Genomic DNA, 144,179 nt, shown 5'->3' on the forward strand with positions numbered 1-144,179 from the left:
AAGTGTCATTTAGACAGATATTCTGCAACCATGGAATTGTATCTGGAATAATTCCTATTTTAAGTAGTATTGAGAATATATTAGTAAATATTAAACCATTGTCATTTAAGCATCTATTCTCAGCCAGTGTTTTCATATTTTGTCTAATTTGGTATTAATTGTTTAAACTGTAGCTGTATTATTTTAGAATATTGTAAAATTATTGCTCTTAAATTTTGTAATACTTTGGAGCTTTTCTGACTATATTGTCACTGAAAATGGGCACCTACCAAATTGGACTTTCCTGGTAATCAAATGCCAATCAATTAATCAATCAATCAATAAAGTAGGTGCTTTAAGATAATTTTGTGATTCACTAAATCATATGCTTTCGGAGCTCCATAGAAATGGTGCCTGTAACCTGGCCATTAATCAAGCACAGAATAATTTTATCTATGAGTGTACAAATTGCTGTTATCATGCTGCATCCTGACCAAATACCTTGCTGTTTGTGCGAAAAAAGACGTATTTGCTGATATATTCTCTTAGTTGTGTGCAGATGAGTTTCTCCAGGATATTTCCTAGTTTGGGGTGAATGGAAATTGTGATGGTTTGTATGGGTTTATTTGTTTAGGAAGTAAGTTAACTATGACAGATTTATGGACTGAGGGCATACTGGTTTGTGTTAGGCATAGGTTGGCTATATATCTATATATTTATATATATGATTTAAAATCAAAATTCTGTAAACAGTTACGTGACCTTGGAAGGTTGAAAGACACTCTTCCAAGGTGTCATAACATAAATTTTTAAAATGCCGAATCCACAAAAGCGAATACTAGTGTGTATTCGCTCTTGTGGATTTGTCATTTGAAATGGAGATCGCGCTATTATGGGGATCGGGAAATTTACCCTTTCTGTCACTATAGAATGATCTCAGAGTTAGTATAAATAAGTAGCAGGGAGTATGGGGGTTGCAGTGGGGGCTTGCATTGTTGAGTTGTTGACCTTTCTTAATTCCTAGTTTTGGTTATGTGATCATTTGGCAATTGCATTTTATGACATTTTGGGTTGGGCAAATGAACATTCGCACAAGTGTTTTGTGAAATTTTTATAGTAAACCTATATACATAAATGTGTGTGTGTGTGTGTGTGTGTGTGTGTGTGTGTGTGTGTGTGTGTGTGTTTGACAGTACACATATAACATTTCTGCACTAATATGTGAACCCTGGATGTATGCTGTCCCTTCGGGACTGTCTAAATGTATTTGTTGAAGCAGTGGTTCACTATCATTGCTTTTCATTTGTTTAAAGTAGAACAGTGGAATACAGGGAGACAGTTTAGGAGAAAAGACGTGATATGCTACAGCTACAGTAAATATTGATGATTGATTGTTAAATTCACTAAGAAAGTCAGATGGTATAAACCAAGGTCCAGTATTTGGTGGGTCAATGAGATTGATCTATTAGCTGACTGACTTTTTTCTAGAACTGTTTAGGAGTTTTGATTAGATAACTGTATTTTTATTTCATGGACTGACATTTATGTCATCTTATGGATTATTTTCCTAGGTTTCTGAGTTGGATAAACTTCAAGGTGGTGTCTTGGTTATGTTGGCTTTTTGGGTGTGCCAAGTTTCATCTCTCAGTTCTAAGAGAGACTGTAGCTCAGTGGTAAGCCAGTTGCCATAGATACCATGCTACCACATTATCATAGTCTATGCCCAGGTAGATACTCAAGTGTATGGCACTGGTGATACACATCGTACGTCAGACTTGGGGTGATGGGGGCACAGTCCTGATCGTGAATGCAGGCATATCAGCTGCATCATTTATAACTGCAGGTGTAGGGTGTTGGCAAGTATAGCACAGGCACATAGTACAGACATATACTGGTAACATCATTAATAATGTTATTGTAAGCTGTTCCTAGGCAAACACTCAAATGTATATGATATTACTGACGTATGTCACAGCACAGACCTGCAAAACAATGTATACCTCTTTCTGGCTCTCTACATAAATGCTACTTCTGTGTTACCAGACAGACAACAAGCTTTTGTAATACTGCTGCATTTGCTGTTTTTTTTTGCTTTGTGTTTTTGTGTCTAACATAGCAGATCAGCTGTAAATGTTGTTAACATATACTATTTTGAGCTAAATATATGATAGCAGATGTTCTGTAAGGTGGATGCCTGATGTGTCCTGGGAGAGCAGCCAATAAGGATAATTGGCATCTCCTGTACCAGTGAGCAGTGCATCAACCAGCAAGATCACCTGAACCACAACCATCCTGAAAACCTCTTGACTGTGATGCAGAAGTGAGGCCGTAATACTCTGAATGGTTCTGCAACTACCTGGTATTTCTGCTTGTTTCTTACCATAATTTAAAAATGTTTTCCAATGATGTGTAGGTGTGTGGTAATATCAATATCATGTACACCCCCTTGTGACTGAGTGTGTGTATCTCTCTCTCTCTCTCTATATATATATATATATATATATATATATATATATATATATATATATATATATATATATATATATATATATGATTTTATTTGTGTGTGTGTGTGTGTGTGTATATGTATATATATATATATATATATATATATATATATATATATATATATATATATATATATATATATATATATATATTTCTAGGCATGTGGTGCAGCGGTTAGCATTGTCACCTCACAGCAACAGGTTCTTTGGTTCGATTTTCGGCTGGAGTTCCTAATGTGTGGAGTCTGCATGTCCTCCCTGTGGCTGAGTGAGCTTTAAAGACATGCAGGTAGGTGTGTGTGCATGTGGGTATGCCTACCGTGAAGGTTGGGCGTTGGGCTGGCAACTTGGCCCAGTAAAAATCCACTGCCAATCAGTCTGCAGACCGGTGATCCACTGCGGTGACCCCTAACTGGTAAAAGCCAAAAGACATTGCTTGTGCATATATATATATATATATATATATATATATATATATATATGTGTGTGTGTGTGTGTGTGTGTGTAGATATGTATAGATATATATATAAAAAGAGAGAGGAGAGGCTACATTTAATGGATCAAAGATACAACTGGTCATGCATCTTGATCTGTAGTCCAGTTCATTTAATGGAAGACATGAAATAGGATACACAGCTTATTAAAAAGTGCCATCTGTGCTTTGTGTGATATTGCAATACAGTAAGGAATGAAAACATGCCCTTTCTCTGCTGTTGTGAGGTCTTGAAGTTGGTATACATAAAATATCAGCTGTGCAAGGCTTACAACCCCCACATGGGGATGGGGTGGGGGAGTCTGCCTCTGCAAAATACACTGGCAGTGTATTTTTTGTGTATCCGTGTGTCTGTTGGAGCGTTTGTGTGTTTTGCGTGTGGTGTTTCATTGTGTGCGCGTGCGTGTGTATGTGTATACTTTCATTCTAAACAAAACAGGTTTCATTAGAATTTCCTTCTATATATATATTAGGATATATTAAGATGGATATTAGGATTTTGTATATTTTAGGATGAAAGTGTTTAAAGTTTGAATATTTTTTTCCTTGGTGGAGATTACATTCTGTGATTTATTTAACATTTAGTATATGCAATACAGGTAACAAGACAGGCATAACTTGTCATAGTAAAATCACAGCAACCCTGCTAGTGCCTGACCAGTAACTGATGGGCAGAATCTTTCCCCCCTTCTTCAAAATTTAGTTCTGCATTTTGTCTTTTTGGCAGACACATGTAGGAAAATGATTACATACGTGCTGGCAGTACTTCTCCATTAAAGCCCTACCATGCGTTTGCGGTCCCAGACTGGCGTGTTTCGACTTATTTAGCAGTGAAATGTGTACATCTTTCCGACTCACGGACTGAATTCACTCAGCCGCGCATCACTCTTACACAGGGCCGATCAGTTTCTCGCCTGTAAGCTTCTGACATACTAGCCAAAGATTGCTTTGGTGATTTCTTGTTCTCAATCTAGGTCACTGTCATCCCTGAAACCCCCTTCCAAAAAAGCGATGTGCATAAAAACGCCGGAAAAGGAAGGGTAAGAAGTGTAGTCCTAAATCTGGAGAAAGAAATCACCCAGACACCATGTAGTAGGAAGGGGAGGACAGTAGAAAACATGACCGCAAGGTCTGTGAAAAATGAAGCGCAGTGCTGATCCGAAGCCATGGGGATTGGCTTGCGACTGGTTTATATTTAGACTTTTCAGTTAAATTTGAGCTGTAACTGAATTAACTTTTTTCTGTTTACCCTACTCCCACTGTCTCCAAATATATCAAATTTTAAAAGTTAGTACTCTGTGTAACTTGGAGCTTTGCTCTGAACGACTCTACAAGGATTTCCCTCACTGAGTATACTTGCGAGTTTTTAATGTTCACATGTAGACATCTTCATTACAGGGGAATCCGTTGTTACGCATCTTTAAAATGTGCACGGCAGACAGGGCTGCCTTTGAAAATATTTCATTGTGTTTGTGCGAGCGAGTGTTTAGGTCGGCCCTTTGCGGGGTGTAGCCCCCAACAAGTCAGAGGAGGACTACAAAACTGTTATCCGCACAGTCTGGTTTTCATCTGAAAGTGACTTGTGGTATTTAATTCCCTATCTTCTTACACTTTCCAGGTATTCGTGTGTGTTGGAGTGGTATCCAGCTGTGAAGTGCATGTGTTGGGGTTGTCTTTAGGCTGGAAACTACTAATATAAACTGGTGAGATTCTTCTGGTTAGCTTTTTTTCAGTGTGTGGGGGAATTTGTTTGGAATAAACGTTTTGTATTTTCTAAAAAAAAAAAAAAAAAAAAAAAAAACTGGAGGTAGTGAGCAAATCACCTCTGTGATTACTGTAAGTAATACATCAACAGCTGATAATTAAGATTAAAGAAAAAGGTTGAAGTTACTTTTATATATGTAAAGCTTGCTTGAAGCAAGTACTTGACACAATCCAGTGTCTTTTTCCAAGTACTGACTTGGACACTCCAATCTGTGACCCAAAACGTGTGGTAGGGGTTTAAGGAAAAGTACTGTGCTGGCTATGTAAAATGTACTACTTGTAGTATACTGTCAGTATATTACATAGCAGTACAACATGCCCCAGATGCTTTTCTCCCACCCTCCACCATTAAACCAGTTCCTTCTGATATTAAGCTCCAGTCTTATACATGTAACAGCCATGAGACCACCACATGGACCTTAGGTTACTATTTGTTGTTAACAGACATGTGTTGTTAAACACTTCAGCAGGACAAGAGCAGCACTGTACTTTGACAACTCCATCAGCCTGAACATTAACTTTGTGCCCATGGAAATATAGCACCCTGTACTACTTCTTAAGTAGCTCAGTATATGAACTCAGATGATCATGGGTCAGATCGTTGCATTAAGGTGGAAACACATACTTTCAAAATAAAACTGAATTCTAAAGAAAAGCTGTTAGCATACAATGTTCTTTACCATGTAGTGACTCTAGAATGAGAAACTGTGCATTTATGATGTCAGTTCTGGTAAGATTCTAGATCTTACCCCGTTAAGATTAGTGAAAAGTCCATCATTTAGCTCATTCGCTGACAGGTGCAGAAAGGTCTGATTTTTTCATCAACTTTTTTTTTCAGCTAGTACTTACCTGGAATACTTGATTATGGGAGAATCATCAAAAACATATTTGTTTAAAAAGATCCCGGTGAGGAAGGAAATAAGTCCTACTTCAAGTAAAATATTCAATGAACTCAGATTGGAGGGTAAACTATGCGATGCAGTTATCAATGTCAATGGAGTAGAAATGAAAGTTCACAAGAATATCATGTGTTGTTGCAGTGCATACTTTAGGTCAGTATGGCCAGTGGTGTTAATAAGAAAGCAAATATCTAAAGAGATGATGAACTGAAAAAATAGAAACTTGTGAATGTAATCCTTGACAATGACAATGCCATGTAATAGCTGTGGTAACATAACTATGTAGAAAAAGTATACATGTCACTGTCTAACAAGTTACATGAAATATTAACAGTTAATGAATCTAATTATATAAAGTATTACAACAATTTATGATAAGTATATTAATTAAAACATTAACATATGATCTTGCAGCAGAATTTATGTGCATATTGGCATATTAAATGTATACATGGACGCTGGGAAACTTGTTTTCTGAAAGTTTGTATCACACAGTTAATCTGAAGTTTTTTTTTCTGAAATAAAAATCTTTTACAGTTAGAGAATTAATACTTTGCAAGAGAAGAATGTTTTCAGCACTTACAAGCCTCATTTGTTTTACCTGTTCCTCTTCATTCTGTCCAGTTCCACAATTGCACTGGCAAGGATGCCTTATTGATACAATTAATTTATCTTCAAGGCATATTGCTCAACCTCTTAGCACAAGAAATCTGGACAAGGCCTAAAATAATAGGTGGACAAGGGTCCAAAAATAGCAGCATTTTTTAACTATTGCTCTTATAAGCTTAAAACATTGCTAGACTAATGGGATTCATGTTAGCATGCATTTTTTGAAGGATATGAACTCCGAAACTCAAATGTATGTCATTATTTAATGACTTAATTCCTCAATGATTTGCCAGTAAATGAACAATTTTATAAGAAAGTGACCAAAAATATGACACAAAAATCTGGACATTCTGTAAAAATCTGGCCAGTTGAGAGTTATACTTCAAGGACTGCAGAGAGTCAGGCCACCTGAACCCCCATTTGCTATTTATTAAGAACAGTTTTAATTTCAGCTAATTTATTGCTAATAATTTAGCATGAGTAATATGAATGCTGTACATATTATGGCATGGCCTAAGGATCTGATTTTACATGTAGGCAAATGAAATAAAGTTCATAGTGGCAACAGGTAAAACTGTAATTAGAAAACAACACTGGGGTAACGGTTAAAGCTAGAACTGTGGAAGTAAAAAGGGATATAAGTGACAGGGCTTTTTAAAAAAAAAAAAATCACACTAATTGTTTAGGTAGCAATTTAGCAAACATTTTACATGCTAAATGTTTTATATTTTGAGTTTAATATTATGTATATTGTCACCATGGAAAACATGCCTGTTTTATTTTTGTATAGAGTCGCTACTGAACAATTACCTGCTTGTATCAAGATGTCTTAAGATCTATCTGTGTATGCTACCTTTTTAAGGAATTTGTTTTGTCATGAGTATCTTATATGTATCTCCTGGAGCTTTTCTCCTCAGGCCTCCACTGAAATGGTCTTTCCCAGTTGGACTTTCCTGGTCATTGAAATAAATAGATAAATAAGTTTATTTTTTAGACATTTTTGATGTCTCTGCAAATTGTAACTTGAATACAGGTGTAGTACATACATTTTGCAGAGGGAGGGATTCATTTTTAAATCAGTTTATTCCATTTCAGATGACGTTGTCTTCTTTTCTCTTCATGTTTATCTTTTGCAGCATAAACAATGTAGTACAAAACACCTTAAAATGCTTATTTATTTGTCTTCTTCCTTGTTTATTCTTAGTATGGTGGGCAGAGTACAGCAGTGATCCCATACCATTATTCAGATGCCCTTTGGAGGTTATAAGCCAGACATTGTAAAACCACAGTTCATGAAAAGGAAGGAGTAAGACAATTGCATCATAATATTATAGTTGTGTATATGTAGTTTCAAAACAACAGGGTATTTTTAATAGTACACTTTGATATCATAGGTTAACAAATAAAAATTAGAAAGAAGATGTAAATAAATTGAGTACGGAATAGCAGAGAAGTTCGTAATATTAAATATACCCTGTGAATACAGGCTAAACACTCCAGATAGCTGTATGGTATAACATTAAACTGATCTGATGCTGTGTAGCAGGTTGGATGGAAACAGGGGAACTACTGATAATCTACAAATGTTTATTTTATTGGAGTAATGCAGAGGAAGGGAGGGAAAAGGTGGAGATAGAGGGAACAATAACAGAAGGAGCTAGAACATGATTAGAAGATATGGTGAGTTTGGAAAGGTGTGCAATATACAACAGATATGTTTCATATATGTAGTTTAATAAGAAAACAAGAAACAAATAGTTCTATTGATAATTAAGATACAAAGAATGTTAAAAGATTTCTTATTAGCTGAATTATTTTCTATGTTTATAGAAGTGGACATGTAGGTTTTCCTTACACATTCAGTTTATCACCATGAATTGTTATATTACTGGTTTACTTGCTATGGTGTTTTAAATCTAAACAGTATATGTATATACATATGTTTACACACACATATGCACAAAATGTTTCCATTTCTCTTCTGTGAACCAGCAGAAGCTATATGTATGTTCATGTGTTTTTGTGTAGTATATTTGTATGTATATATGAGCAAGCACTCATATGCTCAGGAGTATGTGTGCAAACATATGCCTTTTACCAATGAAGCTAGCTAGCTAACTAGCTGTCTTCTTATTTAAGTTCCAGAGCAGGACCAAGCTATGGAACCCACAGATCTCACTATGGTCTGTTATTCACTTACTGATACTTAACTAACTGAAAAGTATGCTATGAATTCTGATGAAGCATTATATAATTTCCAAAGCAGATCACAGTGCTTTATGGTTTGATATCGGGACAGTTCAGTTTTAATAGTTCCTGATAACTCCTGGGTAGCCATCCATTGTGGAATCCTAGCTTATATAAATTGTAATGATGTTACTTCTCGAGCAAAATTAAAATATGCCATTGGGTTCCTTTCAGTTATATAGGATTTCCATTTTGTCAAAAGAAAATGTTGGAATGATATAAACTCAGGACAATATGTCTTTTAATTTACTAGTTGTGAAGAGAAAGCACACCAGACTTACGTAATCAGTGAAAGCAAGTCGTAGTCTTTTAGTAGTTGTTTGAAGTTAGCAAAATTAGATTTAATTTGCAGAGGGCTAGAATTCCATTTTTAGTGACAGAATGCAAGGGGTCCATATTATATCATCGAGCGCTTAAAAAAGCGAATGCTGATCGATCGACCTAATTTAAGCAAAAGCTTACAATCTCGAACTGTCAGATCAGCGATTTTTTTCCCTGGGAAAAAAATTGCTGATCCAAAGCACATACACACAACACAAGCACACTAAACAAACAGAAATCCACACACTTACACCTAAAATCTGATACCTAACCCTACACTAAACTACGCACACACCACTAACTACCCACTTACCTTAACCCAAACCCTAACCCTAAGGTCCGTCACTATCGCACACTCACCTCATCTGCTCCCTAATCCTAACTCACTTAAATCCGCCCTAATCCTCATATCCACTCAATCGCACACACACCTAACCCGAGCCCTAACCCTAACTCACCTAAATCACCCTAACACTCACATCCACACAATCACACACTTACCTGAATCCGACTGGTAACTTTCCACCATAACACTGAAAATACCGAAGCAACAGAAATGGACAACTGAATTCTTTCCCTAGGAAAAAATTCGAGTTTCTGCTGCTTCGATATTTTGCAGTTTCGTGAAAATAAGTTCGATCTACCAGCGTTCGCTTTTTTAAGCATTCGAGGATATAATATAGACCCAATGCAAGTAGAGACTTTGGCCAGAGGATTTGGGGAAGTTAAATATGTCTGAAAAGATGTTGTTCATTAGAGTAAAGCAGTCTATTAGAGTGATAGGACTGGAGAATAGGAATAAAAGCAAGCCAGTTATTGGCATTGTGAATAAAGTTGTACGTGGAGATAAGCTGCATGTAATCTAAGTGGTGAGGAATTTTTAGCCAATTCAAAGGGCAGTACAGTGGTGACTGTGGTTTTGTTTGTTGGTGACAAATTTTGCATCCTTATTATAGAATGCTTCCAACTTATTTTTAACTATTGCTTGAAGGCTGGTTAGGATGGGTGCAGAGTATAAGTGAGATGGGAGAAGGTAGGTAGTGGCAAGAGCATTTTTGGTGGTGTTGCTAAGGAAGTTTTTTATGCCTGTAGAACAGTTCTAATTTTTGTAAGTATTTTTATGTTACTTTGAATATGCATGTCAAATTTAAAGTTAGGATCTATAATCAATCCATAGGTTTAGAGGTTCATAGAAGCTTACTAGGCTAATGGCCCTAGAGCCCTTACAAGCCTAGCCATGTTTATCCTGAATTGCCTCAGTTATCATTGGGTAGATGAGTGAAGTTCACAGAAGTAAGGCTCTATGGTAGTTAATACTGACTTCCTCTGTCCAGGAGGGACATGGACACCACCCTAGGAGGGAATTTGTGAACACCCATCCATTGATCTAGGTTGCATTTGAAGAGAGTCAGGAAGGAGATCTGTTTCACGTTAACTGGAAGCCTGTTACAGAGAAGTAGCAGTTTCTGGGAGATGTATCTATCTCTCCAGCATGACCTGTTCATGTTAGAGGCTAGGTTAAGATCCCTGGAACGAGTGACCCTCATGCAGTTTGATTTATGAATGTGTAGAATTTCCATCAGGGCCAGTTCAGAGACTGCCCTGTAAGCCAGGCACAGGTCATCCTTTAGCAACCTGCTGGAGACAGAATACAGTGACAGAGCTTTCAGTCTTTCCCCATAAGACTTATTTTGTGTACCCTGTCATTTCTTGGTGAGAAACTTCTGTGGTATCTCCAATTGTTACAGGTGTCTGGTGAGGTACATGCAAAAGGATCACAGTACTCAGTTACTGGTTTGATGAGGGCCAAGTATAATGGAATTATAACATCCTTAGATCTACATGCGATGCCTTTATTTATAAGATGTGCCACATAGAAGGATTTCCTTAATACTGTGGATACATGGTGGTCAAAGTTCAGACTGCTATTAGCCTGAGTACCCAGATCATGTACCACTGTCTCTACACTTTGTGGGGTGCTGTCTATTATGTAATTAGCAGGAATGTCATATTTTCCAAAGGGAATAATAATGCATTTTTTTGCATTATACTTTAATCCATGACTTTGGTACCGATCATTTGTCTGCATTATCCCTGTCTGCAGTATATTAACATTGCTGGGGGACTGAATGATTGCTCCAAATTTTCAACTGTCAGTAAACTTGGTCAGCCACAGGCCATCCTAATTTGCCCAGACTTCTGAGAAATAAATTCTGAACAGTAAGGGCTCCAGCACATACTGGTGACTGGTTCTTAACTAGAGATGAAGTCAAACACTTTGACAGTATGTGTCCTTTGGTGAGCCATTTGCCAACCCATCTAGTAATGTAGGGGTTAATTTCCAAATGAGAGAGTTTCTCTATAATACCTGAGTAGGTGATTGTGTCAAATGCCTTGGCTACATCATGATATGTGGAATGCACTGTCTTTTCCATTTTCAGGGCCATGGTGACTTTCTTGAAGAAGTCAACTACATTTAACAGGTATGACCTACCTTTACCAAATCCATACTGGGTTGGGTACAGAGTTTGGAGATCACCTGTGTCCTTGTTAATAAGGCCAATAAAGATGTTTTTCCATGGACTTGCAGATGAGGTAGGTCAAGCTTATGGGTAAACTATTCCCAAGGTTGGTAGATGGTTCCCCTTTGTGCAGAGAGATTACTGTTATTGTCTTTAATTCTGCTGGAACATAGCCAGCTCTTAGGCTGTGATTAAACAGGGATCCAAGTGGGTCAGCTAGGTCAGGTTTTAAGTGTTTAAAAGGCAACCTGGGATGTTGTCTGGTCCCATTGATGTAGTGTTTTTGGCCTTGGAGAGCGCCAAGATGACCTGCTCTCTTGCGATAATAAGCTGAAGAATGGTGGCAGGTATACCTTGGAGGATGACTGGAGGGGACAGAGGGGTGAAGTTTGCTCCAAATCTGCCAGCTAGCAGGCTGGCTATTACCTCCAGCTGAGTATGTGTGGTGCCATCCAAAACCCATTCAGCACATTGCTGGGTATTCCCTTTTAGATTTTGGACATAGTTAAAGAATGTTTTGTCATTATCCTTAGCTAGGGAGGCTATTTTTGCTTCATTATTAGCTTTGTAGGTCTTGACAATATCTCTAATTTGTTTTTTTAAGCTACAGAGGGATTTTTCCTCTGCTGAGCCAATTCCTTCTTATTCTTTGACATTAGTTTTTTTCTGTTGTTGTATAGCCTGTTAATACTAGGTGCCCACCAAGGTGGCTTGTTTTATTGGCAAGATCTTGTTTTAATCCGGTCAGGTACAGCCAATTCTCTACAACTATATAAGTGGTTATACAGGGCATTGGTGTACATCTCTGCATAGGGGTCCATGTTATCAGCATTCAAGGGTGCATTGAAACTTCTTATACCGTCACTTAATAGGAGGCAATTTGTCTCTAAAAAATTCTTAATAATTTTTGAGCTTGATTGGGATAGCTAGTCTTAGAATTACACTGAACAATACTGATTTATGGTCCTATCTTACCAAGGAGGACATCACACGAAAGGGAGGTGCAATGCTCTCCCATGTTATTAAGTACTATGCCTCTGCCTTTTGTGGGTGCGCTGACTAGCTGTTCCAGAGCATTTGCATTGACAAGGTCCAAGAGCCTCTGAGCCAGCATGTTTGTGCTCATGTATGTTCCCTGGTGAGTAAGGTGTTGGGCTGTATGGCAAGTGACTCCAGTAAGTCCAGGTATGCAGTATGCTTTTCCTGTTTCATGGCGAGGGACCTATAGCTAGCTATGATGTGGTAGGTGGCTTTGTCTATAGTTAATTAGACATGGAGTAGCTCAAGAGAGTCATTCTGTTTGACCAGTCTCAAGGTGTACTTATCCTTAATGAAGATGGATACACCTCCTCCTTTGGTTCTTTCATGCTCAAGTTTGTGCGCTGATCATATGGAAAGCATTGTAGCCCTGCACAGCTGGTGTACTTTCTGTGACTTTGAACCATGTCTCAGTGACTGCACAGACTTCAGCATCTTCCAAAGTGAGGAGTGCTTCCAAGGAGTGCAGTTTCTTATTTAAGTAGCAGTACCTTGAGTTTATCTAGAGAGGATTTATTATGTTGGGAGGTTGTTTATTTTGACACTGCCTAAAAAACAGTAGGGTTGGTTCATGGCTTTGCCAGTATCTGAAAGCCTAGAAGAAACAGGTGCAGACAATCTCTGGCAAAGCAGTGTGACCTGCTGCCCATGTCTTCCCAGGCTGACAGATACTGGATCCTTGGAGTGACATCAGAAGCCAAGCCAATCGTTAAAGTCTACAATTAGTTTGTTTATATTGTGACATCATCCTTGGAGTAGGTAGAATTCTGCTTAAGGCTAGGCTTATACCTGCCTGTGATTCATAATTTGAGAGCGCAGTCATGTCTCCTTTTACATAAACCAATGAGGTACACTTCAAGTTATTCATCCCGACATGGACTTTGACGGAGTCATATGGGTATTTGTGGTTGAGTGAAATGAATACTTTAGTGACTTCACAGATCCTGGCACCTGACAAGCAAGCAGCTAACTGTAACCTGTTCCTTATCCAGCCTGGTGAGGGGAATATCTGTGTGTCTCACATTGGAGTCACCTATGACCAATACAGTAGGTTTTGTGGTGTATCACCTTATAGGCTTATTTATTGAGACACTGGTATGTGTTGTGGTTGTTTTTGTTTTTGTTTTTTGCATTGTTGTGTGTAAATGTTTCCTGTTTGGGAGGCCTCTGATCTTTTGGTAAGTAAATAGTGAGTACCTCCACATATGTGATTTTATGTGTCATGTCCTTATTTAGTGTGGGAAGTGTGTGTGTGTGTGTGTGTGTGTGTGTGTGTGTGTGTGTGTGTGTGTGTGTGTGTGTATGTGTGTGCTGACGAACTGTTTGGCATTTTATTTGTCGCTATGTGAGAGTCTTGCCTCCAGTGTTATAGTGCAACAACATCTCTCCCATAAAGTATTTGCTTGTTTCAGAAGTAAGTGGCTGTCAGTATACATTAGATGACTGTAACATTGTCTGAGGATGCCCATGTCTATCAGGCTGGCCAGCGAGATTATGGGAAACTGCCCATGAATGATAGCAGGCTCTTACTGTATGTTTTATTAGGGAATGGAATGGATTAATTTAACAGGACTGTGCTGGTAGCAGAGAAACTAAAAGAGGGACCTGTACCTTGTGGAGGCTAAGGATGATTAATAAGGCAAGGCTACTCAGTGTTTAACTGAGCTGCTCCTGGAGAATCAGGAAACCTTAGAAGGGTTTCACTGACACCTGCTTAGGGAATAACTGAGCTTCTAGGCCATTGCATCTACATAGGGCACTGCTATCTGCTGCTGTGCAAAGAACAGCACTGTGCAAATGTGAGGCTTATACATGAGCAAAGAGAAACACATTTTAAGCTAACGACCAGCCAGGAAAGCATACAATACGCCTTTCACTAGCAATCCTCAACTCAGACTCACTTCTGCCACAAGAGTGCAGAAAAACATGTTCTTAATGTAGAATAGCTGGTTTGGAGTCCAACTGTAACAAGACCATACAAACTACCTATAGCAGCCCTACAACTAACTGATACAATGTAATACAGTGCAATTAACTACTTGTAACATCAGTAGACAGTTTTTTTTTTGCTCTAAAATTCAAAAATTATAGCAAATAACTTAAAAAACTGCTAAAGTACAGTGACAGTATATAAAAGAATTGCAAAAAAAAAACCTTATTTTTGTCTTTTCAGTAGTGGATTGCTCCAGCTGGAAGAAGATTCTCAGCAATCAGTAGCAAGGTCACCAAATGATTAGCAGCTCTAATTATCTATGCCAAAGCACACACAAATGTGAGACCTAACTAGGAGCAAAGAGAAACGTTTTAAGCTAACTACCAATCAGGAAAGCAAACAATAAGCCTTCCACCAGCAATCACCAACTCAGACAGGTTAGATCAGTACATGTCTGCCACAAGGGTGCAGAAAAACACCTTGTAAATATAGAATAGCTGGTTTGGAGCCCATGTATAACAAGACCACACAAACTACCTACAACAGCCCTACGACTAACATATGCAATGTAATACAGTGCAATTAACTACTTAAAGCAGCAGCAGGCAGTACAGTTTGATTTTAAACTGTTAAAGTACAGTCACAGTATATAAGATAAGTGCAAAAAATACTTGGAGCCCTTTTGTGTGCATCCCAGCTCAAACAGACCATGTAAACACCTAGTACCAATAGATGAATAATCCCAGTCCTCCTAATGTAAAAGCCCAGTAAATGAGTGCCTGGAGTGAAATTCTATCACAGATAAACTTAAAAGATCAAAATGCTACCACAAACAAACTTAAAAATATGGATACAGCAGTATACTTAAACAGTTTATAAAAGTGTGATTATTCAATAAAGGTACTTCACTTTGTATATATGAGCCAAGAGACACTCAATTGTACATAATTTATAAATGCACTAAAAACAAGATAAGCTGATTAATAAACCCTTCAGCCAATAAAATGAGATACAGAAATGTCAAGTGTTTTCCCAACCTAAGCAGACCAGACTTCCTCCCAGTTTACGACATGGAAAATCCACTGACTTCTTGTGTAAAAATAAATGCTTGCTAGAGTGTAAAAATACTTTATCCAACAGCTAGAAAGATAATGAATTCAGAGCAAGTAAATCAGTAAAACAGACAATGATAAGCAACATGCACTTTTTCGATATAATCACAAGGAAATCAAATAAATAATTCAAGGTATCAACAGCAGTGTAGGAAGGGACAAGCTTATTAAGCTAACTTTACATTAGGGGTGCACAGATTAAAATCACCAGGTTTAAAAAACACATCAACGAAGGGGAGGGTGAGTGGGAAAAACTAGTAGGGAATCACCAGCAGTGCTTTAGTTTATGCAGGCTTGAAATCTTTTCAGAAAAAGACAAAGCCCCAGAAATTCACTGTGTATTTAAGTATCAATGGAAACAATTTAACAAATGAAAAACATGTAAAAGATGCAGCCTAAATAATTGAAGTATCTATCTCTCACATAGAACAAAAACACCAAGCCAAGTAGATTTCCTAAAACACAAAACAAAATGGAGCAGGTGAAATAGAAAGCCGCTCTGATACTCACAGACAAAAAGGCATATATTTACTTTCCTGTTGTCATCTCACTGTAAGACGTTGTCCTGTTCAATTCCCAGTTAGAGCATCTTCTGTGTGGAGACATGCGTGAATGGGCATGCCTTCGTTGAAGGTTGTGCGTCAGGGCTGGCAACTCGGCACGTAAAAATCCACTGCCAATCATTAGCGGACCGGAGTTCCGCTATGGCGACCCCTAACCGGGAAAAGCCGAAAGACACAACGACAACAACCCTGCAGGGAATCGCCAGCAGTGCTTTAGTTTATGCAGGCTTGAGACCATTATGGAGTAATTCCTCAACTGAGGAAAAAACGTATTGTGTGATATGTAGGAGCTGGCAAGTTATCAGATGCACATATAAATGTAGAATCATCAGCATATTGTATAAGAGAGGCTGTACCTATAGAGATATAGAGGCCACTGAAAAAGATTATAAAGAAGAGGGGCCAACAATAGATCCTTGAGGAGACTTGCAGGTATGGAGACAGAGAGAGAGAGAGAGAGAGAGAGAGAGAGAGTATTCTGCCATTTTACAGATTGGAGCCTTTCAGTTAAATAGGTATTGAACCACAGTCAAGTAAAAGGGAGTAGACAAAGTTGAGACAGTTTATATAGGAATTTGGGTGAAAAATATACTGAAGGCTTTTGATAGGTTAAGGAATAAGGAGGAAACAATTTTGCCTGAGTTCCTGTATTTGTTTATAGCATCAGTGAATGACAAAAGGGCAGTAGTTATACTGTTTGTTAGGCAGAAGCCATGATGTTTGGATCTTAAGAGCTCTTCTTTAGAAGATAATTAAGGATTTGCTAAAAAATATGGCTTTCAACAATTTTTGAGAGAGGTGATAATATTGCAGTAGGCCGAAAGTTGGAGATGTCAGCCAAGATGTCACCTTTATGACAAGGAATAATATAGGATTTTTCCATAGTGAGGTTGATTCAGTTATTGGTCTATTGATAGGGATATAAACTGGGTATACTATGGTCATCGGCAGCTATCTGTAGGCCTCCGGGTTGGAAGTTTTCAGCTGCAGTGGAGCAAGATTTGAGTTCAAGCAGAAGTTTTTTTTTTTTTTATCATTGATTTGAAGGTAGGTTTTAAGTAAAAGACAGTAGAAATGGATATAGAGGGTGAATTAAGTTCATGTGGGATGGTGAATGGAAGGGCAATTAAAGGAAGCAGTAGGATGTATGGTGTATGGAAAATATTGGTTTGGATCTAATGTGTTGTTTACTGAATTACTAGGATAGGATGTTATTGTGGGAGTGGTAGAAGCACTGAATGGAAGTGAAAGTTTTTACTTAAGGAAGGTAATGCTTTCTATGAAGTAAATTGAGTAAGACTGAAAATTCTAATGGAGAGCTGTTATGTTAGGTTCTTTGTTAGAGCACAGATGTAACACATCCGGTATTGATGTCCAGAATTTTTGTGGGTCATTTTTCTGTGTGTGTGTGTGTGTGTGTGTGTGTGTGTGTGTGTGTAAGTATGTGTGGGTTGTAGATGGCTATTATATTTTTTATGTAGGTTAACTTGTTTTTTAACTCAGATCCCTATAAAGATGCAGGCTATAGAGAGTTTTAAGTTTAATCCATTCTTTCTGAGCTTTGTCTTTGTTAGACATTGTATTTTTTTGTCTGGGTAGTGAGTCGTGGAGCGTGGTTAATTTTCACAGCTTTTTTGCAGAATGGGGTGTGTATATTTTGAATATTTAAGAATAAAGTATTAAAAGTACTGACTGCCTCGTCAAGTAGAAGATTTTTTAGGGTAAGCCTATAAAAGTATTTCTATGCATTGTTGAAGGAGTCTTTATTGAATTCAAAAAAATGTTGCGTTGTTTTGCAATGTTGAGTATTAGGTTAGTGGATGGTATTTCTATGAATAAATGCTAGAAGATGGTTGCTAAGTTTGTCTGTATAAGGTCTAGGAATAGTAAATTTTCTAGGGTCCAAGAGCAGTATCTAGTTTTGAATTCTAACTTTACTTTTGGTACTTTTTAAATCTAGTGTATGTTTTGAAAAGTTGTGTGTAACCACAAAGGTTTATACTAACTGATGGAAAGCCTGATGTGATGTTTTACATGTCAATATTTACATCCCCTAGTATGATTTTTTTCATAAAGTATATTATTAGTTGTTCAGGACAGGATTTCTTCTGAAGTTGTTAATATTATTTCCAGGTGGGGGTATAGAATGCAGAAAACAGCTATTTTTTATTGTTAAGCTTTAGCAATGATATTAATATTTTGACATTCTTGAATTTTGGGATATTTTTGTGAATAGCGAGAGAGATTATATTAACTTGGATAAATTATAGCTACCCTTCTGTTTTCCTATGGAACCTATCAAGTCTGATAATATTGTAGCCAGCAGGGAGTAGCTGAAAATCTTCAGTGTTAGGATTAAGTCATGTTTGTATGAGGGTAAGAGTACCAAGGTTACACTGATATCCAAATGTGTAGTTGTGTAATTTTTTTACTAATGCTACAAAGATTTAATAGTGACAATATTCCGTTTTTTGGAAGACAATGGGAAGAATGATGTGCTAGTTTTATTACTATAGATAGGCGGTTGTTTAATGATAGGTTAGTATAGTGGGAGAGAGGTACAGTTTGAGGTGGTAGTTGAAGTATGGTATGTTTATTCACAATTTTGTAGGCGTGATTCTTTACTATTTAGAATAATTAGTGAGGTTTTGAGGCATGGGCTGTGATGGACATCACCACAATGTGGGATTTTTGAGAAGTGGTGTATTCATTTATAGAGAATCTGTATGAGTTTTATTTTTTTGAGTAGAGTGGGGTAGAGAAGTATTTTGCGCTTAAAATAAAGACAAGGTGAAAGATTAAAAAGGCAGGGAGATATATTGTTATAGCTACTCCTGATTTCATTGTATGCATGTTGGTGCAAATGACCTGAGACATACCTCCCTGGGCAACATGAAAAGAGACATGGAAGAGCTCTCTGATCATGTAGCCCAGGCTGATATGATCCTGACCCTCAGTAGTATCCTGCCCTCACCAAGAATGATACCTCAGTATAAAGAAAAAATGATCAATTTCAACAATTGGCTAAGCTTCTGGTGTCATTCAAAGGAGATCGAGTATCTGTCAGCCTGGGACGACATGCTCGACAAGCCGCATTGCTTCGCAAAAGACGGCTTGCACCTGTCACCCCTAGGCTTTCGAATACTGGCCAAGGCTCTTGCTGCCCCCATAGTGCCTTTTTTAGGCAAGGCTCAAAAGTCAAACCCACCTCCGTAAACAACACAATTAACAAAAACTGAGGATTATGCTACTCAACAACAGGAGTTTAAATCTCAAAATGTACTCGCTCGAAGCACTCCTCAGTATGGAGAACATCGACATCTGTGCAGTAACTGAAACCTGGTTCAAGGCTCCCGAGAGCACCCCAGCACTACCGGGCTACAACTCATACCACACATTTCAGCCACAGAACATGGACTGAAACACAAAAGGAGGGGGTGTATCCATATTCATCAAGGATACCTACACCTCCAGGTTAGTGGCGCAGCATGATACCTCTGAGATCATCCATGTGCAACTAACATCGGGCAAAGCTGCAATGCAAATTGTGATGTGCTACAGATCATCCTCCATGACTCAGGACCACCACTCCACCTTTCTAGAGACACTGGAAACCTGAAGGTCCTACCGAAAACCCTGATATTGGGCGATTTCAATTATCCTACCATTAACTGGGAAAACTACTTGAGTACAAACTCCCAGGCCCAGTGCTTCCTGGAATTCATCAACTCAAATGCCCTGGATCAGCTGGTAAACTCCCCTACCAGAGGTGAACACATATTGGACCTGGTCATCACCAACATGGGTGACAGGTGTTCCACGCCGATGGTCTACCCGTCACTGGTTAGATCAGACCATAAACTAATCACTCTGGATGTCCACACCCCACCACCCCCAACTAAGGAAACCACAGTAAAAAACTTTTCTAAAGCAAACTTCACCTTACTTAAGACAGAGACGGTAAGTTTCACAGCCCCCATGCTAAAAGATAATGCTGCCCAAGATGCAGAAACCTTAGCAAATGCACTCTATGAGCACCTACAAGAATGCATGGATTGTGCCATCCCTAGCAAAACCAAGACTCACTCCTCTAAGAGAAGGAAACCAGTCTGGTGGACCCCTGCCATAAACAGGCTATACAGTACAAGGAGGAAACTAATTCAGAAAAAAAGCAAATCACAAGAAGGAAAGACATCCCTGATGAGTATCAGTAAGAAACTAAGATCCCTCATAAAATCATCCAATGCTAACTTTGAAAGAAAAATAGCCAAGGATTAAAAAGTTAACCACAAAGCCTTCTTTAGCTATGTTAAGAATCTAAGTGGCAACTCGCAGATATGCACTGAACTAGTGCAAAGTAGTACACAATATACTGAACCTACTGATATTGCCAATATCCTAGCAGATAGATTCAGTGCAAACTTCACCCCCCTCTCACCTCCAAAAGGGCCCACAACAATAACGAAAAAGTGTAGTGTCCCGGAAATCACAGATGCACAGGTAAAAACAGCCCTTTCAAAAGCCAAAATCACAGTGTCAATGGGGCCAGATGGTGTCCCAGGCTGCGTCTTGCACGAACTACAGAATGAACTAACTCCCCATCTAAACACGCTGTTCAACCACAGCCTCTCCACAGGCTATGTGCCCATAGAATGGCGCACAGCAACGGTTATTCCACACCACAAAGGAGGGGCCGCAACTGACCCTGGTAACTATCGCCCCATAAGCCTGACTAGCCTGGTCTGCAAGGCTATGGAGCGCATCATGGAACTCATTAACAAAGACATTGGAAACCTCCCAAAAATTGACCCGACCCAATTCGGCTTTGTTAAGGGCAGATCATGCCTACTAAATCTGGTTGAATTCTTCAAGACAGTCACCAAGGCCATAGATGAGGTGGTTTACACAGCCTACCTTGACCTTGCCAAGGCTTTTGACACCATTCACCACTGGGGTGTTACAGAAATCTCACCAGCCTGAACATAAACCCCTACATCACGAGATGGGTTGCCAGCTGGCTTACAGACAGAACTCACACAGCAAGAATAGCGGGCTCCAGGCCCGACTTTAAACCAGTTACAAGTGGTGTTCCACAAGACTCGGTCCTGGGACCCCTACTGTTTGGCATATACTTCTCAGAAGTACAGGCAAACACAGGAGGACTATGGCCAACCAAGTTCACCGATGACTGCAAACTGGGATCCATAATTGACTCTCCGGTTGACACGGACATCCTCCAAAAGGACCTCACTGAGATGGACACCTGGTGTCAAAGTCATGGCTTCAAGCTAAATGCCAAAAAATGCATAGTCATCCCATTTAGGAAAAACAAAACACCCACAAATTACCACATAGGTGGCAGCCCTTTTAATACAGAAGAGGTAATAAGAGATTTGGGGACCCACGTAGATAGTAATCTCTCCTTTGACAATCATATTGCCAAAGGAGTTAGGAAATCCTTGTATGTGGCCCATCTAATTACTAAAGGGTTCACACCTAGAAATAAAGAGGTTATAGTGCCCCTCTACTCGTCACTCATCAGATCCATCATAGAGTACAGTGCCCCATTTGGGATGTACCTCACAAGACACTTCCAACAGCTGGAAAGTCAACAAAAGTACCTCACCAAGAGGATTACTGGCCTCAAACATATGTCCTATGCAGCCCGACTAAAAAACCTCTGGCTGTACTCAGTGGCATATCGCTTACTCAGAGGTGATCTCTGCCTTTCTTACAAAGCCATGTCCAACTCAGAATTGATGGACATGCTCCACCTAAAGAAATCCAAGTCACTGCGAGCCACGCACTCTAGTGAGCTAAACCTTGCCACAACAATAAATAGAACATGCTGAAGGGATAGATTCCTGTCCCAGAGACTCTCCATGCTTTGGAACAAAATTCCAAACTACATTAGGCAGACCCTCTCACTAACACTGTTCAAAAGAAATCTTGATGAGTGGATGGGTAACAGAAAATACAACCCTGGGATCACTTCATTGGCTCTGTTGACAGAGGATCAGTTAATTAATCAATGGGGTGGTGAAAGCTGACACACTCTGGCTATGCTTATAAATGCCCTCGGGCAGATAGCCTAGTACCTACCTATGAACCTATGAACCTGAGTAAACTACAGTAGGAGATGTGTGTAAAGGTGAAAGAATGCAATGATATTCATTTTGATAGGATATTAGTAGCAGCAGAAAAAGACATGATGCTTGAAGAAACATTTGAAATTTTGTTGGTTACAGAGAAGAATAAAAATGAGGTGTAGCAGAAGTGGATGGAAGCAAAGGTGGCGTTAATGAAGAAAAGTAAATGAAGAGTTGTTTTATTAGTTAATTCTAATTATGTAATAATGAGAAAGGAAACTGAGGCGTACCAATGACATTTTAAGTCAGCCAGAGGAATTAGGAGCAGAATATAACTAAGGGAACTAATAATGAAATGTAGGTGCATGAAAAACTATGAGGAGCAGATGAGGCAGATATAAATTTCTTGTAGTTGGGAGAAGTGAGAGCCTTTGCGTGGTTATTTTCGAGATGGTTATGTTGCTGCAGATGGGAGGAGTCAGGGGTCCTGTGATAGATTGGATTGGGAGAGGTAGGCCCAGTATAAAGGACGTGATATCAGGGGTTAGTGGAAATGTGAGTAGGGTGGGGAGCAAAGTTTTGCACAGCAGGATCAAACTGAGTCTGGCAGGAACGTAATCAGTCAGGATTAGCAATAGGGAAATAAAAAAATGACATTTTTTAGGACACAGCAACAGCAGTGGCGGTGTTACAAATTAACAGCAAAAAAGATGAAAATATTAACATGAAAAACAGGGAAGATTATATCAATGTGAGATAGAAAAGGACAGTGTTTCAAATAGCAATATGAGGGTACTAAAGGAGATAGAACTAGCCCAGCCCAGATGGAAGAAAGTAGAAAGAGAGTAAGGAGTAAGATATATGTAGTAGACAGGGGACAGCAGCCAAACATCAATAATAAGTTGCTGGGCCTTACAACTGAGAGGCAAACAGGAGAGTGGCTGGGGTACAGCAGAAGAGTACAAAATAAATGGGCTCCAGGAGGAAGGGAACTCCACAGGGAAAGTATTCCCAAGACACCTCAGTATTCATATAATAAAGAGAAAAGGGGAAGTTGCACTCATTCGTAGGCAAAAGATACCAACAACAGTGACATTTCCCTACACTAATCCAGGAAGCACCTAACTAAACAAAATATAGGGAGTTTCCATAATTAAGGCACTTCATTGTGACCTCTCATTCCAATGGTCTGTGGAGCCAAAATAATGCATCCTAACCCTGATTCAGAGCCTTTTCTGATGTTATCAGTGACATCAATCTAACTGTGTATGGTGTGTGTGTGTGGGGGTTCATTAGCCTAGTGTCACCATAACTATTTAAATATATCAGAGAAAATTTAGCTTGAAGGTTAAGAAAAGCATGCAAATACCTCTCAAACTATAGACACTAAGCACTGTATGTTAACTGAAGAACTGGTATGTCTGAGGACTATTCAAAGGTTAATATTAAGATAGCGAGATATAGAACAGGATTATGCTCAACAACAGAAATCCAACTGATGAGTGGATCATCTTAATGAAAAAGCACACCATAGGCGATTATGCTGAATGAAAGTTTGAGTAAATCTCTAAACATGTTCTTATCCTCTGCCCCCTTCTGTAAATATAGCATGTTACATAACATTAAACAAGGGTCGACCTGTACATCACTACTCTGATTGGACTCTGCCACTTCATGGTAGCATATTAAGCTGCTGTGGAACTTACACTGTAATGGTCTTAATGGCAGCCATTGTTTTACACTTGCTAAGCAGCGTTTTGACTGTTTAGTGAGTGTAAAATTAAAAGAAAATACAAGTGTCTGTGTCTGTATGTATGCGTACATGAAAATAAGAATGAAAATTATACAGCCTTTATTTTACACCCGCTAAGCAGTGCTTTTGTTGTTTAGTAAATGTAAAATCAAAAAAAACAGATAAAAAAACATAGAAATCTGTGTGTGTATGTGTGTGTGTGTGTGTGTGTGTGTGTGTGTGTGTGTGTGTGTGTGTGTGCGTGAGTGCGTGCGTGTGTGTGTGTGTGTGTGTGTGTGTGTGTGTGTGTGTGTGTGTGTGTGTGTGTGTGTGTGTGTGTGTGTGTTGAGCATTGGATAAAAGTATTTTAAATTTAAGAGGTATGCATAGCTCTAAACTTTGTAGCTCAAGAAATCAGGATAAAGCCTAAAATAAAGCAGGGGGTAACAAAGGCTCAAAAATAGGGACAGATTTTAAATCTTGCTCTTATAAAATTCAGAAGTTACTATAATGACAGGATTTATGTTAACATACATTTTCTGAAGGATATGAAGTCCACACCTCTCACCTGTCCCTGCTTTTTAGGGACATCACTGATTTATGCTCACATTTTAGCTCTGCTCCCCTTAATGCCTCCTGCAACTGGTGAGTCTTGGGAAAAAAGGTGGTGAATTATACATCATAAACACTGACAATAAATAGAGCTATACATTTTTTTTTTACTTCAGAAAATGCACATTAATTCACATTTTCTAATGCTGTCAATGTCTCAGATTAATGGTACAAATATTTTAAAATTGTCATTGATGACTTGGGATTTGCCCCTGATTCTGTCGAGAATTGTACCTGATTAGTTGCGAAATATGTCAAAGTCTAAAATGAAAGTTATTTCATTGAGACCCGTATTACTCAGATGCACCACTTCCTCATAGGAATAATTATGTTCACGAGGCTAATGATAGAGTAAAATGTTCTATGTTTTATAGTAGTAATGTAAGAGATATAACTAATATCATATGAAAATATTGGAATATCCTAACTGCAGATGACAAAATAACAAAATGTAGTAGGTGAAAAAACATCTTTTAGATATAAGAATAAAAAATCCACCAAGAGACTGTTATGTTATCAGAATGAATACCAACACCGTTTTGACATAAATATGAATACAATCATGCAGCCTTGTGGGAAGTGTAATGTTTAAGCTTTCTTGGATACTATGCCTCAATTTGTGCACCCAGTATCAGGTAGATTGTTTTGCTTTAACAGTGAAGCTAATTGTAAAAGCATTCATATTATATATTTAGCTTTTTTTTCTCTGCGTAGGTCATTTTATGTAGGTAAAATGATTTAGCAGTTTAAGGATAGGATCCGGGAACATATATATAATATTAGAAGTAAATCACATACTAATGATCTGTCTAAACATGTTATGGCTATTTCTGAGTATCATACTTTTAAATTCTTGGCCATTGAGGCTATTCATCAGAATAAATGCTTAGGCAATATAAGAAACAGTGCAGAGTTACATAAAACCAAATGGATTACAATATTGCAGGCTGATAGCAGTAAGGGGCTGAATGGTAATCTGCCTTTAAAGCCTGCATTAAAGACTAGACATTTATTTAGAAAAGACATTGAGCATAGCTATTCTGCATCATGCCTTTAGTATGTTTTTTGGTAGGGTGATCTATTTATCTTAATAGGCACTCTTACTTGAATAGCTTAAGTGAGATACTATTTGTTGTTTTTAGTGCTCTTATTTTATCTTTTTTTATGATTTAGCTAGGATACCTATGTTTTGCTTGTTTTATAATGTCATGGGTTCATAGGTTCATAGGTAGGTACTAAGCTATTGACCCTAGGGTCTATATAAGCCTAGCCAAAAAGGTACCCTGGCTTTCGGCACCCAAGAAAATTATTTTCCTGTGCCCCTGTCAAGCAGAGCCACAGAAGTGATCCCTGGGGTGAATTTCCTATCTCCCATCCAATCATCAAGATTTTTCTTGAAGAGTGCTAATGAGGAGCTTTGTTTGATATAGATAGGTAGTTTGTTCCAGAGTATGGGAAGTCTGTGGGACAGGAATCTATCCCTCCAGCATGTTCTGTTTATTGTGGTGACAAGGTTTAGGTCCCTAGAACATATAGCTCGGCGGGATTGGGATTTCTTTAAGTGGAGCATGTCCAACAGCTTTGGGTTTGACATAGCTTTGTATGTTAGGCAAAGATCGCCTCTGAGTAGGTGATATGCAATGGAGTAAAGCTGGAATTTTTTGAGACGGTCTGCATTTACTTTAAAACCTCTTATGCGCAACAAATTATAAAATAAGCCTTTGCGTAAGCTTTTAGGACTTCTTCAGACATAGCTTAATATCCATGTATCAAAATTCTGCATTTTTTTACAAAAAACAACCACTTGCAAATGTCAGTAGCTGGACAAGTGTTATCAACTGTTACACTCCATGCCAGACCGCAATACAATTCTTCATTTGATACATATGTAATTACAAATGAATGACAGGTATAGCTGTATTCCTTCCTGGTACCAGTACTGCAGCCATGACAACTCCAGCTATGCTATCACCTGCATTCTTCAGGCAGTGTTGCTGCAGCTGTCCAAGAGATCTCAGCTCCCACTGCAGATGGATATGGTTTTGAGCCTCTTATCTCTGCAGAGCTGTTCTATTACATGGGTTAGTTTATCAGCTCTTTGCATTAAATTCTGAATGGCAATAACATTTCAGAACAAGTTAGCCAGCCTGCTAAATATTTTAACATTATAAAATCATTAAAGTGACCCCTACCTAGCTTTATATAGAGGGCAGAAAAGAGTAGACAATATTCAAGAGAAGGAGTGATTATTATGACACTACACTCTAGGAAAAGTTAAAGAGTTAAACAGAAAAGAGAAAGAATGTTCTAATAATTGTTGGAGTCAGCATAGTATTATAACAAGAGAAAAGGATGAGAATATGTTAGCATTTGTTGATTTTAATTTTCAAACTGGAAAAATACCAAAACTTTCAGAATAAATCATGCCCATTATATTTGCATCATCACTTGATTAATGTGAAATTGTAAAAGTGCCAATATTACCTGTGATTCATGAATGCCTACATTAAGCATACACTAAGTGTACACTGTTTTGAGTGAACAAAGAACACAAACATAAGTCACACCTTCTTCCTCCTAATTTTAGTTTTCCTACTGATTTTCTTGCAGCCTTAAATATTGGGGGGATTCATAAAAGCTACCACAAAGTGTAGACTATGTGTACATTTAGTATAATATTTCTGAGTGACAATGTGGCAAGGATGTTCTTGAACACAATATGTGCACTCTTAGTGTGTACTTAGTATAGGTGTTAATGAATGTGTCTTCTTCACTTGAAACCAGTCGTATTTCTTGCCATTCCCAGAGCTTTGTTTGCTGGCATCTGGAGCAACACAGAGAAGAGAGTGTACAACATTCCTGGGGTTTCTCCTGACATGATGTCATTGATCATAGAGTATGCTTATACCAGGACAATCACCATCACTGTCGACAACGTGGAGCAACTCCTGGTTGCAGCAGCTCAGTTCCAAGTATCGGGCATTTTGAAGGCTTGTTGTGAGTTTCTTGAGTCTCAGATCTGCACAGAAAACTGCATTGGGATTTGGAGGTTTGCAGACTTCTACAACTGTCCTGAGCTGAATAACAAGGCTGGCCTCTTCATACTGCATAACTTTGAAGAGATTGTGAATGTATCAGAGGAGTTTCTGCAGCTTTCAGCTTTGGAACTGGGAGAAATAATTGAGAAAGATGACCTAAATGTGAAACAGGAGGATGTGGTGTTTGAAGCCATCCTGAAATGGATTTATTATGATACACACAACAGAAATGCATTTCTTCCACTTTTACTTCAAAAGGTAAATATGTATGACTAAATATTAAAATTGAATATTTATAACTGTGTATTTCATTCATTCATTTCCATAGTTCCACTAATCTGACTTGTTTTTTATCCTTTATAGATAACTACATCACTCTCTGGACTTTAAGTGTGAAACCTTTGTATTCAGTGCTACATATTAATTCATTCCAGTAAAATGTAATAATCTGTAAAAGTGATCTTATAATTTAGTCTACACCTATGAGATGAAAATGTTTCACTGTAACAATAACTTAGTAGGAAATGTTTACATCTACATTGATTTGTTGAATAATTTCTTAATGTCTGTTTACAATAATACATTTTTAAAAATGATATTTTAATGGGAATTGAAATATCTCTCAACAGAAAGAATGCAATTCAGGTACAGTTATTTGTGTCCTTATGTGAGTTTTTTAGTGGCTAAAACAGCCTCCATAAAGTGACTCTTCCCCTGCTGCAAGCAGCTTATATTTTTTTTTACAAGGATAAGAAAAAACATGGCTCATATGTTCTTTTTTCCTTTGCTTTTAGGCTGCAGTGCAGACTTATCAACTGCTTGGTAACACTCTGGTTGGTCTAACACCCAACCCTGTCACTACCCCCTGGTTTGTGATGGCTGGAACAGGAGTAATGGGATGTTGAAAGTAGCTTCTACTCAGTATCTCCAGCTCAAGCATACTAGTAAGACAGGGAGAGGAATGGGAAAGCAGAGTCCCGGGAGTGGTGTCGGAGGCAACATCCAACTAGTCATATACCTCCCAGTGTAGTGACATACATTTATCTAATCTGGATGAGCAATGAGATATACCTTGAGTATGTACCTGCCATAATCCACCGTTGGTCAAGCCTCCCACCTCCCAGACCACAGTCACTTCAAGCCCCAGCACCAAAGCCTGACAAAAGAATGTGCTATGTCATTACACTCCCTCTCACCAGAAGATTCAGGAGATTCATGAATCTTCCTCCCCTTGCCAACACCTTAGATGCCCAGCTGCTAATCGCACCCAGTTGCCTATGCTATAGTCAAGCTCTCTATGCCATATCACTGGCTGTTATGGTTCTTTTAAAATATGCAAATATCATTTGAAACCTGAGAAAAAGAAATGTTAATAAATGGGTGGGGGGGGGGCACTTCACAATGGGTTGCACAATACCTGTGCCTTTTACTGTTGTGGAAATTTATCCTAACCAGTGCAAGAAATAATTTTCAACTGCCCCTAATTCTACTTCATTTTTTAAATATTTCTATAATTTGTGACTTTTTTGAAACAAGGTGTTGGTTAACAGACAAGAGATAACAGAAAATGTGTGTTTATGTATATCTTCTTACCCTATCAACTTTTAAAATAAGTAGTGTTTAAATTAAAAAAATGTCCCTGATTATCTTTCACTCTATCCTTAGTTTTGGAGATAAAAGTTGAGAGCTATGGTATAAGCCCAGCTCCTGAAGTATGGAAAAAGAATGACACCAAAAAATGTTATTTTATAGTTCAGCTAATGTTAATCATTAACAGAAATCATGTTTCCAGTTTACTTTCTGTAGATGTTACTGGACTTCAGGACAATTCAGGTATAGCGTAAGCCAATGCAATTCAGATATTTCATTGCAAAGAAGCAGTGCATCTGCCAATGAAAAAGGCTTTTAAAAAGAATTCTTATCCATTGTTCTCATTATTATTTTAGGTGAGACTGTCACGGATGGACGATGAATATTTTAGGAACAAGGTCCAAAATAACTACTATGTGAAAAGTAATGCTGAATGTATACCTATTATCACAAGTGCACTCACAGAGATGCAAGCCCTTGACAGGAGAAGAAGAAGGCTAAGATATCCACATGAAGAATTTATGAATCCACTAACAAGGCCTCGACTTCCATATGCAGTTCTGTTTGCATTTGGTGGATGGAGTGGGCCTAGCTCGACAAATGTCATTGAAACCTATAACGCTCGTGCTGACATGTGGGTGGATGTGAAAAGCATTGGAGAAAGCCCTCGCGCTTATCATGGTGCAGTGTACTTAAAAGGATACATGTACATCATTGGGGGATTTGATGGGGTAAATTACTTTAACAGTGTTAGATGTTATGACCCTGTAGAAAACACATGGCTGGAAGCTTCTGCCATGCATTCAAGTCGCTGCTATGTTAGTGTGACTGTACTGAATGACTTCATTTATGCCATGGGTGGATTTAATGGCCATATACGCCTGAATACTGCAGAGCGATATGCACCTGAGACCAATCGGTGGACCTCGATCTCTTCCATGCATGAAGTGAGAAGTGATGCAGGTGCTACATCTCTGAAGGGAAAGGTGAATACTTGTTTCTCAAGTGGTAACCATTCTATCCATAGTTAGAAATAGAGTAAGTACAGCAACATACATATATGTTCACAATATTCATTTGAGTTAAAATATTTGCTCAGAGAACACTCTAATTGAATTAAAATTGCCTAAGTCCAGTATTTATCACTAGTTTTGTTCTATTTTCACTCTAAAAAGAAAAACAAAATAAATCAAACTGACCACAAATTGTTTCTTTATAAGAAGAAGACAAAATTGAAAACAGAATGTTGGAACAGGAAATAACCCACAATTCCAAAATGCAATAGCATACCTCTCAACTATCTAGGCTTTTGCAAAATGTCCACATTTTTGCCTCATATTTCTAGTCTGTCCTCATAATATTTAGTTTTCTGGCCAATCAGTGGGGAATGAAGTCACAAAATGAAGACATACATTTGAGTCACAGAATTCATAACCTCCAGATGCATGCTAACACAAATCCTGTTTTTCCTGGCAACTTTCTAAGTTGATATATTTAAAAGCTGTCCCTGTTTTTGGGCCTTTGTCCTCCCATTATTTTATGCTTTGTCCAGATTTCTTGCACTAAGTGGTTGCAAGGTATGTGCAATCAAATTCTTAATACTGAAAAGGCATTATTTTTAACTCAGTATTTCAAAGAAAGAACCTGCTCAATTTAGATGGCTAATATAAAGTTTCCATTCTGGATAGATGACTGTTTCATTGGCTGACTGGATGCAGTTTGATTTTGTAATATATCTTGGGATGTTTCACAGTTATCTGCAATATACTGTTATAAGCCCAAGGTATTATCACTGGCTTCACATATGAAAAAAGAGAAATTAACCAATCCACTGTGTTACATATGAGAATAATAAAAGGTAAAATACAATACATACTTCTGAAGAAAAAAAAGTAATAAAATAATAACAAATATATGTACGTATTCTGAAAATCAAATAGAGCTTCTATATAATAGCCAAGACAAATAATGGAAAATATAATTTTTAAACATGCCCATATCATTTGAACCCTCATAGGTTTCTCATAAGTTTGCTTCCAGTGTTCAGGCCTGAAAGCTGTCAAATAAATACTGCCTCATTAAACTTAGCATTATAAACAGTATCCTCCATCCAATGAACACCGAGAAGAAATATGAGGGTAAATATGTATTAAAAAAAAAAGATCATAAAGAGGGTTAAGAAACCTAAGTGTCCCACTGCAGGGGTCCCACTGAAGGTGTAGGTCATACTAGGAAAAAGATAGAATGTTATGAGGCTAAATATAACACATGTAAGAATCAATTAAACATACTAAAAGGCAATATGACTGATTTGTTCTTTTCCTAATAGGAACAGACCATGTTTTGGTTTTCTCTGAGGTGCTGTGCTATGCCTCAACATCTCAACATCTCTACCCCTATATATATAATTGCTTCTAAGTTGACAGTATGCCCAATATTAACTATGAAGGAGACCTAACAGTGATGGTTGGAAAAATACAATGAGAGATGAAATATGATAGAAACAATTAAGTACCTGAAGGTAATAAGTAGCACTCAAGTAGACACCACATTTCAGGAAGAAAATACATGAAAAAAGAAGGATGCAGCGTGCAGATGTGAAGTGGGTAGGTTAGGGGAAGATACATGGATATAGTTATATACATAAACTGTTGTGAATCACTGAAACAGCCTTTCTTGGGTTTTAGTCGTCAAAAACTATGGCAGAATTTAAGATTGCAGAAAAGCATTTGAAAGACACATTTAACAACCACTAGTGCATGCAGAGCATTAAGTGAAACCTCATAATAAACAGAAATCCATGCGAACAAGAGGACAGTGTTTGTAGATAAACACTGCACAATTCAGGAGCTCAGGGGCATTATTTTCCAGAGAAAGTGTGCCAAATTATTTTAACAGCTTTTTTGTTGAGGAAAAGGGCAATACTGCAATGTGATTCAAGAAAACAGGAGATGTATAAGGTAATCTCCAAAGGGTGATGGAGAGTTGCTAGTTAAGAAGGGACTGTGAAGTGTTTGATAGGTATATATATATATATATATATATATATATATATATATATATATATTTATATATCTGTAATGGAGACAAGTGAAGTTATCTACCGTGAAATGTATTTATTCCTGTGGTTCATCATGTCAACTGACAAATGAACTTATGCAAATTACCTCTGAAACTTCCATGCACACTCAAATATCTTCATCTGGCTTTGGTCATAGAGGTAAAATAATAACCATTTTAGCTGCCATATTAAAACTGCCTAAACCCATAACACATTACTCTGTCCTACAGGATGAAAGTAGACATTTGATTTGTTTGATACTGACCAGATGCTTCTGCATATTGCCCATCATGTCTTGCAAACTGTACATTGAAATTTTGAGGAAGTAAAATAAGAAATGATTAACCAACTGTAAAAAAATGTTAAATCTGACAATTAAGCACCTCACACATCAGATGTCACAAATGAAAATATAACAGTTTAAAAATGTTGGTGAACCTAGGGTTGATGATCTCAAATAATATTATTACAAAGCTTTTGTACAACAGACCTTTCATAAGTCAAAGTTTTTCCATTTATATAGGCAAAGATATACAGGAAGGATTGCTACCATCATAATGTGGAAATAACATGTTTTTCCTTAACCTAACCCAATACCACATATTCTAAGTGGTAAAAATTCAATGGTATTTGCAAACAGAAGTCTATAGGTATGCCTTATGCAGCTCACTACAGTTCTTTCAATCTGTCTTAAAGGTATTCCCTGGTTGAGAAAGATTTGGGGCAGTTGTGATTTGTGCTCAGAGCTGTCAAATATTTTTTTTCTCAAATAATGTATTAAAAATGTAACAATTAGACAACATATAGCATTCAGATTATATATAGAAATTAGATAATTAAACAAGCAACTAAAGAAAAAAAGAATATCAAAACACAGCAAAACAACTATTTACAGAGGTGTCTACTATGTATCAAAAACTCTAAATTTTGATGAACAAATTTTTATTAACATATTGAAAATTGTTTGTTTAGCAGTTCTTTAAACTTTATCCAGGTGTTGTAAGAAGTGGCAGCTCTGGTTGTTCTCATCTTGATTGTGAGATGTTCTAAATGACAGAAGTAGGGTGCAATACTTAGAAATTCATTCAAAGTTGGAGTAGATTCATTTTTCCAATTTTTTCTCATTACTTATCTTGCAATTACTAAAATACTACATAGAAGTGAGGATTTTATTTTTTGTCACAAAGAGGTATTGGAGTATTAAATAACATTAATGATTTAGTTAAAGTAAACTGATAAATTAACGCCTGCAAAAAATTAATTTTATCCCAAAATAGTTTAATAACTTTAGAAACAAATATCAGGTGTTGCCAATCCACTTTAATATTCACCTTACATTTCCATCATCCTACATTTTTATATATTAATTTAATTCTTTGTGGAGTAATGAAAGTTATATGCAATACTTTCCAAGAGAATAACCTCCATTTTAAGGACGTTGTTTATTTTGAAGATGACAACATAGATTTTTTTTTATCTTCTTCACTTGCATAGTAACTGTTTATGGATTTAAAGTAATCCCAATTTTTGTTGTGATATTTTATGGTATTTTAATCACTTTATATATTCTGGATAGAAGTCCTTTCTCCAGTATGTCTTGATGCATCAACATAATTAAAACATCAATGAATTAAAATATCAATTAACTTAGGAACAGTATGTTTTACTGATAATTGCATTAAATTAATTTTATTTTCTACTAAGTATATACAGTTTTGGATATCTAACCACATTTCTTTATTTAAATTAAATGTTATCATTAAATATTCTACAGTTTGCAACTTTTCTCTATCCATCAGCTGAAACCAATGTATTAGATTTTTTTTCTTTAAGTGCAATCATTGTAGATAAGTCAAATGTACATATGTTATTTTGAGTATATGTTATGGGAAACAGCAAAAAACATGCCTTATAATCTGGATTTTTGTAAATAAAATTTCTAAAGGTAGTCATTATCACAGTAATATATAGAAAGAGTTAATGAATTAATAATTAATTTGTTTCTATTGTCTAAGACATAATCTTTTAATAACCTCCTTTTTCTTTCAGCTGTTCCCATTAGGGGTCACTACAGTGGATCATCTATTTCCATTTCTTTCTGTCCTCTGCATCTTGCTCTGTCACACCAACAACCTGCATGTCCTCTCTCACCACATCCATAAACCTTATCTTAGGCCTTCCTCTTTTCCTCTTACCTGGCAGTTTCATCCTTAGCATTCTTTTCCCAATATACCCAGCATCCCTCCTCAGCACATGTCCAAACCAACACAATTTCGCCTCTCTGGCTTTGTCTCCAAACCGGCCAACCTGGGCTGACCCTCTACTATACTTATTCCTAATATTGTCTACCCTCATCGCACCCAGTTCAGATCATAACATCTTTAACTCTGCCACATCCAGCTCTGACTCCTGCCCTTTTGTTCATGCCACTGTCTCCAACCCATATAACATAGATGGTCTCACTACCCTCTTGTAGACCTTCCCTTTCACTCTTACTGGTACTCGTCTGTCACAAATTACTCCTGACACTCATTTCCACCCACTCCACCCTGCCTGTACTCTCTTCTTCATCGTTCTTCCACACTTGCCATTACTCTGAACTGTTGATCCCAAGTATTTAAACTCATCCACATTCACCAGCTATACTCCCTGCATCCTTACCATTCCTCTATCCTCCCTTTCATTCACACACATATATTCTGTCTTACTGCTGCTGACCTTCATTCATCTCTTCTCTAGAGCATATCTCCACCTCTCTACGGTCTCCTCTACCTGTTCCCTACTCTCACTACATATCACGATGTTATCTGCAAACATCATAGTCCACAGGGACTCCTATCATATGTCAACCTGCCCATCACTACTGCAAATAAGAAAGGGCTGAGAGCTGAACCTTGATGTAATCCCACCTCCACCTTAAATACATCTGTAATCTTTTAATAACCAAAGAAGATTATTGTTTACTATTTAATTTTGATGTAGATAAGTCAGAAGGTTGGATTCTATCCAAATGCTTTCTTGCATCTGATTCCATTTGGCTTTGTAGTTATTTGACCAGGGAGAAATTTCCTTTATAGTTGATGATAAAGAATATAGTTCTAAATCTTGCAAACCAATGCCACCAAAAGACCAATCTCGTATGTGATGATTTAGAGCTAATCTTTGTTTATTGGGATGCCAGCGGAATCTAAGAATTAAATAATTAAATTATCCTATATTTTTTTGGAAAGAGGGAGAGATACAGATGATATAATATATAGAATTTTGGATAGAATAATTATTTTTATTAAAGAAAGCCTCTCTTCCATAGGAAAAAAAACTCGGTCCATTTATTAATAAGATTATTTATAATTGCTAAACCATTATTATAATTCACATTTATTATAGTCTTAATGTTTGATGTTGTAGCCCTACATAATTATTGTTTTATCTTCTACAATATATTTAGAAAATCTTTCTTCCATATCATGAGTATTAGAATTTACAGGTAAAATGTTTGTTTTGTTTTCATTAAAAGTAAGTACAGATTATTATTTTTTAAAGTCTCTATTGCATTAAAACAGCATTAAGAGTATTTTATTATCAGTTAAAGTCAAAAGAATTTCATTGGCAAACAGTATTTTAGAGTTTAAATTATTATTTATTGGTTTACCTTTGATATCTAGCCTCGGTCTTATGTAGTTTGGAAATGGTTTCATAATTAAAGAGCAGAGGCAACAACTGGCAACCCTGTTTAGTTCCTTTAGAAATCAAAATTGACTCTGATATATAGAAGCCTATATTTATATGAACAAAGAAGTTTTCATAAAGGATGTTTATAAAATTGTAAGAATTTGAAAAATTACATTCCTCTAAGCCCAGGAAAATGTATTTACAAGTACCCTTGTCAAAAGCACTATTAATGTCTAAACTTGTTAAAGTTAACTTATCTTTAGAGTTATTTGCATAATCAGTTATGCTTAATATTATTTTAATATTATCATAGGCATTCCTATTTATTATGAATACTGTTTGATCATTATTAATCAAATGTGGATGACATTGTTGAATTCTAGCAGCATATATATCCATAAATATTTTATAATCCATATTTAATAGTAAAATTGGCCTTTATGATGAACACTGTGCTGAGTCTTTGTAAACCTTTAAAATTGAAAAAAATAAGTGTGCATTTCCATGACAGTGGAACCTTTGTTAAATCTTTAAATATGAAAAAAAAAACTTTAAACAAGATATTTAAATCTCATTTAGGCGTACGTTTATAAAGTCCTAATATTATTCCATCATCACCACAAGCTTTGTTAGGTTTTAGTTTATTAATTTGACTTTTAAGTTCAGAAATTAATATAGGTCTATCAGTCAGTTGCATTTGGTCTTCAGTTAACCTATTTTTGATATATATTTTTAATAAAAGTTTTAATTACATCTTGTAAATCCATTGTTTGATTAAACTAATTTTATTGAAGTGAGATCTAAGTGCTCCTAAAATATTTTCTATTTCATTACCCTTTTTCTTACCCTGAGAAGAATACAGTTCTTTTATATGATTAGATGTAATATGTATTTTTGTTCTTGAGGAAAGTTTATGTATGGATTTTGGATTTATAGAATAATTAGTTAATATAATATTTTCCAAATGTATCATAATTTTATGATTTATGATTTCTAATTATTTAATTTGTAATTTTTTTGTCAAGCTATCATTTCCTTTTTTGTTTATCTAGTTTTAGCTTATCAATTTTTCCTTATAGACCTATCAAATTCTTGTTCCTTTGCTTTTTCTTTAGTGCATACCAATTCATAACCTTACCATAAAAATATGCTTTTAGCACCTCCCATAAATAAATCTCAGATATATCTTCTCTATAGTTAATGTGAATGAAGATCTGGATTTCTTTATTAAAGAATTCTTTAAAATCTTTTAAGTTATGTAAGCAGGTATCCTTTTAACAGGAAGTTATAGTGCTGTGGTCAAAAAGTGGGCAAGTGACTACTTTAACCTCACCAAGTCTAGGGGTTAAATTGTTAGCAACGTATACTCTGTATATTCTTGATTGTGATTCATGTCAATGTGAAAAATGTGCAAAAAAGTTATTCTGGGGCTGAAAAATCATTAATATCCTTAATCTAAAATAAATCTATAAAAATTATTAATGACTTTGCTGAAGCTGGTAGTCTTCTTTTCCTAGTAGAATTAGAATCTTCTTTTTGTATACAATTAAAATGCCCTACCAGAATGCTACTACCTTTTGAGAGTTGTATAATTTGATCTAATTGGTGTTTGACCATTTTAACTCCTATACCAGGTATCTAATAGACATTAATAAGAGTATATAGTTTTGCTTTGATTTCTATTGTTACTGAGCAAAACATACCATTGTCTTCACTATATGTATTTAAAATATTTTTTGTAGGTATAGAATTTTTCTACAATGTAGCTGTCCTTTTTCTGCTTGTAATGAGTGCTAGTTAATACAGAATAATATTTAGTATTAAGTCTACCTCTATCTTCTTGCAACAAATGAGTTTCTTGTAAAAAAATAATCTGAGAAGTAAATAACTTTACAAAATTATTTAAACTATCTCTTTTGCAACCATTATTTAAACCATCAATATTAATAGAAATGCACTTTAAATATGTTATAAGATAGACATGACATAAATGGAAATATTAACATTATAATTCCAAAATGTAATATTAACAAAGAACCACTCACAGAGATCTTGAACTGCTCACTAACAAATATAAATCTACTGTAGTTGATATTGTTAAATATGTAAATTATTATGAAAATTGTAGTAGACACCAACAAAAGACAGAATATTATAAAAAAAAAATAAGCATAGGATTCTTTTATCTTACATTCCCCTCATGGTGTCAAACTCTCCTAGTTTAAATAGTAAATCTATCCAAACCATCCAACCCATCAACAGGACTATATACAATACCGTTCTGCTACTTGACATACTATCTATATAAACATCACACTTGAATAAAAAATAAGACTCAATAAACAAATACATTGTCCTCAGAAAATTAAGACCATTTTCTATCGATACAGTATCTACATACATTTGTATTTAAGATAAAGAGGAAAGAAAAGCATGCTAAATATTCATAACCTAGAAGTTTACATATAAATATGCAAACCTTGAGCCAATTGTCACATGTATTGAAACCAGATAAATTCAAATAAAGTAATTTATGTTGTTGAATAGTAGGGATATAGCAATTTCCAACACATTGATTATTAGAATTGTGAAACTCATTCCTGCTTAGTTGTTTGGAAGCTATAGTTTGTTTATTTTATTATTTATTTGTTTATTTATTTATTGACATTTGTTAACCGGGTTAGTCCAGCTGAGCCAGGGGCCCATTTTCAGTGGAGACCTGAGGAGAAAAGCTCCAGAAGTATTATATATTTTACATTGTAATCAAATCAAAATAAAACCACTGTAAAACATAGTAAGAAAATATATAGTAGGTTAAATAGCAATTGGAAAGTCTAGAGAATTTCACACATGAAGTACATTCAAATAGATAAACCATTCAGTCAAGAGCCATCTATACAAAAATGTATGTGTGTGTGTTTTTTTTTTGTTTGTTTTTTTTACATAAAGATATATATGGGAAGAAAGAGAGGCATAATAGTCAATAAGACAAGTACAATGAGGTAAAGAGTAAAATAGAGAAAAGTAATTAATTTGAGAAGAGAGGAGGCTAGGTCAAGTGGGAGTTAGACATGGGCAGGACCATGTACTTTGAAGAAAATTGTTTAAGTTATTTTCTAAACAGTTGTTTTTGATGGATATTTCTAATGTTTTGAGGGAGTGAGTTCCAAGCACGTGAAACAGATTATTTGTAGAGGAATTTTCCTATATTTTTATTGGGTTTTTATATGCTAGGGAGGTGTTTGCTGGAAGTATGAAGGTGACTATGGGGGTTGTAGTAGGAGATTGGTGTAATGTGAAGTTGGAGTAAAAGTAGTTGTTTAGAAATTCTGGCCATTGGAGTGATATCAGGGTGAGACAGTGGTGGGATTTATAGGGGAGATTAGAGGCAAATCTGGCTATTTTATGATGTTTGCTCTAGTTTAGAGAAAAGTGATGCTAGAGCATTAGTAAGGACAGGGGCAGCATAGAGAAGGCAGGGTAGAAGAAGGGACTGAGCGAGGGAAGGTTTGGAAGAAGGTGATAGAAACTTCTGGTTGCAATAGAGAAGTCCAAGTTTCTGGTGGGACTTTCTTATACATTGTTTTATTTATTTATTTATTTATTTAAATTTGTTGACCGGGAGTGTCCGACCGGACGTAGGTCCATTTTCAGCGGAGGCCCGGGGAGAAAAGCTCCACAATAAAATAAACAGACAGTAGTTACATTGGATTACATAGCAATTAACAATTTAACATAGCAATTACTTACAACATATTTACAGATGAAGAACATAGTACATCAATTGACAACTAGAATCTTTATCTGTGAAGTACATAACAGACATTAACAAATGTTACATTGAGAAGTCTTTGCTGTATAATAAGTACTAGGCTTATGAGCATCTGAACTTGCTATAATCAAGGTAGTTAGTGGATTGGAGAGAAAGGTAGTGGTTGGATGGGGTGGATGATATTAGAGTGGAAGTTGCAAGGGCATAGCCAGCATGTTTTTAGGTGCGCTTTTAGTAAAGTTTTGAAGTGGGTGCATGATGGTACGGAGGTAATTGTGGGTGGGAGTGCGTTCCATAATTTGGCTATGGCGCAAGAGAATAGAGCTTCACCAGCAGAGTTATTAGCTTTAGTGATCTGCAAGTGACTTTTGTTGCTGGATCTTAGTGGTCTGCTGGTACGATAGGGTTGGAGTAGATTTTGGAGGGATGGGACATTTAGTGGATGGTTTACTAGTTTGCGGGTGAGTGAGAGTTAATACCACTGAAGGAGGTGAGGGAGTTCAAGCCAGCCCAGTTCAGCAAGTGAGAGACAGTGGTGACTACGGTAGGATGCCCCTGTGGCGAATTTGGCGATTTTGCTGTAGCAGGTCTCTAGCTTGTTTAGATCACATTGCCTTAGGTTGGTATATATTGGAGAGGCATAAAGTAGGGTGGAGATAAGGTGGGAATTTGCTACTGAAATCTTTGCTGCTTTGGTGAGAAATTGCTTATTTCTGTATAACGCTCCTAGTTTTTTGTGGACTTTTTTTATGGTCATGGATATGTGAATGTCAAATTTTAGTTTATTGTCTATTTCCACTCCTAGCAATTTGGTGTGTTCAGTTGGGTATATAGTGGTGTTGTCTTTTGCTGTGATGTTAAAGTGAGAGTTGTTTTGAGTATGTTTGGTGGGTTGGAAGATGAGTAGTTTAGTTTGTTTGGGTTGAGTATTAATTGGGCATTGGATAACCATGTTTCAACAGAGGAAAAGGCTTCCTGTGTGACTTTTTGCAGTTTGGGTAGGGACTGGGCTGAGCAGATGATGGTCGAGTCATCTGCGTATTGTATGAGTGTGCCATGTTTGGTGGAAGAGGCTAGATTATTGGTGTAAACAGAGAAGAGTAGGGGTCCAAGGATGGATCCTTGGGGAACCCCTATTGAGACAGGTAGTTGGGGAGATATGTCATTCTGCCATACAACGGATTGTTGGCGGTCAGACAGGTAACTCTGAAACCAGTTGGTGACTGATTGTGAGAAGGATAGGTTACTGAGGACAGAGATAAGTTGTTTGTGTGGGACCATGTCAAATGCTTTAGATAGGTCTAGGAAAGTAGCAGAGGTGAGATAGCCATTGTTTTTATGCTGAAGGATAGTGTTAGTAAAGGAGAGTAAGGTAGTGGTGGTGCTGTGGTTTGGTTGAAAACCATACTGAGTACTGGAAAGGAGGTTGTTAATAAGTAGGTAGTCTGAGACCTGAGAGTGTATGCATCTCTCTAGTATTTTGGAGATTGGAGAGAGAATAGTTATGGGGCGGTAATTGGTTAGTTCTGCGGAGGGTCTTTTTGACTCTATTGCGTAGTTCTAGGAATTTCTGTCTAGCTGAGGGGGTTTTGGTTTTGCATCAGTGCTCCCAGGCTTTATCCCTGTTTTTCATTTCTGACTTAGTGGTTTTCTGTAGCCATGGGGAGGGTTGTGCTTTGGTTCTGGCAAATCTTATGGGGGCATGGTAATTAAGGATGTTCAGGAAGGTAGTATTAAAAAATTCAACTGCGTCATCTAGACTGAGGTACTTTAGAGGATGCCAGTTACATTCTTTGAGGGATGAGATGAATGTGAGTGGGTTAAAGTTTAGTTTTTTACGTATTTGATGGTAGATGACAGGTTTAGCTTGGTATAGGTATTTTTTGAGTAGGAATGTTGGGGAGTGATCACTGAGGCTATCTGATAAGCACCTGTTATATATGACTGGGGGCTCTTACTGACTAGTATCCAATCCAGGGTAGTGTGCTTGCTGGAGTTTTTATTTATCCTGGTTGGTGTCTGCACTAGTTGGGTGAAGCCATGAAGGTGTACATGATGGGTTGGATTGTTGCCAGAACAGGATTGCCAGTCAATATTGAAATCACCTAAGATGATAGTTTCTTGGGGGAGATGGTGGGTAGACCAGCTGAGGAGGTTTTCTAATGGAGGGATGTTTTGGCCAGGTGGGAAGTAGCATCCAATTATGTTGATGGTTTTGTTTTGGTTAATTTTGAGGTTGGTATATATTACTTCTTCATTGCCTATTTGTGGAGCTGATGATTTTAAAATCTGGATGTTTAGATGCTGTTTAAATATTATCTCCAAACACCATCATACTAGGTGACTTCAACTACCCTAATATAGACTGGGAACACTACTCAAGCCCAAACACTCTAACCCAAAGATTCCTGGAGTTCATAAACTCAAATGCCATGGAACAACTAGTTACCATCCCCACAAGAGGAGAAAACATACTTGATCTCATCATCACAAACATGGGATCAAAATGTTCAACACCGGAAGTATACCCCTCACTAGTGAGATCAGATCATAAACTAATCTCGCTGGAGGTCCTCATCCCGCCCCCACCTGAAACAAAAAAGACCACAGTGAAAACTTCTCAAAAGCCGATTTCACACTTCTAAAAACTAGTGTGGTCTCCTTTAAGGCCCCTGAGCCAGTGGTAAACATTACTCAAACCGCTGAATCACTTACAAATGCCTTCTACCAGCACCTACAGGACTGCATGGATCAGGCAATCCCAAACAAAACTAAGACTCTCTGTACCAAAGGCAAGCGTCCAGTCTGGTGGACCCCAGCCATAAACAAGCTCTACAACAAAAGGAGGAAGCTACTACAAGATAGAGCAAAATCCTTGAAAGGTAAGACACCTTTGATCATTATGAGTAAAAAACTAAGAGCTCTCATAAAATCATCCAAGGCAAATTTTGAGAGAAAAATCGCCAAGGACTCTAAAGAGAATCATAAGGCCTTCTTTAGCTATGTTAGAAACCTGTGGTCCCACTTCATAAGGGCAGTGCCTCCACAGACCCTGGAAATTACGGCCCCATTAGCTTGACAAGCCTTATCTGCAAAGCCATGGAGAGGATCATAATGGAACTCATAAATAAAGACATAGGGAACTTGCAGACTTTGGATCCAACCCAGTTTGGCTTTGTCAAAGGCAGATCCTGCCTCTTAAACTTGGTTGACTTTTTCGAGACTGTCACCAAGGCCATTGATGAGGGAAAGGCAGTCCATACAGCCTACCTCGACCTGGCAAAGGCCTTCGACACAATACCCCACTCAGGTATCATCGAAAAACTCATCAGCTTGAATGTAAACCCATACATCACAAGATGGGTTGCAAACTGGCTAAGTGACAGAACCTACAGGGTCAGAGTTGCTGGAGCCATGTCAGACTCAAAGCCTGTCACAAGTGGTGTCCCACAGGGCTCAGTCCTGGGTCCACTCTTGTTCGGCATCTACTTTTCTGAAGTACAAGCAAACACAGGAGGGTTATGGCTGACAAAGTTTGCAGATGACTGCAAACTGGGCGCCATAGTCGAAAATACATCTGACACAGATATCCTTCAGAAGGGCCTCACAGAAATGGATAACTGGTGCCAGAGCCATGGCCTGAAGTTAAACGCCAAAAAATGCATAGTCATACCCTTCGGGAAAAACAAGGTTACCCATAGCTACCATATAGATGGCAATCCACTGAGCACAGAAAAAGTCATCAGGGATCTGGGGACCCAGGTTGACAGTAGCCTTTCGTTTGACACTCATGTTGCTAAAGTAGTTAGGAAAACCTTCTATATCGCCCACCTGATCATGAAGGATTCACATCTAGATCAAGGAGGTCATCGTCCCCTGTACTCATCACTCATTAGACCTATGATTGAGTACAATGCCCGCTCGAATGTATCTGACCAGACACCTGCTGCAGCTTGAAAGGCCCCAAAAGTTCCTCACCAAAAGGATAAAGGTTCTCAAAAATATGTCTTATGCTGCCCGACTGAAAGAACTCCAGCTCTATTCAGTCTCATACCGCTTGCTCAGAGGTGACCTGTGCCTGACATATAAGGCCATGTCAAACCCAGATTTGATGAATATGCTTCACCTCAAAAAATCTAGATCCCTCAGAACCACAAGGGCGGAGACTTAAACCTTGACACGGTTATAAATAGAACGTGCTGGAGGGACAGATTCATCACCCAGAGACTCCCTATGCTGTGGAACAAAATCCCGGTACATGTGAGGCAGAGCACCTCTCTGGCCTTGTTCAAGAGGAATCTTGACCAATGGATGGGAGATTGCAGATATACCCCAGGGATTACTTCAGTGTCACTGCTTGACAGAGGCACAGCAAAATGATAGGCATAGTTTTTATTCAAACTAAAGGGGTGGCGAAAGCCACATAACTATGGGCTAGGCTTATAAATGCCCTTGGGCAGATAGCCTAGTATGAACCTATGAACCTATGAACCTATAGCTACACCACCTCCTTTTTTGTTTAGCCGGTCTACTCTTAGTATGCTGTAACCTGTAGGGAGTATTTGCTCACTGGTAATGTGAGGTTTTAGCCAGGTTTCTGTCAGGATGACTATATCTGGGGAGTACAAGTCTATGGTGGCATGGAGTTCATGGACTTTGTTGGATATACTTCTAATATTTAGGCTTAGTAGAAGGAAGTCACTTGGGTTTCTATTGGTTGTAATATGGGAGAAGTTGTGGTTTCTAGTCTGATTATGAGGATTGGGGTTGGAGATGGTAGGGCCAGGGTTGGGGTGGATGTCTCCACTTAGGGCTAGTTTTGATATGCATGAGATTATTAGTTTTCTCAGTTTTTGAATGTGTTTGTTTATAAGGGAAACGTTATGATTGTGCTCTGTGGGTAATAGGTATGGTGGGAGGGTTACTATGTTAAGTTGTAGGGATGCTTTATGTTTGAGTAATATAGTTGGTAGAATATGTGGGGGGTGCATAGGGATGGTTCTTGAGCTGGTGGGAGGGGAACTGAGTGTGGGTGAGACATGAGTGGTGGTGTGAGTAGTAGTACAGTGGTAGTGGTTGAGTGGGGGAATGATGGAGCTTTGGTAGGATGTAAGATATGCAAGGAGAGTGCATGCAGTGAGCATAGGAAAGGTATGCTTGTACATGTTAGTTGAGGAAGTGTGATAGTAAAGGGAAGATGGAGGAGGTAGTGTTGGGTTAGCGCTGTGGTTGGCTATTGGAAAGATGGGAGGGGTTTGAGTTCAATAAAGGTGGGACTACCGGGGGTGGGAGGGAATAGGGGGCAGGGTGGGGAGCGAAGCGGGTAGAGACCCTGTTAGTTGCTCATATGAGGGGGCTGGAAACAATCACAAAGCAAAGACAAGTATGTGTTAAGAAACAATCACAATTGACCAAGGACTGCTCTGAAACTGTAAGTAATTTCTTAATTTCTCAGGTGGAAAAACAGGATAACCTTGTATCAGTAGGCTACTGTGGTCATAGTTTAAATTAACAAACACACAGTATTGATCAGTTATGGATACTATTTGCTAACAGAAGGGAATAAGAGAAAGTGGAAGATGTGTGTGTCTGTGTGTGTGTGTGTGTGTGTGTGTGTGTGATGGGGGGGGGGCTGCTTACAAGCTAAATCAGAGTGCTCTCCAGGGGAAAATGAATATTGGCTCAAACAGGTAGACACATACTCAAAGTTAACTGTAGCTGTTTGCAGACAGTCCAGACCCAGACTGCGCTTTTCTTATAAGAATGATAAAGGTGGTACCGCAGTTGAATACTTAAGAATGGTGTTAGGTCTAGAAAAGAAGAGTACAGAGAGGAGTAAGCACTTTTGAGATGGTAAATATATATCATAAAGATTATAAAAACACACTGAGCAAATAGCTACCGCATGCAGGACAATGTCCTGAACCAACTACTTAGTATATGCAGATACTGAGCCAAGTGGAAGAACATTAGAAAAAAAAAACCCAAACAGTTATGCAGTCACAGATAAAAATATAGCGAGCAGCAATCTGTCGTGGTTCTCTAATGTGATTCTATCTATTGTTGTATGTGAGTATAGCATTTTAGTTCATCATCAATAATTACACCAAGTAGTTTGATATGGGGTTTGAGTTTAATGATGTGTTATTAAGAGAGGTGGTAGAGAAAGAGGGTTTGTGCTGGGCGAGTCTTTTAGGGAAGAAGAGAAGTTAAGCTTTTTTTTGGATTTAGTATTAATTGGTTATCAGAGAGCAAGGTTTTGACAGAAGTTAAGGTTTTCTGAGTGAGAGCTAGGAGTTCAGGGAAGTTGTGGGCAGTGGTTATGAGGGTGGAGTCATCGGCATATTGTAGAAATGTAGAGGGGTTACAAATATAAATCAAATATAATTGATATTGTTAAATATGCAAATTATGAAAATGGTAGTAGACACCAACAAAAGACAGTTTTCATTTTATGTAATCATTTCAATAACAGCGAATATAGTATGTCCATATCACTTGTATACCACAAATATATTATTTGATTAAACAAACTAAATTCTTATTATAATATTATTAATCATTCTGTAATACAAGGATTCCCATCATCTGAATAACAATCCAGAATGTATTCAGAGTGAATGTTTTCTTCATTATTATTAAGCTTCTAAATGTGTGACTCTCTCACTTTCTTTGCCTACACAAACATGTATACCTATATGCAAATAAAACTTGTGTTACCAGGCAAGACAGACAAAGCAGAACCAGTGTTGAGTGCTTTCGTTCTTTATTTGCAGCAAGAACTTCTTCAAAAACTCTGTAATGAAAAAGCTGCAGTGGTAATGTGAATTAATACTGCTCTGGGTATAATAAAAACCATTAATAAGAAACATATGTATCCTTGTTCAACAAGAAAATACAAACTGCTACCCAAGTGTAAATGTAATCAAAGGTAATAAAAGTACAAAGTGAATCAAGCAGGTGAGGACAAATTTCACACAACTCTAAACAAGTAAAATAGAGATCAAAGGCAGGAAAGTAGCTCAGAGGTCACGTAAGTCAATGTAGTGTACATATAATATTAAGTGTTTCATTAAGCTCTGGGAGAGAGTCAGCATTCAGAAGTATCTGCCACCTCAGTTCACATTCTAACAAAGTATCAATGTCCCCATCGAAAGCATCAACCTGTTCTAACACTATAGATTTATATTTTCTGAACCCTGTGCAGTACACACTGTGTTTACCTAATGTGTTTTTCAAGTCCTTGTTGCATGGAGATGCACAATTTTTTTTTTATTCTTGAGGTTTCTGAGAAGATTTACCTATATACAAACTACTACAACTGTTGCATATCCCTGCATAAACAACATCCGAGCTATGGGAATCAAAATATCTGCAGTGAATAATTGTAAAATTGCAATGTTGGAAAACAAAGTCTGCAGCTTTGTGAATGTAATTGCAAACAATACAAGAGTTACAGGGAAACATGCCTGGTGTTTTATCAGCATTTACTATTTGTTCAAGTAAAAACGGTTTATCTGAGTGTTCAAAAGAAATGTGTAAGGACTCTGTTCTTTTGTGAGAGAAATCAGGTGCATCTCCCAGAATTGCTGCGATATCCCTGCTGCTTCTGATAATTTCCCAGTTCCTGCAAATAATGTTTTGTATTAGTTTAAGGTCCAAACAAATAGGATGTGGGAAGCTAAGGGTACATTCCAAGTTGCTGCCTTGGTTGGTTATGAGGGAGGGGGGGGTCATAGTATTATTCTGATTGGGTGCTCAAGGGGATCAGTCCAAATTATTTGTGGGTGGGATGTTTCCTGTAAGCCATGCATAAGTATTGGTCTGAATTTGGTCTATATATACATATATATGAAATTTATATTAATTTATCTAGTGTTTCCCTGCTGACCTAAGACTTTAAAAAAATCATTAATAATAGTGAGTATTAAATCTGTATTTTATATAATAAATGTATAAGTGAAGGACAAGTTCTTAATTGCAAGTATGAATAAAACGTATTCCCCAAGCACTGACAATACCATTTATGTAGGTTGTTTATTACCATGAATCTAAATTGCATGTATACAGTTAATGACTGTGTTTAATGTTCATAGTTTACTATTCCCATGGATAGGTCTCATAATGTCCTCTCCCATATTTCAAACCTTCACAACTTTCCTTCAATGATTTAGCTACACCTTAGAAAACTGCGGTAGGAATAATACATGCACTTTAATAACTCTAATATTATTCATTTTGCAACTATCTTATGTTTTTCTACACAACTTAGTGTAATGCATAATTTTTCTGTACCTGCATCTCACTTTCACTTTGATACCTGTGACAAAAGGAGGTACTGCCAGCACAGCTAGCTGGAATTTTATAAATAATTATATGTCATTTGTGAATATCAACATCATTTATATAAAATATTTGTGTTACAAATGTATTAGAACTGTATGTCATGTGCATATCAAACTGTTTTGTACAGAAGTGCGTGCTGAAAATGTATTTGTAAAGTGCTTGAGTTTGGACTGTATCCACAGTGTGCCTACTGCAGAGAACTGAAATGTGCATGCACTATTTAATTATTTAAATGTATATGTTTTAACAGAGAAAACTGGAGAGTTAAATTCAGTCTAGGAAACTTTAGAAAAATATCTGAAATTAAATCACTTTGTAGGTTAGGCCATAAAGATACTTTCTCACAGGTTTCAAGGCAGCCAGAGACACAAAGTCTGTACTAGGAAGCTTTCTGTATAGGCTTTGGGGTGAATTAATTGCCACTCAGGAAGAGTGGAAGTATTTACCTTCAGAAGCTTAACAGATCTGAGCAAAAGCCCTTGTGTGTGCATTTTTATGGGTAGGTGCTAAATACTGCTAGCTACCAGCAGTAGGGGTTTTGCATGGGAACCAGAAGTCTGATGACCAGAAATTATGGCATTCTGCAAGCTATCCCAGCAGTAATATTTCAGATATTATGTTGAGAAGTCTCATTGTAAGACAGAGCATTCTGTATTCTGTCTTTGAGCTGACAAGAAGAAGAACCATTCACCACATCATTTTCCTTGCTCTATTAGTAAGTTTTAGGGTCTAGTAAGTATTTTAGATAGGGTCAGAAATATAGTGAATCTTAGTTTAGATATTTTTTCTTTATTAATCTGAACCTGTCCTGAAATGTTATTTTAAACATTTCCTGTGTTTTGAACTCTGGTGTCACTGTGAATATATACCAAGCATTTTCTTGTACTTTTATTATTTAGTATTAAATATATTTAAACCTTTCACTGTGCTGATCTTTGTAGAGATATTTAAATGTTGAGAGTATTTGCATATTTATTTGGTGACATTGTGTGAGCCACTTCTAATAGCCTTTCTCTTAGTCAAACTGCCATTTGTAATAATATTAAAGTTACACAGTAAAATTGGTCACCCTTTGTTAAGGGCCTAAAGTTAGCTGGCAGGAGTCAGTGGTGGCAGTGGTAACTACCATATATAGTCTGGACAGAAGGGGGCATAGCTAGTAAACCTGTGCCAGCCTGACCCAGGTGTGTGTGTGTGTGTGTGTGTGTGTGTGTGTGTGTGTGTGTGTGTGTGTGTGTGTGTGTGTGTGTAAATCAAACCTCAGATAGTGTGTTTGTCAGCTACTTGGGCAGGGACATGAAGCACTGGTTGGACAGAGAGGGTGCTGGAGGTCTTGGCTTGGTCACCCAGCTGAGATCTCAGTGCTATAGCTGTACCAGTGGGGAGTCTTATTTGGTGGATCTGGAGGAAGATGAAGAAACCAGCCCTGGACCAGCTGTGGTCTCTTTGTGCTCTTAAGAGAAGTTGCACTTGATGCACACAGCTGCATTTGGAAATACTGTGTGTATACCTGTTATCCTCCCAGTGAAAGTCTCTCCAAAGATGCCAGTGGTGAGGATTGAGCCTAGGCTCCTTGATTATTGATCCAGCGGTGGTATATCCACATCACATGCTGATTAGCAGCAGTGGATCATCACATATTGTTTGACAGTGGTGGAATATCCACATCGCATTTTGCTTGGCAGAGTTGAGATACCCACATCACATATTGGCTGGCAGTGGTGGGATCACCACATCCCATATTGGGATTCAGTGGTGTGGATATTGAACTCTTGTAGCTGTAAAAAGTGGTCACTAAAGAAAGTGTGTGTATTCCAAAGCAGCCACATGGTAGACATTCAGAGTTTCATATCACAATAGCTTTATTTATTTTTTTGGTAGATTAGTTAGTCAGGGAGCCAGACAAGGATGTCAGCAGAGGATTGTGGCAAGCTGACAAGGACCCATTTGTCTAAGATGTGCCAAGCCAAAGGACTGGTGCATGTCAACCTGATTAATGTGGAAATGGTTGCAGCCTTAGTCACAGGTGCATCACAGACCAGCAACCAGGAAGACAGCCAGACTGGCCTTGGGAATGTACAGCTCTCAGAAAATGGACAGTCCAACTTTTCCTCAGAGAACTTAAAAATCTATCTAGAGTTAAAGAGACTTGAATTGGAGGCCAAATGTTTGGAACTAGAATTAGCAGAGATATTGAGGCATTTGGAGGTCAAAGCAGAATCAGCAGAGAGGACTGCAGTGTACGGAATTAGAATCATCAGACAGACTGCGACATCTGGAAGCCAAAGAAAATGAGAGGCAGAGGCAACATGACAAGGAAATGCTGACTCTTTGCCAGGGTCATGGAGATAATGGTGAAGGGAGTGACCAAATCCCAGAAGCAATAAAGGTCGCTAAATTTCTTCCACAATTTACAGAGGGTGATAAGTTTGAGAGTTTTATTCATATGTTTGAAAGGATATGTAAACAGTTTAATATTGACCAAGGGCTCAAGGTACGGTTTCTGACCCCCTTGCTCCATGCTAAAGCTGTAAATGTTGTTTCTAAATTGTCTGATAATGATTATATAGTCTATAATCAAGTAAAGGAATGTTTATTAGAGTGTTTTAAGTTAACACCTGAAGCTTATGGAAGAACGTTTTGAGAGCATAGACACAAGGCAGATGAAGGTGTATATGATTATATTGCTGAGTTAAGCACTTATTTTCATAGGTTGGTGAGTGGTTGTCAGGTCACAACTTTTGAAGGGCTGGAAGACCTTTTGGAGAGGGAAAAAGTCCTTAATACTTTTTCTGAGCACAGGAGAATCTGGTTGGCAGACAGAGAATGCAACACTGCAAATGAGTTGGGGAAAAAAGGAGACGTATACCTAGCAAGCTGAGCACCACTACACAGAAAAGGGATACCCAGTGATGCACAAGGATATAAGGGAACCCATGGTGAGCAGCCTAAACCATCCCAACAGAGTACACCAGTAAGAGGGGAAACCACTAGTTCAGGAACACAGCCAGGATCAAAGGTTAAATGTTTTAAATTTAACCAGTGGGGCCATGCAGCATATAGATGTCCACAGAGGCAAGGTAAGGAACAAAAGGTAGGGGGCTAGCAAGTGGGAATAACACAACACCAGCAGTAAGTTGTCTGGAGACAACAAGTGTATCAAACCACCACAACAGGTTATATCCTATCTTAGTAAATGGGAAACAGGCCATTACTTAGAGAGACACAGCCTCTGACCTAACCATTTTGAAGCCTGCAATGGTTAAGGAGGAGAGCTACTTGCTTGGGCAGGCTACTCTAATCAGAGCTTTAGGAGGGATCCCATTCCAAAAACCCTTGTCTAGGCTTCTCCTTGACTGGAAGGGTAGAAAAGGAAGAAAGCAAGTAGGTGTGTTTGAGGATATCCCTGCAGATGTCCTGATAGGGAATGGTTTTAATAATGCAGTACCTTGTGTGCCTGCAGTCAGGCTTGGAGACAGGCATGTGGGTCTGGTAGCCTGAGGGGGACCTAGACAGACTGCACACTTGATGCCAAGACTGGTGAAGTGGTTACTTCAGAGAGGGAACTACGCTGTAGCAATGAGACTGAAGGTGAGCCACAGCTGCTGGTGGGTACTGATGTTCCCTTAGACAGAGTGACTGCAAGGGCAGAGGTGAGTAGTAGTATCTAGGCTGACAGTAAGGTACTGCTTTTAGAGGATACTAGATGTCCTGTGGAAGGGGAACTGGGAAGGGTTACAAAGAGAGAGTTGAAACAGGCTCAGCTCTCAGACCTTACATTACCAGGATTGAGGGACATAGGTAAGGTGGTGCCTGATTCTCAAGGAAAAGGGGATTCCATATACTGGAACAAAGGGTTATAGTATAGAGAATGGACCCCTGAGGGAGGGCTAGAAGGTGAGAGAGTATGGTAGTCGGTAGTGCTCAGAGCCTAACATCTGGCACTTCTAGCCATAGCCCATGACATTCCCTTTGCAGGTCATATGGACATAAAGCATAGCAAGAGACATATTATTCAGACCTTTTATTGGCCTGGGATTCCAAGGGTTGTTAAAGGGTACTACAAGACCTGGGAGCAGTGCCAAAAAGTAGGCAATGCAGGAGACAAGGTCAAAGCTTCTTAGATACCTTTGCCTGTGATTGAGAAGCCATTTCAGAGGGTAGCTATGCATATTGTGGGACTTCTGAGAACCCCAAGTTCCACAGGGAAAACATATATCCTAGTGGTATTAGATTATACTACTAGATACACTGAAGCGGTGGCCCTGTCCTCCATTGAGGCAGAAAAGGCAGAAAATGCTTTGTTAGAGATTTTTAACACAATAGGTTTCACAAAAAAAAAATACTGACTGACAAAGGTGCCAATTTCATGTCAGACCTGCTGACGTGCCTGTGGAAGCCCTGTGGTGTGAAGCACCTAAAGACCACCACCTACCATACCCAGACTAATGGTCTTGTGGAGAAGTTAAACTGTACACTAAAGGCCATGCTATGGGCATTTGCAGACCAGTTTAAAAGGAAGTGAGACAAATATTTGCCCCATCTATTGTTTGTTTACAGAGAGATGCCCCAGGAATCATCAGGCTTCTCACCTTTTGAGTTGCTGTATGGGCATAGGGTGAGGGGACTTCTAGATTTGATTAGCGATGAATGGGAGGATAAGTGTGAATCCCACAAGGAATCTGTTGTGGCATATGTCCTAAACTTCAAGACAAGGCTCAGGAAACACATGGCCTTGGCCCAGGAGAACCTGTCAGGAGTCCCAACAGTAGAAAAAGGTCTGGTATGACAGGAATGCTTGAGCCAGAGAGTATGCTGTGGGGCAGCAGGTTATGGTTCTCATTCCTGTCAGACACAATAAGCTGCAGGCAGCTTGGTAGGGACCCTTCAAAGTGGTCAGGAAGGTCAGTGATGTTAACTGCATGGTAGAACTGCTAGGCAGGAGGCAGGGGCACAAACTATACAATGTTAGCATGATGAAACCTTACCATGACAGAGAGGCCCTTGTACTGAGTTTTTGCAGTAGGAGGCAGGAGGAGTCTAAGGGAGATCTAGAGCTACAGGGAGCCAGTCAGAAAAATCCAAATTTACTATGGTGGAGCCTAAGGTTGCAGCCATACGATATAAGAGTGCAGCATTGTACTAGGATCAGCAATGCCAATGCAGATGGGTTCGCAAGACAAAGTATGGGTAATGTATTCTCAGATAGGATCATCCCTCTCAAACGATGCTTCTCAAGGATCATTTGAAAAACTAGCTTGAGTCTTCAAAGGAGGGGGAGAAATGTGACAAAAGGAGGCACTGCCAGCACAGCTAGCTGGAATTTTGTAAATAATGATATGTCACTTGTGAATATCAGTATGATTTATATAAGATGGTTGTGTCACAAATGCATTAGAACTGTATATTGGTGTATATCAACTGATTTTACAGATGTGAGTGTTGAAAAGGTATTTGTAAAGTGCTTGAGTTTCGACTATATCCACAGTGTAAATGTACATGCACTATTGCAGCTGTTCAAATGTATATGCTTTAACAGAGTAAACTGGAGGGTTAACTTCAGTCCATCAAACTTTAGAAAAATATCTGAAATTAAATCACTTTGTAGGTTAAGTCATAAAGATGCTATTTTACAGGTTTCAAGGCAGCCAGAGACACAACATCTGTACTAGGAAGCTTTCTGTATAGTCTTTGGGTGAATTAATTGACACTCATGAAGAGTGGATGTATTTAGTTGTTTTACGTCCTCCAGAAGCTTAACAGATCTGAGCAAAAGCCCTTGTGTGTGTATTTTTATGGGTAGGTGTTAAATACTGCCTGCTGCTAGCAACAGGGGGTTTGCATAGGAACTAGACATCAGATGACTAGAAATGATGTCATTCTGCAAGCTATTCCAGCAGTAATATTTTAGATAATATTTTGAGAAGTCTAATTGTAAGACAGAGCATTCTGTATTCTATCAAGGAGCTAACTACAAGAAGAACTGTTCACCACATCATCTGCCACGCTCTGTTAGCAAGTTATTAGGATATAGTAATTCTCTTAGATACAGTCAGGTATATAGAGAAGCTTAGTTTAGATATTGTTTTATTATTTATTTATCTGAGCCTATGCTGCAATGTTATTTTAAATATTTCCTGTGTTTTGAACTCTGATGTGACTGTGAATATATAATGTTTCCTTGTTCTTTTATTATTTATTATTAAATATATTTAAACCTTTGATTGTGGCTGATCTTTGTAGAGATATGTGAGTATTTGCATATGTATTTGGTAACACTGTGTGGGCCACTCCTAAAATCATTGCTCTTGGTCACACTACCATTTGTATTAATATTAATATTTTACAGTAAAATTAGTCACCCTTTGTGAAGGGCCTTACAGTAACTAGCAGGAGTGACTGGTGGCAGTGGTAACTACCTTATAGTCTGGGCAGAAGGAGGTATAGCTAGTGAATTTGTAACAACCTTTCCCAGTGTGTGTGTGTGTGTGTGTGTGTGTGTGTTTGTGTGTGTTTGTGTGTGTGTATGTGTGTGTGTGTGTGTGTGTGTGTGTGTGTGTGTGTGTGTGTGTGTGTGTGTGTGTGTGTGTGTGTGTAAAACTCAACCCTCAAAGAGTGTGTGCATTAGCTACTTAAGCAGGAGCATGAAGCACTGGTTCCACAGAGAGGGTGCTGGAGGTCTTGACTTGGTCACTCAGCTGAGATTTTAAATCTATAGCTGTGCCAGTGAGGTGTCTTATTGGGGATCTGGAGGAAGAGGGAGAAACCAACCCCGCATTGACTGTGGTCTCTGTGTGCTCTTAAGGGAAATTGCACTTGATGCAGGGAACTCCATCTGGACATACTGTATGTGTACCTGTTACCCTCCCAGTGAACATCACTACATAGTTGCAAGTGCTGAGGATTGAGGCTCCTTGATTACTAGTCCAGATGTGGGATATACACATCACATGTTGGTTGGCAATGGTGGGTCCTCACATATTGGTTGGCAGTGGTGGGATTTCCATGCCACATATTCATTGGCAGCAGTGGGATGTCCATATCACAATACCTTCCCCACTGTCCATATATCTACATTTCTTTTCTTTTCTCCTGTTCATCTGCTCTACTTCTCACACCTTAATTGATATTATAATTTTACTTATATCCATAGATTTTCTAATAGCTTTATATTTAATATGCAGTGATGGAAGGGAGCTGACTTGTAGTCTGCAAGAGCTTTACCCTATTGTAATTGTCCACAGAACATGCATGTTTTCACTTTGGCTGTCTGTATCATTATTAGTACACTGTTATGAGGTTTTATGTTTAATTTAACTATAGCTGTATAAAATTGTAATTTTCGTGTACACTGGATTATGTCTAGGCTACTCAGAACAAAAAAACGTGCATTGAAATCAACATTCTATCTCATATAACAAACAAGCAGATCAAATATTAAACATTTTTATTTTTAATGTCAAAAGTGCACTGTCCCTTTTAACATTTTTGCAAATGTCACTGTATACATAGACTGATATTTACTGAAACTAGCACTTAGCTGCAAGTCTCAATGAACAGGACGAGGGAAGCCCAAATGACACAAACAACACAATGTACATGACAAAACTCTGTGTGCATCACAGCAGGAAGCAGTGGTATCACTTACACCATAGTTCCATTATGTAAAATCCCAGTAAAGCATCGCTTAGTAGGAACATGCATATCCCAGAATTGCCATCTTATTCTATATTATAGGTAAGTAAAATAGATCCCAGGATGTCAGCTTGTCCAATCTCCTACCAACTAAACACTCTGACCAGTGTCCTAATGTACTCACAGCCTCTCCAGCCTCAATATTGTCACTCTCCACTGAAAACCTCCCTTGACCTCTCACCCATAGCTGCCAGATATGTCACCACTTCACCACTAATCTTTCCCTTTGTGAGCAAACACAGATACCTCTGAAACAGTGAACTAGTCAAGGCTATCCCTACATATTAAGATAAGATGTTTATATACTCTGTTACAGAGTTACGAGATCCATCACAGGACACCATGAAAATCAAATCCATGAAATGCCTTTCCCACCAATCAAAATCAAAACCCACAACTGATAACATCTGAAATGAAGCCCAAAACACTATAATCAGCAACATCTGACACTGAATACAAGAATAACCCTAAATAGTTAAGCAAAAATATATGACAAAGTGATTGCCAAATGTACGGCTCAAAAACCATATAACTTTTATTTAAAACATAATATCAAATAGTAAGTGCTTTCACCACCAAACCGGTGCTTCTTCTGACCATTAACAAAGAACAATTTTGTTTAAAACATTTAAATAACTTTATACTCACATATAATTAATCATTTCCACCTGTTATCAGTTTTCTTGCATCCGTACATTCCTTTCGTACCTGACGCATGCTCAGTAACGCTTATCACGTCACATTCAAACTTCATTTAAAGAAACAGTACTCATATAACACACTTTTCCATATTAAAGTGCATTCATTTCAAATGAAAACATTAGTTTTATACATATAAAGCCTATATTCATATATTAAGACATATATCAGTACACATTTAAAACCTGGTATCCATCTATTATGTATACCATTCCACAGTGGTTGAAGCAAAATGTATATAAGTGGATCTATCTCCAAACTTCTAAGACCATCAGTATGCAGGTGCATTTATTATTATAGTGGTTGATGAGTGCCTAGGCATAGACACATATTAGGGGTTTGGAGATAGATCCACTTATATACATATTGCTTCAACCACTGTGGAATGGCATATATAATAGATGGATACCCGGTTTTAAATGTGTACTGATATATGTCTTGGCAGGCTTTTCTGGCATTAGAGAACTAGGCATAGCTCCTTGTGGTCCCCTGCAGAGTTCCAAAGCCAGCAGAGAGCAGAAAAAGCAACTTTCTTGATCATAAGTATTTTTTAAACTTTTTAGTTTGCATTTTTCGATCTTTTGTGCTTTTCGACTACTGTTTGTGCCTATATTACTGTTTTATTACCTTATTTTCCTGTTTTTGTGAGCTTATATTGTTGATTGCACTTGTGGGCTAAAGTATTGCTTAAAAGTAACAAACAGGCTAATACACTCAAGTGTACCAGCCTTTGATAGCAATTTAGTCGAAAACAAAGCATTTACTGCATTTTTTCTGTCTGTTTGCAAAAAAAACAAAAAAATATTTCTCCTCTCCTAAACTTTCCTGGCTAGTTGTTCCAGTGATCAGATTTTGTTGATCCCTGGGCTTTGTATTTGGTTTCTGTGTTCCTCCATTTTCTTGTGTGGCCAGAGGCAGTTTCTTTACTCACCAGTGGGAGTGGGGAGTACTGAGCTGCTTGTTTGTCCTCAGAGGAGTGGTTAGAAGCAGCAACTAGTAATTCGTCGGCCATTTTGGGTCATTTCCTGTTTTTTCCAGCCCCCTGCTATAAAGCACGCGTTAGCCGCTTTAGCACGATTTAGCTGAGCTGCTACCGTTGCACACTAGGGCAGCGCCGGTTAATCAGATTTAAACTATTAGGGCTACCTAAAGTCCACTCTTCAAATTTTCCCTTAAAACTACCTTCCTCAAAGTATACTACTGTTCTATTTAGTGTATCCTACAACTATAAATTATCTCTACTTGACTCCCAAGTAGTCTATTCTCTATCTGTATAGCGAAGCACTTGCTCCTACAGTACTTATCACCTCGATACAGCACTCTTGTTATAGAAAGTACCCCAAAAAAGCAAACCCCATTTCTCGGTCACCCACATCCCCAGAACCTTTTCTTAAGTTTTTCTGTCTATTCCTTCTAGCATGTCGAGGGATCAGTTGCTAATGTCCTCTCCTGCTCAGCTGGTGAACCTGGGAATATTGAGGCAATGTTACAATTGCCTCATGTACACAGACAACCCTCTCCTCCTCCCACAAAACACAAATACATGCGAGAGATGCAACTATACGGCCAAACTGGAGGCTGAGCTCTCTCAACATAGGACTGGCATGACCAGACAGGAGGAGAAGGTAACCACACACACTATAGACCCAGTCTCACATAATACCATCACAACCTCAAATCATACACATAAACACACAAAGACATACTCGGAGGCTCTGATCAAAAATCTACCAAAACAGCAGAGGCCACCAAAGCAGACACCCAAACAACTACCACCTCAGAACACAACACCTGCAACACATAGACCACACAGTCAGAGTGTCAAGCAGTCACAGCCCTTAAGGCCAAACACAATGCCAGACACACTAGTCATTGGTGACTCCATAGTCAGACACACTGACGTCCCGCTCACCAGAATGAGTAAGGAGAAGGTCACAGTAAGCTGCCTGTCAGGTGCTAGAATCCGCCACATAACGCATGCACTCAGGTCTCTCAACAGCAGGTACAAGTACGACTCAATCATTGTCCACGCTGGTGTTAACGACCTGAGACGCACCTCCTTGGACTACATGAAAAGAGACATAGAGGAGCTCTCTGATTATGTAGCCCAAGCAGGTATGACCCTGACCTTGAGCAGTATCCTACCTTCACCAAGAATGATGCCACAATACAAAGATAAGATGATCAGCTTTAACAATTGGCTTAAACTCTGGTGTCATTCAAAGGGGATCCAATGTCTGTCTGCCTGGGATGACATGCTGGACAAGCCACGCTGCTTCGCAAGGGACGGCTTGCACTTGTCACCCCTGGGATTCCGGATTTTGGCAAAGGCTCTTGCCATCCCATAGTGCCTTTTTAGGCAAGGCTCAAATTCTAAACCTACCACCCTAGAACAAAACAAAGAAAAAAAACTAAGGGTAATGCTGCTCAATGCCAGAAGTCTCAACCTCAAGATGCACGCACTCGAGGCCCTTCTCAGTATGGAGAACATCGATGTCTGTGCTGTGACAGAAACCTGGTTCAAGGCTCCTGAGAGCACCCCAGCACTATCAGGTTTTACCTCATATCATGCGTTCCGCCCCAAAACCCGGACAATACCAAGAAAGGAGGAGGGGTATCCATATTCATCAAGGACACCCACACCTCAAGATTGGTGGCATCGCACGATGCATCGGAAACCATCCAGGTGCAATTAACCATAGGCAAGACTGCTCTGCAATTTGTAGCATGTTACAGGCCACCCTCGCAAACTCAGGAACCTCATATGGCCTTCCTGAAAACACTGGAGGGGATAAATGTATCTCCGAACACCATCATACTAGGTGACTTCAACTACCCTAATATAGACTGGGAACACTACTCAAGCCCAAACACTCTAGCCCAAAAGTTCCTGGAATTCATAAACTCAAATGCCATGGAACAACTAGTCACCATCCCCACAAGAGGAGAAAACATACTTGATCTCATCATCATGAACATGGGAGCACAATGTTCAACGCCAGAAGTATACCCCTCACTGGTGAAATCTGATCACAAACTAATCTCGCTGGAGGTCCTCATCCCGCCCCGACCCAAAATGAAAAAGACCACAGTAAAGAACTTCTCCAAAGCCGACTTCACACTTCTAAAGACTAGTGTGGTCTCCTTTAAGGCCCCTGAGCCGGCGGTTAACATTACTCAAACCGCTGAATCACTTACAAATGCCTTCTACCAGCACCTGCAGGGCTGCATGGATCAGGCAATCCCAAGCAAAACAAAGACTCTTTGTACCAAAGGCAAGCGTCCAGTCTGGTGGACCCCAGCCATAAACAAACTCTACAACAAAAGGAGAAAGCTACTACAAGATAGAGCAAAATCCTTAAAAGGTAAGACACCGCTGATCACTATAAGTAAAAAGCTAAGAGCTCTCATAAAATCATCCAAAGCTAATTTTGAGAAAAAATAGCTAAGGACTCTAAAGACAACCATAAGGCATTCTTTAGCTATGTCAGAAACCTAGGAGGAAACTCCCAGATATGCTCAGAATTAGTTCAAAATGATGTGAAGATTACTGATCCTACAGACATTGCCAACATACTGGCTGACAGGTTCAGTGCAAACTCCCTCCCCTAAAGGAGAGATATCTATACCAAATGATTGTAGCCCCCCAAACATCTCTAACGCCCAGGTGAGAACTGCTCTCTCCAAGGCAAAGAACACAGCATCCATGGGACCTGATTGTGTCCCCGGCTGTGTGCTCCATGAACTCAACGAGGAATTAAACCCACAGTTAGGACAGCTGTTTAATCTTAGTCTCACCTCTGGATATGTACCCAGGGAGTGGCGCACAGCAACTGTGGTCCCACTCCACAAAGGCGGTGCCTCCACCGACCCTGGAAATTACCGTCCCATTAGCTTGACAAGCCTTATCTGCAAAGCCATGGAGAGGATCATAATGGATCTCATAAATAAAGACATAGGGAACTTGCAGACTTTGGATCCAACCCAGTTTGGCTTTGTCAAAGGCAGATCATGCCTTTTAAACTTGGTTGACTTTTTTGAAACAGTCACCAAGACCATTGACGAGGGAAAGGCAGTCCATACAGCCTATCTAGACCTGGCGAAGGCTTTTGATACAATACCTCACTCGGGTATCATTGAAAAACTCATCAACTTAAATGTAAATCCATACATTACAAGATGGGTTGCAAACTGGCTGAGTGACAGAACCCACAGGGTCAGAGTTGCTGGCGCCATGTCAGACTCAAAGCCTGTCACAAGTGGTGTCCCACAGGGCTCAGTCCTGGGCCCACTCTTGTTTGGCATCTACTTTTCTGAAGTACAAGCAAACACAGGAGGGTTATGGCTGACAAAGTTTGCAGATGACTGCAAACTGGGCGCCGTAGTTGAAAACACATCTGACACAGATATCCTTCAGAAGGGTCTCACAGAAATGGATAACTGGTGCCAGAGCCATGGCCTAAAATTAAATGCCAAGAAATGCATAGTCATACCCTTCGGGAAAAATAAGGTTACCCCTAGCTACCATATAGGTGGCAATCCCCTGAACACAGAAGAAGTTATTAGGGACCTGGGAACCCAGGTTGACAGTAGCCTTTCATTCGACACTCATATTGCAAAAGTAGTTAGGAAGACCTTCTACATTGCCCACCTTATCATGAAGGGATTCACATCTAGATCAAGGGAAGTCATAGTCTCCCTATACTCATCACTCATCAGACCAATGATCGAGTACAATGCCCCATTCGGAATGTATCTGACCCGACACTTGCAGCAGCTGGAGAGGCCACAAAAGTTCCTCACCAAAAGGATAAAGGGTCTCAAAATCTGTCTTATGCTGCCCGACTGAAAGAACTCCAGTTATATTCAGTTGCTTACCGCTTGCTCAGAGGTGACCTATGCCTGACATACAAGGCCATGTCAAACCCAGATTTGATGAACATGCTTCATCTCAAAAAATCTAGATCCCTCAGAGCCACAAGGGCGGGAGACTTAAACCTCGACACGGTTATTAATAGGACATGCTGGAGGGATAGATTCATCACCCAAAGACTCCCTATGCTGTGGAACAAAATCCCGGTTTATGTGAGGCAGAGCACCTCGCTGGCCTTGTTCAAGAGGAATCTTGACCAATGGATGGGAGATCGCAGATACACCCCAGGGGTTACCTCAGTGTCACTGCTCGACAGAGGCACAGCAAAATAATGGGCATAGTTTCTCCAAACTAAAGGGGTGGTGTAAGCCACAAAACTATGGGATAGGCTTATAAATGCCCTCAGGCAGATAGCCTAGTATGAACCTATGAACCTATGAACCTATGAATATATGAATATAGGCTTTTCATGTATAAAACAAATGTTTTTATTTGAAATGAATGCACTTTAACATGGAAAAATGTGTTATAAGAGTACTTTTTCTTTAAATGAAGTTCAAATGAAGTTGAGTGACGTGATAAGCGTTACTGTGCATGCGTCAGGTACGAATGGGATGCATTGATGCAAGAAAACTGATAACAGGTGGAAATGATTAATTATATGTGAGTATAAAGTTATTTAAATGTTTTAAACAAAATTGCTCTTTGTTAATGGTCTGAAGAAGCTACTGGTTTGGTGGTGAAAGCGCTTGCCATTTGATATTCTGTTCTAAATAAAAGCTGTATGATTTTTGAGCTGTACATTTGGTGACCACTTTATCTCATATATTTTTGCTTAATGGCTATATTCTGTGGTCAAGGATTTATCTGCTTAGTATTTTGCTGCTTCTTAACCATAAATAGTTATTTATACACAATAATGTGAATTACCATGAGACATGCAATAACATGAGGAGTACTTACGTCTTACAAAAGTGTTGACATAAACAAAAAAAACTGACTTAGAACTATGTAATGCTATACAGATTCCTCATTAAATATTTGCAGCATCTAATATTTGAAATAGTTTGAGAATTGAGATGGAAAAAACAGATGAAGCATACTAACTGTGGATTGTTTTATATGCAAGGCAGTGTTTTTTTTATAATAATGCGTAAACCATTTAATAAGATCTTTATTGTGAACTTTAAAATGAGCACCTTTAATTTTAACAAATGCATTTACCCTTTGACTTAAAACAGTGAGCATAAATGTTGCAATGATCTCATAGACGACCGCAGTATAACAGAAAAAAAAAACTGATCTTAAAGTCAAATCTGAAGTGCAAAATAGCTTTCAACCCCTGTCTAGTAACCCAAGCTGGCACAAAAATCAAGAGGCTTCATCTAGCACAAGAAGTTAGTGCTCCATCTCTAAACAGACAACATTAGATAGAGGCATTAACTAGAGCTTACTTTTGAGATAAACTGTCTTCTCTCATTTACTCGCATCATCCAAACAAATACATCCACCCTCCATACCCTTGGCAGTCAAACCAACACTTCACAGACATCTCCAGCAACTTACTATACAGTAAGACAACAATATATTAGCAAAACAAAAAGAAAATCTATAGTAACAAAAGCAATAATAAGAAATATACTCAATCCCTGTCTCTCTAACAGCCAAAAACGCTGTTGCAATACAGGAACTATACACAAAAATCTGAAGCAAAAATAGAAATCAAAAACACTCTCAAACAGATTCATTTCCATTCAAAGGAACCACAAGATAAATAAAACATGTATATCTTTATAGCTAGGCACTAACATTAATTAATAGGCTTCTCTATAAAGCTTAATATGAAACTTGATATATTAAAATAAAGAAGGTATGTTAACTTAGAAAACTATTACTCTATGAATGAAACTAGTATCCTTATAAAAACATAGATATAGGAAACCTGCATGTAAAGCTAACACCAAAACAAAGCAAATGCTAATATAATAGTAATGATATATAGAATGCGTGCACTAAATTTAAAAGGACAAATGTTATTTATTAATTTTAGATATCAAAGTATCAAAAGAAATAGAAAGAAAAAGAAAAAGAAAGTTACCTTAATGAAGTATGCATTCAGGCTTTGTAGTCTGATTGTAAGTATATTTAAAAAAGTATATGAAGTTATTCTTATGCAATATAACTACAAACTGGATTAGATAGCAATAGAAACTAAGTAAAAAGTCACTTTTCTTTTAGTTTCTTTTTCTTTTCATTAACTTTCTATTTCTTTCAGCTTATCTCTTCAAGGAACTGTTACTCCAATCCATATCCTCTATTTGATCTATTACTTTATTTGATTTCAAGAATGCCATAGCATTGTCTAAGTCCTCAAAGGTTTTGATTTCATCTGGAAGAAATATTTTAAGTCTGGTTGGGTAAAGCAAATGAACTATAATTTGTCTTTTTTTTATTTATTTTACTAATGGTAGAAAGCATTTTCTCTTGGGCATCACAGCAGGAGAATAATCATTGTCAAACCTTATTATTTTGTCCTGTAACTTGATAGCAGATTTTGTCCAGGCTGTTTTGAGAATTAATTCTTTGTGCTGTGATGAAAAAAAGCTCACTATAGTAGATCTCGGTGGTGACTTATTTTTAGAGGAGGAAGTTTCCAAGGATCTGTGCGTTCTCTCATTGCCATATGATATAGATTCAGATAAATCAAGAATTTTAGGGAGCCAGGATGTCAAAAAGCTTGTTATACTTTCCCCTTCAGTCTTTACAGGCAAACCAAAGACAGAGATGTTGTTCCTCTGAGACCTATTCTCTGGATCATCAATTTTGTTCAGAAGTAGAGAATTCTGTTTCAGTAAGAATTCAATGCTGTTTTCATCTTCAGATAATCTCCCTTCAATGCCATTTAAGGCATCCTCCATCCCAGATAACTGTATTCTCCGCTGATTTAGACTCCTGTATTTGTTGCATTTGCTTTGAACATTTTTGTTTAAAATGCTCTAGTTTGTTATCCATTTTGTCCATCTTCATGGAAAGTTTTTGTATATTGGTAAAAGCAGACTGAAGTTGCTTTTTCAAAGATGAGTCCTAAGAGCTTAGTTTTGTGAGAGTCATTCTGGATTATAAGTGAAGAGATTTTCAAGATAAAAGTTTGACAGGAAAATATTGGTATATAAAAATATTTTTTTTGATATTATCCTTCAGGACAATTCAAGTTACTAGCATTTAGTTAAAAAAAAATAAGTAGGATAACTTAGAAGTATAATTCCCTTCCAGAAATAAAATAACAAAAGTAAAGAAGGAGAAATCTGTTGCTAACCTGTCAGCATCCTGGCAACGCACTACTTAAACAAATTTTAAATAATAAAATAAAATAAAATCTTAGGCGTACTGTTACAAAAGAAGTAAGCAGTTTTTCTCTCTCTGCGTAATGTCTAGGTGGAAACTCCAATAGATAAAGAAACAAGCTAATAAATAAATAAACTATAAGAAAAGCTAGTATATATTTGATTAACATCTTTTGTCAATTTAACTGAAATTCCAATTCACTAAGTTTAATGTGCTGCTATTAATTAGTGTTGCAAGTGTTGTCAATCAAACTGAAAACAAACAAAAAATGTAATTCAGATTTAGTTGGTGTATCTAATAAGACAGTACTGTTTATATATATATATATATATATATATATATATATATATATATATAGGGGTTCACTACATATGATCGAAAGTTCATATGACTGAAGCCCATTTGACTGAGACCAAATGACCGAAAGTTCATTTGACTGAAAACCCATATGACCGAAAACTCATTTGACCGAAAAACAGCACTGGCAGGTATATGCCCTTTTCCCCACTTTAATGTGACCCTGGAGTGAGAATATATTGTCAGAGGGGGTATGGGGGGCACAGCCCCCCACATTGGGGGTGTGGGGGATGTAGCCCCCCACATAATTGCAGTTTATGCACTGTTATATACATGTGTATCCATTAAAAGTGCATGAAAACATACATCAGTAAAAACTGGCTATGCCACCCACACCCCCCCCCAACTTTATATTTTCACTCCAGGGTCACACTACAGTGGGGAAAAGGGCATATACCTGGCAGTGCTGTTTTTCGGTCAAATGAGTTTCAGTCATATGGGTTTTCAGTCAAATGAACTTTCGGTCATTTGGTCTCAGTCAAATGGGCTTCGGTCATATGAACTTTTGGCCATATGTAGTGAACCCATATATATATATATATATATATATATATATTTTTTTTTTTTTTTTTTTTTTTTTTAAATGTTTTATTAGATCTGTACCAAAGAATGTATCATTGTTTTTTTACTCTCTTTATAATGCTGTTTAACACTGGTCTAAAATTAACATCACACTTACTCAGTTACCTAACAAATATGGTCCTGTCCTGCTCCAACTCTCGAAACTGGTAAGAACTGATCCAGAAGAGTTTAGGTTATAGACATGAGCTAAAAGGGTAATGTAGTTTTATATATTTGCAGAGAGAGAGACTTTTTCAGTTTTCTTTTCTTTTCCTTTTTTTTTTTTGTTAATTCAGGTATACATATGTGGAGGCTTCACTGGAAATGAATGTTTGTTTACAGCTGAAACATATGATCCACAAAGTGACCAATGGACCTTGATCACTCCAATGAGCAGCAGAAGAAGTGGTGTGGGAGTGATTGGATTTGGAGAACATGTTTATGCGGTAAGTAAATGCAACAAACAAAATATTTTCTTCTTTTTGATTATTCTGCATTACATAAAAGCTAGTAATATTAATGAAACAGAAAAAAAAACAACTAAAAGAGATGAATCGTGCAGCTGTTTAGAATGGGGAGCCATTTATAGACATTTCATTATTCAAGACTCAGTTGCTGTCAAGTATAACTCAGATAATGTTTGTGCTGATTTTTTTTATGAAATCATAACTTCAGCACTCTATGGATATCTTATGTGTTGAGGAAGGCAACATAGGACGAGAATGAGGAATATAAAACAATCTTGCTTAATTATTTTGTACAAGACTGTCTTCTTCTATGAACCTATGAACATTGTATGAAGGAAGTGATTAGAGTGGACTGAATTTGATGAAGTGTAGGTAATGGAGTGGATAAGAAAAAGTCAGTATCCATGGCAGTAGTAAGGAAATGTGCAGTACTGTCCCAATCTAGGAAGACGTTGAAAGGGAAGGATATTAACCTTCTACTGTGTGTGTGTGTGTGTGTGTGTGTGTGTGTGTGTGTGTGTGTGTGTGTGTGTGTGTGTGCATGTATTTATGCACGTCTGTATATGTGTGTGTGTTCATCTGTGCCCACATGCCACATTGTTAACAAAAAGTTAAAAGGAATAGAACTAGATAAATAGCATAGGCTATCAGTCTTGTGAACAAACACAGTGAAATATAAAAATGAAATTGACATATCATTTGATTGTAACATTCTGACAGAAGGCGGGTAAGCAGGAGAAATTGAAGAGGAAGGAGAAAATACAAAAAAGTGGAATAACTTAAAGAAAAATTTAAGAAATCTCTATTTCAATGAAAGCTTAGATAGAAAATGTTTACAAAAGGGTGGTCAGCTGTAGGTAATTTTATTCTGTATCTCTGCATCTTACCTGTCATTGTTCATTTTAGATTGAGAAGTCTCATTTTTATCAGAAGGAATTGATTCTTAAGGTTCTGTGTAAAATATTATCAATGCTACATTGCTGCACTAGATAGCATAGCTATTTTAACAAGACACTGTCCAATGCTGCTTAAATATTTATTTGGATGAGCACAGTTCCAGAATAGTATGAAAGGGGCTGCATAGTAATAGTACCTTTTTTCAGCCATATTAATGGCAGCAGTTGTGCTACCATACAGAAGTAAAATGACCATGTTCTGAGAGGTCACGTGATCTTCATGAGAAGCATAATGAGGTGGAGACTATATGTGTTCATGTGCACAATGAAACACCTCATAGCTGAAGCAGGGTGACTGTGTTCAGGCCACAGCTGCCCAGTACAACACCATAGCAGCTCAATTCATCATTGCAATGGTTGTGGGTGGAGCTAGGAAAGTTGTAAATGGGGTCAAAAGTATTGTGGGTGGGAGCTAGGAAAGGCGGAGATGGGGTCAAAAGTAATCAGAGTAAGTCATACAAATGTACCTTGAAGGAAAGTCAGGTGAGGTTGAGAATGGCATATTTGTTTCTGGACAGGTGTCAACATTCTTCTTTTGAAAAAGAATACTAGAATTGAGTGGTAGCAAGCAACAATTGTGGTCAGGAAGCAGAGAATAGGTAAGGGAGTGAGTATAGACAAACATAAAATACAGACAGGGGCATACAGGTAAGGTATTGACACAAAATTTGGTTACAGTGGAGAGATACAGACAGACAGAGGGAGGAGAACTATTGATGGGAAGGACTAAACTGCAAACAGGGTATGGGGTATGCAAAAAAGAGGTGCAACTTTATAGAGAAAGGGTGGGTATGGTGTGTCTGTCTAACAGATGCAGAGGAAAGTCAGCCCAGTCCTTATTCATTACTGTGCCTAACATTATGGGCAGGACCTTCCACTAATGGCCCATTGGATAGGACAGGTCAGTTTTTTAGGTCTATTAGCTGCACAGAGTGATGCATCAAGCTGTCAACTACCAACAGCTGCTAACGACCAGCTTAGACACAACCACATGCTTTAACTGCTGCAACTGCCACTGGGTGACTAAGGTGGATCCCTTAGGGGAATTCTCCAAGGAGGAGACTCTGCCCCACCTCCTGGACAAAGGTAGTGAAGCCACTAAAAGTCCCTTTTGGTCATTTTTGGTAGGTGGCCTTTATTTCAATATAGAAAGTCTGTTGACTGTTGTGATCCAGCAGTAGGCAGTTTGTTTGGTGCTAAGCCAGGATTTGCCTCCACTCAACAATCTGCATCACAGATGAACTCAGAGAAAGTGGGTACAAAAAAAAAAAAAACAAAATAAAGAAAAAGAGGAAGGAAGACAGTATAACAAATTTGCATTGTTAATTTGATGCCAATTTTACACAATATACATTGCATACTTGATTTATCCCAGCACATGGACAGCCTGCCACATCTCGTCAAACAGGCCTGATTATGACAATCTCCTCTGCTGATGCAAAATATAAAGCATACAGTAGTCAGTAATATGTGTTCCCTCAATGGAAGGAGAGTGCAGCTGCAGTCCATATTCAGAAAATGCAACGCAAACTCTTATTCGCAGAACTTTCCATAGAATGCTGGTCCAACTTACTAACCTCTGTCTCTTGCGCCCAGAAGAAGTCTAAGTGGCACCTCCAAAGTTTACTGTATCTGTACTGACACTGCTCAGCAGAGTCAGTGATGCCAGTGACATCACTCACATCCCTGGCAATCTAGTGCCAGGGAACAGTTTTATACATGAGATTTTCAGAATGGCCCATCAAGACCTACTTATAATCCCTGTGCAGAAAATGAGCATAAATTTTAGTGTTCAAACAGCAGAATAGTCTACAGCAGTACATAGTAGGGCAAAGAAGGCAAAGATAAAATCCACAGCACTTTATTGCAAATAAAAGGTAAGCGCTTTCACAAATAAAATTTGCTTCATCAGGCCTTAGATCATTACAAACATCACTTCCTTTTAAATCACTTCAAATTCAAATAGACCAATCATAATGAAGCATCATTTAAAGAGACAATAGTAGTCTAAAGATGTGTACCAGTAAATACCGTCATAAAATAAAGTCAAAAAAATGACATATTATTTCCTAAGCCTCCTATCCCTCAACCTCGCAGTGATAGCTATATGGTCATTAAGCCCCTTTCTCAAATGGGACATGAGCTTAATTATCCATCTAAGTTCACTATTTTCAGTAACATTAGAAATGTTACCCAATCTATCACTTTCAGGAACAATTTCTAAAACATTACATTTAAAATGATGTGTTAGACCTAAATCTAAAATGTGCTTGGCTATAGCACTATAACTATGGGCTCTCTTAAGGGAATACATATGGTTCCTAATCCGCTCTCTCAAATGTCTGTTGGTCTTCCCAGCATAAAATTAATTACACTGTATACATTGAGCCAGGAATGCAAGGTCCTTACTATTGCAGTTGGCACTAGTAGATACTGTATACACTTGGCCTGTGTCAGGGTGTTCAAAATCTGTTCCCTCATATATAAATGCACAGAAATTGCACTGACCACATTTAACAGTGCCATTACATATACTAGGCTCCATCAAATTTAACATTGATTTTGGATAACACAACCTACGTTTAAGATTCTTGGTATTCTTATAAATTATACATGGTTTACCCCCCACAATTTTAGAAATCTGAAGGTCTGTCTGAAGTATCTTCCAATTCTTATTTAAAATGCCCCTTATTACTGCATTATCCCTAGAAAAAGCAAAAGTAAAAGGGATTTTATCCCATTGTTTCCTGTTATTTCTTTCTTTAATAATGGGTTTAGAGAAATAGGGTTTAGCCCTGTCTCCTCTCATACTATTAACATTCTCCGCTACCTCTCGAATCTCACTTTCATGATAACCCCTGCATATAAAGTCACTACTCATTCTAGCTATTTCATAATTCCAGTTATAATCCCTATCAGTTAACCTAGAACATCTCATTACTTGTCCTTTCAGAATATTGTCGAACACATGTTTAGGATGCATGCTAGTTCTATGTAAATATGAAGGGTGATGGCATTCCCTCATATACCTGTCTGCATGGCAGCCCCCTAACATATCAATCGTAATTCTGATATCCAAAAACTCCATCATACTATCAGAATACTTCCCTGTAAATCTCAGAAAGTTGTTGCTATGATTCATGACATCAATTAATTCAAGTAGTTGCTCACTTGAGCCAGCCCACAAAATAAAAAGGTCATCAATAAACCTTCTGTAAAAGAGCAGATAACTGCATGCTAAAGGATGTAGAAGCATGCACTGGGACTCTCATTCAGCCATCACGATGTTGGAGTAGTTATTGGCACAAGGCGTGCCCATAGCTATGCCCAACACCTGCTGATAGTAAGCACCCTTAAACAAAAACACATTACCATTCAAAATTATGTCAAGCAAGCTGCATATTAGCTCAGTATGCATATCTGAATAAGATCTATTACGTATCAAGAAATTCCTAACCATTGATATCCCTTCCATGTTGGGGATTACAGTAAACAAAGAGGTTACATCATATGTAGCCAATAGAATCCCTTTCCCATCCACACTATGTTCCTCCACAAAATAAAATAAATCCTGCAACACTTGCTTAGTGTCACTTAGGATATAAGCGTGCCTCTCAAGAACTGGTTTAAGTTGTTTATCCACATAAATAGACAATGGCTCTGTTAGCCACCCCCCTGCTGATACAATTGGTCTGAAAGGGGGTTTATAAGGGTCTTTGTGGACCTTAGGTAATCCTTGCAGAGTAGGGACTACAGGTTTTTTAACAACAAAATAACTAAATAGTTCCTTAGTAATCAGGCCCTTCATCACAAACTGCATAAGAGTAGCCACAACCTCCTCATCAATATTATTTATATCTAATATATTAATCCGCTTATACACGGAAACATCCTGCAACATTTCCTGGATGGAAGTGAAATAGAACTCACTGTCCATAATCACTATTTGACCACCTTTATCTGCAGACCTTATAACTATGGTGTTATCACTCTCAAGCATTCTCAGAGCAGACCTTTCTTCAAATGATAAATTTTCAAAGCCCTTTTTACGCTGTTTACAAACATTTCTATCAAAATATTCATAAAATTCAGACACACATACTTTATAGAAAGTGTCTAATACAGCGTTATATTGTGGATTATAAATACTAGGTTTTTAGAAAACAAAGTCTCTCACACATCCTTCATTACTATCAGTTATCGATTTTGTATCAAACATCAATTTTAGTTGAATATTTCTAAGTGTCAGCTTAAAATCAATCAAAGTATCATCCACATTGGCTGATAATGCAGGAATAAAGGATAAACCTTTATTAAGAACATTTTGCTCAAAGGATGTAAAGTACCTGCATGATATATTCCATATCAAGTTTTCTCTACCGTGGCCCACATTTTCTTGATGGTATTGTTGTTTGCCCGTGTTTCCACTTGACATTTCATCCTTCCTCAATTCTCCGGTGAGCTCGTTGATTACTTGCGCTTCACCCTGATAGGCAGGGGAAGAGAAAAAATGGTTGTGCTACTAGTGCCGATGCCTTTGGTCTTACTACCATCTCTCTACTTCTTCCAGGATCTTCTAGCTCACGTGAAGAGGTATTTCCACTCATCGTAGGAGGGTTCTGAACATCAGAGCCATCGGCTATGGGAGTAGTATATACGGAAACGTTACTACGATTGGCTGGTGACATCACAGTATCTGCCAATTGAGATGTAGACGTTGACATTGCATTGATCTCCTGCGCCAAACTACTTGTTTCATCTGTAGTATTTATCCGTGCCACATTACACTGATTAACATTATCAGTAGAACGAGTTTCTGACCTTTTCGGCAATGTAAATACATGACTTTTTTCAAAGTCAAGCATATCACGTTGAATCATGTTCATTTTCTGGTGCATAAGCTTACACTCATATAGCTTAATATTAGCCATAGAGTCATTAAGATGTTTCTCAGTTTTGTCCACGCCCAGGAGCTCTTGTATAACATCACAGTTAAACTCAATGTCATTCATTAATTTCTCCTTAACTGGCATAAGATACTCAATTAGAAGTTGCATGTAAGAAAAACTCATTTCCAGATTAATCTGCTGCCATTTGGCCAGCAGCTCTGGATGTGACTCACCATAGGTAGGCATAGTTAATACCCTGAGACCTCAAGGGATGATTTTACGAGCACAACATGCCTCCAGATGTAGTCGCTGTAGCTATAGTCAGTTTAGCTGATACATGCTATCATCAAAAGTTTGTGTAGCATCTTGCAGCTTATGTGTATCAGCACTTTTGACTGTATTTACTGGTATATGTCTTTACACTAGTATTGTCTCTTTAAATGATGCTTCATTATGATTGGTCTATTTGAATTTGAAATGATTTAAAAGGAAGTGATGTTTGTAATGATGTAAGGTCTGATGAAGCAAATTTTATTTGTGAAAGCGCTAACCTTTTATCTGCAATAAAGTGCTGTGGATTTTATCTTTGCCTGCTTTGCCCTGCTGTGTACTGCCGTGGACGTTTTTGCTGTTTGAATTCTACTTATTTACTTGGCGGTTACTCCTAGATAGTGTTTGTGTTTTCTGCTTCTATAAATTTTAGTGTGCTGATTGCACCAGGCAGAATCCCTTTTGAAAGCAATGCATGAAGAGGCCACAGCCACTCAACAGGTCAGAACAAGTTAAAAATAGCAGCACGGTGTTCACAGCCACACGGTAGAAACACTATGTACTATTCATCATCAGAAAACAAGTGTGCATGATGGAAAGTTTCACTAGCACAGACAGGTGGTACTACAAGCTTTGCAATGTCCCTTTACAAATGTACAAGGAGAATGGACTGGGTTGGGCATGGCAGTGCATACTGTGGCTGATTATTCATTTTTTTTGTTTACAAAATATACTCATCAACATGGTTGCAGTTTGTACATAGTATCTCTCTGTTTTTACGAGTAGTTTATATTACCTTTGTGTTGTTAAACCCTGGGCTAAGCCTGCAATTGGTCATGCTGTGATCAGTGGTCCACCTCAGTAACCACAATGTAAATAAAATAAAAAAAAATAAAATAAATTGAAAATGTAAATACATTATCTTGCTTATTATGGAGATGGTTTCATCATGCTAACTCATCTCATTAGCATAATCTCCATGCTGCAAATTTTGTTTTAGTAGGATGAAAAGTATGGTTGCCATATTTCTAAAGACCTTATTACTGATGAGCAACTTAGCAGTAGAAATACAGTGGAAGACAGTTTGAAGTGCCACATGGATGTACTGAAAGCAGACAAGACAGCTAGTAATGTATTTTATGACTATCATATACACATATGGGTGCACAAAGGCAGTGGGTGCAGATAGTAAACAGTGGAATAAGTGAAGTAACATAATCTAGGATTATGACAGGTTACTGTCTTGCTGACAGAACGCTCACCCAGTCAAACAATAGAATGCAAAACCTGATTGGAAGCTCATCAATATAGCCAACAGAGCACAAAGGAATAACAGGTTGCTGCCCTTCGGCTGTGGAGTTCACCTAGAGGAGGAACAGAACACAATGACATGACCAGCTACTGTCCTGTTGGGGGTGCTATACTGCAGCGTAAGCATGCAGACTACAAGACATTCTACAGTGGGAGGTCATACCAATTGCCATCGTCAAAGTGGTCTGAGAAGATGAGTGACAGCAACTTGCCCACTACTGCTGTCAGCATAGCATAGAATACCACTTTATCAGGCATATATGTGGCTACCAAATGAAGGCAGTGAGTCAGTGTTAATATATATGAATCTGCAATGGACAGTAATGTATTCAAACACACTAATCCACATGTGTAACCCTCAGATAAAGTAGACTGAAATAATGGATTTTCTTGTGGGGAGTTGAGGAAAAATGAAATTGGTTCTTCTAATGTCAATAGTATTTTCATAACCTATCTAAAGCTAGGATTTCAATCAATCATTTGAATTTGTGTCTTTGTAATTATAAGTTCCTTCTCATTCATCAGACACATCCTTTACTGCATTTTTTTTTTAATTTCACATTCGCCAGACACATATTTTAAGGCAATTTTTGGATGATCAGTTTTGTTTTTCAAATATGTTTTATATTTTTGGACAAACCAAAATGTTGATAGATTTATCACTAGAGCAAACAATACTGCAGGAAAAGCAATATATTTCCACACCATTGCTAGAAATTGGAATTGCCATCCACCTTCGCTGACCACTGCCTCTACCACCTCACACTTCAAAAACTGCCTCAAATCACATCTGATGAATACCTGACTATGTCCTTGTATTATGTAAACTTAGGCTTTCCTACCTTTTCCTCCCCATATCCATTCACCAATACCAGGTTAGTCACTGTAATCCTCTATGGGACTAAAACCCTAACAGCCACCATTCACCAATACCAAGTTAGTCACTGTAATCCTCTATGGGACTAAAACCCTAACAACCATCCATTCACCAATACCAAGTTAGTCACTTTAATCCTCTATGGGACTAAAACCCTAACAGCCATCCATTCACCAATACCAAGTTAGTCACTGTAATCCTCTATGGGACTAAAACCCCAACAGCCATCCTTTCACCAATATCAGGTTAGTCAGTATAATCCTCTATGGGACTAAAACCCTAACAGCCACCATTCACCAATACCAAGTTAGTCACTGTAATCCTCTATGGGACTAAAACCCTAACAGCCATTAGCTGAGCCTGTAAGTAGCTCCTAATCCCTACTGTTTGTAACTTCTCTGACTGCTGAGATGTGTCTTGTCTGCTTGCATTTTTAATTTGAATATCTGATTGCTTTGTTGTATAACGTGCATGTTTGTTGTACTACTCTGTATAAAAATATTTCTCTCTTGTTTAACTTGTACTACTCTGCATAAAAATATATATATTTTTTGCTTAGCAATGTGGAGCTTTTTTCCCAAGGCCTCTGCTGTAAATGGACCTAGTCCAGTCAGAATTTCCAGGTTAACAAATGTAAAATAAATAAATAAAATAAATAAATAAATGAAATGCAGCAAAATACTATGCAGACAAATCCATGACTGCACCACGCAAGTAAAGAACAAATGGAAAGAAAATAAAGCAGTTGCAAAACGTACGGCTCTAAAATCATAAACTATTTATTTTTAAAAACAGGTTAACAAGGTAAGCGCTTTCACCCTGGTGAAAGCACTTACCTTGTTATCTGTACATTTTGCGACCGCTTTAAAATAAATAAATAGCTTTAGCATCATTCTTCTGATGTAGAATTAGTCAATATGATGATATGACATCTGTTAAACCTGAAAAAATGGTGGATGACAGCAGTTTCAGATAAATTAGAGCAAATTTTTTCTGCCCTTCTTACTTCACAATTTCTAATACATGCATTGGACATGAGTTGGTAAAAATCACCTATAGACACTTAGCACAGGGTCTGTGCCATCCCATGTGGTACAAATATATGACAAGCTACAATGAAACATTGTGAATGGATCTAGTCATAATGGTGTTCATAGAATGGGTACTGAAGGACATTTTCTTATGCCTATTTTGATTTGGACACTTCTGGTTGTCTTATACAAATGTTTGTGATTCCTTCTATAGAGCTTAACATATATCCCATAAGCAACATAAAACTGTGCTTTGCTTTTTGATTAGCTACTTCAGGATCAGATTTCGAACTTTCCAATGGCTTAGAGATTGCTGTTTTATCTCTAACTTATAAATGAGATAATCTCCTGCAGTTTCTTCCATATGAGAATTTCTGTCTGTGTCAATCTTCTTCTGTCATTTAATTGAATTAGTAATGTAGTTGACACAAGCAAACTGCTTCTATATCTTCTACCTGTTATCCAAATCTGAAGGTGACAATCCCCAAAGTTTTGATCTTTCTCTTGCAATTCTTCACCAATCAGATAGCATACATATATAAATATTTATAAATATATATATATATATATATATATATATATATATATAGCTATATAGATAGAAAGGTTTACTAGCAAAATATCAAAATGCTGAAATTAGCAACACATTCTAATGACTTTGTTGAATATTCTTGTCAAATTTGGTAATGTCGCTTTAATAGAATGTCAGCAGTCATCACCTCGATGTCCACATTCAAAATTATTCAAAATATGAGTATGTGACATCAAACCCTTAGGCTGGTGTGGTGAAACTGCTGTGGAAATTGTAAGTGCAAAGCACATGTTTTTGTGGTTTTGCAGAGGGTCAAGCCCCCCACCATGCACCGCCCACACCTCCTGCATATTATATATTCCAACTCCAAGATCACACTACAATGAGGAAACAGGTACATTTTCCAATCACCACTGTAGCGCGATATTCATTCAGAACATGGATCTCATATTAGCGGATGTACACTACCATTCGCTAATGTGGATTCAAGCATTTCCAGATCGACATTGCAGAAACTGGGAAACATGCATTTGATCATAGCAGTTTTGCGTAAGTGCAGTTCCACATTTTGGTAGTAAACCTATAAATATAGCCTATATTCCTGTTTTCCTATCTGCACACAACTGAATTCCTTATTTTTGCCCTGTGGACCACTGTCAGATCATATTACACCATCTGATATCCCTTACCTCAACAATATGGACTTTAATAACAATTGCACTTATTGTCATTTTTCAATTTTTCTTGAGCTTTGAATAACAGTCTAGTTCTAGGAAATGACATAAATGAGGAAAAGAAAATAAATTGCTGGCAAAAATACATTACATGCATTCATATTCACACACTGTATTTATACATACTTGCTAAATAACTGTTAGACACTGCAGTAGTGGATTCCTGAAATTACCTTTTTTTCTTGTATTATGTCATTGCTTGTTAGAAATATTTTTGCTAGAAAGGTATGCGACTTGAAACGTTTGTAATATCATGTGAAATATTAATTTTTGTATAGATAATGTGAATGTATTTTGCCACATGGCCTAAATCTCGATTGAAAAGGTTTCTCTGACCAGTTAATTTACTCACTTAACATATGTTAAAAAATAAGTATGACTTACATGGCTACTATGAAGTGGAAAAAATTTATCTCCTACTCACCTATATGTATAATCTGGTCCTGGATATTTTATACTCCTTCCCTTTAATTTTTAATGCAGTTTGTATTGCAGAAAGTATAGCTCTATGCTGCTTGTGCTATCTGATTCAACATTTCCAGCCATTTCATTATGTATACCTCTTAGTGCTTTTATGCACTTTACTGTTCATAGATGAGATTCATCTGTTCTCTCAAGCTGTTGTCTTCTTAACTCTTTTGGAGCTTTTACCCTAATTGCTCTGAACATTAAGCGCTGGTCACAGCTTGCTCTATGTCAAAAGAAGACAGGACTAAAATGTGTTTCTTACTGATAATTTTTGCATAGGGCATCTCCTCAGTGTAATATTTTTCTCTATCTGCATTTCAGATCAGTGTTAGTACTCCTCTGGAATTTTACTTTTCCTCCTATACTTAATTGTGAAACTACCGAAATAATCATTTGTTCTTCTTCAAACAATTATTCATGTTTCTTTGGTAAATATATTGCACTCATAGTGTCTGCTCTATATGTAGCTCATTGCCTAGTCTGTTCTTCATGGTATGGTCATTTTTATTTTATTTATGTTAACCAGATAAGTCCACTGGACAAAAGCCTTCATTTTTACAGGTTGCCAAGAAATGCTCTCTCTCCCCAGTTAAATGAGTTGTTCAGCATCCCATAATACGGAAATGGTGTCTAAGGAAATGAAACCCAAAATTAGAAGAAGCAGCTTCTTAACAGCACAAAAGAAATACCGTATCATCAGCCTACCATATTTCTGTAGATGAAGTAACCTTTTCTTCAGTTTTAGGGTTCCCTTGTAGAATACTTTAAAATTAATGCTTTGGAAGGATTTGTGAACAGTATCTACACAAAGCTCTTTGCCATTGACACATTCACTGAAATTCTAATATCTACACACTTATTAACTCCCTAACTATACGACTATATTTTCATGTTCTTCTTGTCCCAATCCATCTCAATGACCATTATATTTACTACAGATTTGATACTTTCAGTTACATGTACTAGAGCTCTTTGGAATGCATCTGGGATAATTAAATACCTAACAGAAAAGACTGTGGAACCTATACCTTCTAGTGTCATTAACTGTGTCCAACTTGAATCATTCTTCATCTGTTTCTGTAACAGAAACCGTGGTTACTGGAAAGCACATTGTACTCGGCATAGTTGACACTATGTCTGCAACTGTAAGCAATGAGTACTGCTGTTTTTTAATTACATTATTAAAAAAAATGTAAATCCTGTCTTGTTTTACAACACAGATCATACTATTCTCATATTTAATTGGCTGTATTTGCTTTAAGTGAAACAAACCTTTCCAGATGGTTCAGTTCCTATCCATTTTTATTTTTGAAAACTACTGATACTTCCTTAGGAGACCATATTACTGTTCCCACTTTAGCATTATAAATTTTCATCTCAAGGAATGGAAGGTTCCAGAATGCCATCTATATAAATTGTCACATATATCTTTATGTGTTTAATTATTTCTTTTGCATTGTTTATTTGGTAATGCCATGATCTACTCTTGATTTTTTCAGGCAGAAGTTGTGTTCCAGAGTCATGTAAAAAAGTACAGAGCAGCAGACAGTTTAGAGATGAAGAAAATTATAAATTTAGAAATATTTAAATTATAAGATTTCATAAGATAGGTTACACATTTTTTTAATTCCTTATCTTCTATTCTGACAGGAATGTGCTTATTAAAAACTGAATACCTCCAGTCCATCCAGTCTGCTGCACAATAAATGTTTAAACTATTTTTAGTTTGCTTTGTACTTTACAGTGTAGACATTATTGGGTAGCAAGGGGTTGAAGCTGCTGTGTTGGCTGCAAGCAATTGAGTAACAAATTAATCTTGAGTTGCAGACTACAGATTATGGGTATTATTTGCTGAATTAACTGAACTCATTTTTCTTCATTACAGGTGGGAGGGTTTGATGAAATAATTCGACTTCGCAGTGCAGAGGTCTACGATCCCCATACCGACTCTTGGCATAACATCGCCAGCATGTTAACCCCTCGTAGTAACTTTGGAATTGAGGTGGTGGATGAGATGCTGTTTGTTGTTGGTGGCTATAATGGCATTTCAACTACTTTTAATGTTGAATGTTATGATAAAATAACCAATGAATGGCATGCAGCCTGTAATATGAGAATTTCACGCAGTGCTTTGAGCTGTTGTATCATTGCTGGCTTGCCAAATATTAGAGAATATGCAGTTCCAGATGATAGCACTACTAAGGGCTGTAGACCTTTCGCCTTCCACTAGTGCATTACATTTGAGTTCTCAACTTTACTGTTCTGTTTAGAAAATGGAACAAAGAAATAAAGTGTTGATGGCAAACAGTTGTCATGTTTCTCTCTGGAAATATTTAAGCCTTGTCTCTCATTAAAATATTTAGGACTCTGTATAGCAGAATAAAATTTGCTGACCTCATAGGACTGCAAAATACTTTTTATTTTAAATAATTCTAGGGTTTATTGTTTTTCTATGGCTACAAATTAAAGGACTGCATGTGGTTCATTATATTAATTTACAAAAAGCAAAGGCAAACATGTTGCAATAATATGACATCTTATGTCAGCTGTGGTGCATAGAGCTCTATCTACTTCTTTGATAAACTGGGATTTTTACATGCTATGCAAAGGTCAGGTCAGAATTCTTTCTCTCTGTTTTATAGTTCCTGCTACATCATCACTGTTGACTGCATGAATTGTGTATCAAGGTCTGTTGTGCTATGAAGTACTCACAGAAGTAAACAATATGATACCAGTGAACATATCTAACACTACAAAAAGGTTGTGATCTACAACTTTTCAGCTCATTCACTTTTATGCCTTAAGATCCTTCCTGTCCTTCAGAAAAGCATGTCTCAGTGGCCCCATGCTGAACACTCTACTTTGCTAGACAATTCAGACCCCTGGTCAGTATTCCATGTACAGTCATTATGTCAGTACATGAGAGAAATCAGCTTGTTCGGGTACAGCAGGGCAGAAATTTTGGTTAACATGAGGCATTGCAACTCTACCAAAGGGGCCATGAAAACTAAGAGTAGAGTCTATTTAACTTTATAGCAGATAACCAACTTACCAAACAATTTGATCAGCTGAAACAGGAAATGTTTTTGTTGAAAAAGGAAATCTTTTAAACAGCCTTTATCAGTTGCTGGGTGTTTTCAGAACATTGTAAAAACTGAGAAGTAAAACCATTCTGATAGCAATGAAACTTTATAAGTAGGATTTTCCTAATCCCTCCTATAGTTCCCAGTTACAGGAGAATATTATCTCATCACTGAATTAGAATTCCCTGTATATATCTCAATAAATCTCACATAACATGTGGACTGTTATATTCAAGCACTGGTTGTGATGTATTTTACAAACATGCTACAAATATGTAAGAAAGACATAGTTCCCTAAAAAAGATTATTTTCAGTGCGATACTTATCTGTGAGTTAAACATAGTTATGCTACAGATAATGGCCACTAGATCCACAGTCCCTATCCACTTGCATCCTTAAAAGACAAACTCTGGATTCAGTTCAAACAAATACTAACAGTCCTCAAATTGTCAGTCTTCAAAGTCATAGCAAGTATCATCAAATTTGAAGCAAAGGTTCCAAAATCATTCTTAAATTGTGCTATACTTAAATTTATATCCTTTGGACAGCAATATACAAATGTACAACATTTTATCTCAGTATTCAAAAATGCAATTTTTACATGAGAAGCAGGTCTCTGTTCGCTCATCAATGTGAATTACAGCAAACGGCTATTCCCTTAGCACTATCAGGTGAAACTCCTGTTCATCAAAAATGCATAGCATCAGAAACAAAATCATCACGTAGCCATAGTTGGCCAACATACACACACCAGAAGGGAGTATGGACTTTCAGGTATGCTAGGCATAGGAAATCTGCCCTTTCCCTACTGTAGTGCAATCTCTGAGTTAGTATATTTAATTTTAGTGGGAGTATGGGAGTCACAGCTCCTCTCATGAGAAGAATCCGGTTTACAGTAGATCCTCTTATGTGGGGGGCTGTGCCCCCCCCCCCGCTAATTATATATACCAACTGTGAGACTGCACTACAGTAGTGAAAGGGCAGATTTGTAAATCACACTACAGTAGGAAAAGGGCAGATTTATGTGTCCCTATCATACCTGTAAGTCTGTACTGCCTTCTTTTGGGTATATGTTGGCCAGCTATGGCTATGCGATGATGTTGCTTCTGATGATGTGCATTTTTAATGTGGATAGTGTTTGAGGATAAGAGGTTTGCTGTAATGCTCATTTAATTAGCGAACATAGACCCATGAGAAACATATCTCTAATGAAATGTGAAGTTACCTACTATCAAAACAGGCATAACTTCAACTTTCCATTTTATGTAATGACTAATCAAAGGCATATTTCACTCTGTCAAAACAATTGCTATATCGTACATTCATTAACAATGGTCACTTTACAAATTTCATGAATACTTAAATATACTGTTAGCATCTGTGCCTATAAAATAAATAAAATGACTTTTATTGATTTTCAAGTTCACTTTATTGTTCCAGTTTCATAAATATAGCCATGGGACAGCAACTGACTTTCCTCACTTTTAGTTGTGCACAGAAGGTGCTACGTATGAAAAATATAATGAAATGAAAAGTCTGAAAAGAAGAGCGTCAGTAACTCTAAAAATGTAAAGCACCTCTGAGGGATGAATTGCTATGTGTGCCCCAGTCAACCCAGATTTGATTATTAGGAGACAGGTGGTGCAGAAGAATAAATCACTAACTATGGCCCAGCTGCCACAGGTTCAAATGGTGGCTAAGGTGAATGACATAGCGGCATGGAAGGGATGGGCATGCCTGTCCTGGGTGGGACAGCACTCACTGATTTTTTTTCCTAAGGGGAGGCATGGTCAGAAGAGGGGGCTGCCCATGGATGCATTCACTGATTGTATGGCGTGGGGAAAGGCAGTTGGTAGGGCATAAAACAAACAAAAAAGACAGAACAAAACAAAAAAAAATAGATGGAAGCACAGTAAAGCCAAACTCAGGATGCTCCTAAGCTACATGAATGGCCCCTGCAATACTTGAGTAAATCTGGGTAGTACAATGGCTGGGTAGACCCAGTGTGGAAGTGGGGCATTAGAAGCTGGGCTACTAACATGAGGTGTGAGGGTACTAAAAAATATTAAACAATGTATGAGCTACAAACCATTCCATGAGCACCTTCTCAGTAAATGTTACCACTCACTATAGGGAACTAATGCACTTTTGTAATCATAGTGATGAATTATGCAGTTTTCCAAAATCAGTGCATAACAGTTTACACCAGAAAAATATTAGTAACTGTAGGATAGAAACAAATAGATGTACTTGGACCACTTGTATGCCATACTCTGAACATGGTTCATATTCTTTTTTGTATTATTTTACCCCTGTCTCTGCTGACCATCATTACCTTAATCAACAATTACACTGTTTCAGGGAGACCTATATCAATGCAGCCATGAGGGTGCTTTGTGCTCTCCCTGGAATCTTGATAAAGAAACTTTTTTTTTTTCCATTTTGTGGCTTAAATCCATCTGCAGTAGTGATATAAACACTTGTATCATTACAGTGGTGGCCTAAAGCCCATTTCCTACACATACATCCACACCTGTAAGCCCCAACAGGGGTTATAAACAGAGGTTTGGGCAGCCATGTCCACATCATCTAGACACCAACTCCCTGTATTATGATGAACCTGCATTCTCCAGACAAGGTCCAGTCAATGTAGGGATGCAAGCCAGGTGGATAGCAACATTCCTCACCCAGGATGGACATGCCCTAGCCAGTCTACACTGACACATCCTATCTACTAGTCAAACATGGGTCCACTGAGCTATAGTCAAGACATTATCACTGTGCACCACGAGGACAGGAATGTTCTTCAGTTTTGCCATGTCTGCACACAGATGACAACCTGTGGAGCACTGTACAGGGAAGTAAAACCTTGCATATACAGCAGCTGTGCAAAGACCAAATCAGACTTACCACCGGCAGGATAAAACTGTTTCCCTTTATATGTCAACTTCTGTACATGAGTAGCATGCACAAGGATTAGTATTAAGTCACTCAGCCAACATTTGTCAAAGATAATGATGGCCTCCATACTAAGAACTCATAAAATAAATTCACATGTTTCTGTCATGTGACATCCCAAAACATCCTTCTTTAGTTACATTGAAAGTTGAATTTCAGATTTCGTACACCCTTTCATAAGGTGTATGCCATGGCAGGAAACCTGACGGGTATTAAGATATGAGCCAGGAAATCTGTCTTTCCCTGGTTCAGCCTTATGATGTCATGGAGAAATAGTAATACTGGAAATCAGGGTGGTTTTGACTCCTGACATAGCAGCAGAGCAGGCTCATAATGTGCTAGTATACTGTGCTTTTCCTTATATGGTAGTAGGGTAGTGACGCCTGACCTAGGTCTTGACTGAAAAAATGTCTGCCGACCAGCTCACTTACCCAGTTAATAAACTGCTAACAAACAAATAAATAACTACATTAATAATGAATTAAAAAAAAATAATTATGTTTAAAATCAGTGCACCAAAAGCAGGGCAGTTGACAGGTGATTAAAACTACCAGATATGTGGAAAAATACTTACAGGGTCTTCCTGAAGTCAGTGGAGATGACTTTGTCCTAGATAAATTCTGTAATCTTGAAAAACAGTACATTTTATGGTACAAAACAAGACAAAACACAACAAAATAAAAAAATCATCAAAGGAAATTTCTTTGCCTGAGAGACAGCTTGGTCAGGAATTTCTTGATATAAGGAAATCATTTGTTCTACTACAGACATGCAAGTCCCAAGTGCTCAAAGATCTCTGTCTTGAAATCAGACACTCAAGTGTCTTTCAGCTCATATAGGCCGCCACTCATGCTCTAACCTGAATATGAGTTCAGGCAGGCAGCTTCTCCACCTCAAACAAATGCAGTTGATTTTGAATGAGGTTAAGTGCAGCAGCTGTATGGAGGGAGTTTGCTGGGGAGATGTGAATGCTGATGTAGGCAGCAGTCAGGAAGGGAATTTAGGTTTAGGAAGCGGGAGGATCATTTTAATTTTAATTTAGCACTGGAGGAAGAAGGGGATTTTAGGATTAGGAAGTGATAAAAGAGTTTTAAAGATAGGGAACAGGAGAGGAGTTTTAAGTTTAGGAATCAGGAAGATAATTTAAGGTTACAGAGCAATTGGGGAATTTAGGGTTAGGGAGGGGGTTGGAGTTTTAAGTTAGAGAGCTATGTGGAAGTTTTGGTTTAGGGAGAGGGAGTGGAGTGAGGGTTAGGGAACAAGAAGTTGGGTCTGGAACTGGGTGGGAGTTTTATTGTTACAGTTAGGGCTTTGGGCAGACTATACAGTTTAATAGGGCCAGGTGTTAGACGGGCTAAAAAGTAATATTGGGCTAGCAGGAGTTAGAGTACTTGCCAAGCGTTAGCAAGGAAATATGTCATGAGTTAATAGCACAACAGTTCTTGTATTCATCCTGAAATTCCTAGACTTGGAAAGTACTGAGGAATCCAATGATCTAAGAGATGTCAGCTCAAGACAGACTGCTTACTTCAGGTACTAATATCGATATACATAAATATAAAATTTACTTTACTGAGGTGGGCACCTTTGTAGAAAAGCAAACATTGCAAGGAAGAGAAAGCCCCACACACAAAATGTGAAACAAATGTTGTGAGCTTTGACAAGAAAAATAGGAAGGCTTGCAGCTTGTAAGTTCAGACATCAGAAAGGCACCCTACATTAACAATGGAACTGTAGTTTATTTTGCATGCTGAACTTTTGTGTTTGAATTTCCCAAGCAATTCAGATCTGTGAGGTTCAGAGAGGGTCCTCCTAGCTATTTTTGCTACAAAAAACATCTTGAATAAAACCCCTTACTTTGTTCTGGCAGAAGTATTGGCTCTCTAACATGTCTATTAAAACATTTTCTGTAGATCCTGATTTATTTTGATGTTACTACATCCACTACTGAGTTAACTCATTTCTGCCCTGACTAAATACGGTAGCAAAAATTGTCTGACTTTTATTTATTTATTTTTTTTAGTTTTGTCATAAACTGTTTAGTTGCATTAGATAAATATTTTACCCTGAAAAGAGAAGTCAGGGTGAAGAAGAACTAGTAATAAAGAATTTACTGAGATGACGGAGAACAAACAACATGAGCGCTTTTGTCCAGGTATTAAACTTAAATTGCCTGAACATGAAGTAGCACAGTGGTTTAGTGGTCAGTGCTGTTACCTCCTAGCAAAAGGTTCACCAGTTCAATTCTCAGCTGGGTTGTCTTCTGTGCAGAGTGTGCATATCCTCCTTGTGTTTTCATTGGGTGCCTCCCACATTCCAAAAACTTGCAGTACATGGATTAGACGCTCTAAATTGGCACTAGGTGTGAGTGTGTGTGGTGCACCTTCCAAAGAGGGTTGGGCCTTAGGCTAGTAACTTGTGTCCATAAAGCCCATAACTGCTACAGAAACAACAAGTGCTGAAAGGTGCTTGTTGCCCAATGTACCGCATGGTGCATAAATGGGAAAGTGAGAGAGACCTGAAGATGTTTAATAATAGCATCCTCCTTGCTTTTTCACTTTCACCTCAGAAGGTCTTTATTTTTATTTCTTTTTCATCTTAACTCACTTAATTTTTGATCTAGTCCTGTTTTATGGCAGATGATCATTGGACTTATATCTATATCTATTATTTATATCTATATCTATGCATATAATATACAAGGAAAATCAGGCATGTTTTGGAAAATGAAAGATATATACCTGATTTTCCATGTATTTCTGTCCTTTCTCTTTCATACCGCTACGCTGTCCATATTTTATAGTTAAAAAAAAAGCAATGGATATCATCCATTCTCCGTTACTTGTTTCCAACAGCACTCATGTACTGCACAACCGTGGAGGTCCCATGTGCATGTTTCGTCTGGTATATCCCAAAGTGGGCTTAGACATGGATGGCATACCCTTAGTTATAAACTGTATAATGAAGAAGGACTTTTGTGCAACAATCAACCCCTGGTGATCAAATGACAGTTCATTGTTTACATAGGTTCCTGAGTCCCTAACTACAGGATTAATCTTCAGAGGTGTGCTGTTGATGTCATAGTTGCAAGTGACATCAAGCTTGCTAAAGGATATTGTTATACATTTTTGGCATATAGTTTTAAGCTATAGTTTTGACAGCAACTATTTGATTTGGAGGGCCCTCTTGAAATGATATTGTTTTTTTTTCTGGGGAGTTTATGATGGCATTAAGTTTACAATCATCTGCAGACTTCACCAACCATAAGCCATAACAGTAGCATTGATCTCTGAGAAGTAAATGTCAAAGAACAGTGGCCTGAAGACTGAACCTTGAGGTACAGTGTTAGTGACAGATCATTTCTGGGAGGCCAAGTCACAAAGCTTAATTTTTTAGGTTCTATTAGTGAGCCAGTTTGCTATCCAATGAGTTGCGTAGGGAATTATATTTAGATGGGTGAGCTGAGCTTATCAACTATAGTTGATTATGGGATGGTGTTGAACCCTTTAGTGAGGTCAGTGTATATGATGTGTATGGATTGTCCATCATCCATGGGTTCAGTAACACTCTACATTCTCAAAGAAGACAACCAGGTTAAGTAGGTAGTATCTTCCCTTGATAAAACCAAACTGGCTAAGGTGAGGAGTCTTTAGGTTGCTTTTCTCTTTATTTATTAATTCCATAATGATCCTTTTCATGGCCTTGCAAACAAGGCTGGTCAGGCTTATGGGTATATAATTACCTGGCATGGCTGATGCCCACCTTTGTGCATGGAGATGACTATTGCTCTCATTTATTTGTCTGGCACAAATGTCTCTTTGGAGGCTGATATTGATTAGCCTCTGCAAGTGGATTGACAAGTCTTGTTTCAGGTTGGCTAGCAGGCATCTTGCTGTGCCATCTGGTCCCACATTAACTGCTTTTGGCCTTGGACAGTGCTATGAAGACCTGTTCTTGCGAGATTTGAGGGGGGATGCCTGTATGTGCTCTAAGAATATGCGTGTTGGGAGAAGATGAAGTTAGAGCTAAATTTATGTACTAAGTGGATTAGCTATGCTGTCAGGGTTTAAGTATGTAGTATAATTCAGTATCAACTCTGAGCAGTACTGAGCATTATTTCTGAGGTTTCTAATGTAGTTTAAAGAGGTTATGTGGCTGTCTTTAGCCTGCATAGCTAATTTTACCTCATATCTAGCCTGCATTAATCTTGGTGAGGGATAAGAGTTCCTTTTTAAGTTTAGGAAGAGTGTTTTTGGTAACCAGAGAATAACATTTTGTTTTTTCTACAAGAACATATTTCTTTCATTGTCAAACCTGTTTATAATTGTATTCTACCACAGAAGTTTGTTTTTAAATTTGGCATTTTATTTACTTCACTGGGGACACATGCATCTATTCAGGTATTTATTTGTGCATAGAATTTTGTGATAAAAGATTCCGGATACACAGAGGAATCATCAGGTAGAAAGGAGATGTTGAATTTATCCATGTTATCACTCACTTTTAGTATATTAGCTTTAGCATGCAGAGTTATTGGTGGGTACTTTTGGCTTCAGTATTATGTTGAAAGTGACTGATTTATAGTCCAATTTGACTAGAGAGGAAGGTACAATTGGCAGGGAACAGACCTGTTCCATATTGTTGAGAACCAAGTCCAGGATTTTGTCATCTCAAGTTAAGGTGCAGATGAACTGGCCAAGTGACTTTGAATTTTTGAAGTCCAGAAATCTCTGGGCATACATATTAGGGGATTGTATATGTTCCCATTTGATGCAAGGATAGTTGAAGTCCTGTAAAATAATGGTGTTTTTCTGAATGCATAGAGACGACATGCTAGTCAGGTAGGAAGTCTGGTTCAGGGAAGACATAGAGGGGATCCTATAGTTAGCCATGATTTAATAAGGGGTTTCCTTAATGTTAAGTTGGGCATGAAGGAGCTCCAGGTTGTTATCCTCTTTAATGAGTCTGGAGTGGTAATTTTGTTTTACAAATATAGAGACACCACAACCTTTATTGCCTTCTTCTAGTGTGATGGGTCTGAATGGATGGTGTTCCTTGAAACTTTACACTTTTGCGGTACTCTAAATGGTCTTGAACCTGGTATCCATGAAAATGAGTATATCGATACATATCAGGGTAAGGAGTGCTTGTGGGGAGTGGAGTTTTTTTTTTGTTAAGGCTCCTAGCATGGAGCAGCAATACCTTTATGTTATCCAAATCCTGTTTTGTTATGCTGGGAGCTTTTGAAGACTGACATTGCTAAAAAAGAAACTATGGAGGTTGACACGTTTTTTGCCAATATGCAGAAGACATGAGGGGATAAGTGCAAGCCATCCTTGGTGAAGCAGTTAGAAGTGAATGCCATCCCCTCCCAGGATGGATTATATAATGGACCCACTTTGAATTAATTCCATATACTAAACCAGTTGCTGAAGTCAATAATCTTTTGTTTATATTGTGGCATCATTCTTGATGAAGGTAAAAAGCTGCTCTGGCTAGGTTCATACCTGCCTCAGACACATATACCAAGAGCTCCATGATATCTCTTAATATAATCCAGGGAGGTTCATCTCAAGTTATTTTACTCCCATGTGTATTGTGAATGTGTAATATGTGTACTTGTGGTGAAAGGACCTGCATGCATGTGACATGTGGAGAATTCTGGCCCTCGATAAGCAATTGATCTTGACTCTATCTCCTTGTTCAGCCTGATGATTGGTGCATAAAGTACATATCCATGGTTCCAGAAGTTTATTAATGTGAGCCACAGGGTAAGTGGCACCAATGGGGTAGGAGCTGATTTACTAAAGTGCTATCTGCCAAAATTTAAATATATAACTCAACACAAGAAGAACAACCTGCCTCTTATTGACACCAGTGACTCTTCATGCAACTACTGACTATTTTGAACACAAGGAGTATAAGGAACGTTTATACAGCAGAGGATATGGTTCTATCAGCCTGCATCTATGTGACTGAATAAACATAAGGTTGCACAAATGCAAGCGACTTATAATGGCACAGACATACAAAAAAAATTCAAACATGCCTACTGGCTAATAGCAAAACAACACAACTCAAGGCACTAATAGTAATCAGAGGCTTAGAAATAGCTTAACTCTTCATCTACTCTCAATAGAGGTTAGATAAAGCAGTTTTGTCTAAGCTCTTAAACAATGCCAAAAAAATAAGTGTAGAGCTATATTAGCACTTCAGTAAGACATGCACAAGTACTTAAGCTGGGTGTTTCTAGGCTGGTAGAAATCAAATCTGGTGTACAGCAGTTGTAATCAGTAAAGTGTTTGCTTAGCATTGCTGAGCTCTGAGCGGCAGAGGACAAGGCAGCCCCAATGTAAGCAACTTTTAATGGCGCAGAAATACAAAATGCAAAAACATTTTAAACAAGCACACTGGCCAGTAGCAAAACAGCATAAATTAAAGTTCCACCAACAATTAAAGGCTACCAGTTAATTAGAATAATTGTCCTAAAATACTGCAGTCATGTTTATAACAAATTCAGTTTATATGCTAGCTCATATACTTACAAGGGAAAATATATATATATATATATATATATATATATATATATATATATATATATATATATATATATATATATGTGTGTGTGTGTATGTATTTTAATTTGTAAAACAATGTTATCGGGAAACAACTAAAGGGAAAAAGTGAAAGGTAAAGAGGTTGCTAAGAAAACTACACAAACTCATGAGAGAGGATAAGACTAATGTTACCAAACCAAATGTTGTGTAATGAACTTTGTGATCTACATGTCATGCTTAGAATAAATTGTTGATTTATACATGTATGAGCAAGGACAATGTGGGACTTCTGGCTAGTAGCCCTCCTTTAGGAGTAAATGGTAACTCAGATAATTGACTAGCTCCTAAAGACAATGATAGATAATTCATACTGCAAATAGTGTTCAACTATCCTATGGCCCCACTTGTATAGAGTGGAGCATTAGCTAGCTGAATTGGTACAATGGGCAGTCCCCAGTTTGGCACCCAGCAGAAGAAAAAAGGGAGGTTCTCTTTCCAAAGTTTAAAGGTTAAAGTGTCCCAAAAAAATAATAATTTGGTTGGTTTTCCACACTGGCTCATTTCAATATTATAACATTCATTGAGTTTTCATTTTAACAGCCACTGTTTATATGAATGAATGAATATCATGCCAGACGGTGACCCTCACTAATTGCTGGCTCCTACACTTCCTACTTGTCAATTTTGATTGGCCAATCAGTTTACACACCCTAACATCTTGCTCTTTAGGCAGACTTCCCCTTGATCCCACCCAAGCTACAGTACTGGCATAGAGAAATGATTCCCTGACTATGAGCCACATGACTGATTTTCAATTAATGGCATGGGCATTGGAGGAACTGGGCAGGGTAATATGACTTTTAGTGGCTAATGTCATCTTTTTTATCCTAGGGAAAGGAAGGCAATCATGCCTTTATCTTTAGGAACACCTACCAGATGGTAGCAGTATTACCCATTTGTAGTGGCCAAGTTAGCTGGTATTCTCAATGTAGTGCTTCCTCTGTTGAGTAAGGAAATGAGGAAGCATATATGGTAGCATGCAAGCTTCTTCTTCCTCCAGATCAGGCAATGACTGGGAGTCTGCAGGCCACCCATAGGAGGGGGGCCAGACTCTTCTTCAGCACCTCAGCCTGGCCACTATCTATTATCGAACTCTTACCAGAGGAGGAACAAAAAATGGGCTAATTAGGATCTCTGAGTAAGAACAAATGGATCAAAGGTTTCTCACCTAGCCAGGGGAGTTCTAACATTGTTTTCATTGGAAATATGGAGGTAAATGGGTGCAGGCAGAAGAGCCATGTGGCAGGTCCAGGGAGGTGGGGAGCTCAAGGACAACTGGAACATGAAAATAATATTCTGATATTATTACCCTCCTCAGGAATGAGAGACCCATTTACTAAGACATCCTAAACCAGTAATTTGAGATCTGAATTATCACATAAGGGCTTTGTTCAACAACTCCATTGCAATCTTTCCAGGATTTTGCTTTTTGATAATACAAGATGTGTGTCACATGGCCAGAACACAAGTGAGCTGAAATGTAAGTTCTGCCATTTATTTCCTATTTATGGATCTTTGTGTCTACTGTGTGAGGGCCATATCTGATCACTTCCATTGCATATCTTCAATGCAAATCCTCTGTACCTTTCAGTAAGACACAATATGATAAGAGTGCTTAATACAAATGTTTTTTTCAGAAAGTATAGACATCTGCATACCTCATAGAAGGGCATGTCTCTGCTGCTACCCAACATTATATATAGCATTTTCTTTCTCATACAACATTTGGGTAAGGAAGCAACTCTAACAAAGGCAAGCAATCACATTATTTTTCAAGCCACCGATAGCTTTGGGGACAAAAGCAAAGACATGGTTTTGTGTATGTGGGGTTATAAAGCAAGAAGTGATAAAAGCCATCACTCTAGACATGAAGCTCTGGATGACGGGAGCCTTAGCACAAATCACTGGAGTTAACTCTGACTGTTCAGATTTAGTTAATTTTCCTGTATTGCCATAGTCACCATGGATACATACTCATAAAAATCCAGGAAATGAAGTACTACCTCAGGTAACAGCAGTATGAAAAGCATGCTTATGTTATATATCTATATTTATCTAAAAATCTATCTGTCTATCTATCTATATGTATATATGTATATATAACCAAGTTTTACTTTATTCATTCTTTAATCAGGTAATAAAATTAAGCATGCACTTTTATGTTTAACAGGACATGTCCCAGGAATGTTTTCTGGTTATGATACACTTCCACGTGTAAGCAGAAACTGAGAGGCAGGTTTATTACTGCAAGTTGTAGCTCCATAGTAGTTCACAATCCCAACCATCTGTGCCAGATAAGCTTACTATTGTGTAAAATGGCAATTGCTGTTTCTGATATACAGCTGGCAAAATAGTTAAAGTCTTCACTTCCCATGCACAACACACAAGGTTTGATCCTGACCTCTGGCCGATGCCTGTGAAAAGTTTATTTTTCCTCACTATGTCTCCGTGGCGTTCCTCCCACATCCTCAAAACATGCTGCATTTTCCACTTCAGAACTCAACCAAGAATCAGTTTTGAGGGCAGCAGCACAAACTCTAGACATTACATATCGATGAAGAGTTGTACATACTAAGAACTTTGGGATTAACTTTGGTGTGCCGTATCATCTAGACAGGAGAACATGGATCACAGATTGTATGCCATGTCAGGGCTACCCACTCAGTGGTGGAAAAATTGGCTCACAGCAACTAATGTTGACAAAAATGAGCATCTGCTGGTGATAAGTGCTTTGAGAGACTGACTTACACCATGAAACCTTAGTTGGACCCCCTATTGGCCAGTGTGTGTCCACCATAAAGCCTAGCAGCCCTTGATCGATAAGCTAATGGCTGTCTGGTTTTGCCCAGCCTGGTTACCTGAGATAGCTCTGCTGAGCAAAAGCTGGATGCAAAACCAGTCCACCTGCCAAAACATAAACTAAGGATCACTAGGTAAAGAATGCAGCTTGGAAGTGGATAACAAGTGGTTAAGAAGGAGACTGGAGTGGAAGAGCCAAGGAGAAATGAACATGGTCACTTGACTTGAAATCTACAGTTAAATGATCCAGTGTCTACTACTCTGGGGGAAGACAGTCTAGAAATGGTGTTGGAATTGATGTAAGGGAGAGGCTTTACAAAATGATGAGGGATGTCAACAGAAAAAGTGACAGACTCATGGCAACAGACTCCATTGTAAGGATAGGGCACTATTCATAATCTCAGACCATACCCCAGACTATAGTTGTGATAGTAAAAGCATGCAGCAGTATATGCAAGATCATGAGCTGTTTTTGATAATGGGTGATGCGAATGCCCATTTTATGACAGACCAGTGGGGCAGTAGGAACAAAGAAGGAAAGTTCATCCTAGATTTCCGTATGGAAAATGGTTTGATGGTGGCCAACTCATGGTTCAGCAAGAGAGAAAGTCATGAGATCACCTACATGAGTGGCCAATTTGCAACTCAGGTAGACTTCCTCTTAGGAAAAGGCACTGGGGTAAAAATCAATAATTACAAAGTCATCCCCAGTGAAATAGTCAACCCATAGCATATACCACTGTCACCACAAATAGCTGTGAGCAGTGGTCAAAGAATGCTCTAAGGTCAACAGAGCCTTGGTTGAAGAATTGGAAGTTGAATGAGGAGAAAGCACAGTGAGTCAAGAAAATACGCAGAGCTTTAACACTTGAGAAATAAAATGAAACATTTGAAGTTACAGATGAACAGAAGTGCCACAAAACAGAATGTGTTAGGGCTACAGAACAGATATGTGGCTGAGCCAGGTAAAGAAATAAGGGACATAAGGAAATCTGGTGGTGGAATGCAGAAGTTCAGGAAGTCATTAAAAGAAAAAAGAATGCAGGAAAAAGTGGTAGATAGAAAGAAGGACCAGCTAAGGAAGGAATACTGATGGTTAACAAAGAGGCTAAGAGAGTGGATGCAATAGCAAAGAATATAAGACCTGACTGAGCTGAAAAATGGCAACAACCTCAACCACCACAAAGCAAAGTCCAAGGTTTAATCACTCAAACAGCATAAAACGACATATAAACAGAACAGCAACAATGATGTGTAAGTGCTTTCAGGCTAATGCCCTTCTTCAGACAATTGTGCGTCAGGGATGGCAACTCGGTACGTAAAAATCTAATGCCAATCATTAGCGGACCGGAGTTCCGCTGTGGCGACCCCTAACCGGGAAAAGCCGAAAGACACAACAACAACAACATTCTCTATTTTAGGTTTGGATTTCTGCTGCTGTTAATAACCTTACACATGATGGAGGAGTCTGTTGGTGCACCTGGAGTTGAAAAACAGGGTGTCAGCATCACCTGGGCAGAAAAAGTAAAAAGGAACTTTTTTCTGATGGTAATCCTTTATTAGAACTGGATTTACATTGTACAATGACACACCAATCTGAGCCAGTAGTAAGAAGAATTCACTGATTTTTGGAGAGTTATTGAATACTTTAGTGAACAAAGTGAGCAAATTAAAACAGCTGCAGTGGCAGGGTTATCACTTTGAAGCTTGTTTAAAGTTTGGTTTGGTTCTGAGAGGTATGAGGGTATTGTGCACACTCACACAAAGGGACCTTTACCCTGAACTGATGCTAAAATGTCAACAAATAAATATAGAGACAGGCTATTCATATATGTGGTTGCTAATAGATTTTTTTGCACTACAAGAGAAAACTTTGATAGAAGAAATCAACGAACTACAAAAATGGCTTGACAAACAGTATAGTGAAGAAATCCACACTAATAGAATGGATGAAGCCTTTTGCTCACTAACAGTTTTAGACAGTAAACTTCAGCAAACTAAAACAAAAAAGTTAACTAGAGACTTTAATGACTTCTCAACAGGTCGGATATTTATCTGGCCAAGAGAAAACTACAATAGCACAGATAACCAAGCACTTGACTTGGCTCAGAAAGAAGAAAGGTATTCATCCTATCAGAAACCGAGATGCAATAGCTTTAGAACCAATAGGGAACCTCCCAGTGAAGTGAGGTGGCACATTGAGGTGAACAACCAACTAGATGAACTCAGTGTCAACCAGGAAGACAGCGGAAACCGAACGGCAGCCACTATGACTGCTGTTTCAGTTAGAATGGAGGGCATTAGCTCTCATGTAACAACAAAAAATAATAAGTATTTAAGGAGAGACATTGACTCAGTTAATGTCAATGCATTAACCACAAGGAACATTAGTAAAGAATCTACAGACATCTTAGAGAGTGGAGAGGGCTCCATAGAACTAGGGGTGAGACCCAAAACTGTTCCCATAACAGAGAACAGTCAGCGTTCTTTTTCTTTTTTACCAGCTCCCACCAAGAAGAAAAATGAATGGAGGAGATCACAGCAAGACATTAGAGAAGCGAAAAAAAGAAGGACTTTTCAGTGACTGATGATGATGTTAATATTGTATAAAATTTATCTGACTATGTCTTATCTGAAACTGAAAGGTATGTGTTGAACAAAGGGCTTACTTTTTTTACTAGTAACAATAGCAATGTTAGTGATGTCATGCTGGATTTAATGGTGTTTGGCAGGAATATCATGCTAAAACAAATGTTTGGGAATGAATACAAACCAACAAGTAACTTTAAGGCAACCTAGCACATTTGTTCCTTTATTCACTTCCACCATGAATACTTTTATTAAAGTATGTGAACAGGAAATTGGAGGTTATTTACAAAGCAATTATAATAAGAAGTTCTTTAATCTAACACTAACACAGAGGAAAGCAACTAACAGTGGGTAAAACTGCCTTCCAGTTTATAGCCTGCTACAGACCACCCTCCCAAACCCAGGAACCCCACTCGGCCTTCCTGAGAACACTGGAAAATATGAAGGTCTCTCCAAACACCATTATATTGGGTGACTTCAACTACCCAAACATAGACTGGGAGCATTACTCTAGCTCCAACACCCTAGCCCAAAGGTTCCTAGAATTCATAAACTCAAATGCTATGGAACAACTTGTTACCACTCCCACAAGAGGGGAAAACATACTGGACCTGATCATCACCAACATGGGGACTCTATGCTCCAGACCAGAAGTGTATCCCTCACTGGTAAGATCAGACCATAAACTAATCTCACTGAATATTCACATCCCGACCCCACCCCTGCCCAGAAAACCACAGTGAAAAACTTCTCTAAAGCAAATTTCACACTCCTCAAAACTGAGGTGGAATCCTTCAAAGCCCCGGGCCTGTGGAAAATATGGCCCAGACCGCAGAATCCTTTATAAATGCATTCTATGAACACCTTCAGGAATGCATGGATCATGCAATCCCAAATAAAACCAAGACCCAATCCTCCAAAGGCAGACGTCCTGTCTGGTGGACCCCAGCCATAAACAAACTATACAATAGAAGGAGGAAGCTACTACATGATAGAGCAAAATCCCAAAAAGGGAAGACATCACTGATCAGTATTAGCAAAAAACTAAGGGCACTCATAAAATCGTCTAAGGCCAGCTTCGAGAGAAAAATTGCACAGGACACTAAGGATAATCACAAGGCTTTCTTTAGTTATGTTAGGAACCTGGGAGGGAATTCCTAGATATGCTCAGAATTTGTCCAAAATGACAAAAAATACACCAAACCCACAGACATTGCCAACATCCTTGCTGACAGGTTCAGCACAAACTTCTCCCCCCTCCCCACCAAAAGGGCAAATATCTATCCCAGCAGAGTGCTGCCCCCCTGACATCTCAGATGCTCAGGTAAGAGCCGCCCTCTCCAAAGCAAAAAACACAGCATCAATGGGACCAGACGGTGTCCCGGGCTGCATCCTACATGAACTCCAAGAAGAGCTAAACCCAAACATAAAACTACTGTTCAATTTCAGCCTTACTACAGGATATGTACCCAAGGAGTGGCATACAGCAACAGTGGTCCCTCTCCACAAAGGTGGTGCCTCAACGGACCCTGGAAACTATTGCCCCATAAGCCTGACTAGCTTGGTCTGCAAAGCTATGGAAAGGATCATCATGGACCTCATAAATAAAGATATTGGGGACCTACAGACACTGGATCCTACCCAGTTTGGCTTTGTTAAGGGCAGATCCTGCCTCTTAAACCTGGTCGACTTCTTTGAAATAGTCACCAAGGCCATTGACGAAGGGAAGGTGGTCCACACAGCCTACCTGGACCTCGCAAAGACCTTTGATACAATACCCCACTCGGGCATTATAGATAAGCCCACCAGCTTAAATAAAAACCCCTATGTCACTAGATGGGTTGCAAACTGGCTCAAGGACAGAACCCACATGGTTAGAATTGTTGGAGCCATGTCAGACTCCAAACCAGTTACAAGTGGCATCCCACAAGGCTCAGTCCTGGGACCTCTCTTGTTCGGTATATATTTCTCGGAGGTACAGGCCAACACGGAAGGACTGTGGCTGACCAAGTTCGCAGATGACTGCAAACTCTGCGCCATAATCGACTCTCCAGCCGACACAAGCATCCTCCAAAAGGGCCTCATAGAAACAGACAACTGGTGCCAGAGCCATGGCCTCAAGCTAAACGCCAAAAAGTGTATAGTCATCCCCTTTGGCAAAAACAAAGTGCCCACAAATTACCACATAGGTGGTAATCCATTAAGTACAGAAGAAGTAATTAGGGACCTGGGGACCCAAGTTGATAGTAATCTCTCATTTGACAACCACATGGCCAAAGTGGTTAGAAACACATTTTATATAGCCCACATAATCATGAAGGGATTCACATCTAGATTAGGGGAGGTCATCGTGCCTCTTTACTCATCCCTCATCAGGCCCATAATCGAGTACAATGCCCCTTTTGGGATGTACCTTACCAAACACCTGCAGCAACTGGAAAGACCCCAAAAGTACCTCACCAAGAGGATCAAAGGGCTCAAACAGATGCCATATGCTGCCCGGTTAAAGAAACTCCAGCTCTACTCAGTGGCATACCGCCTGCTCAGAGGTGACCTGTGCCTGACGTATAAAGCCATGTCCAACCCAGAATTAAGGGACATGCTGCACCTCTAAAAATCCAAATCCCATCGAGCTACACGCTCGAGAGACTTGAACCTCAGCACTGAAATAAATAGGACATGCTGGAGTGACAGATTCATAACCCAGAGGCTCCCTTCACTCTGGAATAAAATCCCAGTCCAGGTTAGGCAGAGTCCCTCATTGCCTCTCTTCAAGAGGAATCTTGATGATTGGATGGGAGATCATAGGTTTACCCCGGGTATCACTTCTGTGTCACTGTTAGACAGAGGCACAGTATACTAACCTCGAAAAAGGGCATAGCAAAATTAGTTTAAAATGGGTGGTGAAAGCCAAACATACTCTGGCTAGGCTTATAAATGCCCTAGGGCAGATAGCCTATTATGAACCTATGAACCTATGAACCTATGAACCTATTAACTTCCTTACAACAGAATACACAAATCGTTATCAAATCTGCTGATAAAGGAGGAGCAGTAGTCATAATGAAGCCATGGTGATGCAGCGGTAACATTGTCGTCTCACAGCAAGAGGTTCTCCTGCTCGATTCCCGGCTGGAGCACCTTCTGTGTGGAGTCTGCATGTTCTCCCCGCAGTCAAGTGGTGTTTGAAAGACATGCGTGAATGGGCGTGCCTTCATTAAAGGTTGGGCATCGAGCTGGCACCTCAGCACCATAAAAATCTACTGCCAATCATTAGCAGACCGGAGTTCCGCTGTGGTGACCCCTAACCAGGAAAACCCAGAAGAAGAAGTAGTCATAATGAACAGAAATTTTTACTATATTAAATTAAGTGAAATGTTAATGGGTACAACAACTTTTATGCAGATATCTCCAATTGTTGTTAATAATGTTATTTCTAGAATTAGAAAATGTTTAGAAGTTTTGAAAGATGAAGGATTGAGGGACATGGACTTATATAAGTTTTTGAGCATAGAAAATCCTGCTATTTACATTTTTAAGGCCCTACCCAAAATACACAAAGATATAAAAAAAACACATTAAGGCCCATAGTATCAGGCATGGGATGGATGACAGAAAACATCTTGATTTGGGTAGAATATATTCTGAGATCAGCATTAACACAAGTTACACATATTTTAAAAGATACAGGTGACTTTTTAATGACTCTAAGTGAGTTTATCAAGCAAACATAAATAAGGAAAACTTATATAATGGTAACATTAGATATAAATAATTTCTTTACTGTGATCAGCAATGAGTATGGGTTAACAGCTTTGTCCAGATTAATTTCTGATTTGTGTACATTTGACATTAACAAAAATAGACTTATTATAGAGATGCTTAGACTTATTTTAAAGTGTAATGTTTTTATTCGTCAAAACAAGCACTATCGCCAGGTACAAGGGGTTGCCATGGGCACCCCTTGTGCCAATATATATGTCAATTTAGTCATGGCATTTTGGGAGCAACATCATGTCTTAGGAAAATATCATGGTTGGTTTAATAACATTTGTTTTTATAAGCGCTTTGTGGATGACATGCTCCTGTTGTGGGATGGTGAACAGCAGGAACTTGTTGCCTTTAAAGAATACTTAGAATCCACTACATCTTTTTTAAGATTTTCCATGAATTCTTCCAGGATTCAGTTGGATTTTTTAGATGTAAGAGTTATACAAAATAAAGATGGTTTCAAAACCACACTCTATAGAAAGGATTGCTGGAAAAACAGTTTATTAACATATGACAGCATGCACCCAAGATTTACCTTTGACAACATAGTGGTAGGACAGTTGGGTAGGGTGTCAAGATTATGTACAGATGAGGACATATTTGAGATGGAATTGGATAATCTAAATCACAATTTTATTAAGAGAGGATATAAACAACACAATGTAGATGCAATATGTCAGAAAAGAGTAGGTCAAAGGAAGGACAAGATGCGGCCATGGTTAATATGTGGCCAAGAGGAAAATGTTATGAACAACAATTCCACGCGACAGGAGAATAAAATAAGACTAATGTTCACTTACAGCAACAATATACATGGGGTATGTGATATAGTGAGGAAAAAATGGAAAATTCTTCTTGCAGATGAAAAGATATAGACAGTTATAGGGGAAGAACCAATGTTTGGTTTTAGAAGGAATAAGAACTTAAAAGATTTGTTATGTCATGAAGGGAAGAAAAAGGTTCAGGTAAATCTAGATTTAAAGGGACCAGACCCTGGGGTACCTGTAAGGCTTGTCCTCACATAAATACAGATACTACATTCACACACACCACTACCAATAGAGTGTGTTATTTCCATGCATATGCTAGCTGTAGACTATGAACATGATATAAGTTATTAGGAGTTACAATAAGTAAGTTACAATAAGGAGTTACAATAAGTAAGTTATTAGGAGTTACAATAGACAATAAACTCACTTTTGACAATCATATTAATAACACCATTAAGTCCGTTAATAGAAAATTAGGCTCCTTGTATAGGATAAGACCCTTCCTCACCCCAAAAGCAAGAACTACCGTTGCCCACTCTCATTTATTCTCTACCCTCCTCTATGCTTCTCCCATTTACACCAATTTAAAGCAAAACAATCTCAACAAACTTACCAAAGCCTACAACAGTATTGCAAGGTTTGTAACTGGTAAGCCCTACAGAACCCATCACTGCATTAACCTACATCAGCTAGACTGGCTTGAACTGCAAAATGCGCTGCTACTCTCTCAACTAACTACTGCTCACAAAATCTTCTACCTTCCTAACAACACACCTACACTAAACAATCTTATAACACCCTATAATAATCTTCATTCCCTACGCTCCTCTAATAAACTCCTAGCTTATATACCCAAATCTAACAACTTAGCTGGTGACTCCTTATTCTCCACCACCACAGGTAAGCAATGGAACATGCTGCCACCCAACCTAACCTCTATTTCCTCTTTTCCCCCTCTTCAAACTTAATCTTAAAAATCACCTAAAACTACAATGGTTATGCCCTTGCTGTAACCCTGACTAATATTCTACTATTAGCCTATAACCTATCTTCTCTCTCTTCCTTTACATTACTACTCTGCCAACAAATGTTATGTAAATGTTATCTTCCACATTTTTAACCCGATGGTTTACTTTAAAATGTTACGTTAATTCCTTCCTAATGTATGTGGCATTGCCTCTGATTGCTTTTTTTTCTATATTATTATTAAGTATCTGGAGCTTTTCTCCCCGGGCCTCTACTGAAAATGGAAATATCTCCAGCTAGACTAGCCCGGTCAACAAATGTAAAATAAAATAAATAAATAAATAAAATAAAATATTTAGTGACCTGTAGACTATGTGCAGGATTTTATGTAGGGAAGACAAATTGTATGTTAAAAAATAGAATATTAAATCATTTGTCTGCAATAAGGCTACATAATGAGCACAATGCCTTATATCAACACATACATCAGTTTCCAGGGCATGATTTTAAGTTTTCAGTAATACAGAGCTTACACAAGAGTTTTAGGAGGGGGACATGGTGAATATCAGTAAGCAAGCTGGATTATAGAGTTAACAGCACATAGATTCCCAGGACTGAATGATGTAATTTCCATTAAGCCAGCCCTAAAGAAAAGGTGGATAAATTACTGCTTTTAATTGGTTGCTATTTACTATTTAAACTGCTAGGTTTTTTTTAGTTAATTGTCTGAAGAAAGGCATTAACCTGAAAGCACTTACACATCATTGTTGCTGTTCTGTTTTTATGCCGTTTTATGCTGTTTGAGTGATTAAACCTTGGACTTTACTTTGTGGTGGTGGTTGCCATTTTTACAGTTCAATTTGCTTTTTGTGGGCAGCATTACCTTTGGTAAAGTTATTCTCTATTTTTGGTTTGAACATATAAGACCTAGAGAGGTTGATTGATAAATGAATATGCACAGTAGCAGAAAGTAAGATGGGAGATAAACAGTTTGAACTCTGATTAGAATGCAAAATAACTGACCCGATGTTTGCAGTGAAATGGATAGTTGAGAAGAAGCTAGCAATGAGGAATTCCTAGACTTGGCGAAAGCATATGACTACGACCCATGAAAGTTGATTTGGGCAGTCCTGGGCTGATTCAAAGTCCCAGAAACATTAGTAGAATTAGTACAGGCTATGCGCAAGGACTCAATGGAATAAGTACAAACAGTGTTCATACTCAAAGCGGTTTCCAGTGGAAGTGGGTATGCATCAGGGTTCAGCTCTAAGCCCCTGCTTTTCGTACTGGTGATGAACTACAATAGCAAGCAGATTGGAAGCTGCTGTATTTATATGATGTGGCACTACAGTCTGAATGAGGAGGTCAAAGATAGAATAAGAGGTCTGCAGGTATCTGGCACAAATCCATGCACCACTCCTTCCCCAGCAAACCAAAAAAAAAAAAAGAAAACAGATGTTCCTTCTATTGGTACACCAATCAGGTAGTCTGATGCATGACAGATGCTCCCCCTCAGGTCCCAGCTACTCAGCACCTATTTCTGTGCTCTAACCCTCAATCTTCCTTTAATATAATTTACTAAAAAAAAGATTTCTTCTTTTAAACTGTAGTAAACTGTTTGCCACAAATATAGCAAATACTTCAAACAGTTGTTACAGTTTATACTTTACTGCATGCAGCACTTCTGTGTTCATATTTTAGTAAAGTAAAAAAAAAGGAGTATTTTTACTTTTAAACTACAGCAAACTGGTTATTACACTGTAGCAAGTGGTTACTGTGGTTTAAACCAAGCATGGAGCGCTACAATTCTCAGGTCTTACTGCACGCCATATCGGCTTATATTGGCTTTGAAAAGCCAGTATTACATTAAAAAGTGATCAGGAGAGGCTGATCATGCCCCTCAACACCTTGTGCCTAAGGTTGTTTCCCCTCTCACCCTGCTCTAGCTATGCTACTGGGTAAAATAATGAGGCATTCATTGCAAGTGATTGACTGCATAATCTCGGGGATTCAGAAAGAGCTCCAGTACTTGCAGTAGCAGCTCTGTAAAAATTTCTTGTTTACGTAATGCAGTATTTTGATTTAGAGAATAGACAGAAATTAACCACAATGAGGGAACAACTCATTATTGGCTAATTTGCATGACTCTGATTCATCATTTACTGCTGTTAATGCAGATCAGCACTTTCTGGCAGTAGTTAATACTGTCAGCCAATGCACAATCACCCCCCCCCTCCATTCACTCTCTCACAAACAAGAACACAGTAAAACTTACATTTACTGGAAAAGCTCATCCAGACTCTACTACAACTTGCTGTGAGGGAAATTGCTTTCTATTTTTGCATATTCTGATCTGTTTTCTTTACACTATGTTTTACTTGTGTTCTACTTTTAATTACAAATAAAAACTAGGAAAGAGACCACAGCTGTGTCTCTTGTGAGCCACATAGAATTGTTTTCCACCCTCCCACCCCGGTGCTGTTGTGTTCTTTGACTCAGCTGTCTTTCTAGTAGCCTGCCCCTTATGTTAATTTGACCACATATCTCCTACCCTCTCCCTTTTGTTGGCTGTTGTGAGTAATCACAAACTTATCATTTTGTGATAGCCGTCACTTTCAACTATTTAAATGTATTAGTCATCCCACTTTTTTCCATAGAACCAAATTAGAAAGTGCACACCCCCTTTTAATCTATCTTGTTCTTCTAAAATTAGTGACTCTCCACTTAGACACCTAAAGTTTAAGTTATCCCCACATTCATATTTAACTGCTTAGTGTATACTGCATTGCTTAGGATATTAACCCATTTTTACCTTTAAAATCTGCAACATCTATTGCAAGACCACCAATTACTGGAGAGCCCACATTCTGCCTCTCAGTAGTTATCTTGGGATTAGTGTTTCTGTTTTCTCCTGGAAAGAGAAGGAGCACAGGGACATTATTTCCTGGAGACTACTGATCAACAGAAAGCCTAATAATTGCTCTGTAAGTAACAGCTTGGAATATGTGCTTATATTGTGCTCCTGGTGATAGAAGGAGCAGCGTGCATTGATTCCTGACTGTTTCTGGTTGGTCATCATCTGCGACAAGACTGTGGATCACCAAGCAGGCTATGTCCTGCTTCTTATCTTGGGATTGGTGCTAAGGTTTTGGTTCTAGTGAGAGAAGAAGAAAAAGAGAATAGTATCTGAGCAGAATGAAGCTATTATAAGACCAGCACTAGTAGTAGCCAGGCAGTAGCCATTTATGACGTCTGTCTTTTCATCATTCTGTACAAGGTAATTCTTTGTTTTCAGTTAAGTACTGCTTGATTTGCTTCTAACTTCAGAATATCTGCCCAAATACTTCATCCTTAAATTTTCAGGGTCTGCTTATTAGTTTTGCCTAAAGTGTTTGGCAGTGCCCTTTATAGACACAGACACCTTGAGTGACATTTTTCTTGTAAAAGCATGACTGAAATTTCAGCAATACCTAGTTGCACACAGTATAACTAGTTTGCAGTGACAAGCACTGTCCCAAGAGTTACAAACCAGAAACCCCTGATGTTGCATTATATTCTCACTCCAACTGTCTAATCAATAAAACAGGGTCTGTTGCCATAGATATAAACGTTCACACTATCTCTGTTAGCAGCTTAATGGATATGAACATCTTAAGGCAATGTAGAAATTGCTTCATGTTTACTGACAACCAGTTAATTCTCAAATAAACTGATATGGTATGTGAGAGATGTATTTACACAATGTCACTGGAGGCAAAGCTCTCACATAAAAGTACTCCTAATGTCAATATGACTAACAGTAGTACACACGCTGCACCCATCACACACAATTCAAAACAGACATATAAAACCACAAATGCTGAAGCACTTAAATGTAACCTTGCTAAACACCAAAGACATCCTAGATGAAGTACACATAACAAATACCCTCAGCAGCCCCAGATGCACTCTTTTAAAACAACACCCACATCGACACATACAGCTTCTTCTCATGGAGCCTCTACTTCTAATCTCATAAGGCAAGCCAACATACAATCTAACAGTCTTTTCATTGGAGACTCCATTGTGAGACACACTGATGTCCCTCTCATCAGGCTGAGTAAAGAGAAACTCACAGTCAGTTGCTTATTAGGGGCTAGGATCCACCACATTATGTATGCACTTAGGTCATTGGACCACAAATACCAGTATGACTCAGTCATAGTTCATGTGGGCGTAAATGACTTGAGACATACCTCCCTAGACTATGTGAAGAAAGACATCATGGAGCTCTGAGAATATGTGTCCCAGGCTAGTATGACCCTAGCACTGAGCAGCATTTTACCTTCTCCAAAGTTGATGCTACAATACGAACAAAAGATAAATGACTTTAATAATTGGCTTAGTTTCTGGTGTCACCCTAAGGGGGTGTGATACTTGTTAGCATGGAAGGAGATGGTCAACAGACCATGCTGCTTTGCCAGGGATAGTCTGTAAATCTCCCATCTAGGTTTTCGAAGACAAGCTAAAACATTGCCCCCCCCCCCGTGCCTTTTTCAGACAGTACCAAACTGAAAGTATTTCTGACATAGCAAATAAAAACCAAGAAAATATAAAGGTACTGCTGCTCAATGCTAGGAGACTAAACAAAAAAAACTCCACTCCCTAGATGCTCAATTCATCCAAGAGAATGCTGATGTTTGTGTGGTTACTGAGACATGGTTTAAAGCTGTGGATAGCACACCTACAGTGCAAGATTATAATGCCTTCCACACATTTAGAGCAGATACTACACAGGCAGGGACTAAAGTTGGAAGTGTCTTAATTTACATGAAAAATAAATATACCTCAAGACTGGTCAAACAGGACAATGCACTTGAGCTACTTCATGTTCAAATCATCAAAGGCAAAATCCAATACCACTTCCTTGCAAGCTAGAGGTCCCCCTTATATGACCCAGGAAACCCATACCATGTATTTAAACTTACTGTAAACACTCACCATCCAGCCCAATGCCATATTCATGGGCAACTTTATTTACCCCACTGTTAACTAGGAATCCTATATGACACCAAATGTATAGGCACAGAGATTTGTAGATTTTGTAAACACCAACTCCCTAAACCAGATTGTCAATACACCAACCAGGGATGCAACCATACTGGATCTGATCCTCACTAATATGGGAGAGTGCTGCACACCCCCTTGTGTAATGTCTTCCCTGGTAAGGTCAGACCACAAAATTGTCTCATTTGAAGTAAATATAAAACCTGGACCCACAGCTAACCCTGAAATATTCTCGAACTACTCCAAGGCTAACTTCCTGCTATTAGGTGATTACCTGGAAAAATTTCAAGCCTCCCCTAAAACCCTGAGAACACTGCTGCCTATGCAGAACTGTTCACAGAAACCCTCTACAACCATGTTAATAGCTGCATAAAACACAACTGTACCCAACAGGAAAAGTTACAAAACTAACTCGAAAAACAAGCTACCTTTTTGGAATCACAAAATCAATAGGCTGTATAACAGAAGGAAGATAGTCATGGCAGAAATTAGGAGATGCAGCACCCAGCAGGATAAACGCACTCTCATCAAACTAACAAATGACTCAGAAGAAAAATAAACTGTACCAAAGCCATATTTGAGGAAAAGTTGGCCTCCTAGGCCAAGGGGCAACCACAAGGCATTCTTTAGCTATGTCTGCAACCTCAAAGGCAATAACAATTGTGTGCAGAGCTCATTGTAAATGGAGCCAACTATACTAAGACAGAAGATATAACAAACATCCTGGCTAACAAATTCAGCTCCAGCTTTAACCCCTCTTCCCCTCAACCTTCCCTCAGGAAATACCATCAAATATAACTCCCCCTTCTACAACTACAGAACAGGTCCTTAATGCTCTCTCTAAGGTCAAGAACACTGCATCAATGGGTCCAGACAATAATTGCGGTATGCCTTCTAAATAGCATGAAACATGACCTATCAGGCCATCTGGAATTGCTTTTTAACTGTAGCCTCCAAACAGGCTTTCTGCCTCATGAATGAATAACAGCAACAACCATACCTCTGCACAAAGGTGGGCCATCTACAGACCCTGGAAACTACAGACCCATACATTTCACTAGTCTCATATGCAAAGCAATGGAAAGAATTATCATGGAAATGATTAATAATGATATTGTAAAAGTCCAGACACTGGTCCCAACCCAGTTTGGTTTAATCAAGGACAGGTCATGTCTACTCAACCTGGTGGACTTCTTTCAGAAGGTCATCAAGACAATGGATGAGTGCAAAATGAATATCATTGCCTACCTTGACCTGGCCAAGGCATTTGACACAATACTCCACTCGGGCATTGTTCCAAACTCAAGAGATTAGGTACAAACCCATATGTCACCCGGTGGATATCCAATTGGCTCACAGACGGGATACAGGAAGATGAAACTGGGGAGCCCACCTCTAGAAAGAGGCCAGTCACGAGTGGATTCCCTCAAGGATCAGTCACTGGACCGCTTCTTTTTTTGTCATTTTCTTCACTGAAGTCAAGACCAATGTCACTGGTCTCTAGTTGACTAAATTTGCAGATGATTGCAAATTAGGAGCTGTCATTGACTCCCACACCTAAACACATGTTCTCCATGAAGGGCTGACACAGACAAACAACTCTTGTCAAATCCATAGACTAAAACTAAATTCTAAGAAATGTATAGCAGTATCCTCTGAGAAGTTATCCTCCCCTGATAACTATCATATTAACAACACATCCCATAGAGTTGACCCAGTAGTCAGGGATTTAGGGACACACATAGACAGCAATCTCTCCTTTGACCATCATGTGTCTACAGTAGTGAGGAAATCATTCTATGTTGCACAATGTATAAACAATGGTATGGCATCTAGGTCCAAGGAAGTCATTTTCCACTGTATTTAGCATTCATCAGACCTATCATCGAGTACAATACCCCCTTGCATATGTACCTAACCAGGCATATACAACAAATGGGACATCTACAGAGGTTCCTCATTAAAATAATACAAGGCACAAGTAAAATGTCCTTTGCAGACCATCTTAAGGTCCTATCCTAGTATTCTGTTTCCTACAGGCTGTTGAGGGCAGATCTATGTTTGGCATACAGGGCATTGGCAGACCCCACCCTGATGGACCTCCTGCATATTCGCAAGACAAACAGCACCAGAATGACCCATTCAAAAGACTTAAACCTTGCCTCTGATATAAGTAGGACCTGCTAGAGACACAAGTATGTATCCCAGAGACTACTCTATCTCTGGAAAAGGCTCCACATCCATGTAAAGCAGAGTTCCTCCCTAACTCAATTCAAGTGTAACTTGGACAACTGGATGGTGAACATGAAATTCATCCCTAGCTTGGCACCTATGTCTCTAATGGACATGGGCATCCTGTAAATGGTTTATCACCAAGGGCCCTGCTTGTAAATATTTCATCTCTCAAGATACTGCTCACACTTATCAAGGGTACCAGAACTTGACAAAAATTTGGGATGCATGGATAGGCTTAAGAAGGCCCCTTTGATCATTAGCCTAGTAAAGACCTACGGACCTATGAACCTATGAACATATGCACACACAGTCACACATGCACACACTCACAACATATACCTCATACCTGTCCCTGTGTTGTCAGAATGTCCTTAATGTCTCCGTTTTTCCTGCTCCTGTAAATCACAGATGAGTACAGTCAGTTGTTAATGCCAGACATTAGACTTTCGGATTTCATATCCTTCAGTAAAATATTTTAATATAGCAGTTGTTATTCTAGTGACTTTCTAAATTTATAGCAGGAATATTTAAAATCTGTCCCTGATTCCTTGTCTTACCATTAATTAATGCTGTGTCTACTTTTCTTTAAGTATGAGATTGAGAGGTATGCTTTATGTGCCCCATCCCTCTCCCTTGTAACTCATAACCTGTTGCAGGCATTGAATAATGCATGAGATGTACAATGCATGTTATTTATTTGACATTTGTTTATGTTTTATTTGACATTTATTTATTTCTCACTTGATTACAAGGTTGTCTCATTTTCAGTGGAAACCCAGGGAGAAAAGTTTCACAAAAACCTAAACACTAAAAAAACACTTGCTGCACAGATGTTTCAATTAGCACAATGTGTTAATGCTGCTGTTTTCTGCAGTAAGAGTGCATGGTTTAAAGTGTCTTTCTCCCCATGCTATTTTTTAATTTTTCATGTCTTGTGTAGTTTCTACTTTAAATCCTTGTTATCTAGTGTTGGCACAAAGGACTGGTATCCTCTGTGGGAGGTGGAAATACTTTTCAGTGCCACTAAGGCCCAACATTTAAAGTATCCCTGGTGTGAAGTGGCTCACAGCTCCACTTTTTAAAAGTGAGTGCAGCTGAGGCACACTATATTAAGTATCACTAGTGTCTACTGCTTTTCCCACCCACAACTTGTACAAATCCCATTAACGCATAGTAATGAAGAGTTCTCCCTGGTGACTAGTGCTCCCCAAACCACATCTTCTGTAAGTTTTCTAAAGACATGTCAGTTCTTCCTGATGGATAATAAACCATTTGAAATATCTGAACCTTTTAGAGTGAGCTCTGAAATGCGGAGACTGAATGGATAAATGATCAGATATACACATACTAAGTCTAAGATGCCAATTCTCAGAATATTCCCTTTTCCTCAAGATATGGTAATCTCGAAGTTGGTATATATAACTTCAGGGGTATGTTGGGATCTTGCCCCCACATGGAGGGTTGGAGGTGTGGCTTGCACCATCTGCAAAAAAAAAAAAAAAAAAAAAAAAAAAAACTTCTAAAGAGAAGAATGATTTTCAAGATTCTCTCTTCCCCGGTATTTTCCATTTTTTGGCTTGTCGACAATCCTCATTTTGAGTGCCAACATTTCAAAAGGGAGCCTAATAAACTCCACGACCTATGTCTGTAATGTTCTCTCTAGTGGCTAGTTGACCTCCCAATCCATATATTTAATGTTCTCCTTGGTGACTAGTGGACCCTCAACCCAATGTTGCAGGATTTGCTGATTAGTTTAGGGGTATGTAGCAGTATGATAGCCACCCAACCCATCTACCCACACACATATTCACACATTCATTCCATACGTGCATGCACATACACACACACACACACACACGGCCCTCTTCCCCACCCACTCAAACTCACAGATACACTCACCCATTCAATCCCCTCACACACACACATACACACCTGCCCTACTCCTACTCTTATGCTAAGACCCCATATGCAACCTCCCTGGCAGACACACACACACACACACACACACACACACACACACACAAACACACACACACACACACACACACACACACACACACACACACACACACACACACTCTAAACTCCTCCATACTTACCTCTACAATGGTGGATGAAAATGGGCATTGGACATCATCATTACCATGAGAGCAGCCTTGCTAATTTATGCAGCTGAACAATTTAATGAGTCACTTGGCTGCATAAATGCCTTTCTACAGGCAGTTCTGGGTGAGAGCACATGGCTAATTCACATATGTCTTTCCCCAGAATGTCTCATTAGCATCTAGCATAGCCACAGAGACAGCTCAGCATGGTACTGCACACCTTTGTGTAAAATCATAATCATAGGGCAGTCTCTGAATGTATAATCCTACAGCACCTTTCACTTGACGATGCGGTAGCGTACCCTTCCACTGGACGATGTGGTAGGGTAAATACTTTAATTCCATATTCCTTACTATTCTTGATTCTCATGCTCCTGCTTGCTCCATTAGAACCAAAACAAAACTGCCCCATGGCTCACAAAAGAGACTAAATCTAAAATCACAGCTAGAAATAAAGCATGGGGCAAACGGTGTGCCACAAAAGACTCACTAGAACAACTCAGATACTGACAGCTAAGGAATCACACAAAAAATCTATTATACTAGACAAAAAAACTTCTACTACCATCTTCAACAAAAACATCACAACAAACCTCAAAACTTATGGGCAGGAATAAACAAACTTCTTTACCCAGGACAGTCTTCTACTCCTACCCCGTTAGCTTCTAACCATAAATCTCCAGAGGATATTGCAAATACCTTCTAGTTTCTTCACAGAGACTATCCGATCCCTAGCCAGCCAACTGGTACCCAGCTGCTCCAACCTAAATTCTGTCACAGCCAATACCCCACTCTCCTTTAGTTAATACCCCACTCTCCTTTAGCTAATACCCCAGTCTCCTTTAGCTTTCAGCCTGTTTCTACATCACTTATCACATCTTGAATTAAGAAACTAGGACCAACTATTCTAGCAGCTGATCTCCTCCAACCAGAGTATCTGCAAAAAGCAGCAGATGCCATAGCATACCCCATCTCTATCATAATCAACAGAATCTTATCTGAAGCCACCATCCCCTCCATTTGGAAAATATCTCATGTAATACCAGTCCATAAAGGAGGCAACTCCTTTGAACTGTCAAACTTTAGACCCATAGTTATTCTGTCATCATTGGCTAAAATTATGAAGTTTTTCCATAAACAACTTATTCATAATCTTACCAAGAATAAGCTGTTGGCTAACTCTCAGCACGGTTTTAGGCCACACCACAGTACCACCTCAGCCCTCCTATCCTTCTCTAACACTATAAACCATAACCAAAATAATAGCAAGCTTTTCTCAGCCCTCTCTTTAGATCTCCCCAAGGCCTTTGATATGGTCAACCAGCAAATACTCATGCGCACTCTTAAGGCATTCTCATTAAAAAGCCGTGCTCTTCAATGGTTCCAATATTACCTATGTGGTAGACAACAAGCCGTCCTATGGCAGAACAAACTATCAACCCATCTACCCGTCACCTTAGGTGTCCTCCAGGGCTCCATACTAGGAACCCTTCTTTTCTCTCTCTTTATTAATGACCTTCCCACTATCATCCTAAATGCTACCTGTATCCAATATGCAGATGACTCAACTTTGATTTGTTCAGCCACCTCCCCGACAGATCTAATGACATTAACCCAGAATACTTTCACTACAGTTGAAAACTGGCTTTCTAACCATCAGCTGATATTAAACCCTAACAAAACAAAGTAACTTCTTTTCTCCCCCACTTGTAAGTCTTCCTCATTACTCTTTACCATAAAATCTAATAATGGTACCATTATATCCCCAGATGTGCAAACCAAACTGTTAGGTGTCACGATAGACAACACCCTCAAATTTGATATCCATGTCAATTAAACTATCAAAACCATTACAAAAAACTTGGCTCCCTCTATAAGATCAAACCTTTCCTTACTCCATTTGCTAGGATTGCTATTGCTAATTCCCATCTACTCTCCACTCTTCTCTATTCCTCCCCTCTACTCACTGATTTGAACAACTCTGCTCTTAGCAAACTGTTATAACCATATTGCTAGATTTGCAACAGGCATGGCCTATAGGACCCACCACTGTCACAACCAAAATCTTCTGGGGTGGCACGAATAGCCTACTTCAGTACAACCAGCTTACAATTGCCCATAAAGTTCTCAACCATCCTGATAATATGCCTGCACTTAGAAATATCATCAACCCTTATAGCAATCGGAGGTCACTTCGCTCTTCTTATAAACTACTGGTTCAACATCCAAAATCAACAACTCTGATGGGGACTCTCTGTTGCTAACTCTTTTGGCAAAACTTGGAACTCTCTTCCTGCTGATCTTACTCTTGAACCCTCTCTTACTCAATTCAAAAAAAAGCTTCAAGCTATACTTTAAAACTCACTGGCTATGTCCTTGTTCAAAACCCGACTAGATCCTCCACTATACTCTGTAATCATGTTACATGGCCTAGTCAGTGTGTCAAAACTGTTTTAAAAATGCATGATTATATTACCTGCTTGCTCAACTGGAACCTGTTAACTGTGTGTAATTTGTAATCATTTTGTGATTTTTACTGTATGCTCTACCTTGGAGCTTTTCTCCTTGGGCATCCACTGAAAATGGACAGTATCCAGTCGGACTATCCTGGTCAATAAATGTAAAATAAATAAATAAATAAATAAAGGTTATCACTAGGCATGAATATTGTGTATACCTCATGGTAACCTTTCTGAATTTGGGCTAGTGATATGAAATTGCATGTCAAAATGCTCATAAGAGCCATGATATGTGCAAATGATGAAATCAAACATGATGATGTGATTCAGAAATACATGAAACTTGCATGATGAGCCTAAATGATAACCTTATTTGAATTCTATCATCTTCCTGTGAACTAGTGTATCACACATTCTAAGATGGAAGGAGAAGAAACTTCTTTAATTGTGCAATATATGCTGGTGGCCACTTTCTGTTATGTGCTGTGCCATGTCCATTTAACTCTCAGAAGAGTCTGTCAGTAGATAACATACCATTACATCTAGAATCCAAATATAGTTAACCACTATCTTGTGGACAGAGTCATCACAAAGGACAGAGATGACATGTACCATTCTCTCACGGTATCAGTGGTGCAGTATGAACTTCCTATCCCAGTGGATCTTTGCTACAAGGACGTTTCATCATCAGACTGGCGACATTCTAGGAGTTTTACAGACCTCAGTCTTGCAACTCATACACCAGTTCCATGTACAGCAGAGGAGAGTGTTACCACTTTCTAGTAATTATATATTACAATAAATTTCCATGAGGTCACTGGGGACATTGACTTCACACGCATTGCTCGCAAGGTCCACTCTGCTCCACAAGACATCCAGTATATCAACCAGAAGGGACTGCCAGGTGGTGTACTGTGCTAAGGTATTATATGCAATATGTCCATGTGCTAACTAGACACTTTGCATTATTCCAGCATCTGGCACACATGCAACTTATACCAGTTTTCATGTGATGGGACTTTCCACAAGGTCATTTAATTGGTCACCAGGCACATTGCCAACTGAAGAGGCCATGAAGGTACAGTCCCATGAACATACTCATAACTCTGTTTGCTATTGTTTGTCACTGGTAAGGCTGCATGTACCTTGGATCCATGGATGATGACCCTCATCCACAGCCCCAGAGAAAGACATAGATGGTATACAATGCAGTCCTGGTACTGATATGGAACATCATTGAAAATATGTTTGGATTGCTGAGGTATTGTTTTTACTATCTTATTACATCAGAAGGTGCACAGCCATAAGTTCTCATACTCCAGAGACATGTAGGAAAATATTTGAAGTGTACATCTTGTACAAAAGATGGTGCCGTAAAAACTTTTTACAATAAGGGTAATATCATAGCACTAGTTGATATAACTGTACCATCAGGAAAAATGGTGCCAAATTAATTCATCAGAGGGTGCATCTGCAATGTGCTTTCATGAGAGGCAGATATGGGTGCACTATATCTTTGCCTGGCAAAGAGATGATGTCCAGTTCACACCCCTAGGTCATGTCAAAACAAAGAACAAAACTGTGCATTGTCACATCCAAACTAAGAATTGCTGTGCACTGCTTAACTACATTGTGCATCGCACATTTTCATACCCACATTAGCCAGAGGCATGGGAAGGACACAGTCAGCATCATTTGAAGAGGTTAGGTCACAGTAGCATGGGACAGCAATGTTAACATTGGTGGAAGGACCATAGGTGCTGCTTATGGTAAACATGCATACAGTTAGGGGGCTGTGGTGTGTTATAAATCATGCCATAAGGGCTGGTATGCAGCTTCCTGGGGTGGAGTACTATCTCTGTGTACTATGCAGCACTGAAGAAATGTCATTGTAGCTCTGCATTGTGCTACTGGCACATAGATGGCAGACATTAATCTGTGCTTAGGTATGGGTATGTGTTAGTCATGATACATCCACTGGAAAATGGTCTGGTATTATTGAACTCTGATACTTTCAGTAGGATGTTGTGTGTGGTATGCCCCCAGTGGATTCAGGTGAGAAATGGCCATGGACAGAGGTGGAGACCACAGTGGAGCAGGATAAATATGTCTAGCTGAACATTCATAGAAAGGGATGGAGGCAGCAGCCTTTGTTAAGTGGCTGCATATAGCTGCAGTGTGTAACTGTCCCTTACCACAATGATGGCAGACAGTTCCCTTCAGTTGCTTGAGTACACAAATGACTGCCAAGTAGGCTGGCATTGCCAGCATTCCCTGCAATGGCTGAAGGTCTCCATGCAGGTCATGCAGTACACTGAGCAATGTTGACATGGTCTGATTACTGTGCATTAGTCTTGCACTCATGCTACTTAACATCAAAGTTCATAAATGCATACATCATGGAATATTGACATCTTATTGTTCTGACAGATAGCAACACAACTTTTCCCCTACAATGAGTGTGTGAGTGCATGTGAGTTTGCATGAGTGTGTGTGTGTGTATGTGTGCGTGTGTGTGTGTGTGTGTGTGTGTGTGTGTGTGTGTGTGTCTGCATGCATGTATGTGCATTTCTGTATGTATGTCTGTGTATGCATCTAAGTGTGTGAATATGTGTGTGTGTGTGTGTGTGTGTGTGTGTGTCTGCATGCATGTATGTACATTTCTGTATGTATGTCTGTGTATGCATCTAAGTGTGTGTGTGTGTGTGTGTGTGTGTGTGTGTGTGTGTGTGTGTGTGCATGCATGTGTGAGCATTTCTGTGTGTGTGTCTGTGTGCATGCGTCTAAGTAAGAATGGGTGTCTGTGTGTGTGTGTATGTGTGTGTGTGTGTGTGTGTGTGTGTGTGTGTGTGTGTGTGTGTGTGTGTGTGTGTGTGTGTGTGTGTGTATGCATGCACACTTCACAGGAGGAAGAGCGGTCCACTGTAGCTGTCTACATTGGTGCTGACTGTGTTTCAGGTGTGTGGCTTGCATTGACAGGACATTCTGCACTTAAGTAATGATGGATGCTGATGATGGACCTCTGCACTCCTCAGAGATTTGGGAGATGGGAGTGCCCCCTCACAGTTAGTGTTGTTGACAGTATTACTGTGTCCATAGACTGTACCAGTGCATAATAAAACCATCTTCGTCATCACCTTCTAGAAATCCACTGGCATTAGACAAATGCTGATTTCTCCCATTGAAACCTGTGAATGCTTAGAAGTAACATGCCAGTGTCAGAGCGCAAACCTATGGGAGATTCTCACCACTGTCCAGCAGACAGTCTGCTTCATGCCAATAATATTCATAGCATGCAGGCACATGCATACCTTAAGGTAAAAGTTGTCTCCATAGTAGTCGTAACATCCCAGTTTGACAAAAATCAAGCATGGTATGTCTGAGTGAACTCTCTAGATATTTTAAGCAATGTCCTTTTAGAATGCCATGTGAGAGTACTCATCTAGATTATTTTCTATAGACCCTCAGGCAGTTGTATCCTAGTGCTTGTACTCACTGTTGTTGCACTGATGTCCCTGAGTGACAAAAAATATTGCATATGAACATGTGAGAAAGCCTTTACAATGTCTTACAGAAATGACATGTGCCACCACTTACCAGGAGCAACCAACATTTGGGCAGTCCTGACTAGAATGGATCCCACATCAAATCAACCACTGGATGTAAGTGTTCTCTCATTATCACAATGGCTTAGCAGGACCTCCTCATTCTCTATGAGTAGTTGACCTCTCCCTGGCTATGTCATGGAACTTTGTCTTGATATGGAAGATCATATCAGTGGCCCTGCAATGCACCTGCACCAAATGTCTCATTGTAACTAGCTACAGCATTGATGTTTTGTACAAATTCCTCATACAGTTCTTCCCAGAAGGTCTTAGCTGCTTTAACCCTGTCTAGGATTCTCCTTCCATATGTGTCTAGGACCTACAGTTGTATCTCAGTCTTCAAGAGTGGTAAATTTGTCCAGCTATTGCCATTTCTTTAATCCCATGCTAGGTCATTTACACCTGCAAGTAGATATATGGATTAATGTAAGTATGCACAACAGTCCATGTCATCTAGAACCTGCCAATTCACTGCCTCAAGCACCACTGAGGTGGATACAACCCTGTGCACTGCTATGAAGGAAAGTGCTCTGACATTGTGCTATAGTGTGGTGACTGCTGGCATTGAGCCAAGTATGTTGTACATTGCACCTATGCCAATAGCATAGTATGTGCATATTGTGCTGTAGGCCTAGAATCAGCATTAGCCTCTCCTGATGTCTGTATGCCTATGCAATATTGTGAAGATAGTCACACCTCAGAACTGTGACTAAGCTTACCTGTTCTCTGTGTCTTGCCTGCATACCTCACCACAGGACTGCACCCTTTACTGCCAACCATTTCTTGATTTTCACCCTTTCTCCAAAAGGACTGTAGGTTGCCCTGCATATAATCTGTGCTGTAGCAGGTTGCATCCCCCCAAGACTACAACTTTCCCTGCCTGTCCACTGTGTTCTGTTTGGTTGCTTTCCATGGGACTACAACCTCTCATGTCTGTTCCCATGCCTCTTCACCTCAAGCCACCCTTGTATTATGTTAGATCACTGTATGACCAGTGTAGTTTTAGCACACAAAATAGGCTACTGTACTATAGTATGTGTAGCAGCCACTCACACTGGAGAAGACATTGTAGTGTAGCATATATTACCAGCAATCCTGTCTTATATCACTTTCTCTGTGAGCTTGTCACTAATGTCAGCCATGGAGGTGACTGACTCTGGGTGGCTTCCCCTACTGGATGGTTTGGCAGACCATCTTTAAGCTGCTGTGTTCCCCATTATAATAGTCCTATTCCTTGTGTGGCACTTCCCCTCCACTACTTGTATTCAATTCCTCCTCACACCAGCTGTCTTCCCTAGTTCTCTCCCTTACCAACCCACCTTTTGTTTCAGTACCTACTCTGTGACTTTGCATTATTTCCTCTTGTGCCTTCCCATACGTCCATTCCTATATTAATGACATTCCCAATCTTCATTCTCTAGCTGCCTTTGTTGTAAAAATTTTAAAAAAGGATCCTGTCCCAAAAAAAAAAAAAAAAAAAAAAAAAAAAGTATACCCTTCTTCCCTTCACATCTAGGCCTCGCTTCCCTTTCCATTCTACTACATTTCATTCCTCTGCCTGTTCTTCCCTTTTCTGAATGCCCTGTCATCCCCTTTCCTTCATATTTATGAAATAAAACGTATTGTCTTCTGCTGTATATAACTTACACAGGCTTCCAGTGGAGCCTCTGTTGCAGGTAAGCAACACTTCAATGCACATGTGAGTGTACATAGTATCAAGCATGCTACCTGTTATGCCAATGTCCTAAGTTCATGTAAGCAAGTATTGTGTAGCCAGCTTGCTTGTGTAGTTATTACTGTTTTCACATATCTGAGACATCATTGTGCAGCACAGTCCCAGGCATGTCCATGCTATGTCAGCACTTGTGAATGCCAAAGCATTAGTGGCCCATGTGGCATAGACTTATCATCATAATAAGGTAATTGTATCACTCTTTCTGAATATCCTTTATACCTTCTAACATTTTTTATTGTATCTATCTATCTATCTATCTATCTATCTATCTATCTATCTATCTATCTAAGTTTGTTTGTGTGCGTCAATATATATATACGTCTATAACATTTGGTTGTATACTCATATACACAACCAACTCAGATGACTGGGGAAAACTCTCTGATCTTCACTTGATCGGAAGAAATAAATAAAAATAAAAAAAAAAAACATTTTTTTAAATGAGTGTGTGTGTGTGTGGGGGGGGGGGGGGGCTCCTCAATCCCAGCTAATTGCATTTATGAACTCTGAGATAGCTCTACTATGTGGAAAGGGCAAATTCCCTGATGACCACGGTTTCCAATCCTGCATCCTGCAAAGAAATACTCACTCAACTATGCTAACCTTTGTTCCCATGTGATGATCACACAGTCTGACCTACTGAGTGGTAACCTTTTATATATATATAGATAAATATTGCAAGGAGTAGGGGAAGTACCCTGATACCCTGGCAAAATTTACCCTAGTAATATAAATACCACTTTGGATTTCCTCTGAAAACAGGCTACTAGCCTAGTGGGACTAACCCAGTCAAAACAAAATTAAAAAAATATATATAAATATATATATATATATATATATATATATATATATATATATATATATATATATATTAGCTAATGACTAGCATGTTAATAAACCTCGGGAACAGATCACTTTATGACAGTAAATGGGGCTAAAATAAACGCATAATAATCAGCATTTTGAGTCACTCTGCAGTGTGTCAGATTTTTACTTGTGTTTACATTTCTGATACACAATAATTATTTGCAATAAAAATCTTTTCCCAGAAGTACATTGCATTTGTCAGTTTGGAAATAAATAAATATAATAACCTAAAGTTTATCTTTTCTTTACAAAGCTCACTCATCAGTATGAAAGGTTTAGAGAAAGCACTATGCAAAAGAAATTAAGTGGTTGTTGTTATAGTTTGTTTATATTTGTATAAACAGCTGCTCAAAAGGGAATTATCTGTCCATGCAGCCATAGATACTGCTTTAAATTGTCTTCAGTCATAAAAATGTATTTAAATGAAATTACAACATGTAGTAAAAAACAGTACTAAAAACGCAGAGCATCATATTAAAGATGTGCTGAATGTCTACAGAAGTGAAATGCAATAAAGTAATTTCAAGAAAATACGGTAATTCTCCTTCTGTGCTGATATAAAATGGAAGCCAAGCCTGCTGCTTAGTGTAGTCTGAATAAGAATCTGGAGACTTTGTATGATTATATTGATGCATAATTAAAATAATTACAAACCAGAGACAGAAGAAGACATACAGATCATAAACCAAGGTTTTTGAAGTGGATCAAATATTCATAGGCACTCCAACTAGGAACATTACGAACTTCATTAATAAAGCCATTTGGAAATTGAGCCAAATTAAAATTAAATATACTTCATAAGATATTCATTTCTAGTGCAGATCAATCAAGCAAAAGAAAAATGGGTCAGTTCATTATTTCATCAACATAACATGCAGGGGTAGTCATGTTAGTGATAGTGCAGGGAATAGTACTGCCCAAATCAAATGAATGCTCTTTGGCCCGCCGGTAATGAATTTCCGAAACAGAATGTTGTACTTAATACTATTTGTACATTTGTGTCACAGACCACAAAGTTTTAATTTCACTTTGCTGAGACTTTCAAACAAAAAGTTTGAAAATGAATTTTGCTTGACTGTCAGTGTGTGCGTGTGCATGAGTGCTTGTCTTTTGGAAGAGTCAGGTATCAGGAAAATGCATTACTAAACGTAATTATTAATTACAATTTTAAGTAGCATGAATCCTAGTTGTATAAATCATTAGCGATGTGTAGAAAATGTGTTGTGAACTTTCATGCTACAATAGTGTCATATATATTGCTTAATTAATAGAATCCTAATTAGGATTACTTACTTATTACTTCCTTCCAGTCTCCTAAACAGGAAGCAAGGCATCAAGTTCATACTAGTATAAATATATCATATAGACTTATATCCTGAAATTGCAAATTTCATTTTAAACATATTCAAAAAGAATTAATGTAGATTACTTAAAATGAATATGATTAAGGTTTGCATTTAGTACTCTTCAGGACCTTAATATCCAATTTATATGGCAGAACATATTTTTTAAAAAGTTATACTTCAAAAATAGTAGGTAATGCAACTGACTGCACTTTGGGTTGCAAATAATTATGTTTTTCCACACACAAAGTCAGATTTATTATATTATATTATATTATATTATATTATATTATATTATATTATATTATGTTATATTATTACACCCTGATTCCATATCCATTTTTGCCTGATGCTTGTGTTTTTATCTGACTCCATCTGCTTATCCACAAGTAACTCTGTTACTCTTTACTCTTTAATGACGATCCTGCTGTTGCCCTTCAACGGACAGATTCCCCAACATCATACAACATGAATGGCAGAGTCTTATGGCTATTTTAAATGAACCATGGAGTGAGGTCTCAATGAGGGACGGACTGACTGGGTGCAGAACTTATCAGTCTGTAGCAGTGATTAGCTCCAGGGCCTGTCATTCTGTAGTGACTGGATTCATTTCAAGAAAGAGCAATACACAAAAGGATAACATGTCACTCTTCTGCCCACTAATGACAAACCTGCGTTATGTCGGGTCTTGTTTTCCAAAAGATTTCACACAAGCAGAAAGTGATTTCATATAACTGTCCACTTAGGAAACCAGGCAAGCAGCATCCTGAGTCTATTCCACCCCAGCCAACCATTCCAGATTCTAAAGAAAGTTAATGAATCTGATCATTGGTTGCAGAGACAGTAGCCTACTTCTGTAACAGCAGGCCAGCAAGAGGCTTTAACATTTGAGTAAAAAGCCTCTGTAGCATTTTGCCCTTTCCTTTTAACTAGTAATGCACTCACTTTAATTTTCTGTAACAGAAATTGCACTCAGTATTTCTTTAGTTTACTGTCTTGATTAGCAAAACTACTTTGGTTATAGCAGCATGATTTCATCTGAAATTAAATGTCTTCATATGCTATTGGTGCTGATAGCCTATAACATTCAAACTATTTTTGAGTTATTTATCCAAGCTGACCAGGCGAACATGTATCAATAAAAGATGTACAGAGTTATGCAAGTGGGACTGAACGTTATTCACAGAGGGTACTGCAGTGCTAAGAGACCTTTGAAATGATGCCTGTGGATGTATAGCGAGAGTGATTCATCTACCAAAGCCATATAGCTAGAAAAGGAATAGAGCAGTCAAGACAGCATTACAGCAGTTAAGGAGAAAAGGATAACTAATAGGAAGCAGGTGCAAGTTAACAGCATTTCCTGACAGCAGACCAGCTCTTCTACTACTAAATGAATTACAGACCCAGAAAGGTTTAAAGCTGTTTACTTCAATCTATTGTATCACTTTTTCAGATTCAGTGATACAGCACGAATTACATAAAATATGTGCATAGCATTAAATTGTGTCTGTGCATATGAAGCACCACATATTTTGCCATAAGTTTCATATGTGCACTTACATTACTATATACATTCTTTGTGCATAAGGGGAAGAATAAATGCCTAACCATATTTTAATCAACAGTAGAAAAGAGTATATATGTTTTATTTATTTATCATAGAGTCTACCAACTTCCCAAAGGACTTCAATAAGTCATTTTAAAAATAGCACAGCACAATACAACACAACACAATAAGCTAAAGAGCAAGGTGTGCAAAATAATGGTGCAGCCAGTGTTTCTTTATGGTACAGAGACCTGGGATAGTGAAGGCAGAGCAGCTGAGGAAGTTAGAGGTGATGCAGAGGAAGTGCCTGAGATGGGTGTTAGGTTGTACGCTGGGGGATGGACAATGAAATGATATTAGTGCAGAAGTCGAAGTAGTCCAGTTTGCAGAAAAGGTGAAGGAGGAGAGCTTACTTTTGTTTAAACGTGTATAGGAAAGCAGAAGATGATTTGGTAAAGACAATTTGGGAGAAACAGGAAGTTGAGTAAGAGGAAATGAGGATATCCCACGAAGAGCAGGACAGATTGTGTGAGAGAAGATGTATGAGAGTAAGACATGATTGCTGAAGAAGGTAGGAAAGTGGTACTGAATCCAGCGAGGTATGTGAGGTTGACACGACACACTGACCTCGTAAAAAAAACAATGAGGAAAAGGTGATTAACAATGCTGATGCTGTAAGTCAAACCTGTATTACTAAATCGGGACTACGTGATCATCTTAATGAAGATTTACTGAATCTGCAGTCATTATATGACACATAAAACATGAATATCATTTAGATTGCTAAGAGGAGAAAAGTGGCACATTCCACAGCAAAACAGAGCTAAACTGTCCCTTTTGAAGAAAAGTCCCTTGTCCTTCCTGTACTCCATGTGTGAGACTGCATTATTTCTCCTGCATTATAACTGTATCATAGTTCAGAAGTCAGTTTCACCCTCCGGTGAAGCAGTATAGAGTAATTGTTAGAATATGGTTATAGCAGCATGAAGGTTATCAACAGTGTAAATGGTAAGCAAAAAAATGTTACAAGTCATTTCGGTGTAGAACAGTTTTAGTCTATAACTATAGCACAGTAACAATAACTTTAATAGTTGCCATTAGCACAAAACATATCACACGATGTTAATAGCCTGGAATTTACTGAGAAAAATCAGTTGAAGTTATTTCAGTTTTTCAGTATTTTACAGTGGTACTATTCAACAGTTGACTGCAATAAATTTTTGATAATTTTTTAAGAAAGAATCAGTAGTTATTCTATATGCAGCTGGATATAAACTTCTTAAATAGAAATTCATATTTCCTGAATTTCTCAAAACATTATAATGCAAGGAAAATACACATCCAACATTCCTTCATGATGCATACACACTCGCATACAAACGTACATCTGCATAAATGCACATGCACTTAGACACACACACACACACACACACACACACACACACACACACACACACACACACACACACACACACACACACACACACACACACAAACATCCCTGTTATCTACTAATCTAGAGAGAGAGAGAAAGATTGATATAGATATGGATAGATTTTTTCGGGTGGTGAATTAATCCATATGCTACTCTAAAACCTTACCTCTTCTTACTCCTAATCCCAATCAAACAATATATTCTTGCTTTACACATTACTAGTGGACTAGCTCAGTCCACACAATTATTTTTCTGATTGTACTACATCAAAATTTTTTTATGTAATTTCATGTATTGTTTTTCTCTGTTGTTATGTATTTGTAATATCATCTGTACAATGTCTAAATGCCTTTTTGTTTGTTGTTGTTGTGTGTGTGTGTGTGTGTGTGTGTGTGTGTGTGTGTGTGTGTGTGTGTGTGTGTGTGTGTGTGTGTGTGTGTGTATATACTTCCTGGATGCAGGAGATCAATACAGGGAAAGTTATCTCCACAAAGAAAAATGCAGAAGATCAAAATAATGTGAAGCTATCTTAACAAAGAGGATGCAGAATATCAAAATAGAGAAAGCTACCTTAGAAAAAATACCAGTCCTGAGACATTTCCTTTTAGGCATCTACTTCTTTGAAATAAATTCCAACACCAAAGGACTCTGGATGACTAAGTTTGCAGACGACTGCAAGCTAGGAGCATTTATTAAATCCCAAAATTTCTTAGTTATCATGCTTGAAGGTATTTCCCAAAAATAATTTGTGTCAGAATCATGAACTGAAACCAAATGCCAAGATATGCATTATCATATCACTTGGGAAGTGATCTACTCTGAGAAACTACCACATAGAAAATATTCCCCCGAATGTTGACCCAGTTATTCCAGATGTTTGGGATTTAGGAACTCGTGAGCAATGACTTAACTTTCAATCAAAATATGTCCACTGTCATACGAAAGTCTTTCTGTATTGCTTGGATAATAAAGAAAAGGATTGCAAATAGGTCTAGAGATATTATTTCCCCTTTTACTCAGTCCTCATTAGGCTAATTGAGTGAAATACCCCCTTTGGCATGTATCTTTCCAGACACATGTAATGACTGCAACTCCAAGAGAGATACTTTTCTAAAGCATACAAGGCCTAAACAATATGTCCTGCATGGACTGCCTCAAAGTCCTGTCATTATACTCTGTATCCAGCAGACTGCTAAGGGGTGACCTGTGTCTGTCATACAATGCATCCTCTAATGCACTACTGATGGACATCAAAATAGGAGAAGCAACCTCAGCTAAGATACCACTCTCCTGTTGAGACAAATCAAATGGCATCAGCAATACTCAGTCAAGGAATCTGTACTACTTCTATAACATAAGCAGAATGGCTTGAAGGCACAGGTATATCTCACAGAGGATACCACTGCTCTGGAACAGACTCCCACCCATGGAAAACAAAGCTCATCCTTGTGTATATTCAAGCGCAAGTATGTATCTATGGATGTGCAATAGACAAGTTTCTACATTACTGTGCTGATGGATAAAGGTAGCTGTTAATTACTTTGTCCCATGGATACCCACACATCACCTATAGTATGATTCCAGTTATTCTTACTAAGGGCAATGTATAATTATCAATGATGGGATAGGAAAGGCTAATCTGACAGCAAACAGAATAGGTTAATTCAAGTACAAAAAGGGACATTGGCTACACTTGGACCACAAGGGCAGGAAGCCTTGTACTAATCTATATATATATATATATATATATATATATATATATATATATATATATATATATATATATATATTTGTGGGATACATTGAGGTTTGATGTGTAATACATGAAATATTGTACTGCAGGCAAAAATGCAAAAATATGTAGTATTTATGGTACAAAAAGTGCAAAATATGTGAAACAGATGTTGGATTTGCTAAATAAAAAGGAAATCTGCTTATCAGTAAGGAGAGCAAAATATGTCAGTTCTTAGCAAGAAAAGAAAATAAAGTAAACTCTTAGTTAACTGGCACCCACTGGGATTGGTAGATGCCAGATAACTGTAGTTTCTGGTTGCTTGAGAGTTGCTATTAAAATAGGCCTGAATAGTACTGTACCTCATACTATTTGTTTGGTTTGACTTGTTATCAGGTTGGGGGGATAGAACTCTAAAACTCTAAAAACGTAAGGTACGTTTCAGCAGGGGGAATACAGAAGGTGCAACACATGAAAATTGTACTGTATTTCTTTGATATTTTGCTGGTTGCTTTAGAGTGCTGGTTGCTTGAGTTCTGGTTAACTGAGAGTTTACTGTATCTAAAGTCTTTATGAACCAAATCAAAGGATGAAAAGTCAAATAAATTATTTTTCCAACCAAGGAAGCAGGATAGCCTAGTGGTTCAAATTTATGAGGAAGGAGGAAAAGTGTAGTTCAAGAGTTAAGGCTACAAGCTGCTTGTGATTTTCATTGTGTAGTCCTGACTTTGATTCCATTAATTTTCTGTTTGCAAATGATGTGATGCTGAGCAAATCACATGAGCAGCAAATATTCCCAGACTGCTGATGAATCAACACACTTGTGTACAGTAAGGTAACTCTCTTAACAAATAAGTAAAATAAAGTATAATTGTTTATTATACACAAAAATAATAGTGAAGCATTTTGGGCTAAGATCCAGCACAGGGACCTTAGGTAACTGCCTAGGGCCAGTGCTGGCTGGAGGGGTCCCAACTTGTTCTTAAAAAAGTTCATATTATACTGTCCACTGCTTCTTTCTTACCTGCTCAACTTCAGCCTTTCAAATAGTTTGAAGCATCAGCCCTGCATCACAGTGTGTCAGCCAGCTCCACACCTCTGCAAATAACAGTTTGGTCTCTTTCCTCTATATCACTTCAGAAGTGCAGGAGATTTCATTTTTCATTTCATTTTTCAGCATCTTTGTCAGGGGCGGATTGCAGGGTGAGATAAGTGCTTATGTTTTTACTTCTGTTAGCAGGAGAAAGACTTGCTTTTCAAGATAAACTAGACTTGGTTTTGTTCCTTTTTTGTGAACATCAAGCTATTTTCTGTATCATCTAACAGGAAGATCATTGCTGTTTCATCACAGCAGGATACCATAGTATCAGCAGCATCAAGCACACAATATTATTTAAAGTAAGACACAATTTTCTATATCTGATGCACTGAAATATCAGCTGCACAATGCACTTTAAATGCATTATATTAGCCAAGTCTGAAACTCGACAAAGTTAGCAACAAATAGTTGCTATAAATAAATATATATATATATATATATATATATATATATATATATATATATATATATATATATGTATATCAGACCCAGGCTCAAAGCAAATATATAGTTATAAAAATTATATAGGGGTGTAAGTAGTGAAAGAAGCAAAACACAACAATTGTACATAAACCAAAAGGACTATTGCAATCCAAACTTCAAATATCACACATCTGCTATGGGATCAGAGCATTGCTTTATTTCTTTTTTAAATTGAAATACTGTAACAGCAAGCAGGTCATTCTACATCAGAAAAGTATAAACATATAGTTATGCTAGAAAGATAATCTTGTGACTTGTCTTGAAAGGTATGCAAGTAAATCATATTTAGAGAGAACATTTTGAAGTCTGTTTTTGGAAACTACATTTCTTAGAAAATGTTGCAAGCAAAAAAGAAAGAAAAAAGTATTAAATAATAAAATGACAACAGGAAAAAAATGCTAAAGGCTCTATACAAGTACAAGTTGATAGTCAGAAATACAATAGAAATAAGGAATCTTGGGAGCTCACCCACACATTTGCATATGACAATTTATATGCATCAAAATATTGAAAGAATGCCATTTTATTTTTTTTTTCAAATATCTGTCAGTAACATATCATCCAATGTTAACAAAAAAACAACATATATGTTTGCGCGTGTGTGTGTTTTGGGACGGGGGGGTCTGTACCTTCCCTCCAAGTCATATTATGCCAGGTCTGTCAAGGATTCTACCTTCAAGATGCTGAAAACACAATTTTAGGAAAATCACTAGAGATTACAATTAGTCATTAATACCAGGCATTAGAGTAATTTGGTTATTTTTGCTCAGAAAATGTATATTTGATACACAACACACACACACACACACACACACACATATATATATATATATATATATATATATATATATATATATATATATATATAAATACACGTGTGTCTACCTGACATTGCCAATACTCCAGAATGCTGACACCATATGACCGACATTCAGAATGCCAACAATGCGGAACCGGCATCTCACTATAGTGCGGAATGGAAAGATTTCCATTCCTGGACTGTAGTGCAATCTTGGAGTTGGTATATTAAAGTTAGGGGGGGGTGCAGGGAGCCCCCTGCTAGCAGTCGAAAGGAAATTTTATTTTCCTTTTATATGGTCTACTTACAATATCTAGATTTCGGATGTCGGTCATATGGTGTCGGCCATATGGTTGGCATTCTGAAACTTCGGCATTGTGAAGTAGATCTATATAGATAGGTATATATATATATATATATATATATATATATATATATATATATATATATATATATATACAGTAGAGAATCTATTATTTGAACATTTATTATCTGAAACGTCAGTTTTCCGAACCAGCCTTTCAAAGTTTTCTGGTAGGAAAAATCAGAAAGTCTAAATATGTAGACATTACAAATATTCACTTGAGCATGTTTTTTGAGCTTGTAGCCAGCTCGTATATGAAAAATATTGTTTACTGTCCACTGGAATCACTGAATGGTTGAAAAGTGTATTCCTGCATGCAGAAACAAACAAGATTTTATATGTTATTTATCCAGTTCAGTTATATGTTTGATTATCTAAACTACACGATGTCCCAATTAGTTTGGATTTATTTATTTATTTGTTATTTATTTATTTATATTTGTTTACCAGGAAATTCTGACTGGACACAGTTAATTTTTCAGTGGAAGCCTGGGGAGAAAAGCTCCACAGAGTGAACAGTAATAAATGGTGTACATAAGAATCAGTACTTTATATGTTATAGGTGATCCTGACATGGAGAAGAAGAAAGAATGCACGTGCACATTAGGTGCGATTAGGTAGCAGCTCTTGTTACACATCAAGTGAAGGAGTAGAAACATAGCAAAACAATTGTATAACAGTAATACAGTTCAACAATTATTAAACAAATATTAATAGACAATAATAATACACAAGAATTAATCAATCCTGGAAAGGATTTCCTAGCAGTGTAAGCTTTGGTTCATTTTTATAATGCTATACTGTATGGGAGGCTCTATCTACGCTGGGTTAAAGAGAGGAGGGTGGAAGGGGGGGTTTAGTTGGAGTTTGGACAAGGACAAAGCCAGTGAGAATTTTGATGTGTTTTAAGTGCAGTCTTAAAAAGACTGCTGGAAGGAAGGGTAGTTATGGAAGTGCGAAGGTCGTTCCAGAGCTTGGATATGGCGTAGGAAAATAGTGATTCACTGGCTGAGTGTTTGGCTTTGGCAACCTGGAGTAGATTTTTGTTGCAGGAGCATAGTGGCCAGGAAGAGTGGTAGGGTTGGAGAATTGTGTGGAGAGATGGGATTCTGAGAGGGTGGTTTACTAGTTTATGAGCAAAGGTGAGTTGAGTTAGGTGAAGGAGTTGTGGGAGTTTGAGCCAGTCAAGGTGTCTAAGGGAGACATAGTGGTGGCTGCGGTAGGAGGCACCAGTGGCAAACTTTGCGATTTTATTGTAGCAGGATTTGAGTTTATTTAGGTCAGACTGTCTAAGATTTGTAAGTATGGATGATGCATAGAGTAGGGTGGAGATTAGTTGGGATCTGGCGATAGAAATTTTTGCTGGTTTGGTGAGGTATTGGTGATTTCTATATAAGACACCCATTTTTTTGCGAACTTTTTTATAGTTAGTGATATGTGGGTGTCAAATTTGAGATTATTGTCTATTTGTACACCAAATAGTTTTGTGTGGACAGTTGGTGAAATGGTGGTATTGTCCTTGGCCTGTAGAGTGAAGTGGGGGATGTTTGGGGTAGATTTGGAGGGTTGGAAGATGAGGGGTTTGGTCTTGTTTGGATTGAGGAGAAGCTGGGCATTGTATAGCCAGCTTTCAACTGAGGAGAATGATTCTTGGGTAATCTGTTGGACTTGTGTTAGAGTTGGGGATGAGCAGATGAGGGTGAAATCATCTGCATACTGTATGAGGGAGGCATGTTTGGTGGCAGTGTCTAGGTTGTTGTTGAAAAGGGAGAAAAAAGGGGGCCAAGGATGGAGCTTTGGGGAACCCCGAGAGTAGCAAGGTGGTGAGGGGATAGACAGTTTTCCCCGACAACGGACTGCTGGCAGTCATGTAGTTAACTATAAACCAGTTTGTTGCTGGTGTGGAGAATGAGAGGTGGGAGAGAGCAGAGAGAAGTAGATTGTGTGATACAATGTCAAAGGTCTTAGACAGATCCAGAAATACAGCAGAGGAGAGGAGGCCATTGTTTTATGATGGAGGATAGTGTTAGTGAAGAAGAGGAGTGCTGTTTTTGTGCTGTGGTGTGGTCTGAAATCATGCTGAGTACTGGAGAGGAGGTTATTGTTAAGGAGGAAGTCGGAGACCTGTGAGTTGATGCATTTTTTTGAGTATCTTAGAGAGGGGGGAGTGGATGGCTATAGGGCGGTAGTTGGAGAGGTCGGTGGAGGGGCCACCTTTGTGGAGGGGAATGATGTGGGATATTTTCCATAGCATGGGTATGTAGGATTCAGGTATGGAGCGGTTGATTAGTATGGAAATAGGATAAGCTATGACATCAGCTATCTTTAGGAATTCAGTGGGCAGGTTATCGGCAGCTAGTTTTGTGGGTTTTAGTTTTGTCAGGAGTCTTTTTATGTAGGAGATGGGTACCATGGATAGAGAGAAGGCAGGGAGGGATGCATTTGGATTGGGTGTGGGGGGAGTTGGTGTAGGGAAGTGTTTTCTGGTTAGGGATAGCATGGATTCTGTGAAGTGATTGTTGAATAAATCAGCAATACTACTGGTGGAGAGAGGGGTAGTTGGCTGGGGGGTGCTTACTTTTCCTGGACAAAGAGTAGCATTCATTTCTTGAGGTTGCTTTGGGAAGAGTTTAGGGATGTTTGATAGAAAGGGCTTTGCCTTTACTTGCTTTTTGACCTTGTTACGTAGTTCAAGGAAGAGTTGTCTATCTGAGGATTCCTTAGTTATGAACCAGCATCCCCATGCTTTATCCCTAGCTTTCATTAAACCTCAGGTGGTGTTCTCTAGCCAGGGAGAGCACTTAGTTCTGATTCTGGAGTTTATGAGGGGGGCATGGGAGTTAAGGATGCTGAGGAAGGTGCTATTAAAGAAATGGACTACTTCATCTCGGTTGAAGTTCCTTAGGGGTGTCCAGTTTATTTGTTGGAGTGAGGAGGTGAAGTAGTTGGGGTTGAAGTTAGCTTTGTTGTGAATAATTCTGTGGGTAATGGGTTTATTATCATTTATGTGATGTCTTAGTAGGAAGGTTGGGGAATGGTCACTGAGGGAGTCAGGTAAACAGCCTGTCAGGTAGGTGTGGAAGATGTTATTGACTAAGACCCAATCAAGGGTGGTGTGGTTATTAGGGTTTTTTGTTGATCCTGGTAGGGATTTGTATTAGCTGTGAGAAACCATGGAGATTTAGGTGGAGGATTGGGTGTTTGCTGTTGCAGGATAGCCAGTTTATGTTAAAGTCTCCGAGGATGATAGTTTGTCTGGGTAGGGAGAGATTTGCCCAGTTTAGTAGGTTTTCAAGGGGAGGTATATTTTAGCCTGGTGGGAAATAGCATCCAATGATGTTGATTGCTTTCTTAGGGTTTAATTTGAGGGTGGTATAAAGGATTTCTTCTTTTTAATCTGGGGAGCTGATATGGTGAGAGTTTGGATTTTGAGGTTGTGTTTGTCCAACGTTGCCACACCTCCTCTTTTTCTGGATGTTCTGTCCTTACAGAGGATGGTATATCCTGGTGGGAGTATTTCCTCACATTTGATGTGAGGTTTGAGCCAGGATTCAGTTAAGATAAGGATGTCAGGGGAGTAGAGGTTTATGTATGCGCGAAGCTTATGGATTTTATTACATATGCTTCTTATGTTAACAGACATAATGAGGAGGTCATTTGGCTTTTTGTTACTTGTGATTTGGATAATGGGGGGAGGGATTGTGGGGCTGTTGGTGGTTATAGGGCCAGGGTTTGGGTGAACATCTCCACTGAAACAAGTTTAGAGATAGTGCTAAGTATATGTTTTATATAAGCAGTAAAGAACTTGTTGTATTTTGTGGAATGTTTGTGCTCGAAAAAGGTGGGAGTTTGGTGATTGAGTAGATGTGTTGTGGGGAGGTGGCCTGAGGTTGGGGTGGTAAAGTTACGCAGTGGGTGTTTGAGGGGAGTTGATGAGAGAGTGCAGTTAAAGAGGTTGGGAGTTATGACTGTATTTGATTGGTAGGAAGTAATATAAGCCAGAATAGTGCAAGAGAGAATTACAATAGTATTCCATAGTGTTATATATCAAAGGCAGTTACCATCCAAAGGACTCCAAGTTGCAAACATGAAAAGACAAAATATCCAAAAAGAAACAGAAGGAATCCACCACGAAGATGAAACGTCTTTATTGGAAAAACAGGAACAAGCGCTTTCACATACGACCAAGTATGCTTCCTCAGGTTATGTTTTACATCTCAAAATAACAGGTTTTTATACAAAAACTTGGACTAATTAATCATTTAATAAATCAATTACGCTTTTCAATTAAGTAGTTAAAGCAATATTACTAGAACTGGCTTACAACACCATTTACTAGCAACTGGTATTAGCTTGTATTATTTCATTAGTCATAAAAACCTTTTATAATCAAACAAATTACTGTAAAAAATCAATATATGTTTAAGACATATATAATACTTGATTTATGATTATAAAATTAAAATATAAATAAGGCAAAACTAAAATAACATTTATGAAATCAGAGCACTACTTCATATTATTTAAATGTATGTATATGTCAGCTCAGTATATGAAAGCAGTATAGATCAATGCAATAAAACTTACAATTACTTAAAACATTTCATGTTATTTAAAAACAAAATGTATCTTTAAGTTAATATAATGTTTAGAGATTCTAGTTCAGGTTATAAATATATATATATATATATATATATATATATATATATATATATATATATATATATATATATGTATATATAAAATATAAAATAATAATAATAAATATATATAACTATAAATACTATAATTCATACAATAAGAACATCTCTATACAATATAATATTTCTATGATCTAATTTCAACTTATAAGAGACATCTAACTTATTAAATGAATAAATAAATAATCTCTAAACTTTAGATAAACATAATTAATTAAATGTTTATAAAAATAATAAATATTAAAACCACATATAATAAAATTGATGTTAAACATACATGAATTCATACTAAAGGGCAACATCTGGATAGAAAAAAAACAACTAGCAATATTATAACCTTATATCTACATAATGTAATATGATAAACCATTTATTATCTTCGTGCTGCTAGAGCTGGTTTGATGCTAATAGTACTATTCAGACCTGGTGCTATGTGTGCTCTGAGATTAAGAATCCACTCTAATTCTATCTTCTCAAGTAAGTTCATATTATTACCACCTTTTCTCAATGGTTCAACTATTTGTATAACTCTAAATTTGAAGGAATGATCATGGAATATATTGACATGTTTGGCCAAAGCATTTGTAAGATTCTCCTTCCTGATGTCATATATATGATTATACATGCAGTCTTTAAGTCTTCTTGTAGTAAGACCCACATAATATCCTTCACACTTGGTACATGTAGCTAAATATATTAAGTTAGTAGTATTACAGGTAGCATATGTCGTAAAATTATATATACAATCTGAATCTGGTATTCTAAACTGACTCTTGGTTAGAATTGAGCTACACATATTACATTTCTTACATGGCCAAGTTCCTTGACATAATTCTAATCTATTATTATTTAGGGAGTGTGTAATTTTCTTATCTATACATAGCCAACACTTTAAGTTCTTACTATTCCTATATCTAAAGTGTGGTTTCATTCCCACAATCTTCTTTAATTCAGGGTCTACCAATAGTACATTCCAGTTCCTTTTTATAATTTCTATTATATTATGATTATCATTTGTATATCTAGTTGTAAAAGGCAAAAAATGTTCTTTACTATCAAAATTGCTCCTTGTAGTAGATATAAGCTCATCATTTTTCTTCATATTTATCTTAAATTTATTATTAGTGGTCTTATAACCATAATTCATCACCAAACTAGTTTGATTTTTTCTTTTTCCTTCAATGGCAGAATTAATAATATCCAGTGGGTAACCTCTATCAAGAAACATCTGATTTAGCTGTTTCATTTGCTCATTTCTTTCTAGAGGAACTTCACATAATTTTGAAACCCTATTCATCTGGTTCCCAGCAATAGTTGAACAGATATATCTCGGGTGCATGCTGTTGTGGTGTAAGATGGGATTCTTCCAGCATGGTTTCCTGAATAAGGATGTAGTTAAAACTCCTTCTTCATTTTTAATTATAGAGATGTCTAAGAAATCTACTTTTACTAACGAAGATTCTAGTGTAAACTTTAGGAAGTTTGTAGTAGATTCAAGATATGTCACTAGATCATTAAGTTCTCTTAATTCACCCTTCCATAAAATTAGTATGTCATCAACAAATCTTCTATATAATAGGATATTGTCCATGTATTTACTTTTAAATAGATGCTTACACTCCCAAAAATACATCACAAGATTTGCGTATGAATTCGCACAGGGGGTGCCCATGGCTACCCCTCATACCTGGATGTATATATCCTCCAAATATGAGAACACATTATTATTTAAAATCAAATCTAGTAATGCACATATTAACAACTGTGTATCATTACTAAGAGTCTTATCTTCCTGTAACAACTCCCTGACTGCTTCCACCCCATACTCATTGGGTATAGCAGTAAATAGATTCCTAACATCTAATGTTGCCATAATGAAGGAAGTCTGTATAGTTCGCTCTTCATTCAGTTTTTTAACATCTTCCAAAAGAGAAAAAGTATCTTTCAAAATTGAGGGTATTTGCCTAACAATAGGCCCTAATTTAGATTCTAAGAAACAGGATATTCTTTCAGTGGCCCATCCTTCCCCGGCTACTATAGGTCTTAGTGGGGGGGATATATATCTTTATGCATCTTTGGAAGTCCTTTTATAATAGGAATAATAGGTTCTGATATTAGTAGATAATCATAAAGCTGTTTTGTTATTTGTCTACACATTAACATGTCATATGGGCTATCTTGAATCATATAAATAATTCTCTTTAGCCTGTTTTCATCTATTTGTTCATATTTATCAGGATCATCAAGCATGTTCTTCATTAACTCATTATAAAAAGAAGTATCCGATAATGTTATGCCCCCTCCTTTATCAGCCGGCCTGATAATCAAGTTTGGTCCTTAGAAAAGTCTATTAGAGCTTTATATTCATTGGTATTCAAATTATAAAAAATTTTGCCAGTCTTTTTGTCCTTCTTTATCTTAGTAAAATAACTATAAAAATCTGTTTCACACATTTGGATAAAACAACTAATATTAGATGGCATTTCAGGTATGAACACGCTTTTTCTCTTAAAGCATGGTGCATTATTACTTTCATTACTGGTTTTATCATTAAACATCAATTTTAATGTGGCTGTTCTGGCAAACATACGTAGATCTATCAAAATCTCTGCTAATCTACTACCTTGAGAAGGTATGAACGAGAGGCCTTTATTCAGAAGGCTACTCTCATCATATGTAAGTAGATGGCTAGATAAGTTGAACACTAGTTCATTGTGTTGCGTTGTTCCTGTTGTTGTCTTTTCCCTTCGATATTCTCTTCCGAAAACTTTCTCTTCCTTCTTCCTCTGTGTTCCATAGTGGCATGATTGCAAGTGAGTTAGGATGTGAGGTAGAATAGGGATATGGGGAGTTGCTGCAGTGTGGCTTGATTGGTAGAGTAGTAAGGGAGTGGCTTACAGCAAGGATAACTGTAGGACTACTGGGGTGGGTGGGAATTGGGGGCAGCGGGGAGTGGAGTGAGCAGAGTAAATGGAATAGGCTAGAAACCCTAGGCTACTGATTGCAGGGTAAGTGAAAAGCTCTAGTAGCACTCATACGTACAGGCTTATACAGGCTTTGTTACAGGCTTATACAGGCTTTCACTGGTTTGTAGAGAAAAATGTAAGATTCTAGCAGGAGAGACTAAATCAAGAGGGCAGGAAGTGTAGGGGGGGTTATTGGGAGAGGGAGTTTAACAGGGGCTCAGTGTTGGGCTGACCGAGTTTGTGCTACCCAAATTCCACAGAAAATTGTTACACATACACTGTTTCCCTTTAGGAGGGCTTTTTCTCTGCTTTAGTTTGCAGTAGGAGCATCACAGGGGGTTGCCTAGGTAGCTTTTCAGCCGTTCGTGGAGCAAGGAAAGCCGAGAAGTAGGTGGTAAGGAACACAACTGTGAGGGAGAGAAAGGGAGTAGAAGTTAGGCTATAGGAGGTGTTTTAGGAGCAGAGAGAGAGAAGGAGTTAATTGTACAGTAGCAAAAAACTATTGTTTTAGCCCTTTGGTGGTTAAGAATTACACTAAAATAACTCTGGTTACATAAGGCTGATTCCAGGCTGTATCACAATACTGTTTTGTTATCACAAACATGCAATACAGTTCTGCAATAATTCCTAGCTATAATCACCACTTAAGGTAGTGACACACTAGCGTTAGCGTTTCAGCTGTGTTAAAATGTACAGATCTAATGTAATGTTATGACAACATGCAGATTCAACCTTAGTACTTTAACAAACGCAATGTTACCTTAGCGTTTTTGTTACTATTACACATGCTTGCTAAAAACACTAAGCACCTGGGCAGAAACAGTAAAACAGAAGCGGTGCTTCAGTGGCTTCTGTGCAAGTTATAGTGGATCTTAAGAAATACACACTATGTAGTACAGCGTACCAACAGTTCTTGACCTGTATCGGCTAGGGACCCTTTTGCATGGTGAACAATACACAGTACTAAAGAACAGTAACTAGAACAGCTACTTTCGTCCAATCAAAGGTAGAGTACAGTACACAAAGTTATGCAAGCAAAATGCAACTGATTTGTAATAAATACACCTTGTTTTAGTCACTAGCAAAGTTACTTTACAGGCTGATTAACTTACTGGGTGGACACACTCGATCAGGACGCCAGTTTGAAAATGGCGCCAATGTGTAGGTGATATATGATAGCTGAGTAGGGAGGAGTTATGGTGGAGGATGAGTGCAAACCTAGGCTACTGATTGTAGGGTAAATGAGAAGCTCTAGTAGCACTCACAAGTACAGGCTTTGTTACAGGCTTATAAAGGCTTTAGCTGGTTTGTAGCCAAAAATGTAAGATTCTAGCAGGAGAGACTAAATCAAGAGGGCAGGAAGTGTAGGGGGGAGTTATTGGGAGAGGGAGTTTAGCAGAGGCTCAGCGTTGGGCCGATCGAGAGTGTACTACCCTAATTCTACAGAAAATGGTTACACATACACTGTTTCCCTTTAGGAGGGCTGTTTTTCTGCTTTAGTTTGCAGTATGAGCGTCACAGGGGGTTGCTGCGGTAGCTTTTCAGCCATCTGTGGAGCAAGGAAAGCCGAAAAGTAGGTGGTGAGGAATACAAACTGTTTCCCTTTAGGAAGACTGTTTCTATGCTTTAGTTTGCAGTAGGAGCATCACAGGGGTTGCTGAGGTAGCTTTTCAGCTGTCCGTAGAGCAAGGAAAGCCGAGAAGTAGGTGGTAAGGAACACAAACTCTTTCCCTTTAGGAGGGCTGTTTCTCTGCTTTAGTTTGCAGTAGGAGCATCATAGGGGGTTGCCGAGGTAGCTTTTCAGTCATCCGTGTAGCAAGGAAAGCCAAGAAGTAGGTGGTAAGGAACCCAACTGTTTGTATAAAGTTAGAAGGTTTGCTATGGACTGATCTCCTCTTAGCAGAATACACTAAACAGAATTAACTGTAAAATTTGGGCTAGTTGAGCAGTATTATTTTTTTTATATAGACATGTGATTGTGTGTGTGTGTGTGTGTGTGTGTGTGTGTGTGTGTGTGTGTGTGTGTGTGTGTGTGTGTGTGTGTGTGTGTGTCTTTGTGTGTGTGCGCGTGTGTGTGTGTGTGCGTGTATGTTTTTTTTTTGTTTAATTCAATATTTTTTAGGAGCAGTGAATGATCATGTAACTTGCTTAGAGTCAAACAGTAAGTAAATGGAGCAAGAAAGGCTCAAATCCTATATACCTGATTAGAGGATTCCACTGATTTATCTATCACACTGTTCCTTAATGTCTTCATTTTTAGATAAGTTACTGGGGATAACAGTCGCTAAAACAATACTAGTCATTACAGTTTTGTAGTTCTTGTTCAGACAACACATTTCAAGTTAACTAGTTGTCTGGTACTTAAAAGACTCTGATCTGTTCACAAACTGCTTTCTGTATTTAAAAGTGCGGAGTTTGAATCCTTTAACCTCCATCTGCATAAGAAATTCTGAAGTATTTTTATCCACTCCTTTTAAAATTTGTGGCTTTCTGGCAAATTGTTATAGATTGAAGTCATTAAATAATGACAGTTATGAGTTTCAGACTTAGTATATTTCAGAAAATGCTTATATTGCAAAGCTTTTTTTTTTTTTATTTTAGCAACACTCTATGTATATAAGACAAATAATTTTAAATCTGTCCTGATTTGGGTATTTGTCTTTAAATTCGGCTGAGCGGAATCCATATGGTTTTGTCACCATGTCACTGCTGATAAAACCATATGTAGGAAGTGACAGCAATGACATTTTTTATGAAGTATTCTTTACGTTGTTTTTAAGCAGGTATCTGAGGTATACAGTAATGCAAGTGGCTGTAACTGACAATTTTGAGTGTGTGTGTGTGTGTGTGTGTGTGTGTGTGTGTGTGTGTGTGTGTGTGTGTGTGTGTGTCTGTGTCTGTGTGTGTGTGTGTGTGTGTGTGTGTGTGTGTGTGTGTGTGTGTGTGTGTGAGTATGTGTGTGTGTGTGTGTGTGTGTGTGTGTGTGTGTGTGTGTGTGTGTGTGTGTGTGTGTATAAGTACTTGGTTTCTGTAATCTATAGTAGTTAATGTATTAAGGAATGAACTGATCAAAGTAAACAGGAATATTATTACATCAGCCATATTATTTATGATCCTTGGTTTCCTTGTTTTTTTGTTTTTGTTTTTTTGACTATTCATAGTGTGTTTATCGGATGGCTGAGAATAAACTGGACAGAAACAACAGTAGGTGTTACTGCTATAATTCAACTGAACCACGATACCACACCAAGAACTTTATTAGATAAAGCTTTCGGGTCTACACCCTTCATCAGTATGAGTCAGAAAAGTTTTTATGTAAAGTAAGATTTCTTGTCCTTTTTTATATAGACCTTTATGAGTTGTATATTACTTTTAGTTTTGATTGTTAATTAGGGAGTGGGATGGGCTGAAGCATGTGATTTTATATTCTCCTATTTAAATGCTGATTTTTTTGTAATGACTCATACCGATGAAGGGTGTAGACCCGAAAGCTTTATCTAATAAAGTTCTTGGTGTGGTATCGTGGTTTAATAAACTGGACAGCACAAGCTTAATGCTATTATTTTAACTTTGGATACGTTTTATTAACCTTGTTTTTTGCTGCTACACTGGTAGGAAATGCATCCTGTTAAGCTACACACACTGTCTGCTACTTAGTGCAGATGAGTAAGGCGATGAGCTGCCTCTGTAGTGCACAGTTTAATCCCCTTAGCCTTCCTTTCTCTAATACGTGGCTCTGCTCAAGACTCCTCATTACACAGTGCTCCTAGTTTACCCCTGAAAATGAACTCTTGCATCTGGAGTGGGTGTGGATGAACCATCCTGTTAATAAAATGCATTGCATATTTGTCTTTTGAATTCCTGTGCCCTTTATAGATGCTAATTAATGCTTCACTGTATGCCGTTTGACTATGAATCCAATCAAATATCTAGTAATTTATTGGCTTATAAATGCATTTTTAATCAATGTAGGTTTCAGAGGAATATAGTTTTACTGTTACAAGCTAATTCTATATTTAGGGTGAGACTCTAGTTTTGTTTAGCAAATGGCTGTCAGTGTTTTTTTTTTTTTCCTGAATATTTTCAAATAAAGGGTTTAAATTAAATCTAATCTCTTTGACTGCTGTATATAAAAAAAAAGCATATACACTGACAGGCTTAGCAGTGTTTATGGCAACTGAAGAGGGATAGAGAGACAGTCAAGTAATGGGATACTGTTATGGCTGCAGAGGATTGGACCACGTCCATTATATTACCTAGTGCCCCATTTATCCGTGATCCAGCTCTGTAGACATTAAAAGCTAGCATAATATCATTTCTTTCCACAATATTTATGATCAGGTTGAAATTTTAAATGGAGACAAAACATTGGCATTTAGTGATAAGTACAGACATTTTAGGCAAAGTAGAAAGATTTCGAATAGACTGCACGCTTGCTGATTGTTCTAATTGGCATAATACAAATATTTGATTATGTACTGCAGAGATTTTTAATTTCTGATGGAAATTTAAACTGGCGATTGCCTGAGGATGGAATCTATGTATCGTATGTCAGATTTTGAAATACTGATGACTCTGAAGCCATCAGTGGAAGACAGAATTGACAAAAGATAAGGATGGTCACCGTAACCTTTTTCATATTTGTTAGCTATGGAGAAATTTTTAACATGTGATTTTTTTTTTAGAATGTTCGGTACTTTTCCGTTATCGGGGCAACACTTCTAACTTGCACGCAATGATCACCCATGTGCATACCTTATTTTATTCACTTGTTGACCTCCGGGTGAGTCCAAGGGGCACAAGTACCACATTTTAGCAGTATTATAGGTCTTAGCCAGAAATATTCAGATTTCTACTTGATTGGTCTTCTGGAACGGTAGCTGTTTGTCAGTTATTGGGAATCATTATCAGTGTGTGTCTTCGTCTTTGGATAAAGAGACATCGAGCTTGTGTCTATGTTGTGCTCATTATCTGTCAACTTCTTAGCTTAAAAATATAATTGGGGGGGGCACATAAGTTCCAAAATAGTGGATGATTTTTGTAAATATTACTCCGATTTACTTTGAAAATTAGAATAACAGTTTTTGCATCAACACGCACTTTCTGAAGAGTATAAGAAGTATGAAACAGTACCGTTGAACAATCAATTAACTAAGCTTCACTGATTTTACCACAAAATTAATGTTTTACGAGGAACAGGGCAAAATCGGGGACAGGTGTGCTAGAACTTGCGCTCACTTCATCAACTGCCGGTAATGAGATATTTATGAAGCAACCAACATGTTTACTTGTGCATGTTCGTCCCTCTCTATTATTTTGTGCTGCAATATAAGAAAAGCTTGCCCATTTACTACAAACATATACATGCGCATATTTTGTTGTTGTTTTGTATGGGCTGTTCACTGTGGGATATATCGACTTCCACCAAACAGCTTACTATAACAAATAAAAAACGCTGTGTTTTTCTTTTCCATGCGGAAGCAGAGTTATTAATAGTTATACTGTGTATCTGGTTTTAGGCACTATTGAGTTTGTTGGTGCTTTTAGGCAGAGCTGGTTGTGGTACATTGGTCTTTTTCATAAAAAATGTTTCCATTTGTTGCACTCTTAGTACGCCGTGCGGGGAACATAGAAATTCACTTCACTGGTTGACAATTGTTAATATCTTCTCATTTGCCAATAGAAATTGATATTTCCACACAACATGTATGCTAATTCTTTAAAAACCGGGTATGTGTTCTCATTAAGAAACATGGATGATCATTGCATGTGCGTTAGAAGTGTTGCCCTGATAACGGAAAAGTATCGAATGTTCATTATAAAAAACAAACATTATACAGGAGCTCAAGCACCCATGAGGTACATAATAGAAGGAAAGTATAGCACATAAATGCAACTCTCAGTGCATAAGGTTTGAATTTCATACTACCATTTGCAGTTGTGTCTTACTGGGGTGTTGCCTTTCATCTTGAGGAATAGCTGTATATATGGGCAGTCCCCAGGTTTCCCGCCATCAGTGTGGGGGAGCAGCTTCAGAGTTCCATGGTCAGCCACTTGATCATCACTAGCAGGGACTTCAGTTTTCATGTAAAATAAAGTAAGGGTTAAGTAAATATAAATAACATAAGTATGATGCAGTTTGTTTTGTTGTTCAATGAGAGGAATGTAAATAACTTACCAAAATGTATTATTTGTCACCAATCTTGTACTGTGGATTAGAGGCTTTCCTTGAGCAATAGCATTAAAAAACATTGCGTTTTTCCATTGTGGGATAAATGGTCATATTTTGTTATATTTGTAGGATTATGCTGGGCCACATCCTGTATGTCTTGTTTGAAAGGTTTGGAGTTTGCATATGATATCTGAAGTAAAAAATCTTCTTTCGGCTGGTCCCATTATGGGTCGCCACAGCGGATCAACTGTTTCCATTTCGTCCTGTCTTCTGCATCTTGCTCTGTCACACCAACCACCTGCATGTCCTTTCTCACCACATCCATAAACCTTATCTTAGACCTTCCTCTTTTCCTGTTACCTGGCAGCTTCATCCTTAGCATCTTTTCCCCAATATAATCTGCATCCCTCCTCAGCACATGTCCAAACCAATGTAATCTTTCCTCTCTGGCTTTGTCTCAAAACCTTCCAACCTAGGCTGACCCTCTAATATACTTGTTCCTAATCCTTTCCACCCTTGTCACACCCAGTGCAAATCCTAACACCTTTAACTCTGCCACTTCCAGCTCTGACTCCTGCCTTTTAGTCAATGCCGCTGTCTCCAACCCATATAACATACATGGTCTCACTACCCTTTTGTAGACCTTCCCTATCACTCTTACTGGTACTCGTCTGTCACAAATCACTCCTGACACTCTTCTCCACCCACTCCATCCTGCCTGTACTCTCTTCTTCACCTCTCTTCAACACTCACCATTACTCTAAACTGTTGATCTCAAGTATTTAAACTCATCCACCTTCGCCACCTCTACTCCTTGCATCCTCACTGTTCCTCTATCCTCCCTGTCATTCACACACACATATTCTGGGCAGGATTCACGATGGCTTGCATGGAGTCTAAGAGCCGTATAAGACTCCATGCAGCCATCGCGATTCAGGAACAGCCCGAAATCCCGTGTAAGCGAAAGCTAAAACGACTCTTACATGGGCAGGACGTGGATATGCTAATCACCCCACTTGCAGCCGAAAGGCATGCAAATGAGGTAGATTAGTGATCCACGAAGCTCAAACCAGCCCGTGTAAGAGTCGTGTTAGCTGCAGAAATGTACTCAGTTGACAACTGAGTATGTTTCTGCAAATAACACAATGGAGCCATGTCAGCTCCAAATAAATGGTGCATATGTGTCAGGCAGCATGCCAATGGCCAAATATGTGGCCATTGGTAAGGTACCCTGATGCAAATATGAGAAATAATTTTTTTTTTTTTCGGCAATCACCGATGTGTAAACGCAGCGCAGCCCAGCGCAAACGGGCTGTGCTACATAAAACATAAAAAGTAAGTTTATAAACCCACAAATGTGGGTTTTATGCAATGCATGGATATACAATGCAGGGACCAGCAGACCATAAACAACATGGCCACTGTTTAGTGGTTGCTAAGGGTGGAAGCTGAGTCTAAGACATGTAACTAAGCATTAGTAGGCAATCCTATGTAAATGAGTGTTAGGATACTGAATCCCACCGCCACATAGCAAATGAGCACATTCCGAGTAGTGTAAGAGTTACATAAGGGGGAGGAACAGAGTAGAAGATAGGTGACATCACAGGGGGGAATGGCAGAAAGAAATGCAGCTCATTGCCGGTCAGTGTTACGTGACAGATGTCAGACACATATCATGGAAAGAGGAGTGCCACAAGATAAGCATGGGAAAGTCAAGAAATGGAAGGTGTACACTGTTGCCAACACCAAAGTTTCTTGCTGGGTGTGCATGCACACGTGTGCACACCAGGAAGTGCGAGTAGGGCAGTGTGCGCGCGTGTAAGGTAGACTGAGCATGTGGGAGCGTGTAGGCAGACTTGTAAGACTGTTTGCGCTGGTGTGCGCGCGTTTTAACCCGAATAAGGTAGACTGAGCATGTGGGAGCTTGTAGGCAGACTTGTAAGACTGTTTGCACTGGTGTGTGTGCATTTTAACCCGAATAAGTAGATTCTAAACTGTGTAAGCATGTGTGTGCACGTGTAAGCCACTGTGAGTGTGTTTCTGCTGTTATGCGCGTTGCTCCCCCCTGAGGAAACAGAAAGGAAAAAGGAAGCAACAGAAATAGTAGGAAGCTAGCAGGGAATACTGCTGGAGCTAGCAGGTGAAAACAATTAGAAGCAGGCAATTACACAGGCAGAATACTAGCCCAGCCCAGCACTTAAAAGTCTGCAAACAGCAGTGCAGTATGATTCTCTCAAGAGACACTGCAAGACAGGAGTAAGCTATTAGAAGTGAAAACTGAAAAAGCTTCACTCAGACCATAAATGCTAGGGGCTGCCATAGCTGTCATAAGCAGATATAGGTGACTTGCTGAGGGTGGTGACAATGCAAATGCTGCCAGACAACCCACAGTGAGGAGACGGAGAAGAGTGTACAGGCCCAGGGTCACCTACCAGGGGTTACATGAGCTGGAGATAGTGGAGCGCTATAGAGTGGACAGAGACCTCCTGCAGCAAATTGTTGAGCTGTGCAGGCCACGCCTCACACACAGAACCAACAGAGGGGAACCCATCCCAGTGGAAACCAAGGTATGTGTTGGCTTAAGAATACTAGCAACAGGTACCTTCCAGAGACCAACTGGTGATACGATGGGGATCTCACAGGCATCAGCATCCAGGGTACTGCACCAGTTCCTGGATACCATGTCAGCACATGTCGGAGATCATGTATATTTCCCCAATTCCCATGAGGCATTGGCCAGCAATATGCGTCTCTTCCAGCAAATATCAGAATACCCTGAGGTAGTGGTTGCAATAGACTGCATGCATATATGCATCAAAGCACCAGCTGGTGAGTGGGGTAGGGCCTACATTAACCGCAAGGGCTTCCCCTCCATCAACTGCCAGGTCGTGTGTGATGCCCAGGGCATAATAATGAATGTGTGTGCTGGCTGCCCTGGAAGCTACCATGATTCCCATATCTGGCATCTGAC

General features: G+C 38.3%; 1 protein-coding gene across 1 annotated transcript; it reads left to right on the forward strand.

Moving 5' to 3' along the window:
* The first annotated feature begins 5,655 nt into the window (after positions 1 to 5,655).
* On the forward strand, positions 5,656 to 79,194 carry LOC122792850 (kelch-like protein 10). Its single transcript, XM_044060409.1, has 5 exons — positions 5,656 to 5,795; positions 27,227 to 27,716; positions 29,405 to 30,034; positions 65,726 to 65,875; positions 78,850 to 79,194. The coding sequence occupies exons 1-5, from the start codon at positions 5,749 to 5,751 to the stop codon at positions 79,192 to 79,194; spliced, it is 1,662 nt and encodes a 553-aa protein (XP_043916344.1). The 5' UTR covers positions 5,656 to 5,748.
* The last annotated feature ends 64,985 nt before the right edge of the window (positions 79,195 to 144,179 follow it).

Source organism: Protopterus annectens, chromosome 2.part0 (genome assembly GCF_019279795.1).
Source record: "Protopterus annectens isolate FY-2018-M chromosome 2.part0, PAN1.0, whole genome shotgun sequence".
Classification (NCBI taxonomy): Eukaryota; Metazoa; Chordata; order Ceratodontiformes; family Protopteridae; genus Protopterus; species Protopterus annectens.

Bases quoted from the DNA above. Each gene is read 5' to 3' on its own strand.
- LOC122792850 (XM_044060409.1), top strand. From the start codon at position 5,749: ATGAAAGTTCACAAGAATATCATGTGTTGTTGCAGTGCATACTTTAG. The intron at 30,035-65,725 runs GTGAATACTTGT...TTGTTAATTCAG, and splicing joins CTACATCTCTGAAGGGAAAG to GTATACATATGTGGAGGCTT. The intron at 65,876-78,849 runs GTAAGTAAATGC...TCTTCATTACAG, and splicing joins TTGGAGAACATGTTTATGCG to GTGGGAGGGTTTGATGAAAT.